The following is a 121,896-nucleotide window of genomic DNA, read 5'->3' on the forward strand; positions in this document are numbered from 1 at the left end:
GACCAAAAAAAAAGTTTATTCAACACTGTACTTTAACATACACTTTACTGATACCAGCAACATCTTAAATATTTCTATAAGTATGTCAACAGCAAAAGAAAGACCAGGGAGAGCCTCCATCCCCTGCTAGACACAGGAGGAAACATGGTAACAAGTGATGAGGAAAAGGCTGAGGTGCTTAATGCCTTCTTTGCCTCAGTCTTTAATAACAAGACTAGTTGTACTGAGGGAATCCAGCAGAAGACAGAGACTGGGAGAACGACCCCCCCCGCAATCCAGGAGGAGACAGTCAGTGACCTACTGCATCACATAGACACACACAAGTCTATGGGACTGGACGGGATACACCCGAGGGTGCTGAAGGAGCTGGCTGGGGTGCTCGCCAAGCGGCTTTCCATCATTTACCAGCAGTCCTGGCTGACCGGGGAGGTCCCGACAGATTGGAAATTGGGCAATGTGACGCCCATCTATAAGAAGGGTTGGAAGGATGATCTGGGAAATTACAGGCCTGTCAGCTTGACTTCAGTGCCCAGGAAGCTGATGGAGCAGCTCATCCTGAGTTCCATCACACAACACATGCGGGACAACCAGATGATTAGGCCCAGTCAGCATGGGTTTATGAAAGGCAGGTCCTGCTTGACAAACCTGATCTCCTTCTACTACAGGCCGACCTGCTTATTGGATGAGGGAAAGGCTGTGGATGTCGTCTACCTTGACTTCAGTGAGGCCCTTGACACCGTTTCCCACAGCATTCTCCTGGTGAAACTGGCTGCTCAAGGCTTAGATGGGCACACACTTCGCTGGGTAAAAAACTGGCTGGATGGCCAGGCCCAAAGAGTTGTGGTGAATGGAGTTAAATCCAGTTGGTGGCTGGTCACGAGTGGTGTCCCCCAGGGCTCGGATTTGGGGCCACTCCTGTTTAACATCTTTATTGATGATCTAGATGAGGGGATCGAGTGCACCCTCAGAAAGTTTGCAGATGACACCAAGTTGGGTGGGAGTGTTGATCTGCTCAAGGGTAGGGAGGCTCTGCAGAGAGACCTGGACAGGCTGGAGCGATGGGCTAAGGCCAACTAGAGGAGTTTCAATAAGGACAAATATCGGGTGCTCCACTTGGGCCACAACAACCCCCAACAGCGCTACAGGCTTGGGGAGGAGTGGCTGGAGAGCTGCCAGTCAGAGAGGGACCTGGGGGTGTTGACTGACAGCCGGCTGAACATGAGCCAGCAGTGTGCCCAGGTGGCCAAGAAGGCCAATGGTATCCGGGCTTGTATCAGAAATAGCGTGGCCAGCAGGGACAGGGAAGTGATATTACCCCTGTACTCGGCACTGGTGAGGCCGCACCTCGATTACTGTGTTCAGTTTTGGGCCCCTCACTACAAAAAGGACATTGAATTACTCGAGCGTGTCCAGAGAAGGACAACGAAGCTGGTGAAGGGTCTGGAGCACATGTCGTCCGAGGAGCGGCTGAGGGAACTGGGGTTGTTTAGTCTGGAGAAGAGGAGGCTGAGGGGAGACCTCATTGCCCTCTACAGCTACCTGAAAGGAGGTTGCAGAGAGCTGGGGATGAGTCTCTTTAACCAAGTAACAAGCAACAGGACAAGAGGTAATGGCCTCAAGTTGCACCAGGGAAGGTTTAGACTGGATATTAGGAAGCATTTCTTTACAGAACGGGTTGTTAGGCGTTGGAATGGGCTGCCCAGGGAGGTGGTGGAGTTCCCATCCCTGGAGGTGTTTAAGAGTCGGGTTGACATAGCACTTAGGGATATGGTGTAGTTGAGAACAGACATGGTTCGACTAGGTGATCTTCAAGGTCTTTTCCAACCTAGATGATTCTGTGATTCTGTGAAATCATGATGATATGAATGAAGAAAAAGAGAAGGTATTCCTGTAAGTCAACCTCCACCTGGAAATGGAAACTGAATAGCTAGCCTAAACAGAGCTAGCAAAACATATTGTCAGGTTTTTACTTGTCCTCTCCAAACAACTGTCTCTTGCAGCTAATAACCTTGTGCCCAAGAAGGATTCTTGGGTTTTGAGAGGGAGCTCCTTATGTCTCATCTGCTTCTGAGCAGCAGAAGGGACACCTCCAATATCAAACCTACTTCAACTTTGTCTTCAGTCTCTTCTCTCCTTCCTTCCTCAGATTGCCATCCCTATTGCAAACTCCTTGAGCGACACAAAGAAAATTAGACAGGGAACAAAGCCTACTACAACCCTCTGCAGATATCATCAGAGGCACAAACAAAGAAGTTAAAGAAATACTTGTTGAGAATTTTCAAACTATCTAGATGTAGAATGGCTCTCAAATTCACAAGCCTGTATCTTTGGCAATTAAAATCTAATCAGAAACAACTAAAAAAAAGTTTTTTCATACAACATGTCTGCAAAGTTCCTGTTACCAACAACACTGTATTACAAAACCTCTGCTCAAAAACCAACCTCTGCTCTTGGTGGGGTAAAATTTGGACAAAAAAACCCATCCAATTTTATTTCTTTGGTTTTCTATGCACGAATTATGAGATGGAGAGCATGTGTCAGGTTCTGATTTTGATCATTTTGACTCAAATTGAAAAAATTCTGTTAAACTAAATGGAGATATTCCGATTTATAGTCAGGTAAATGACATCAAATTCTAGTCCCAGGTTTTCTTTCCTTCCTGATTAAATTACATTAATGTACACTCAAAACAAAGCAACTACTGCTAGTCCTACTATTTTTCCAGCAGAATAACTTAACTATTAACAAAACACCACATACACATATATATGAAGTCATCAGGGTTCTTTCACTTGTCTGCCATCTATCCGAAGCCTTGAACAACGAGGCTTACAGCATCATTATAGTATGTGCACACCATCATCCTAAATGCAGGACAGAAGTGAACCTGATTCCTGTAAGGACCAACAGGCCACTGTTTTTCCCTAAAATACTTTCTATTAGCCTGATATGTATATTAGATATCAAAAACCACAACATTCTGTTTTCTTACATGGAATGCACAGGAAAAGACCCAAAAACTAAATATTGCATCTTCACATCGTTAAAAGCTTTGTCATAGTATTTATTGTCGTATTACCCCTAATTAGCAGTTTAAGCTTGTTAACAAGATCAGTTTGTTTAAGGTAAACAGGAATTATCCTTCCATTATATAGGTAAAAATTGTAAATAGGACAGCTCATAAATTCTACGATGAGAGTAACTAGGAAACTATTCATTAAGGTTTGAGTTATAAATTCAAAACATGAAGCATAACATGCCTAAAGAAGAAGGTTTTATTTTTAAAAGCATTCATTAGGCTCTCATCTTCAAGCCTCAGACTTGTAAATAATTTAAAATGAAAATGGGAACAACAGGAGGAAAAAAACCAAATGCAATTCAAATCAGTCCATTGTTGTACCAATAAAACTCAAAACAATAGAAAAGAAGTTGGCAGATTTTGAAGACTACATCCAGAAAACATTTTTATGTACTGTATCTTTGAACTTGGATATTATGCTAGCACTGGATCCAATCCAAAAAAAATTAGCTTTGACTTACAACAATCAGGCTGTGCCCAGTAAAAGATACCCATGCTAAACTAGCAATCTTTAGTATTCATCGTACTTTATTCTGGAGCTGCCAAAACAAAGAAACAAGCTGCAGCTTATAGATGCTTTTAGATTTTTTATTTTTCCATTTTTGCTTTTCAGAAATGTATATCCTATCAACAATTTATATGACATAAGGCGAGAACCCCTTTGCCTTTAAAGAGTAAGATAAATCTAGGTTTGCCTCACATGGGGAGCATGGAAAGAAACAGCCTTTACTTCACTGGCACTAAAAACAGAAAGTGAAGAAGACAAAAGTAACAAATCAAACAGAAAACAAAATACCAGGATAACTGCTGTCCTTGCTGCATACCCAGTGTCCCAAATCCAATGTCAATACATCCATGTTACACAACAAGGATCTAGGAGAGAGCAACATGTTGCCTTTACTGAATTTCTGGAGTTTGCTATCCTTCTCCCAAGTACTTGGAACAATCCAACTGAAATGTAACATAAGATTTCACTTAAACATTCAATGGAAGACAAGCACGTAACAGGCATTTCTTTCTCCTTGTTAACAGACCACATGGGACTGCAAAATGCAGAAGTGCCATATTTCTACACCATGGTTCTTGGGGATAAAGATGGGCGTGTACACTGGCCATCACATGAACATCCAGGCATGCTCCTCAGAGCCTTGAGCTTAGTGCCCACACCCCATGCACCAGGAAATCCGAGGCTTTTTGGCCATGCAGAACTTCCTACGTGGGTGCAGAACACGAGCAGGAAACCCAGCACTTCCAGCGAGCTCTGGGCATGCTGCAGGCATGTGACTCGACTTCAGCACTTACACCTTACAGCCAGCACAGTGCTTCCCAGAGGCACCAAAGCCCCCAGGCAGCACATGAGCAGCGAGTCTCATGCTTCCTCATGTGAGCCGAGCCCGCTAGGTCACCCCTGTTCACGCTTTTCCCTCGAGCAGGGAAGTGGGTGGTGCCAACATGCAACATACCACTGGTACAGGTAAAGTAAGCAAGCCTCCTCCTGCTAAGGCATGTCTTAAAACCAACTCTGGGTGGACTATCTCAAACATTTATAGCAAATGTTTATAGCAAACATGTTCTACTAACTTACCAAAAGCAAACAAACCCAAACACTAAGCCACTGAATGGAAATGGGTGCAGGCCACAGGCTCTTCCAGAGCAAGCCCAAGCTTGAAAACCTGCCTTAAGAGAGAACTCACATGCACAGAAGTATAAAGCCACACCAGAGCTCTCAAGGCCACAGGCCATCCAAATAGCACCAGAACAGTGTGTTTGTCTTTGCTTAAATTAGAATTTTTGTCAGGACCTCCACACTTTTCAAAGTTCTTGCTGGAATGTTTCCTACAGAAATATTTGTATACTATGTAACTGTATGGATTCCATAATAAAAATATCACATAAAACAACGATTTCTATATAAATTGATGGCTCAGTATTACTATTCGATGAGTTTTGTTTGCCACACCTCGTAATTGCAGCAAATTAGTTATATGTATTTTTTAAATCTTTGTATCTGTATTTTGAGAGACTTTCGAAATACCAAAGATGGGCCTAAGGACAGCATGAAACTTTCTTTTTAACTACAAGGAGACAAAGAAATACCAAACAGGAAAGCATACATGTTTGTAGCAGAACAGTAATCTATAGAGATGTATACATTCAGATCTATACACTGAAATAATGCCTACCCTAACTACTCTGCATGCCTCCTCCTTGACCATTATGTATGCCACACATACATGTAACAGCTTGTATTTTTAGACTCAGAAGGGCAGAGGCAATTAAAATTTATGCCTGTACCACTAAGGATCAAAGGAAACTAAGAACATACACAGTCTCCCAGCCCAGTTAAATATAACCCATACTGCTACAGACAGTAGTTCAGTAGTAGGCCAGACGACTCAGAAAAAAGGTCAGCCTGCTGTTGAACAAACCAACCAAAACAAAACAAAGCAAAAAATCAGCAATCAACAACTCTACTAATGCAGGACGGGAAAGCAGTCATGAGTCATGTAAACAAGCATTTTACTTTTGGAACATCATTACTGCCTGTTTCTAAATGACACCTGGGTTATTTCTTTGTAAAAAAGCATGTGAATTCCCCGGCACTTACTGTAATTTTCCTTTTCATATTGAGGAAAGAAGGTAACTGGACTTCCTTCTGCTCTAAAGCTACAGATTGCTGCCGTTTTATATGTTTGGAACACAACCTTCTCTCACCTTCACATGCTGAAGAACTGAAATTAGGTAAAATAAGAAAACTTCCATGTGTATTTAACATGAACACCTAGAATGGGCTATAGACTCTTCTGTTAACTACAGACCCTTCACCAGCAGAAGGCAGAAACATGATCACCAGAAATCATAGTTGCAGAGCAGCAAGGCTGGTATAGGTTCCCCCATTTTAAACATACAACTTCCTTCTGTGAATCAAAAGACACCTTTGGAATTTCTGCAGGTGAGAAATTAGAGATTACAAGAACCGCCTCCTTACAGTTTTTGCTTCTTCACTGGCTTTATACACACAGGCTAATACACACTTTGAGCTTATGTATTAGCACAGACCAAAATGACAAAAATTAAAAAAGCACCCAGTTTAGAAGAAAAGTAGGCATAGGTGTATTTCATTTAAACTTTCATACACTTTTGTGTAATGCTGTAAGAATGTCCACTGAAAAGGCAGACAGACCAAAGATTAAACCACTCCAACGTTATCAGAGAGATCTCACGTGAACTTTGACACCCTGAGCCAGGCAACACTGAAGTGGTTTGCAGTGCCACCTCCCATGCAGCCCTACTCTTAACTCATTCTCTCCAAGAGATCCACGGTTAATTCCATGCCTCTTATTAGCACTAACCATCACCAGGGAGGCAGAGGCGTACTGCTCATTTCCCACACGCATTTGTGTCCGCCAAGAACCACTGTCGTTTGTTTTGCTCCTTCTACTCAAGCTGTTTCCTGGGGAAGCGGCGCTTCCACGCCTGTGCAGCTGCAGGCCAGGCACCGTATGCAGCCGCACCTCAGGCAGCAGCGGCAGCGCTGGGCGGCTGTACTACCCTGAGCTAGCAAGGCCGACACAAAACGATACCTTTCTGGGGTAGAAGAATAACCAGGAGTGCTCTGCTGGCCAGCTGCTGACTATTAATCTGTCAAAATGAAAGTACCATTTCTGTTGGACTCCTTCTGTAATACGAAGCAGAGAGCACTATGCCTCGTGGCTAACTCTGTGAACAACGGAGCAGCTCTTCTTCCCCACCACCACAACCCTCGTAAAAAAAGAAAAAGTCACTGAAAGAACAGCAGTCACTATATCTGTTGAATCACGTGAATTGTCTTCCCCTCCAAGCCCCATTTGGTGATGAGCTTTCAAAAGAATAACCTATACTCCAGGATGCGCAATCTAGAAAGTGAACACAGTAATTTTAACATGCACCATAATAGTGTGGCATTAATTATGAATCCATGAATGACTAGGCCAAACATATCTTAAACCAATGTTTTTATTTGAGTGATGGGGTCATCCATCCAGTGCAGCTTTTTTGTTTCCCCAAGAAAGAGCATATTTAAATTCTAAACCATCTTAGGAAATTCAAATGTAGGAGCTGCTCAACAATTCCAGTTCAACCACATTTCATATGCCAGTCTTTCTGTAAATTTTAGCTCATGCACAAAACCACAAGTCTGTATAATTTCAAAAGATTAAAAAAAAATAGGCAAAGCAGAGCTATGTTTTGCTCAATGTTGTGCACACTAACACAAAAATGCTGTTCTTCATTACAAAAGATTGGTTTTAATAGAGAATTGTGACTGACATCTGCTTCACACACATTCTTTTTCCAAGTAATGTTTTTCTATAAAAGGAGACAACACAGCTCAAGTTTTAAAAAAGTTTCTAACAAAGAAAACTTTCATGTAAATAAATTCAAAATCTTTGATGCTGTTACTATACAACAGTTTCTACAGAAGAATGATAGTAAAGGCTTTAACTCAGGTCGTTTGAATTACATTTCCCAAAATGCTAATAAAACTGACATGTTTGAACATACTGAAAAAGTCACAGTCCATCATCATGCTGTCACATCAGTGCATTTGACTTTTTTTAAAATGTATGGATTATACAATTACTGCCAGGCTCCATATTTTATATATAAAAGCTACAATCTGATTATATGTCCATGCTGAAATAATTTATGAAATAAGGGTGGAATGACTGTAATGTTACTTCTGTGATGAATGTAACTTGCTGTGAATAGTCTAGGAGATTGCAGGAGAGACCAAACTGAAGCCCGTAATTGTCTTCATCTTTCATGAAGAGGTGTGACCTGGGAAAAATATAGATCCCAACATCCAAAGCTCCAGCCTCACGCAAACATTTTGATTACTCATGTTCTGATATAGGAATGGAAAAAGAAAATTTACAGTCTTCATAGGCCACACCTTTAGATTATTAAGGTAAGAATCACAGCAAATTACATCTGATGTTTAAATTATATGTTAGTCTATTATTGCTTTGCACCATCAGCAAATCACTCTTGCCACTATTACCCTTGTACTTTTGGATTCCCGTTATTTACTACTCCCTAGATGTTACCATCATGCCGAGTATGATATAAGATGAACATGAATACATGACAAACTCAAGGTCTTGCAAGTCTGCATCATGACTACACAAAGAGGGTACATGAAAACAAGAATTAAAACTCTAACTACGCGAATTCTGAGATCACCACCAGCTACAGCATACGGATCACAAGATAAACGCTTCTTCCTTTTCTTTCTCCTTAACTAACACTACATTTAAGATGAACATTGTGGTTCACAGGCCACACTAATTATTTGAAGGAGCAACAGGAAACCTGTCCTGACAAGTCAAATTAAACAAGATGATAACCTATCCCTCAAAGGCCACCTAAAACAGCTAGTTTGAGTCTAATGATCTTTTCCACTGGAGATGCATACCTCTTTAGAAGTGTATTTGAAAGCTGCTACACTATTTACGGGAACTCGCTTTTCTTAGTACAATCTGACAGATCCCCTGAAAGTCCACTAACTCCCTACAGATGACAAAAAAAACATGCTGAAAACCACAAGACCGTGAGAGTGCAGAAGGTGATCGTGACTCGGAGACTGCTCTGTTGAGTGATTTATGCAGAGTAAAGGGAACTCGGCTATAAGTGCTTTTTTACCACTTCTAAGAACTGCTTACAAAGCTCCTGCAGTCACATGCGCTGTCAGTCACTGCCAACCACACAACTTCTCAAGCTCATCCACACTTACGCTACAATGACCTTCGGCAAAGCAGGGGAAAGGAAGAAAAAGTGGGGTTTGAGCAGCAAAAAGCACTCAAGGTAGAGCTGAACCAGGCCAGAAGCCACGTCTCCCTGCCTGCGCGGGGCCAGACCAAGCCACAGCCGCGGCGGGGGATGGCCCCGTACCCCAGCGGCACCGCCCGCCGCAGCGCCCGGCCGGTGGCGCAGGGGCCGCCCCCCGCCCCAGCCCGCCGCCACCACGCTGCGCCTGCGCGGGCACCGCGCCGACGGCGGTCACGCACACGCGCAACCGCCGCCGCGCAGCGGTTGAGGGGCGCTGCCCGGTACCGCCCCCGCGGGGCGCCAGCTGCGGACGCCAGGACACACCCCCGCGCCGGTGTCCCCTCACTGCCCCGCCCAGTGAGGGGGGTGCGGGCAGCCACAGCCCCGCCCGGCCTCACGGCCCGCGCATGCGCAGCGGCGCTCGTAGGCCCAGCTGGGAGGGGCGGCCGGGGACCCCCACCGCACGCGCCAGCCGGAGCCGTGAGGCGGCCGGGCGGGGCACGCGCCCCCGCCCGCCGCGGCCCAGCCCGCGCGCCCCCACCCGCCGCGCCCGGCTCCCCCCGCCCGTCCCGCCGCTCTCCTCTCCCCCCCGCCGGCCGCCCGCGGTACGGGGAAGGGACGAGCCGCGGCCCGGGCCGGCTGAGGCGGCCAATGGGCGCGCGGGACGTTCTTCCCGCCCTCGGCGCTCCGGCCACTCGGCGGGCAGCGGGGGAGGAACGAGGGACGGGATTGGCTCGGCGGAGCGCCGCTGGCCGCCCGCCCACCAGCACCGAAAAAAACGACGGTAGCGCAGAGGCCCAAAAAGCCCGAGGGGAGACGCCGGGCCGACCGCCGGCCAACCACGGCCCCGCGGCCCCATAAGCTTCCCCCGCGAGGGTCCCGGGCGGCGGCCCGCCCCGCGCCGCCGAGCGGGGGGGCGAAGCAGCCGCGTCCCGTCCGGCAGCGCTTACCGCGCGGGGGGAGCCGTCCGCCTCCGCTTGTGATGAGCTTGGTCACAAGTGGCGCGCCGTAGATTCGCCGTTTTGCGTCACGCCCAGCGCGAGGCGCGCGCCGCGGGGAGGGAGGGAGGGCGGGAAGGAAGGAAGGAGGGAAGCGGGCGGGCGGGGCCCGCTCACGTGATGCGGCGCCGGGGCGGGAGCCCTCGGGCCACCGCTCGAGCGCCCAGGCTCGCGTGCCGCCGTGGGCGCGAGGGGCTGCGCCCAACGGCCGCGGCGGGGCGGGCGCGCGCGGGCCGCCATCTTCCCCTGCCCGGGCCTGACGGCGGCGGGAGCACTGGCGCCCTGGGGCGCACCGGCCTCCTGCTGTTTCCCCGTCCACCCGGTTCCCTCGGCGGGAAGGGCTCGGGAGGCAGCCTGTGTGGTGCCGAGGGATGCAGGCAGCCCCGAGGGGTTCACGCTGACCCTCCTGGCTGAGGGTGTGGGTGCCAGGGAGGCCACAGCTTCGGGACCGGGGCAGACGGAGGCAGGCGGTGCTGGCAGGAGGCAGCAGAGGTGCTGTTCTAAGGGCTCAGAACTGCACCTTCGTATGTACGTGTGGCCTCTGCCACAGCAGCTCCTGGTGCTGGATTTGCATGGTTACAAGCTTATGCCATGCAGGGGTGTACATAAACTGGTGTTATACAGCCTCCTTTGGCACAGCCAGTGCAGTGAGAATCTGCTCCCATGGACGGAATGGGCGCTTTGAAGGTGTGGGAGAGAACGGGTTAGATGAGACTGTGCACAGCAGCCGTTCACTAACACTGATACAAACTGTCCAAGCCATTGGCTGCACTATTTTCACTGTCTGTCAGAGGATGCAGTTTGGAAGGGAAACAGCTCAGTAAGGCAGAGAATTTGTAAAACACCCTTTGTAAGCTGGTGAAGAAACCATAATATTGAAACATTTTATATTCTTTCCCCCTTTTTTAACCTAAGTCATATGATTAATAAAGAAGTGTGGTCTAAAGAGTCTTTTGACACCTGTGGTGGGCTGCAGTTGCTTTCTCCCATTTGCTTATGATTTTAAAAATGCAGGTTTACCATTTATATTATGATTGCACAGTATTTTTTAGTAGGTCAAAGTATCTCAGTTAAACAGCATTTAGCATTCTTCAAGGCTGTTGTGGGGAGGTGTCAAAGAGAGAACACCCCACTGTGCATATGTCTGGAGTTTCACTGACTTTTTCCAGTCAGTGCATGTAAGGCACAGGCAGGCTTACTAATTAGGCCTAACAATTTACCGTTTCATTTAGCCAATTAGTCATTGCTTAATCGGTTAGCCTTATGACACAGCACTGCCTGTTCTGGAGTAGGTTGTAAAAACTGTAAGAATGGTTTGAGGATGAGCAGTCACTACAGCCTGAGCCATTCATCGAATGAAAATGGAGAACCCAGATGAATGACCAGAGTCTTAGTAGAGATTGAAATGAATGAACAAAGTTTAAAACATAGGAGTATCAGTAGATAAAGAATCACACAGAACATAGGTGGCAGAAGGACATCTCTTTATCCGGTACCTCAGGGTTATAGTACCTATTTTAATTGTTCTCTGTTTAATTACAGATCTACACAGAGGAAGATTCCTTAATTTGTGGTGAAGATATCTTCGGTTATAGATATATTTATAAGGACACTGAAGAACTTTGATAAGTTGCCAAGAGAGTATGGCAGTTCTAAGAACAATCATCTGATTAAGAACAGGCTTAACAGTCTAACCAGTCTTGATGCTTTTCAGCATGGGAAAATAGGTAAAACAACCATTCAATGTCCCTCAAGATCAGTTTATCTGTGGTTTACAGATTCCTTTTATATGCCTGAGAAGTTTTTGTAGGTCTGGGCCTCAAGTGACACCTGTATTTAAATATTTGTAGTATCCAGGTCAGCATGCCTGGTCCATCATCTTTCATCACTGGCTTACTAAGCGGGAACAATCTGGGTTAGAAGGCATGATCATGAGAGCTGGAGTTTTGTAATATTTCTAACAGAAAATGAAGAGAGGCAACATTTTTTTTAGGAATAGCCTGAAGAGGGAGCCATTGGTATAGTAGAAGCAACAATTAGGGCAGAATAGCTGTTAATAAAAGAAAAAAATATATCTGTGACAAAAATAATTATGTTTTGTAACTTTAAGTTCTATTTATTAGACGTTTACAGACATACCTACATTTAATGTTCTGGTTTAGGTATGTATGTAATTTTAAAGTAATGCTGAAAATTTAAATGGTTTTTCTTTATTCTGAAATGTTTATACTGATTAAAATGTATTAAAAAGCAAACTGAATACGTACATCAATGATTAATTAGTAACTCATTAATTAGTTGATAGATTAGTTTATAAATGGATTGTAAACATAAAATTAATTTCTAACAGAATATGACATTAGGAATGATTCTGAAGTAGCTATTTCTTCCACACCAGAATACTGATTTCACTAGAAATGTTGCTCATTTAAAGAGTAGTACCAGCCCTTTTTTGAGGTGTGTAACTTAAAGGTCTGTCTACCTTTCCTACTTTATATTCCATGTTTGTTCATGTACAGGAAACACACAGCTTTGTGATTATTGTTACCAGAAATCACTTAGCGGGATAAAGGCAGTCACAATAATCATACTGACCAACTCTGAATTACAGGTTTTCTTGCACATCAAATTTCTTTAGAAAAATAACCCCATGACGTGACCATGGTTGTGTAGGTAATGTCTCTGACAGGCCCTCCAAAGGACACTGCACAGTGTCTGTAAGATAGTCAAGTAGTCAACAGTATTGGCCATAAGAGTTCCTTAACTGCCATTATTTTTTTCCAGAGTAGCAAGTCTTTGAAGAAAAGCTGCATATATCTTTATTCTGACAATGCAATTACACCCGTAAGAAAACATCAAACAGAATAATTAGGTGTAAACACCAGGAACTTTTTAAATGTCACTTACCTGTGCACATATACACACATACCTTCCCTTTTTTAATGCAAAATATTTTTTTCCCCCATAGAAAAGACAACCTTTGAAAAGCCTTATCAAGTGGTAGCTTGTCTTTCAGTTGAGAACTGTGACTAAATGTTTCTCAATTTTATTTGTTGGTTTTCTTTTTAATTCAGTGCATGAATTATTGGGTGAAATCTTATTTCATGTATATTGGTGACTGAACAAAAGGGCCTCACTGTTCCCTTCTGGTTCCCTTAAGCGAACAGTCTTATATAAGTTAATGAGATAAATGTATGCATTCTTAGATAATTAAACTGAGAGACATGCTAGTCTGAATCATGTACTGCTGTGTTGCACAAAAATTCACAGACAGGCCTTGAAAAATAGAACACTATGCTTAGGGTTTTTTAAGGTGCTTGGGCAATGACTTCTGGAAGTCTGATGGTTTGTGATTTAGGGAGCAAAATGCAATTGGTTTGACTGGGCTGCTGCTGCATGCAGTTCAAACTGACATGATTCGCCATGGTTGTGTGACCCTGCTCCCTCGCTGACTGCTGGCACAGCATGGGTGTGAGAGATGGCGGAGCCAGGTCTGGGCCCTGCCTCGGCAGAAAGGCAACCTGGGGAAAAACACAGGTGGCTTTCTGGCTGGCTCAGCAGATTCACAAATGGGCCAGGCAACCGCCAGTGGCCCGATTCAGCTGGGGCTGGCTGAGGCAATGTCGCAGCAGCCCTGAGGCGGGTTTGTGGGAAACCTCGGTGGGGCTCTCCCTACAGGCACTGGGGAGAGAACCCAGCTGCCGTTTTGGTCCCCACAGCCATTTGTGTACAAAGGGGTTGTAAGGAAAAGAATGTTGTTTTCGCATAATAAGCCTGATGGGAAGGGCAGGAGCGATTCACCAAAGCAATCAACAAGAGCAATTCACAACCACTGAAATCCCTGGCCTAGGGCTAGAAGGCAAGTGATCTTTTTGTCAACTGTGATGACCCAGTACTTGGAACTGGCTTTAGATGGATGCAGATACCGAAAGACTTGGGGCAAACTTTTCCATCTTAGTACGCTTGCGTGATGAGCTCATGCATATTAACTTCTCCGCCCTGGAGAAAGCCAAGGTTCATTTCCATGAACATGCGACGTATGAACACATACATGAAGGGGCGTATCGGTAGGCGGTTCGGGAAGTCTGTACACCCTGTAGTACTCAGCCAATGAGGAATCAGGGGAGGGAACTGGCGGTTGGGAGAAAGGGATATAAACCATTGCATGATGGCTGGTAGGCGCGTCCACTTGATGGGGGCGCCTGGTCTTGCAAGAACGTAATAAAGAGTGCTTCACACCGCATCCTGTCTGAGCTATGGATAATTGGCAACTGAGCGTTTCTCACAGGGTCGAGAGCCAGCCCGCACACCTCCTCTCAGCCTGGTCCACAACCTGGTGGCCATGCTAGCCCTGGAAACCGGAAGTGGTGTGTTATAAATTGAGACCACAATGGACTATAATTCACTCTTTATTAATTATAGCAAGTAGAATATGAGCAAAGACAGCGCTGGACGGCAGGGGAGTCTGCGCTCCGCCAACTGCCGTGCTGAGTAGTTCAAATAGTCCCCTTTTTATACATCTTTACTTCCCTGCTCATGAGGTAGTGGAGGTACTCCGCGCATGCTTCAGTTGTTGTTAGGGGGGGTCGTTTCCTGCCTCCTGGTATTTGTTGAGGCTGAAGTAAGAAGTCTTCCCTCTTTATCTCATAGTTGATCTTTCACTCATATATCCTTATATGGGCTGTCTTGTCCTGTTTCTTGTCGCTTTCCTGGAAATCTGGTGGTTATCTTGCATGAGCAGTATCTGGTTTAGTTTGTGTGAGCGATTACAGTTATCTTATCTCACACAGGCGGCGTCCAGTGGTTGTTTGCATGAGTGGTTTCTGTCGTCTAACTTTACATTGAGCTTAACATAAATCTTAATAAACAATACCTTAGTCCACAGTTTCTCACATGGTGCAACCACATCAGGGCATGGCTGCACCTTTGTGCTGTGAAGTGCTGGCAAGGTTACTCTGCCCGTGGCACCCACCCTCACCATTTCATTAAAGGTTGCACCTTCTTACTCGCTTCGTGTTATCCTGTGCCCCCCTTGTGCCAAGTAACTTGTCTTAAGTACAAATAGTTACCTGTTTTCACATAAACAAAATGCTCACCTGCTGCTGGGTACCTTTTGTTAAATTTTTCTGTTGTAATGTAGAGAACCATAGGCAAACAAGTAAAAATGTGATAAAAATTACACTGCTTCCCAACTTTTCCTGTTACTATAACTACAATATAAATGTTTTGAGAAAAATGAGGAAGAATGCACATAGGCTTTAGTGAACACTTAGAAGGGATCTGTTTGAATTTCTTATCATTTCATAAAATCTAGGAAAAGGAAATTTTTAAGCAGCTTCAAGAGAAGAAAATAATTCTTTTCAGTTAAAATTAATATTTACAGCAGTTTAACTTTACTTTGAAAAAAATGAGATAATGCTTGAAATTCCCCCCTTATCCTAAGGCTAATTCTTAGAGTCACAAATTCTAACAAAAGGGAGTAACAGCACCTGCAAGTCCTTTTGTTTGACCCATGAGACGCATCATCAGGGCCTCTTGTTGCCAATAACATTACAAGCTTTCTATTCACCCCTCTAAGAAATGAAACAACTGGACTTGTTCCACCTCAGTGGATCATGCCAGCCTCTTTTCCAAATGCAAGGAAAACGTGTTTGGAAATGCAAGAAGTGAAGCTGAATTTTTACAGGCTTAACATTTATCCTTTCTGCTTTTATATTTGGATAACTAAAGACATAATTGTAGTTTAAAAAAACCCCTTTCCTATTACAAAGCAAAGCAGTATTTATGTGGATTTTTCAAGGTCATTTTTTTCTAGCAAAATTATGATCTAATGTTATGAAGCTTGAACTCACAGCTTAAGAAGTTACCATTAAAGTGTATTTATCTTTGAAGTGCTGATCCTGCAAATGGCTGCACAACAGATCCCTGAAGCCTGCAACACAGAAGCATGGTAGCCATGGATGTCTACATGTGTAGAGAGAAGTGTCTTCAGAGAGGCATTTCAGGAGTCATAGATGATCTTTAATCAGATACTGAATAATCTTGAGTTATGTTCCTCTAAAGCCAAGTTGCAGTACAGCTGAGAAGTGGTAAGAGAAGTGTCTAACAAACATAAGTCTAGAACAAGTAGTCAACTGGCTATCTACTCAGTATCACAGTAGTCAATATCACAAAAATAATAAATGGTCATTGTTACAGATGCTCTCAAATAAACATCCAACCACCAAAAATAAAAAAATTAATTATTAACACAGTTAACTGGCTCTCCATAAATTACAGGTTCGAATGTCTGTGAGAGGAGAACAGAACAACTTTCTAGGGTTTAACTGCAACCCAAAACGCATAACAAAGAACTCTATGGGGTTTAAGGGCAACCCAAAACAGAACAAAGCCCCACTCCCTAGGGTTTAACGGCAATCCAAAACACTTTATCACTCACTTGACAAGTGAGGGCTCAACCTCGAGGACCTGCTCAGGGCAGCGTCCCTACCCAAGGCACCTGGAGGAGTTTGCTTGGGCAGCGTCCTGACCCAAGGGAAGAGTCCTTGACCGCAGCGTGCTACTCCAGGGGACGAGCTCAAAATGGCTCCCCCAGGGGACTCCATTTATACACAGGCCGAATCTGACCTGTAGTCAATAGCGGCTCCCATTGGCCAAAGGCCCCAATTACCACGAGGCCCTGAGAACAAAGGCAGTCAGGAGCTGCTGCACTTCAGCAGCCAAGAAGCTCTGCTTTCATTGGGGGATACACCTGCCACGGTCATCTAAAGCAATTGTATTTAAGTACAAACAATCAAAATGTTTTCCATACACAATACAAAATATGCAAATGAGTAACATCACTTATGTTTCTGTGGGTACAGCTTTCTAGATACAAACATCAGTATGAGTGTAGTAGTAAATCATATCTCTTCATTTTTTTTCCTTGCTGACAAATACTGAGGTTACTTGAATCAGACCACTGGATTTTTGACCCACAGACGGTCTTCAGGCTGTTCCACTCAGAAAATCCCATTTTAAGATAGACTACCACCTAAAGAGAACTGCAGGTGAAGATTAATTTATTTCTCCTGTGCCCATACGCTTCTGTGCGCACATTATAGTGGTGACTTGGCAAAGTCACCACAGACTGTCGTTGCTGGTTTGTTCACCAGCAATGAAGCTAGCACAACAGCTCTTCACCATAGTTTTGTTTGTTTGTTTGTTTAAAATGTATTTTCTTTCATTCCACTGCTTTTCAATAAAAAGTGGGCTATGTAACTAACTTTTGGTATCCAGAACCCAAGAAAAAAATGGATTGAGAAAGGATACACTTGCCTGATCTTATTGGTCCTTCCACTGTGATTAAAAGAAACTGTATCATTTGAAGCAGTCACTGGAATGTCAGGGTTGCTGCTAAATTTTTCTCTTTTTTTCTGAACTTAGAATTGATGTTAACCCTGCATACAGAATATGCTGTCTTGTCAGGAAGGCAATAATGCACAGGAAATGAGTAAAGCAGTACTAACTCTTGAATTTCGAAGTGTAAAAAAAAAAAAGTGATACAAACTTAACATGAAATTCATATAAGGGCTCTGCCACCACTCATTTCTTCACACCAGAAGACTGCATGTCAGGAGTGTGTCATGTTGAATGTTTTCCAGCTTCTATTACAGAGATTACAGTTTCAATTATAAATTCAGAAAAAAAAAAATCCCCTTCAGCTCCACAAATAAGAAGACATGGCTAGCATGTTCTTTGAATTATTCTTACAGCTATAAAGAAAAATAATAAAATAAAGAAAATTGTAACTGTCTCTAAAGGATGCGGAACATACAGTTGGCTGGCACTTCATGTTATTTCACAGTGAGAGATCACTGAAATGATATTGAGACAGGTAGCAACATCAGTATTATTCACACATACGTACACAACGTCTGGTTTTTTTAACTACGGCTATATACAAGTCTGTCTGGAGGCTGAAAATTCCAAACCTCCAAGGATTTGTTTTTGTTGTACTGTGGTTTTTTAATAAAAAGCTAATTCACTGCAATAAAATGAGATTCATTTATTGCCCTGTATTATCTGTTATGTGTGAAGATGTCCAGCTTGCCGGTATTTACAGCTCTGCCACTGTATAATTAATCTCTCGCAAACCCACAAAGCAAGTTTGCGAAAGACAAATATCTCAAATATAAATATCAAGTCTGGTACATTATGCATCAATACATTAAGATTTAATGTGGAATCAGATCAGATCAGAAAAGAGCTTGCAAAGAAAGTCACACTACATGAAATACAGATTTAATCTTTATTTTTCATCTTCACTGTCAGCATCTTATCCACCTGTCACATGCATCCAAGTCCTGTTAGAGGAACATGACCATTTTTCTTTGCTGTCAGGATGTAACTTGTGCAGTGTGTACTTTGAAGCTTAAGCAAGGGGTTTTTGGGGGGGGGTTTCCCTTTACAAAAGTAAAATTTCTTAGCAAATAGAATCCAAATTCAATGCCTAGTTATGTTTTTGCAAGCACTTTTACACATCTATTTAATTTAGGTCCACAAACAAGCACAGTTGTTGTTCCCACCTTGAGGAGTAAGTGAACGTGGCAAGTTTCACACAAAGAAACTGGGAGGTATTGTAGAACAAAATGCAAGCATGCTTTCGGATAGTATTTGCAATTTTTAAAACCCTGTGAGACTAGGTAAAGTAACTAGAAACCATCTCCATCTCAAACAACTCATACCATGTGGCTGAAAAGCTTCGCAGGAATTGCTGATCTTCAGGCAGGGCTGGAAAGCCGCATTACAACAGTCAGTGGTTCTTTTGCTTACCTCCTTTAAAAGTAGTGGAGATACCCAAATGACTTCTAAGTGACTTGAGAAAAGAGATTTGCACTTGGTTCAAGCTCATACCTCCGCTGAAAAAAATCTGCAGAGAGCTTGCAAAGTTGTATACCACCATGCTTGCACTGTTAACAGGTCAGTTTGAATTTCCTGGTCTATTTTTATTAATCTAATGTCACAGTATCACAGGAAAAGCATTTACTACATATTTGTAAAAATGACTTGTAATGTGAAGGTGTTCTTCAAACATGTTTCCAAAGAATACAAGTGAGAAGATCACTGAAATATTTGGCAGTAGAGCTAAGTACAAAAGACAAAAATACACTCTATTAACAACTGTTCATATTTTTCTATTCATATATTTGTTTAAAATATTTATATAATGATTTCTCTCTCAAAGGACATGATGTGTCTGCAGCTCAAAATACAGACATATATGGAATTGGACTCAATGATCCTTGTGGGTCCCTTCCAACTCTAGATATTCTATGATTCTGTGATACAAGGTATAAATTTAAAAATCAATTAAGCTTCACCTTGGGGCAATAAGTATTGGCAAGTACCACACTTTTTCCCTGTAAGAGAGTAACGTGCACCAAAACTATGGTAATGTCTGCAGTTGTTACCAGTTCCAGAATCCGCATATTTCTAGAGGAGAATCCTTCTAAAAACAGATGTATTTGAGAAAGCAAGTGAAAAGGAGAAGGGGTGAGAAACTGCAAACGTTTTTTAGGATCTTAGAAAATCCCATGGTGGAAAATAGCTGGCAGTGAGCGCTTTGGTTAGCAGAGGGGACAGACTCTGGATGTAGGTGAGAACAATGGCGTGCAGTTACGTACACTTACCCATATGCGAATTTTGCACACAAAAGCACCCCTTACACCCTAGTGATGAGCAACACGGGGATGAGCCAGGAAGACTAAACAGGATCTATGAAATGAGATTATGTTCAGGACTTTTTTCATGCATCAGTATTTTAACTTTACATGTTACTTGAAGGTGAAAGTTTGCAGCAGGAACAAGGGGACTGTGGCTCCTCGCTGGCAACTGCAGCATGGGCTCCTGTGTCATCACTAAAGGCACAGTTGCACAGTCTTCTCTGTCCAAACATGGACTATGGACATCCTTAACTAGCAAGGCATTTTATAACATTTTGTCAGATAAACTAAATGCTGTATTCTGAGAGGAATAACAACCAGGAGTCAAAGTCAAGCTTCTTGGGAGTAATGTTACTGAAAGGGAAAACCGTAACTGTGTGAGTAAGCCTAATCTTCCACTTTCACAGGCTAAGCAGATGGCGACCTGATTAGTTCTCAGTCTCAGGAGGCTGCTCATCTTTCTATGCCTTCAGCTCCTATTGTCAGCACCTTATTATTTTACTCATTCTCCATGATTTTATCTGACTGCCATATTTTTTAGTCTTCTGAGACATTACTTAAGGATTAAAAACTGTATCTAGTATAAAAAAAGCAACTTTCACACTTAAGTCCACTGATTTTAAATGGAAATTAGAATGTTCCCATTTCTTCTTTCACATTAATTATCAATTGGAAAATATGATCCCACCCTTGAGCATTTGATTACCTACCACATGGATGTACAGCCTACAGGAGGGAAGACTTGAGATGATGTACCCCGGTGGCAAGCAGACCTTGACCTGATGTGTATAGGCACCTTGTGCTATTAGAGGTGCTCTGGGGTGCTCCATTTGACTGGCTGCCACTCCACTGGCAGGGTTCACATAGGGCATGAGTTGTGTCTGCCACCCTTGAGGCATATTTCTCAGGTACCATAGGACATCTACCAGGAACTGAAGGAAGTAATGCTTCAAACATTGATCAACACAGAAAACCTCAAGGATAAGCTGTGGTCTTTGTGATTAATCTAAGGAATGTCACCCAAGGAAGAGGGAGTGTATGGAAGGATGCACCCCCCACTCCAGTGCAGTTGTATGGACAGACTCCTTAGATAAGCCTTCAGTGGGGGAAACTGGTGGACTGAATGAAACCAAGTGTTTCTCATCAAGCACAAGGACCGCTAATCACTGGCTCGATTATGTAAGCCCCTGTCTCTTTTGAGTACACCAGATGCCATGCATGCCTTGCTAACAACTTTGCGACTTCACCATTGAAAAGGTGATAAGAACTGATAAGAGGTGATCATTTCTGCCCCGGAAGCTGGATGATTGCTCAAGAAGCATGAAGTCAGCAAAAATCTGGGAACTGAGGAAAAAACAAAGGTGGGCAGGGTGAGCATGACCACTGACTTGAACAAGGGATAGTGCACCCCATTCTCCCTGAATCTATGTGCAGAACCCATGGTCCACCTTTTTCCTCATCTCTTGTGGAAATAAGTTTGTGGAATACCTGCCTCTCTTTGTTTAGTATGCTAATCAGCCAGCAAAATGAATTTAAAAGGTGACAGAAAACTTTGCTGTGTGTGCACCCACCACCCAAGACAACACTGGATCCAGGGGTGGTGGTCTGGATTCCCATTCCCTTTCCCTGTTATCCTTTCCCTATTATCCTTTTCCAAGTTTAAATTGTTTTCTACCGCAAGTAAAACATCATAACCGGTTGTTTGGTGTCGTTTCACCTTAGCCTGAGGGGATCACAGAACCGTTGTGACTCTCTGGGCTCCCAGTCCGGGTCGTGACAACATCCCAGCAGCATTAGGCATCCAAGCCCTGATATCTATATCAAGCTTCCAAAGGTATAGATGCTGTTGTTGAACATCCCCACAAAGTTGTTTTCTTACTACCTAGGAAGGTTTAATCAGCAAAGCATCCTCTTTCTTATATGATTATACAGAATATGATATGTGAAACAAACAGTACTTAGGTTTCACTGTGAAGAGGTATCCTCAAGTAAATACAAATTAACAGCAGACATTTATCACAGTGTAAAAATTAGTCTAGAAAAACGGTTAACCAGTCCAATTTACGCTGGAAAGTCACCTCTTTTTAGTGTCCCTGTTCTGCAACTTTGTGTAAACTGTGCTAATAAACACGTTGTAGCATTTGTAGTTTTGCACGTAAATTGGCCAAAACCAAAAGCCATTATTCAACCCTTAATAAGAAACACCTGAATCAGTATGAACAAGGTTTTTTTAGTAACAATGGCAGGATTAGATCTTGTAAGTGTACATACATATACATATATATATATACACACAGCTATGTACATGCGTATGTACACACACGAAGCATACATATGATTTCTGTAGTTAGTTGGTTGGGACTTGAGAATATCTAATATGCTTTGACATGGGATATGGTATATCTAGAATAAGGCTAACAAATAGAAGCAAACTTGAATCCTATTTCTGACACTATTATCTTAAAGTTATCTTTAACTTACTGTGGCAACAAATAGCTGTTAATGCAACCAAGAATTAACGTCAATAGAAATGGTGTATAACAGTACAGACCTTAGAAAAATGCACTCCAATTTGTTTTCAAAAGGCTGATGAGATGCTGCACAACATAAAAGGAAAAGACAGGATGACTCATTGATGCCCTGACTTGATCTAAGAGGGAAAGAGTAGCTCTGAATACCCCTGTAGGTGGAAGTGGCTTCCCCAGTGCTTTCTTTCATGGCCAGGAAAATCAGAAATTGAAGTTTTATGCTATTTCTCTCTTCTGGGGCTGAAGGAGGTGTGAAGATGGTCTGCATAATTTGTTGGTCCCACCGTTTCACACACATGGTTTTCACTTGACAGTAAGTGGCTATCTCAGAGCAGAACCTTATTTCAGTGCGCTGCTCTGGTCGTGCCTGTGCTTATAAAATGATGCTGTCTTTGCTGATTGTATTTTATTTGGCATTCCAAAGAGCAACAGAAAAAAAAATACATACAGCATAAAGCCACCTTCAGTTGCACTTCTTAATGTTGTCAAACCCATAGACAGCATGGTTTATAATGATTTTCAGAGCAGTTATATTCCCAGAAACACAGCACCCATACCTCTTTCATGAGGAAATTTGCCACCTCCACCACATACCAAGCTTTCTGCTCTTCTGCCAGAAGTGTCATATTTATGAGTAGCTGTTTCTTTCAGTGATGGTTGAAGTCACTTTGTGAAGTGACTTTGTAAAGTCACTGCAAAACAGGAGATTGTAAATAATGTTTTATGTCAATTGTATGTCTTCAAATACTGCAGCAAAATTCAGTTATTTCCCTTTATGGAGCCATAGCTTTTAAGCACAGACCAATCTGCCCTGATTCCTGTGCAGGCACTGGAGTGCTCACCCCTGCAGCATTCCCTACCATGCTGGTTCCTAAACGGAGAAGGGAGCTGAGAGACTGCAGAGGCCCTGTTCTGCAAGTTGCGCAGAATCTTCTGATCTTGGAGGCTTGGTCCTTGTCTTGTGGAATCCTCTATCTTGACATGGGCACCAAAAGTTCCACTGCAGTTATGCAGTCTGCAGAGCCAACACAAGAGAGACTGAGCCAGGTCCTCCTTTTCCCCTTGAACCCTGCCAGCAGCCAGCATCCGTACTCAGCTCTTACAGCTGAACTGTGAGCCTCACAGCCCTAAGTCTGAAAATGGGTGTTTATTGAGAACCTGATTTGAAACCGAAGTATCCTAGATTATTACTGCTCCCAGATCTCTTAAAAAGCCAGCTACTCTTATGTCCAGCTCCTAGGAATTTCAGGGGAGCTACTAAATATCAGAAGCTTGTTTGTTTCTGTTTTTTGATTCAGCCAAGGCTTTTATCCTGATAACTTTCCGCATTAGCTGTTCATACAAGTTATCTGTGGTACAATATTCCCTTCTATAGACTCCACATCCACACCTTATGCCCTTAATCACCTTTATTCTTGCAGGTTTTTGCAGGGAGGTAACAGGAAAGGAAGGAAAGATACCAACTACTTTCTGTAATTTAACTAATGTAATTTGTTTTAACAGTAGGGATAACACTACTACATTTTTGCTTAAATCTAGTTCAGTTATTTTGGTTGTGTGTGAATTAACTACATGTTATAGTAAAAATCACATTTTGAAATTAAAAAAATATAGATGTGAATTGTATGATTTGTGCTAGGTGTTTTGCCTAAACAGCAAATAGCTCTCAACTAGTGTTTTCATTTCAAAATATATCATTTGCCTTTGATTTAATTATCAAACTGATGCTTTAAAAGTAATTAACAACAACTGGTTGCTAATTGGGTGGAAAAACACCCTTCTGATGACAGACTTTGGCCAGAACAGATGTTTACAAAAACTATTTTCTATTGCACAAAACGAAAGTCACATGAAGGAAACATATTATGTAGTGATTCTTAAAACTTTGCTCACATCCCAATAAGAGGAGATTTGGATTAAATGGGGGGGGGGGGGGGGGGGGGGGGGCAGAGTTGGGAAGGCAGAATCCAGACCTGGAAATGTTTATTTACTATTGCAGTTCTATTCACCTCAGTGATTATTCCCATAAATAGATGTTCATAGGGAAGTTGTCACATCAAATTCAGCAAGCTAATTGTATTGCATTTTCTGATTACACCCTTCTGTGAAGAACAGGGAAGAGATTAACTTGATAGTGGATCTTTGTTCAATTACGTAATGAAATTTTTTATATAGTTAGGAGGAAACTACAGTGTTGTGTATTGCTTATATTCAGAAACTGGAGTATGAGCTAGGCAGCATGAACATGGTGATACTACAAAACAAAAATAAAGTATTTTTAATAAAATAAATGTAAAAATTCCCTTTGCCCTGATTTTTAAAACTAAAATGTAACATATTCCACTCAGCAAGAATTAATAATCCCTAACCCTATTTTATAGCATTAGAGATAAGATCACTTGATTGACTGGATCACAAATGCATGCCATTTAGCAGTATACCAATCAATAGCATGACATTTATTTTTTCCACCAATTCAGACCCACTGAATATGTGATTTATATGTTTTTACAGATCAGGAAGTCAGAAAGCTTAAGACTAAAAAAGTGCTTTGCTGATTTTCTTGTGATGATCTATCAGTTGTTAGTCTCCGTGTTGGAAGTTTTGTGTAAGTGCCGATGTAGCTTTGATATCTCCAGGAAGAAGGCTGCAAACACTTTGGTTCCTTCAATGTAGTTGTGTCTGTGAAAAGGGAAAGAAAGAGAATGAAGCCCTGTCAAGTTGTTCTGTTCTTCAAATCAGTGGCATAGTCTGGTGAAGTTTTTAGAGTCTTCAGAGGAATTTGCAAGATTGGTCACCCAAAAAAAGGACCCAGTGCACAGAAATTCTGGACATCCTTCAACTGGCATTCCTCTGAAGGATTCACTGAAAAAACTTTTTCCGGTGTTACATCTCCTAATTACTATTGTCTGTAGCCATAAGGGCTGAGGCTGTACTGAGGGGAAGCAAAAAGTAATTTGGGAATTATTGCAGGATTCTCCAGTTCCTCAAGATCAACATGACTTGACTCAGAAGCTGCACAGATGTTCAGGCAACACACCGAATGGTGTCTTAGCGTGGTGCCTCAACAAATGAACACAAGTGGCAAGTTTAAGCTAATTTTAATATAATTACACTAGTTTTGGTCCCTGTAATATAAATACACCTTTATATCCATTTATACTGACAACCATCAAAATCCTTACTTAACCATTAGCCTGCATACATCTGACTGGCATACTTCAGAATGGATGCTGTGACAAAAGAGTGGTAGTCTACATCATCCTCTTTCAGACCAGAAGCAAATTTCATTGGCAGCAAAATGAAAATTGCCACTGTGATGTATTTAAAGACTGAGGAGACACTCCATGAAAAGTGTATAGCGTTACGTGATAGATTGGGAATTTTGCTTTCTGCTTGGCACAGCAACAAGTTTGCTGGAGACAGTAGTTTGGGACTGTCCAATGCACAGCAAATCTTCCTCTCTGGCCATGCTGATTTGTGGGTACCAGGGGACATCAGTTCTCCCCACTTCTCTTATAGCACAAATGGACAAATAAAAGAAACCTGCTTATTTTCTCATTCTGGGAGTGCTCCCCATCATCGGCAGCTCCAATTGGAAACATCATCACACTTTTCTGTGTTATAGTCTGAAACATTCTGGCAACAGGAACTGTTGAACCATCCCGAATAAAATCTGGATCTTCTCCAAAAACTGAAATACATGGAAAGAATGAATCCATTATAAGCAAGGTGCTTTCTTCTGCTACCATATATTTGAGCAGATAGCTGGCATTAAGAGCGTCTGAGTAGAAATTGGTTTGAGTGATTTCATGAACCTGCTGCACTCTACAAACCTCTGGCTTCGTAGCAGTACACAAAAAACCCTAAATGAGGTCTTTTGGCTACTCCTATTAAATATACCCCAGTTCAGCAAGGTGTGGAGGTGTGGCTGAGTTGTTCTGTCAAAATCAGTGAGATTCATAGGGGTGACTAGCACTGAATTGGGAAACCCTTTTGCTCTATGGATGAGCAAAATTCCCCTGTGCACTTGCAGACACATTAAGAACTGAAAAAAAGAAGGAACATACCTGTTTTTATTGCCCTTCTTGCTGCTTTAAATAGTGGATCATTAACATCAGCAAGCCAGGGCTTTGCACCCAAAGGCATAGACACTTTCAGTTTGTTTGGACTGTTCCTCTTGGAAAAGACACCCTCCAAGTGCTCTGCCACCTGTGGGGAAAACATGTTGCAGTCAAAAGTGTTCATCTTCTTGCAACTCAAGCTTACACCCACATTCCCACTTCTGCTCTCAGAAACAAATAAATGCTAGAAACATTCAGTTTACTGCTTCGGGTGTAAATTTGTGAGGTGCTAAGAGGGACTTCGTTTACACACTGGAGGCCAAAGAAAAGGTTTGCCTCTTACCTGTCGTTTCACAACTGAAAGGTCCATGTGGGGGACCTGACGGATTGAGAATTTGCCAATGACTTTTGCCGGAATGACTGTTTTAATTCCTGGTTCATGAAAAGCTCCTTCTATCCCATGAATAGAGAGAGAAGGGTAACGCCACAGGTGTAGAAGTATTTCTTCCTTCAAAAAAATAACATTGAAAATATAAGGGATGACACTGGAGCCATTCACAATTGATATAAATTGATGGGAAGAAACATGCTTATTCAATCCTAAAATTTGTATTTGGAGACCTCTGTATTTTAAAGATGTTTGATTTGTAATTTAAACTCATGCACATATCTTTTAATAATACTACTTTCAGTCAACATTTGTTTACCTTTAGAAATGTTTGGATAACAGCTTTTCATGCACAGCAAGAAAAGTGGAGCATTGCTTTAAAATATCTTGAAAGTCAATTTTTCTAATGCAAAGAAGAATCAGAACAACTTCTGATCTGACCATCCGTTGATCTCAGAACTTCTTGCAGGAGAAACCTGTGGCCAGTTTAGCCAGACTCCTCCCAGATGATACCAGGGAAGAAATTCTACTAATGAGCATTAAATAATACAATAGGTAAGATGATAATGTTCAGTAAGCAAGTTGATCTGTTTTTCTGGAGAAGATAAGAAGGGTAAAAAAAAAAAAAGTAAATGTTTAAACGTTTATTCTAAGAAAGAAAGAAGTATATAAATTATAAATTGGTCTTCGTGCAGAACCCCAGGGCGCTGCTCCTTCCCTTCTACTCCAATTTGATGAGACGAGTTTTATGTACACATAAAATTTGCACCACTTTATCCTCATATAAGTAAAGCATTAAAACTTATATAGTGTAGTTACTTTATACTTCTGTATTACTGATTATTACAGTCTAGCTTAGGCTAATTTGGAAGCTTTTTTGTGAAAATAAAAGCATCCATGTTAGAGCTTATACCAGTATAATTACGTTAGTGATAAAAAAATCTAATCATTCCTCTCCTTTCTCCCAGCTGCCACTCTTGTGCAGAGAGATCTTTCTGAGCCAGCCCTTACCTGCTGTTTTTATTTAGGATATAATTTTTAAATGCTGGCAAAGAGATGCTTATAGCTTTGGGTGCTTTTTTGGCATGCTCAGCAGACATCAAAATCTGAATTAAACAAATAAAAACCACACGAAACACATCTGCCTAAAGCTGCCTCCCATTTTTCAGAGCTGAATACAACTCCCACTATGTAACCTGTATGCAGGGGTTTTAATGCTTATTTTGTTTGGCTGTTTAGACATGGGGGGAGAGAAAGGGTAGTGCAAGGATGAGGGAGCAATACTGTTAGTTTTGCATTGGTCCTTTTCATTGATTATTCATATTTCAGATCACTTTCCCCACATGCAGTAGCTTACATTTTCAGCAGATTATTTTTATTTACCTTTTAATGTTCTATGCTCCTTTATTTTATTTTGAGTTTGCCATTGACTGAAAATATCTTTCAGTTTGGCTTTATCCATAAACGCTATGAATGGGTGATTTAAATTCTTTCTGCTGACCATTTAGACAGATTTTGTTACCTTGGTGCCATAGAGGAATTTTTTCACACCACTATTATTTTTATGTTCTTCTAGATCAAATTCAATTGATTCATATAATTTCCTCTCCTCTTCTGTCAGGGCAGTGACACTGTCGTAGATTCCAGGGATCTGAATACGACCTGTGGGATCCACAAGGCTGTCTACAAAACAAGACAGAGATATCAGTACAAGTGGGACCTATTTCTTCCACTTGACCATCACATCTTTTCTCTTCCACCTAACTCTTTACCAGATGAGTAAGCCTAACAACCAACAATTATTTGCATCTGTGAAGTCATGGCACCTAACTTGATGTATTTTCATATTTATTAAGAAAACCATTGAGCTGCTGTTTGTGTGTAGCATGTGGTGTGTCAGACCAGCTGCTGACATGAAAACATCATTCTACTGAGGTACAAATCAGCATTAAAAAGTCAGGTTTCTGTACGTATGTACGCATTCAAGTTGCCAGCAATCCTTAAACATTCTTGATTGATGCATGACTGACATCAACTTAACAGGAACATGTCTGAGGTGTGGCCTTACTGGGGATGTTCCTGTCCTCAGCTGCTGTCACCATAGCTGTGCTGAGATTTGGAAACCTGGAAATCTTGCTTCAATTAGACTTGCCTTACTCAGGTCAATTAAACATGGCACTGATCTTCATTAGGCTGATTGCTAGCCGTTGCTCCCCAGTTACTCCTGAGCAATGATGCGTGTTATTACCCAGCAGAGCTATCAGGTCCGTCATCGGCTCATGAATGATGCCTCCAAAAGTTCCAGAGTGAAGGTCCTTGTCACCACATTCAACCTGTACCAAAAATACTGGTTACATATAAATACTCCCTACCTTATTCTGCAAGTCTTTGTTTTCCGCAGTGACTGGTAGCTTCAGTTTTTTAAATGAGGCCACAAATTAATAGAAAACGATTATGTGTTTCTATTTATAAAATGGAAAACATCATGTCAGGAGCAATCTGCTTTGGTAAAGAGAACCACTAGAGAGAGAAATTCAGCTGTCTATAGCACTTACAGGCATTTGAGAGCAACGGTCCCTCTCCATTGCCTCTTTTGCTTCAGTAAGATTCAATACATCATAAGTGAAACACTTGCATATTACTGTTTCTAACACTGCAGAATAAATTCTTCAAGTTCTCTATCCTTTTTATTTAATGCAATATCTGCATAACAAAGGCAAGAAAGAACCTTACTTATTTTGCATTAAGAAAATATATGTCCACCCTTAATTCCAGATTGCCACAAATAAGAATTTAGAGGTCTCTTGAATCGTACGGCTTTAGAATAGAGAGGCGCATTTTGTTTATTAAATGGGTTCTTTTTCCAGACACATTTTCATATTCAGGTTTATCATAAACTATTTTCCTGCAACGAACTTGTTTATTCTTCTCAAAACCTCATTACAGCCAACTGTCTGGTAGCAAGCAGAGATCATTTTTGATGTTTTAATAGCATCATTTTTCTTAACCAAGACTTAGAAGAATTGAATCAAGGCTGCCGAGGCTCTTTTGGTTAAAAACAAATTTCATTCTTTTTCTGACATAAAGGTTAATGCAGATTTTTCTTTAGTTCTTGAGTTCTTTAATCTTCTCTCTGAATTCCTTTTATGCTTCATCAGGAAGTTTCCAGATGAGAAATTTCTGCTCTTCATTTCACAATAGCTCATGTTGGCTGCTAAATATACAGCAGTGCACTGTTATTTGCTTCTGCCAATGGTTACAAAACTTTTGTTTGGCTTTTAAACCCAGGGATCCAAGTAAATTAAGTCCCCTTAGGCAGATATATTTCACTAAGCAGTATCTGCTGCAAAAGGGCAGAGCAGCAGAAGAAATGGTTTTGGAGTGAGAAAGTTGGGGGGTTCAGGGATGGGTACAGGGATGATGTTGCAAGACAATGAAGTTGATGTGTGGAGGGGGTGATGAGAAAAGACTGGGAGAGTGGCAGGAGAATAATGGGATGGGAAAGGGATCAACAGGAGAGAGGTAAGTGGAGAAATGATGATTGAAGAGAAGTTAATGAAAGTAAATAAGGCTAGTTGAACTGAAATGAGGAGGGAAATCTGTACAAGCCAAAAAGGATGTGGAAGAAAGCTCTGTATTTGTAAACATTAAGCTTGCTCTCAGTCCTTCTCTGTATGCAGGTGTAAATGTGATTACAGGTACACCACTGCTCTCTGGTCAGGGGCCCAGTTCAAATGAACCTGTGTTCTTTACCTCCACAAAGAAGCAGGCATTTCCCCGACTCCCATATGTAAGGGCAGGCTTCTTGTTGCTGAGCCAAAGGTTGTCCGAAATCACAATATAATCAACATCAGAGAAAAAGCACTGGTTTTCCACTTCTAGTAACTTTTCTAGCCCCAAGGACCCTGCTTCTTCCATGCCTTCGATTACAAACTTGAAGTTCACTGGCATAGCCTAAATGAACATTAGAGAAGTCCAGGTAAGAAACAAGCATTTTCAAAAATAAAAAAATCTTTAAAATCAGAAGTAGGCTGGCTTGCAGTACACATTGGTTTAGGAAAAGAAAGATGTAGGATATATAGCTTGTTTCAGTAGAAAGGGCAGTAATAAACAGACACATATAGTTTCCCAGAAAAAATGGTTTTCCTCATGTTTTTATGTACTTTTCATTTTTGAAGGAGAATAAGTGATATCTTTTTTCCTTCTTTGTGTTTTCAGAAGATTTGCTGGACTGTCTCATTAAATGGGCTTTCTCTCAGTGCTGTTAAATATTCTAATTGCTTTGGAAATTCTAACTCTGTAATAACAGTTGCATTTTCACAGAAAATTTCCTGCCTCTTATATTTCCACTGTTAGTGCCCATGCGGGAACCACTGGCAGAGGTCCGCTGCTGTGGTTTTCCCAACATGTTATCTATCACCAGAGTTACTCATATGGTGGTAAAAATGCTGTTGGTGATTCTACTATAATTGTCCTTTTAGCACTCATGAATTCCTTTGCCTGCTAGTTCATAAGGATGCATTTCCAAGGGTAATTAAGAGAACTTTTATTATGAAATAGTGTGAGTTGGAAATGCTGACATGTCCCATAGGAGAAATAAATTTGAGCTTAGTTTCCTATTCGAATTCATTTTCTCATTACAGGTTTTAAGATGTTTTCTCTTTTGATTCAACGCTCAGATTAAATGCAGGAAGAAATGAGTAGAATTAAAACATTTGTGTTGTGGATGGACTCACCAATGGCTCATCGAATGACCACAAAAAATTTAGAAACAAACTGTTCATGAATATTGGTTGATGGTCTCTGCTGTTTTCTAGGGAAAGGTTTCAAATGACAAAAAAGCTTCTTTTTGCTTGCTTGTTAAAATGCCAAAATAGCTATTAGTGATTTGAAAAACGGAAAATGCAGAAAGAGAGCCCCATAACCATATCCACTTAAAACAGCTAATCTGTAGGCAGATAACGTGTGTGTTTGCTATCACTTAAGAGACACTGATGTCAATTCAGTTCTACTGGTGCAAGAAAAACATTGGTTTTCCAGAAGGTTGCAAAAGGACTTTAAAAGTCAAGACTTAATGCTCAGTTTGTGCCATAATGTCATAAGAGGCACAAAACTGTTTCTCAGGAATCTAACAAACTGTGTTGTGCAAATTCACCTTAAAGGGTGCTTGCTAACCAAGTTGTAAGCTTAGACTACATGTTGGTTTAGCTTTGCACTGGGGATACAACTAGCCCAATAATCAAATATGCAGACTGATTTGAAGATTTGATCATTGTAGTAATTTAGGCAAAAGTTTGACTCTTACAGCTGTATCAGTCTGAGTATATTTGTATTTCACTAATGCATCCATTCAAAGCATTTGCTTTGATAACTCTGATACATTGTTGAAAGAACAGCCCATTCTGTACGAGCATTTTTAGATATTTATTCTCTTCATACATGCACATAAATTGAAGGCAACTTATAGGTAGACAAAACCAAAGATCAGCGTATGTAACAGCAGAGGTGAGTCTTCATGACCAATCTGTGATGTATGTTATTTTACCATTTTAAAAGCTCTCAGGAGAATAGAGTATCAAAGCTGTTTAATGTATGTAATATATATTGAATGCTTCCCCCAGTGTGTTTTCCTCTGCAGGGCAATGACAACAATACTGTATTTACATTTCATACAGACTGTTCAAAATAGAAATACTCAAGGAGAGATTTCTACTGGAGTGGGATCAGTGCCCTGGGTATAGCATTAGAAATAAACTAATTCACAGAATCACAGAATCGTCTAAGTTGGAAAAGACCTTGAACATCATCCAGTCCAACCATCAACCCAATATTGACAGTTTCCAACTACACCATATCCCTCAGCGCTATGTCGACCCGACTGTCCTGGTTTAACCAGGATAGGGTTAAGTTTCCCCAGCAGTGGGGGGGAGCTCTAGCCGGGTTATTCAGATACCATGCTGAAGTCACATCCTGGCAGGTCACATTTTTCCTGGCGCGGGAGCGCGGTGCACTCGTGGTTTTGTACATCGTGCTTCAAACTGCTGTATTTGGTAGCTATTTTGCTCTGTTCATTGCTATCACTATTACTGTTATTGTTATTGTTGTTGTTGGTTGTGTTGCTATTGCATTGTTGTATTAAACCTTTCCTTATTTCAGTGTTGGGGCTTTGTATTTCACTCCCTTTGTGGGGGAGGGGCAGCGGCCGCGTGGTCTCAGACCCCGGCAGGGGCTAAACCACCACACCGACTCTTAAAAGCCTCCAGGGATGGGGACTCCACCACTGCCCTGGGCAGCCCATTCCAACGCCTAACAACCCATTCTGTAGAGAAATGCTTTCTAATATCCAGTCTAAAGCTTCACTGGTGCAATTTGAGGCCATTACCTCTCATTCTATCGCTTATTACTTGGTTAAAGAGGCTCATCCCCAGCTCTCTGCAACCTCCTTTCAGGTAGTTGTAGAGGGCAATGAGGTCTCCCCTCAGCCTCCTCTTCTCCAGACTAAACAACCCCAGTTCCCTCAGCCGCTCCTCGTACGACATGTGCTCCAGACCCTTCACCAGCTTCGTTGCCCTTCTTTGGACACGCTCAAGTAATTCAATGTCCTTTTTGTAGTGAGGGGCCCAAAACTGAACACAGGAATCGAGGTGCGGCCTCACCAGTGCCGAGTACAGGGGCAAGATCACTTCCCTGTCCCTGCTGGCCACGCTATTTCTGATACAAGCCAGGGTGCCATTGGCCTTCTTGGCCACCTGGGCACACTGCTGGCTCATGTTCAGCCGGCTGTCAATCAACACCCCCAGGTCCCTCTCTGGCTGGCAGCTCTCCAGCCACTCCTCCCCAAGCCTGTAGCGCTGCTGGGGGTTGTTGTGGCCCAAGTGCAGCACCCGGCATTTGGCCTTATTGAAACTCCTCTAGTTGGCCTTAGCCCATCGCTCCAGCCTGTCCAGATCTCTCTGCAGAGCCTCCCTACCCTCGAGCAGATCAACACTCCCACCCAACTTGGTGTCATCTGCAAACTTACTGAGGCTGCACTCGATCCCCTCATCTAGATCATCAATGAAGATGTTAAACAGGAGTGGCCCCAAAACCGAGCCCTGGGGGACACCACTCGTGACCGGCCGCCAACTGGATTTAACTCCGTTCACCACAACTCTTTGGGCCTGGCCATCCAGCCAGTTTTTTACCCAGCAAAGCGTGTGCCCATCCAAGCCTTGAGCAGCCAGTTTCACCAGGAGAATGCTGTGGGAAATGGTGTCAAAGGCCTTACTGAAGTCAAGGTAGACAATGTCCACAGCCTTTCCCTCATCCAATAAGCAGGTTGGCTGTAGTAGAATGAGATCAGGTTTGTCAAGCAGGACCTGCCTTTCATAAACCCATGCTGATTTTTCATGCTGAATTTCAAAATAAGTGTAGTCTTTTGGGACAGAGACATATCATCTAACTCACAGGAATGAAAATGCCCCCCTCCAGATGTGATATAATAATAACAACAACAACAGCAAAGTCCTCATTGATACCTACTAATTTCAAGGCTCTAAATGTTTCCACTGCATTTATCCAAGCTAGGACAGGTCCTTTATTATCTGTTGCTCCACGCCCATAGAGATTTCCTTAAAAAGAAGAGAGAAAAGTTTTTAAGCAATCTTTGAAACTTCTCTCATCACTTCAATGTAATCAGCAAATGCTTGTTGCCACAGAAGCTGTAGTGCTGTGTCAAGTGTAGTGTCAAAAGTGTCAGGATTTCATTGACTTGTTTTAAATAAGGTGACGGGGGTTTCCCAATGGACTGGTACACTTTTTTTTTTTTTTTAAATTTCCTTTTATATACATCATATTGTGGTTTCTGTTACATGCCAATTTCTGAGCTTCACTTTTTCTTGTGAGCTGTTTGTTCAGACCAGAAATGGCTGAAGAATTTGCACTAATATGCAGCTTCTGTACACCTCAGCTGGCCCAGGTAACAAGCAGCAAAAACCCCACAGATAAATACCACAGTAGAAGTATTAAGCTACAAGTCTAGGTACATAACTTCTGTCTTTTTAAATGTTTGACTGTACAGTTATATACAGATTCATGTACAGTGATAAAGTTCTGTGACAGTCCCTACTGGAGGCAGAAGAGTTACCCCAGTAAGGCTGTTTGGATCTGGTCCCAGGCAATGGGAAAGGGTGAGTTAACGGTTATAGCACAGGCCTGGGAATCAGGATTTCTGGGTTCTTGGGGTCTTACTCATCTGTTGACCCTTTACCCATCATTTTTGTTCCTTCAGTGAATGGAGCTTTTCATGCTCAGCTGGCTGTAGTGGAAGGATGATTACATTAAAGGGGGCCTCACATTCTTCCACTGTGAATGCTCCTTAGCTCCAGCATGGCAGGTGGAGGTACTAAAGGATCATGATGCAAGAATGGGAAGTGCAACCCAGGAGAAATGGATTCTCTATTGAATACTCTATAAAGCAGCGTTAACCTCGTATGGCTCTTCCACACCAAATATCAGATAATCACTGATGGGTCTCACTAGTCACAGCATGGTCATCAAGATTCAAAGCTGCTGGATTTGTCCCAAAGATTTTCATAGAAGAAGTCCTCATGCTTTGGTTAAATATACAGGGAGCCTCCTTCCACTCAGAATCTCAGTCGTGTATTCAAATAATGATACAAAACTTATGACCAGGTACACACCATTGATTTCAGTCAGTGTGTAAGGGTCAGTTTTCCAACCATCTTCCTTTTTGGCAGGCTGTACATCCACGTGACCATAGAAACATACAGTGGGGTTTTGTGGATCCTTCCCCAGTTCCCCAAGAATCACGGGAGGCAGTGGGAGGTCCTGGCCATCAGGCAACTGTGGAGAAATGTTAAGAAAAGCAACTAAGGAAAAAAAAACTTTGAAAACTTACAAATGTTATAAAAAAATCCTGGAATTCTCAGTATTGAAAATACTTCATACTCAGTTGACCCTGATTTGTTCAGGTGTGCAAATCTGCCTTTGGATCCAGCTCTAACCTACCCAGAAAAATTAAGATTTTTCTCCCTACCTGCTTAAGTTCTGCAGGGACTTTATGGAGCTCTTCTAACATTTTACTGTCATAAATGCCCTCATTACTAAACTCTTACTTCCCAGCACTGGAGAAGACAAAGCTGACCATGTGCTGTAGTCACAAAAGCATATGTTGTGACACTGAAATAGTCAAAAGCCACACAAACTAATTTGGGATTTGATTTCACCATAGACAGAGGGCAGGAGGCCTGTAACCTCAAATACAGAAACAAAATCAAGTTTTGCTGGCAGGAGGAAGCAGCAGCTATTTCAGGCTGTTTTGAAAACAAGTTAAGGCTCTAAAGTAATGCTGTAATTTACCACCATGCAGAACAGATCTCCACATTGGCCAAGCGAGGCTAGGTGTCTCACAGGAGAGAGAAATAAGAAATGAAAGAATGGTGTACTGCCTTGTATTCACCAGTAATATCAGTTTGCATTGGCCTATTGCAATCCAAAAGCATTGCTGCTTCTTGCCAAGCAAAGGAAAACTCATTTTATGAAACAGTATTTTGGTCCCAGGCAGACGAAAGTATCTCTGGTCTCTGTTCCAACAACAGGTACAAATCCATTCCCCACTGTTATCGACACAGACTAGTGCTATACATTTTAGCAATCATAACTGCATGCCAAGTGCATGCTAAGGTTTTAATTTTAAATGGATCCATTACAACTATTAAATAACATAACCTGAAATATTAAAGTATTGCTGTACTGCAAAGTCCTTGTGCTAAGACTCACAATCCTCCCCAGAAGCCTCAGAGGAAGGAAAAGAGAATCACTATTATTGAACTTTTGAATTCCTGTTAGAATAGAAATCTAACAGCCCAGGGCAGGAAAGAGCCTCCAGCTAGAGTAAGGTAAGTAATTAGAGACAAAGATTTCTCAGAGATTAACTCTTGCTTGTTGCTTTCTAACAGTCATTAAGAAAATATCTTGGAGCGTTTGTCAGAAGCTCCCAAAACCAAAGATGATGCTCAAGATAGCTAGCCCTTTCTGTCTGGCAACATCTTCCTTGTAAAACTACTTCCTTCATATAGAGACTTTGGTGATGAATGATGCATTAACTATCATGATTCATTATTCAGAAGAATGTAAAAACAAGCCCTGGTAAAAAAACTCAGGCCTTTTACTTTTGCAGACTGCTTCACTCCAGTTAAAAGTGTCAAAATGTCCCTGCTATGCAGAGAACATCTGTTTTCATTGCATTGTCTGTGTGGTCTCCTAGATCTGTTCTCAGACAGTCTGAGGAGGGACTGATTTCAGCAGGTATCATGTAACTGCGGGACTATAGATAAATTGTTATCTAGCTACCAAAAACATCGGTATAACATACATATACATAGCACTGGATGGAATAGGTAGACCACATGTGCAAATATGATGTTTTAAATGCAAGAATCAGAGAAGCACCTGATGTGAACCCAGGTTTACAGAATTAACAGTGGCTCCCAGTGCTGCCAGTCTGTCTGCTGTCAATGTCATCATTTGTATTACTTCTTTCCTGAGATCTGGTTGAACAGAATCGCTTTCCACAGCCACCCATTCCTTAAGATCCTGCGCAGGAAGGAAAGGAGTGTAGTTAAATCACCCAGGATGCTGCAGTGTTTGCCTTTCAACATAAGAAGCGTCACATTGGAAAATGCTTTCATTTTTATCTCATCACAGCAATGTCATGGATGCTATAAGGCTTCATAATTGAGAGGAATTGCTTCGATGGGTCCCCAGGGTCGAAAGTCTTAATTTTCTACACAGGGAGGGTGCCCACACAGGCACTGGCAACCATGGACCTAAAACCTGGTCGGTGGAAGAGGAAAACCTGGTGGAAGAGGAGGTAGACTAGATGCTGACCAGTTTGCATTGCAGAAATTGCATTATGGACAAATCACTGCAGTGATCCTCACGAGGATTCAGAAGTGCTCATAGCTTTAAAACATAAGTGGTACTGACTGGACTAATTATGTTTTTGCGTTTTCACAGGGAACTGACAAAAATGAAAGCACAAACCAGCATGGGACCAAGACTCCTCTCCTTGTCAAGAGCAAACCTACAAAAATCAGTTCTGACGTAAAGCAAGGGAGAGAGCATCCTATCTGGCTTTCTTCTCCCAGGCAGGTGCATTTTGGCTCAGTGGAGCCTCCGTCTGCACATGCTCAAAGGATGCCCACAACCATCTGGTTTGTGTAAGTCCATGCAAATCCCTCTTCCACCCAAAGGGTCCCCAGCACAGACCGTCCCCTTGCAGCCTTGCTTTGTGAAGCACATGTGACACACCTGATGCCAGACCTGGAACCCTGCTTGTTACCTTAGTGGCAAACACTCATCTGGCCCGTAGAGCACAGGCCTCCAGCGACCAGTTCTGCACTCATCATTTCACTTCAATATAGTTCCTACCTCGATGAAATCGCTTTGATGTACATCAATGTACTGGAAGATCTCTGTCTCCAACACTGAAGAGGTTGATGAGGACATTACTGCCTTAGAAAGTAGCACAGGGCTGAAATGGATGCTATCTGAAAGTTAAGGACAAAATTCAACATGTTAGAGACATGCAATATGCACTTCTTTTCAGTGCTAGAAAGCATAGACAGTTACAAAATTCTGAGCCTATTTAAATCTCATTTAAGTTCTTCAAGCCAGGAGAAAATATATCTGAACTATTTTATCACATAAAACCTTCAATCAACTCATAGTCGAGTTTCTGAAAGAAAAGAAGTGAAAAAATGACCAAAGAGTGAGCAGTTTTACAATTTCTGCTTTGTAAGTAAATTAAGGGAAGTGTTTTCTAAAGAAATATTTGTTGCATCAATTTTCAATGCACAAACCTCAAATTGTATGTTCTGGGAAGACAACCCCAGGGGAAGATTCGCAAACACACACCAATGACCCAGGGGACTCATCTTTCTTTTTCTTCATTTCCAGAAGGAGGAAGAAAAATGGATTCACTGACACGTGTTGCATATGTTACGTGAATAAGGGAGAACAATCCTGACACCAGGGAGCATTAAACAAATAGCTTTTGTGGTTGAATAAGAACAGTGTCAATACTGAAGCACTTGGTAAGTGCAGAAGTCATTTAGTACTTGCAAACCTCTCCGCCATCTTGTTTTTGACAAGATAAGTGAAGATTAAAAGACCGTAATATTTTAAATTGTGTTTTGCTTCCTTTCTTCAGTTTTCCTTTCCTGTTTCCTTGAAGTTCTTGCTGTAGTTTCTTAAATTGGTGTTAGCAGAGTAACACTTGGATGGCTAAATACTTGGCTGGGCTAAATTCAGAATAGCTGCTGTATCAGGCTGTGCGACGGGATGGACTCCAAGGTCAAAACCCAACACTTTGATTCTAAAAATATTCTATGCTGGTAACAAAATGTGCAGTGAAAGTCCGTCCATAATTCCTTAACTTTGATGCATTGCTAAGATGGTAAGCTATGGTAATATTAATAATTTCAATTATGTTTCTCTGACAGAGAAGAAAGATTGAAAACCCAAGCATGATGAACAAGAGGAGGGAAACATTGTTCATTTTGGCTGGAGATCCTGGCTGTATGAAGGATGTACCTCATTTTCCAATCTTCCCTTAGAAACAAGGTTGCGTCCACATTGCCTGTGACACAGGTCACTCTCTGAAGTAAAGCTTTGAGAAGGCCTGTGATACTAGGTGTAATTCCCTGTGTCCAATTCCTGACATCTGTTGACGCTGGAAACACTGGTATTGGAAGAGGCCAAATGCCAATTTTGCAGGACAGTGAAGTTGAAAAGCACTTCTATGAAGATGACTTGTTAACTGAGACAAGAAAATCCAAATTTGGGTGGGATTTTTAGGATGGAGAGTTTAAATGTAGGCATATTACTTAAGTAGTGCTTGCTGGGAAAAAAACCCTTAAGTGATGATCAAAGTACCATTTTCTTCTCTCACTGTTTTTACCATAAAAAGGTAAAGCTTACCTCCAAAAAGGTGGATCTATTCAACCATACCCTTCAAATATTCACATCCTGAGTCAAAGCAGCAGCAATTTAGCCTAAATCAAAAGGGATTATTACAGGAATTTTTGAAGCAAACATGAAAAAAAAATTCAAGACATTTCAAAAGAGACAAAGCGGCTTCTGGGATTTAGCAACAAAGATGTGGTGGAGAAAGAGGTGTTGGAGTTTGGTAGCTTAGGTTATAGTCATCTTTGGATAGAGCTTCAGCAGGTAAGGCCTAACAACAGGAGGTTTGTAACAAACACCCCGAAGTTAAAATTCCCAGGCTGGTTATTTCTTCCAGCCTTGGACTGTGCAAGTGGTTGCAAACATTTGGCAACCAAAGTCCATTTTACAGAGGGCAATAGCACATAGGGAGGTGATCACAGACACGGTCAGGAGGACTTCCTAGGCTGCACAGGGCAGACAAGACCAGGAGTCCCAGGCTGGGGTGGTGGTAACTGTTCCCTGATGAACAGTTTCCTGACAGAGACGAGATGCTGGCACTTGCTGGGGCAGTGCCCAGGTAGGTACAGGGTGGCATTTGAGCTGAGACACTTCAGGTCATGTCTGAAAGGGGCTCAAGGTACAGGAAGATGATCAGTATTAGGTAAAAGCTCAACATGGAGGCCATTTATGTTGTTTGCTTCTCTTTTTGTTGCTGTGTGGTTTTGGGCAACCAGGCAACGGCTCAGCTTGTGTGATGTTGCTTGGTCTTGCTTTAGCCAGCAGTGGATCCCAGGAAAGCAAAGTTTACCTTCATGCTGGTCCTTATTACAGACATAGCATCTTCCATCTCTGAGCTGGGTCTCTCAGAGGGGAGATGGTTCCTGCACAGGCTGAGGAGAGGACAGGACCCCCAATGGATACATTTGTGAGGGGCTCCAAAAGAGTGTAAGGCATTGCACCTCCAGAAGAGAGTGATAGGAACAGGCATTGTACAGTGTGGTCATTCATTCAAAAATGGGGTAAATCCTAGTCTTACCATCGGCATTGCCAAGAGACAGGTCAAGAGATACCAGGATGTGAGGATTTTAATCAGATAGATGTTCATCTAGAGAGACTTGAGGTCTGTTACCTTCATTTACCACAAAGCCTGCTAGATGTCTCAGTTTCACATGTACTTTACTCATTCTTTCTACCTTGCCATTTCCAAACCTCAATTTGGAAAATATTTGCAACAGAGGCCACTGAATGTGCCCTCATTTAACCTTACCACAGATATCCAGACAGGCTTCTCCAGGTTCAGTTACTTACAAAAAATACCTTTTGGATATGCCACACTTGAACAAGGAGTATCATAACACAGGTCAGAACACGGCTGCTAGAGTAACCAAGCTCATGCAATGGATAGGTATCAGTGCCTCCATCATATATGATTTTCCCTCTTTCTGTTCAAATATTAAGTTTTGCTGAATTCTGTGCATTTTCACTCTAAAAAGAATAAGTGTATATATAGTTGGCACCTTATGGTGACTTGAAGAAACACATGTATTTCTTTTATTATTACATAAAGGTCAGAATCACAAAAGGGCTGCTTATACAGGGGTTGCGGGCTGTGGTGATGGTATCTTCCTCTTTTTATCTGCCTTACATGCAAATGACCTGGAAAGATGCAGACAAGAGACATGTCTTCAAGTCATGTTTCATTAGCTTTTAACTGTTTAAGAAAATGAAACGAATAAACTAAAATGCTGTGAAGGAAAAGAAAAACATTCAAACAAGAAAAAACATCCTAGGAATATTTGAAATAATTCGGTGATGTTTTCTAAACACAGACAGACTTCAGGAAAAACTTATAGAGTATCACAAAAATAGTTGTTTTCATAAACAAAAATAAGCATGAACAGTGGCAAAGTTGGCAAAACGAATGTAAGGAGATATGCAGTCCTGCAGATTAGCAGAGTGCACCAAATACTAATTCAAACAAGAAATTAGGTAGCAGCTATGTTGTGTTGTACTTGAGAGAGGGAGGGGAGTAGCAGATGGAAATTCATGTTAATGCATTACTAATACACAGACAATGCTGCTTAAAAGCATTTGGATCGCCGCTGGGAAAGCTTATGTAGAAAAGGGAGTTGGTTTAATAAAGCAGTAGAAAGATTTCAGGCAAGGCTAAAATAACTATGTTACAACGAGGGGAAAAAATTATTTGAAGGGATGATAAAGCCGGGGGGGGGGGGGGGGGGGAAGTATCAAAGACTTCAGTGTTCAATTTCAAGTGATTTTATTTGATGTAATTTTAAAGAGCAGTTGCTGCTTTATAGAAAAACATAGAATGACTATTTTTAGAAATAATGTATGACAGTCATGCAGTTTCTCTTCCTTCATTCCTTAGTAGTAAGAACATTTTGTGTCTCACTTCCTCCTATCTTATTAAGTACTGTTAAAAGAAAACCTAGCATTCTTAGGCATTGATTTAACAAGAAATACAAGTTGATTCTTTAACTCAGATGTCTCTTTGATAAAATATCAACTAAACTTACAAACATTTGAGAAGCAGCTCCTGAACGTGCTTTTCTGCCCTCCTCACTGTTCCCAAATCATATGCTTCAAGTGCTTTCCTCCCTGCGATGGAGCATTTGGGGGGGGGCAGGGGGGGGGGAGGGGAGTGCCAATGAAAATTGAACATTGTGCAACCAACTCAGAGAAAAACAAGGAAGTTGCCTAGCTTGAAAGTAATATAAAGAACATTTGATATGAAAGGACATAAAGACATGTATGGCAGCAGGAGCTAATTTCCCAAACCAATGGTGGGCTCTATTGAAAGGAACATTCCCTCTAAGCAATCACCATCAAGGAAGATAACAGGGTTATTATTTAACTACCTTTAGCATTCACTGATAAGTGGCCTACCTTTGGTGGAAGTAGGCAATCAAGCCTCAGTCGCCTTGGAGGAGGGGAAGGACGATGACTCTTCACGTGGCAGTTCTTGAGCACAGGCCTGATCACGTGCAGCCACTGTTGTCGGAATGACCAGGAGCTGCAGAGATCTAGACACCTGCAGGGGGTGAACACCTGCTCACAGAGCCTGACTGCATTTGAAGATGATTAAACAAATGGCATCAAATCCAATAAACTGTAACAGCAATGAAAATGTTTGGTGGAAAGCGTAGGTAATATCTGGCACTTGCTGGCAGGTGACACTGAAATGCCCAGTGCTGTTTCCAGCAGTCAGATCTTAAAAAGTGTTGCAATATAAGCTGCCTTAAGGGTGTTTTAGAGAATGGCAATGACTAGCCTTGCCCTTGCTCAAGCTGACCCCTTAGAGGAAAAAGTAAGACCCTGTTTATCAGTTCTGCTTTGCTGTAATACAGATGATACTAAAAAAGAAAGTCCTTACCTCTTTGTGTTCTTGTTTTGCAGCTGCCTTTATGACTGGTGATGAGAGTTTGAACTGGAAAGATCTCTTCTTCCACCTGCATAACAGGGACATTTTATATCAGTTCACTGATATGTTCTGCAGTTAAGAATTGTTACTTTTAAGTTAAAGATTAACTTTTGGTTTAGATGCTTAAGTCTGCTTCTCTATCATATCCAAGCAGGATATCCAAATCACTACCGCTTCAAGCCATGAGAAATTTTCCCATCTCCTTTTCTTCTTTTGTCCCTGGAAGTCCCAGATCCTAGCAGGAATCCCAGCATCAGAAAGCACTTCAGTGTTGCTGATAAGTGTTGCTGCTTTACAATAGTATTTTGGAGGACTTAGAGAGAAGAGGTGGCTTTTGTTTATTGCTTTGATTGAAAACTGGAAAAGAAAAGAATACATTTCTGTTAAGGAGAAGAGTTTCTCCCAGGAAGTACTATTTCACTCTGTGCCCACTGAGGAAAAGTAATTCACTATTTACCCAAGAAAATTGTCTGAGCTTGACTGTTCATTGGTTTGCAATCAGATAAACACTGGTATAAAATGATCCTTCTTGGAAAGACAGCTGCACTGTCTTTTGCTCTTTTCGTAGCAAAAAGGTTAATAGGAAAGAACTATGGGAGGTACAGCTAAGTACCAAACTATGTAAGGCTGAGCTACTAATCTAGTTCATAATGACCTTAAAACACAATGAATACCGAAAGGAAAATTAGAGTACAGATGAAGAATATTTACTATATTCTGACTTGCTGGGATGGCATTTGATATCCACATCTAAGTGCATTGTACTCGCTTAGATGTGGATAGCTTCACCATCTTCTCACTGCCAGTTCTTCCATACCAGAGGGCCTCTGAACTTGTAGCAAATTTTAAGGTGCTTGTGTTTGTATACAAGTTTCTATCCTTACAGTCCTCTGTCCATTTTGAAAGAACAGCTATTCACATGTTCAGATTCAGTAACAAGCATCAGTCTTCAAAGGGAGGTCAAGGTCCTGTCTCAGAGCCTTACAAAGATGTTTTCTTCTTTTAAGTATTTGTTCTTCATTTGATTAATATATAAAAACTCATTTGCAAATGAAATGCAAAAGTTGGGGGAAAATTAAATGTTTATTTGCATTTATTTAAAATAATTTATTTTTACATGAATTCTGCCTTCCTTTATCCTAACATTAAATGTTTCACACTGGAGTTACTCCTGAATTACAATAGTATGAGTGAGTTTAGAAATAGGTCTACTAAATTTAGTCATTCAACTATTTGCTTATTTATCACTTTATACTACTGAGGAACTATACTATTGTGGAAAAAATGATTACTTTGTAACTTATTATTTCATTGCTTCTTATTTCATAACCTATAACTTGGAACAAGGTTGAGAGTCCACAGTGTAAGAGATTTATTTTTTTATGGTCATTATTCCATTTATGGAGTAGCATAAACATTACCAACATTGTTTAGAAGCGTTTTTAAATGCAGGCAGCTTTATCTCCTTAATAAAAACACTCTTTGATGGTAGCTTATTAACTACAAGAAATTAAGGATCCAAGTTGAATAGTTTGGCCGAGTGATGGCATGGACAACTCCTCTTTGGAATACAGTAAGTGTTTAAGCAGGAGGAGATAGATTAATTACTGAAAAATAAGAGCAGAACTAAAACAATAGGATAAAGAAAAAAAGCACCAATGTCTTTATTTTCTCTTGTGTTTCTATTACTACATCAGCCTCAGTTCGTTACAAAGTGATGGTACAAACAAGAGTAACTTCTCTTCATTGGCACTTCAGCAGAATTAGCATGTCTAAATTGTTACCTTAATTAAAAAGTTATCTTAAGTAATTACAATACTGAATGAGAAAATATGTAAGAAATATGCTGTTAGGAGCAGTATTTCATTGACAGAGAAATGATATGATGGTTTTCAACGCTACCCATCACTCTATAAGCAACTACCTCTAGTTCAAGACAGCTATTTTTCATACCTTGAAGGTGTATCGCAGGGAAATGGGAACAATACTGTAATGTCATAATCAGTGGTACCTGGTTATTATTGCAGTTTACTGTCATTTCTCAATATACTGCCTTCGTATAACTTATCATGGTCTCCTAGAAGTGTAAGTGTGGAATGGAGGCCCCTTCACACAGTTCCCAAAATATCTCTCCCCTGCAAGGATTTCTACTTCTGTTCCCGGTGCAGTAGCAGCAAGCCCTTCTGCCTCCTCACTCCTTCCCACTTCATGCTGCAGTTTGAAGAGTATTTCCCAGCCATTATCTTTCAAGATAATCACAAGTGATGCCAAAACCTGGGACCACAAGTTAAGCAATAGCAAATGCTGCGAGAGCTTGTCAGACAGTGGAGCGAGATTGCACTGGTGGAGAGGTAAAGACCCTCAAGACCCTGAATTAGTAGTTGTTACCTGAATGTTGATAATCACTCCTGGGTACATCAGTGGAAGGAGATTAATTTAGAAAAGGACCTTTCAGCCAGGCAAGAGATGGCATAGCGCTTCTCAAGAGTTTGTGGCTACAGACTGGCCTCTGTATGGAGCAAGGATGCTCAGCACCTTCCAGGAGCAGGGCCACAGAGATTCGAGTACATGATCTGTAAAGGAAGAGCAGTAGCACAAAGCCTTCTCACCTCCTAGTGGCTAATTCATCAGGCTTTCTGTATGCAGATCTCAAAGCAGGCAGACTAAGTGACACACACTGGAGAGGAACAAACAAGTTCTTGTCCAGCGCCTTTTCCAGTACACTGCAATGAATGCTGAGATAGGAGACTGTCCTATTTTTCCAAGAGCAAGATTGTAAATTCATTTTGCTTAATGATTAAGCAAAAGTATTTTCAGATATTAATCACACTGAAGCAATGGCAAGAGGTTATTCCCATCTTGATATCCTTCAGACAGCTTTGTGCAGCCAAATAACAGCATTCCCTTAAGGGTCATTAATGCCCTCCCTGCAGGTGAGGTTTTTATCCAACTGGTAACTCACAGTCATTCCCAAACAGACATCGGAGACTGGCTTTATGAGTTCACCGTGTGAAATTGATACTAACCATGCAGTACTTTGTTTATGCAGCTCTTCACGCTACCTCCTCCCAACTTTCTGTGAGGTCCAGGAATCAGTAGCAGCAGGGCAGGAGTCACTGAAGTGGTGGTGTGCACAGTGTCCCTCAAGGCACGCGTCTGCAGTACCACAAAGTTAACTCAGTTTGACACTTCACTGACTTCTGCATCTTGGCTGAGTGTCCCAGGAGCAGCAGCCTCTGAAGAAAGGCTTATGAGTATTTTTCCATTGCAGCCCTCCTGTTGTTGAAGTGTATTTGGAAGAAGGCCAAAACAAGCAGAGAGGTTCTTCTCTTGACAAATATAAGTTGCTCTAAAATAGCTTAAAAATAAAGGAACCAACTGTTTATACACATATGAATATATATACATATGTATAAACTATATTTACACACACATACAATAATGTTGCATCTTGTAGCAACAGATGTTACTATTGCAAGGTCTTTGTGATTGTGACCTCCTTAAGGAGGAGTGTGAGGTATTTCATTGCACGTCTCTTCTATCAAAGTGCCATTGACTATATCAAGGATAAAGCACGTACTTTGAGAGCCCAGAGCGGATGCTTGTTAAACTGAGGCTCTGCACCGTTCACATGCTATGCAACTCATGCCATCAACAGGCTGTTTTGTGAAAGATGTGATAGCATCTCAACAAAAACAGAGGCAGATAATCACAAGACTGGCACCTTTGGTTAGAAAACTAATTCTTATCTGGACATCTTATTTAAATGCCTGCACATAGGTGCTGAGCCTACTAACAGCTGAAGTGGATCTGTGACTACTGGATCAGGCTCTTCAGCTGAGATGCTATAAACTTAATTACAACTTCTGTGGAAAATAGTTCCCTACTCATTCCACAAGGGTTTAGGCTTAAAATTCTTCCCTACAGACACGTATTCTTGCTCTCTTTGTTACAGTCTTTTCAAGTAGAGAAGTTTTCATATGTTCAAAGGCCTTTCAACAAAAGTGTAGCATGTGCCTTGACATGGCTTAAAAAGCAATGATGGCTTCGTATTTTTTGTACTATCAGAATTCAAACATTTAGAGCCAATATTTTTACATCTGTTAACTTCTAAGCAAATGACAGCTCTGAAAAATCACTCTTTTGGATATAAGCCACTAATCCCACACTCCAAGTGCCTAAATCCTTATACAAGTATGAAATTTTGTTTGAAATATTTGAGATAATTCATGAAAACGCATAAAGTTTGTATCCCCTCACTCACTGCACTTCAGAGGGAATTAAGTTTTAGGGTGAACTAAAAAAGAGAAACACAGGAAATCCCATGATAATAATAATATTAAAAAATGCAATTAAGCCATTAGCTATGAAAGATCAAATGCGCAAACAGCTGTTAGAGGAGTGCTTCCACCCTGTGCTCCTCTCTTCTTTCCCGGAAGCCAGTCTTTAAGTGGACACAGCTTGACCAGGAAGAAAAACATCTTCTCCCCATTTGCAATAAACTATATACCCTTTCCTGCAAGCTGGGAAGTGGATAGGCTGGGGAGGGAATCATATCTTGGATACTCATTGCTGGGATGTACGCTTGAGCCACAAGATTCTTGCACTCAGGATGAGCAACACTATCGCTGGCTTTGGTTTTCATCTGTTTTTAACGAGGGTTTTCTGCTCAGGCCCTTTCACTTACCTTTGAGAGAAGGTGCTGGACACTCCCTGACACTCCCTGCCACTGAGTTGAATGTTAGGGTGGCCCTCAGTTTGCTCCCTTAGCTTGCAGAGCCACAATGCATTGCTACAGGCACTGCTCCCCACCACAGGGCTTCTGGGCTCCCCTCCAAGGCTCACCCTGAACTGATCATCAAAACCCCTCCCTAGTAGCAGAGTGCTACTGGAAAGCCTAACCAAACAACTCCAGGTTTTCGAAATCTGACTCTTAACCACAAACCACACCAGTCTGATACACTGGTAGATTTTGTTTTGCATTATATGCATGACCACATTGTATTCTTTGGTTGTTTCCTACATGCTGGGACAGACATAGTTGATGGTACAGCTGGATATCCTTTATCTCCTTTCATGACATGCAATTACATAGAAAATTCCCATAATGAAACTTTTAGAATTTAGAGGTACTTTTTTTTTTTTTTTTTACTTCTCTATCTGGAGAAACCACAATATGTCTTGTGAGAAACAAATGTCTTGTTTTGCCTCTTTATCAGAATACAAACCAACTTTGTTTAGCAGGTTTTTTTGTATTTCTTATGTCACAGGTCAATATTTTAGATTACAAAAAAGCACATAGGAACCAAAAAACATATTCTGATGTCCCCTTACCTTCCCTCGGTGCCTTCCCTCATTAAGGCTACAAAGATTAAGATAGTTTGTTTTCATGTTGATACCTTCTGGGAAACTGGCTGGGCAAGTAGATTCCCACAACAAAAACCTACCTGAGTAGCACACACAACTTACACAGGTAATTTAGCACAAGAAAATGAGGACTGAAAATCATGGCATAATGAAATGAACCCAGTTTTCCTGTCACATCTAGAGAAGTACAAATGTATTTATGTCAGCCTTAGTTTCTTTACTTGCAGTAAGTCTGCTTTCATCTACCTGATCATTCACTATTGGGGTAAAATTATTATTAAAAGTATTGCTAGAGGCAGCACATACCTCTGTTTCCAAAGCAGTAATTACATAAAGAACTCATACAGAAGAATCTAACTCTGGAACATGATGGACTTAAGAAGTCCAAACCATCCATTTAGTATCTTGTGAGTTACTTCAGCTGAATACAAAGGTGTCAGAGATGTCATATTCTTCACTGGTGTGCAGCCTTCCCAGCAACATGTAAACACACCTTTTATCTACTTAGACTTGTGCTTTCTTAGCTGGGAAGAGAGAAAATGCTCTGTGGAGGTAATGCAATTCGCACAGCTGAGGCTTGAGGTGAATCCTGCAAGCAAAGAAAAAAAAAAAAGAGTGCTTTTTTTTCCTCATAAATAGTCAGTTTTCAAAGTGCCACATTTCAAGGAGAAAAAAAAAAGTGCCAGCCTGAAGTAGTATGACTGATTCCTTTTGAATTATCTCAGCATGGTGTCATCTTATCTGGAGATTTCATTCGTTCCTGTGACTAGTAATTGGACCTTAAACCGGCTAACAGATTTAGTAGGATCAAACTCTGAAATTCAGAGCACTGTGAAAACATATAGAGAGTTTTTGATCTTTAAACTGAAAGATAAATGCATGTTATCCAGGTGATATGTGCCACTAAGTACTGAAATAAGGGGCTTAGAGAGTGGGCTTTTTGCTATTTGGTGTGTTCCTCCACTAATAGTAAGATATGTCACTCTTTGCCCCTGTCAGTCCTGAAAACTCTCTGAATATTGGTAAATCTGAAAAAATGAGTGACAGACCAAGTTTATAAATTTATGCATCATTTGCCAATATACCTGTCTTACCTGAAGTAACCAATTCTCCCTGATCACAGACTACAAGAAAGAGGTTTTTATACCATTCTGCTGTTTGTTAGTTTTGAGTTGCAGAATAACTTAGTAGGTATAAAGGACTCAGGATGATGCATTAATTTCTGTCAACACAGATAAAATTATATTTGGAACAGATTAATTACAATCTGTATTTTTGCATTATAATCTTATGAAAAGTGTATGAAATTAAAATTTACTGTCTTGCTCTGTTATAAAGCAAGCAAGTTTCTGAACATTTCAGTTTGAAATCACCATATCCTCTACTTTTGATTTAGATCCAGACTTAAAGCAGACTCTCAGATTCATAGACCACTTTGTCATTTTATCTCCCCAAATTCTTACATTCAGTAACTGAAAAAGAATAATAAACAGTGTGCCAGCATGTTAATTATTTTTGATGGGTGCAGACTCTAGTCATTCAAATTCAAAAGCAAACAGGTGTATATATCTAAGTTTATGAACAGATTACCATGCACTTCTGGGTATATTAGCCTCACTTCTGTATTGCTGCTATAAATATAAGTAGATGAAAAGACTGTTGTATTGCAGACTGTGTGCTACTGAAAAAAAAACCAACGCATTTTCCTATTTCAGCCTCCTTTTTAATTTTAGTGCTAAGCCTAATTATTTTCAGAATCTTTCTGCTATATCTGTAAGGTCTGCTGGTCTGTTAGTGGCAGGAATTGTGTCATTAAAACTTTCTTTCATATAAATCAAATTATTGGAAGGAGATAGAGGAGCATTTATTACTGAGACCCTCTCAGCTCCCTCTAATGAGGTCAAAGAAACTGAACTTGTTTTACATTTGGAACAGATAATGCTAATCAGCTGTTACTGAGCACAGCTTCAAGGTGACTGCTGTGTCCCAGTGAATGTGTCATATTTGCACATAGATAGATGTGGAACCACAACGCATTAAAAAATTGAATGTATCATCTTAAATATTAATATTTTATGTGGATGACTTTATTACCTATCGTATCTTATAGGAACACTTTCACAGAGTGGGAAATAGAATACAACATAGTTTTCTATTAATTTAATACTCAGTAAATCTGGTGCTCCCCTTTTCCATAGAAAAAAAAATCTCAAATGTGTTTGCTACTTTTTAGTGTATCTGTTTTAAACCAATTAATATATGAACTCATCTACAGTTAAAGACAACGTTGTATTCTCTGATTTCTCAAATCCCTTCCTCAAAACTCCTATTAAGTTTTAAAAATAAGGTCTTCTAAACTGGTCTCAAGGTATTTAAATTCCATCTATGGGTGTCAGACAACTCCAGGTAAAGCTTCCAAAAATTATATGCAGCTCTACAAACTTACAAAAGTTCATAACCAGCCAAATTCCATTAAACATAATTTCCAGATCAGTGCAAAGGAACATTAGCAGAGTAAAGCCTGGAAGCTAATCAACTCTGGCTGACAATACTCTAGGATCGTGTATTTATACATTCACTCACACCTTTCTCATGAAGACTTTTACTTCATTTCTGAAACCTGTCTTTCTCTCCAGTCACTCTACATTCAAGTTACTTTTATTCATATCTCTTTATATTGAAATTTTGTTGCCAGACAATAGAATTGGTAACCAATGTGTGCCTGAGCTCCTGATGCAGTCTTCCCCCTTCTTGAATCCACCTGGTCAGAATTAAAGCTACCTTAAAATAATGACAAGCAGCACTCGCCTCCTTGGACAAAAGTTTAGGATATGGTTGACAGTACATTACAGGATATTTCTGAAGTACAAACAAGATTCCAAGCTGTGCAGAAATAAATCTTTGCTTTCTTTTTATTAATTCTCTCTGGCAATTGATTCGTGAAAATGATGACATGCAGCCTGTACTGTATTTTGAATTTATATTGTATTCTTACAGCTTTGAACTTGAGACCCCCAGCTAAGTGTTCAGCATATACAATAGGAAAAGAGATTCACCTGGAACTATTTCTGAATGTCTTTTTTTCTGAAGCATTTAACTTCTGGCTTTTACACAAATTAAAAAGAAATATGTTCCAGGGGACTTGCAGAAATAGCTGCTCTTCTGCCGGAATTTTTACAGGTTGCTATTCACTCAAATAGTAAAGAGGTTAATGGAGAGGAATTTGGAAACAAAAAGTTACCTTCTCCCACTGCATTTAGTGGTGTTATACTGTTGTGCCAACTTCCAAAAACCGAGAGCTATTACAGTAGCAACTGCAGAGTAAAGTTGAAATGAAAGGTCCACTGCCTGCTAGCATTTTCCATGTTAGCATTAGAACTACAGTCTTAATACAAAAATCAGAAGAGATTCAGTCCAGACAACATATAACTATCACAAAGTGAAAGCCTGGCATATTCCTGGGAAACTCCATGGGTCCCCCTTACAGGATTAGCTCCTCTTGTGTGAATGATTGGAAAAAATAGCAGGAGACAGGGAGCAGAGCGAGCAGCAGTAGTAGAGAATATGGGAGGCAACAAAGACCAGATATTCTGTACTCTGCATGTACTATTAAGTCCATCAAAAAACCCAGAATTTTTTAATTTAAAAGATTTCTAATGAGACAGCAGAACACAGTTGACAATGGAAGAGGAAAAGATGTCAAACCATTACTAATACAGGAAGATAGTCTAAAACACCTTATCAAAGGCATATTTATAAATAAACAAAGGCTGTGCAGCATTCCAGCTTGCAAAAGTCTTTTGCAGCTCTTCTACTTTAACACTGTAGTTAGTTTAGTTATACTGTTGTTTTCCAAGTTGCTGCAAGTCTAAGGAAGAGTTTAGTAGGTTTTCTTGAAATTAAGCAGCAGCACTACAGAATTATCCCTACTAGTATTTAAAAGAGTCCAAGAGAAGACAGCATTTATTCTGAAGTCTCTAACCTTGACTCCACTATTCACTACGTGGACATTAAATCCATTAAGTAGATCAGAAACGTGAAATTTAATTTCATCATATATCTCAGCAGCTATCTTGAAATTCAGGAATTGGCTACAATTTTGCCTATATTAACAGCTCAGATTTGCAATTCCATTTACTTGCTGTGTCCAAGAGAGTAAGAAAACAGTCCTCCAAAGAGTCACCTTTACATCAAGACATTTAGCATTTTTATATATGTTTATTAATATATATATAGACAGAAACAACAGCCTTCAAATGATCCTTCCTTAAATACTATTCATACACTTTGCTTATGAATACTTAAACTTTAAGGCTAGTCTTTTGGTACAACCAGTGGGTTGTGATCAACAGCTGTAGGGCACGCCTATTCACAAGCAACAGCTAACGCAGTAATGTCTCTATACAAAGACTTTCTTGAGTATCTAATAACTGAATGTATTTCACTTTCAAATAATATTTGGCACTTTGTGCTGTGGGTCAAGTTTGCAGTTAAAGACTTTAACTACATAGTTACTCTTACAGATATCTTGGTGGAGTTAGCTTTTACTTTTTGTGAAGAGACCACACATCCTCTGAGGATGCAATAGGTCTCACAATGCAAATGCAATGCATACAGGATGGCTGCTTTTCCAAAGGAGAATGTAGCACAATAACGATGACAAAAGAAGCTGCTCAGCTGTATTTGTTATCTCATTTTTCAGTCTAAAGGGCAGAAATATGAGGTCCATGGGCTGTCTCCATGACCAAGAAGAACATAAGCCTTCCCAGACAGAAGGAGGACACCGCATACCAATGTGTCAGCATCAGCTGGCATATTTCACTGGCATGCATTTTAAGCAGTCCTCAAGAAATCTCAGAATCGCTAAGGATATGCAAAATTAATATAAAGATGAATATTTAAAAGTACTAGAAAAACATGTCTTAGCATTCAGGGTTTGTCACAACTTAACATCATGATGTAGAATGGTATGATCAAGCTAGCAAGGGACTAGAATCAAAATTATCCACTAAGCTTTCCTGTATAGCCTAAGCAGATTGTCTGAAAGTGATTTAAATCCCCTGCATAACTTTATTGGTGATCAGGAAGGTGATTTATTCAGATTGACTCCTCATAATGTAAGAGCATATTTAACACATGAATCTACTCTGGTTTAATTGAATGAGTTCAGATGACAGTGAAAAAATTTGTAATGTTTTTAAGCTAGTACTTTGACAGAATGAACAAACTTGCACACTGTATCTAGATTAGCTCTGTGTTATCTCCACTCTTCACATTGCTTCAAGGTCAAGATCACAAAGCTGAAGTTCTCGAAGTTAAGACAGTCTATCATGTAACCTTATGGAAAAATAAGTTCTGATTTAGTTAGTACATCCAAACTCATTATGTTAAACCAAAGTCAGTTTGGCAAATTAAAAACAGTTTCAAATTAGGAAACGTTGTGCTCAATAAGCCTAAAATGTATTGCCACACAGTTGAAAACCAGGGCTGTGCTTTAATGTGCATGCTATTGTTTCCCAGTACAGCAAAAAATAAAGAAAAGTGACATTTTAAAAGGCAGTTAGGGCTTATTCATTTACGGATAATAGCTTGTAATAACTCCAGCTGCTCTTTTAAGTGCATATTCCATATCAAGATGCACTGTCATGGATTTTGCTAAAACACAAGAAATCTAGTGAGCAATGAGGTATTACAAGCCAGAAGTCTGCATTGTCAGTTTTGCAGTAGTTTCACCCTGTGGACGAGTGATTGTAAAATGCACACTGTAGATCTCCCCCCCATTCTTGGAGTGGGAGAACTTGAAGTACAAGCCAACTGGACTTGCAAACAGCAGCATGCCATGGACCAAGAAATTTCCCAATTTCCTATCAGGAATCAAGCTATTATTCCACATTAGGAAACAAGACACAAGAATGTATTTTGGTTTTGTGGCATATAGCTACCCCTTCCCCCCCCGCCCCCATCTGCCTATTTATGAGGTCACTTTTACTTCTGCAAGTAATCCTCCCAGCTCCCCAGAACTAGTTTCCAGGAAACCACTGCTGCTGACTGAAGTTACCTAAAGCAAGGGAAAAAATAGCTAAGTGAGGACATACAAATCTTCTCTCAGCTTTAACAAAACTCCAGCTTTCAAATAAAGCCGAGTTACGCAGTTCCATCGAGTTTGACTGGAAGGGAATCTGGACAAGAAAACCAAAATTATCTTGGGGTTGGGGGGCACAGAGGAGGTACAAAGGTGATCTAACTACTTCAGTATTTGAAGTAGTTTAGCATACTTTGATATAACTTAGCTAAACAGAAGCTTACAAACAAACCAAAAAAAAAAATCATACCAATTTACAGCCACATGTCATTTGGGTTAGCTGACAGTAAGCTGGGCTCCTACCTGGTTTACCTCTAAGAGGCAAGTGGTAGACAAGTAAAACCTGGGCATGAAAAAGAAAAGAACACCTTGAAGCAATAGTCTAAGCAGTAAATAAGTCTAAGCTAAGCAGGCATGTGTTAGTACCCCTGATAAGCCCAGCCAAGGTTCAGACACTTATCAGATTAGAGAAATTTGTAACCACATTCCTTTTGACAGCCTTAATTATGCTTGCTTATAAAGCTGGCACATATCTACTCAGGAAAATTGGAGACTGTAGCTGTTCATATTTGTAAAGCTGTTCCAGGCATAACTCCACCCCAGAGAAGCTAAAATGACTGTAGACAAAAACCATAACAAAAAAACCTGCAAAACCAGTAAGAACAGTTTGCCAGTGCTTACCATTGCATAGGAGTTACCTAGCACAGTGAACATACATAGCACCTACCTAGGCTAACCAAAGCCTTCTGAAACATCTGCCGTCTTGCCCTCCTCCTGGCAGTACTTCCCCCTCACCAGAGATTGGTCTGGCAGTCAAGTCAGTTCACTTAGGAGTCTTCTAATGAGCATCTATTGAGGGATATTAGTTATATGTGGGAATACAATGGAGGATTGTAAAAATGCTCAAGTGGCTTGCAACTGAGGTGTCAAAAACCACATATATCATACTAATTGTTGTTTAGCTTTGTGTGCTTGAAGGTTAGAAGAACATCTGCATTTAGAAAACACCAGCCTGTGAGACTGAGGCACCTTATCAAACATCCTTGAGATTCCTGCCCTGCTATGGGAAAGATCAAAACACAGTGGAAAACTACATCTGCGAAAATCCCTGATACATACAGGTGAAAGCAGCAGGTTCAAGATCTTTTCTTTCTCCTCCTTCTGGCTAGCAAGGACCGAGCTCCATGGTGCCTATATCCCCACTTACATGCCTGTGCCTGCATGCTGCTGTGGTGATACCTCCAAGTTGTGAGGTAATGGGAATAAATTTACTCTTTGTATTTCATCTGTGATTTTGTGCTTGTTCCTGCATCCTGCCCATGTCAGCTCACACAATATACAAGTTTGTGTTATATGTTAACTGGAGCTGGCCAAGCAATGCTATAAAGTTGTGTGGAAAGTGTCAAGCAGCCTTTTTACACCCAGCAGATGGTGCTGTGAGGTTCTGTGCTTCATCAATGCATTTTATTTTTCACGTTCAGCTCCCACTTTATGTCATGTCAGACACTTCTGTATTGTACAATAGTGCTGCTGTTCAAGAAACATGAGCTAAGCAAACTCTTCATACGATGCACAAGCATTCAAAGATGCAGCAAACCACATCCTGCAACAGATACCATTTTTCTAGAAGTCTTCAAGAAATCAGGTCTGATGCAGGCAGGCTACAGAACAGCTGGCACCACTAGTCTTTTTTACCTGTATTGTTCACTCAGGTCAAGTATTACTGCTTTTGTGGTCACCTTAGGCAGGTACAGGAAAGGTTACAGCTAAAGCAAGCTCCACTGTAGCAAGGTAACAGATACTGATGATTTCCAACTTCAAAATTACACAGCTAAACAAATCTGAAATCCCATTAAGTCTCATAAAGAACCCATTACTTTAGCAACTTGCTCCTGTGTGCATTTTGCTCAGGCCAAAGTGCCATTTTGATCTCCTTTTCACAGGGTTCGGGCACTCACCCCACGGCCAAATATTTCTGTTGTCTATCCAACAGGATCTGCTTCCCAGCCTCTTCTACAAACCCCTTAACGCACATTCTTCTCTTTTGAGCACCCTTCACACCTCTGCCATGCTGTACTTATTCGGGAAGTGCAGGATCTGATGCAGTGTCTCAAGTGCAGAACTTGAGCCAGTTAATTGAGCCTTAAGAAATTACAAATGAAGTAGGACAACTACAGACATGCTCACTTTATGAACATAGCTCATGATGGTATCAGCTTTTCTCCTGGCCAAATAAGCTTTTTCTTTACATTGTGAGAAACTAGTGTTACCTCAGTCTAGGAACTAGATTTTTAAAGTTTTGGTGCTTTTCAAATCAATAGGTAGAATATAAACAATATAAGCTCAGCAAAAGCCAGGAAATTGTCTTTTTGTGAAAAGTTACCCCATTTAGAGAAGTCTGAGGTGTCAATTCAGTAACTGAGGAACCTGCTTTAAACACATTGACTCCTAAGAGTAGTTACCCTCTGTAACTAATTGATCTCAGCGTACACATGACCTTTAAATATTCAGACATACCAGCCTTGTCCTGCATACAGGCTGCATGTTGCAGCAGAGTAGTTCCACTGCCACCGAAAGGCGAGAACCTAGCAGCCAGTACCCAGTATTTGTGCAGATTCTGGGTGCTAGCAAGGACTGACACAGGCACATGACACTGGCCTCAGCCTGTACCCCAGCTGCAAGTGCAAAGTTTAATGGTACCAGATTATCTCCAGCCATCAACTTCCACAACAAGCCAGACAAGGCAGAGAAGCTTTAGAAACTTCCCAGAAGAATTCTCCCTGCTACCAACAGCCATCCACTATTAAGACTCCAGATCAAGTAACAGCAAAAATCAGGTGGACAAGATATTCCTGGCCCTCTGCCCCCCAAGGGAGGAGGCATCACATGCTGCTCCCCTATTTGTCAGGAATTAGGACTGCACCAGGCTCTTGGGCTGTTCTCAGAGCAAAGCATCATCATTTGAAATACTTACCTAGCTTAGCCTGCTAGCACTGGTCAGGGAATCCAGAGACAGTGAGCCAATCTAGGTCAGATTAGCACACATTTAAGAGGGTTTTTTTGAAGAATACCAGAAGTGTTGGGGTTGAACATTTCCGAAAGATAGCTGGAAGCTGGATGTCAGTCAGTAGGTGCAATGAATGATGCTCTCCTCTCCCCACTTAGGCCTACAAATTCCACCCACTCCCTTGTAGTATCATCAGTTGTGCTACAGCACGATGACCTGGCTTAGAGCCAAAATGAAACATTTTCTGAGCTCATTTTCTCTCAGGAGAGCAGGATTTAGCAACATCTGCTTCAAGTCAACTATCTGTTATGGAGCCAGACCCTAAGGAATACAAATTTGGACTCCTAGAAAGTACAGTCTGTGTAGCCCATGTTGCTCATCTGCCTCTACAGGCACAGAAATGTTCCTCCCAAGTTACATGAAGTTGCTTCCCCTCCCAAGTCATTATTTCATCCTTAGAGACCAAGAGCCAAACTCTAGAGCATGATTATTTATTGTCCTTTTTAGGCAGTACAAAGGCAGCTTTACAAAAAGACAGCCAGTAGTCATTATCACAGTGAAATTTTGTTATAACCTAGTTCACTGTAAATTGAAGCCTGCAGGCAGGTGTAAACTGTAAGAGACAGACTGCTTTTCCAAATCACTCGGTTAGCAAGACAGATGCCTCACTACAACCTGAACACATTCCAGTACAGCCCCATAATCTGTCACTTTGACTACTTCCAGGACATATCCAGGAATAAGAACCTTAACCTTGGTTGGCAATTCTGCAACTGATGTGGCTGCTTAAACAGCTGAAAACAAAGCATTCCTCCTGCTTTACAGGAAAAGTAGATGAATACAACAAACCACAACTCTGATGTGATACAGAAGGGACAAAGATGCAATTCAGGACTGCTGGCCAGATAAAGAATAGTCTGTGTCATTTAAAGAAACATTTTTGGTATACAATGTTTTTTGTCAAGTGGAACTGTACACTTCCATCTCACCACCAAAGCAGTGGAGTGTTGGTGGAAAAGGAGCAATGTAGGACTTGGTAATTGATGACATTTTGTAAGAAAATTCAGACTTCTGATCCATAAGCCAGAAGGTAAGGTGTCTTAGTCCTTCAACTGAGAGACTTCATAGAGGTATGCACCAAGCATCTTCACCCCCTGGATGTAGTTGTACCTGGAAAGATAGCTTCTGTTAGCTTTGTCTTTGTTTGAGCTGTATTTCTACTAGTTGGGCATTTTGCAGTATCAGTCCTATGCAGACAAGAGATGTTATAGGCACTACTGTTGCAGGCAACAGGTACTACTCCCAACCTCCCTGGAATCTCCCCTGGCACAATAAGTGCCACCCTTAGGGTAAGGGAGAATAGCCAAGCTTGGAGACAAAAGTATAAAAACTGCTTCTGGTTTCAAGTGTATGAAGCTAGAAGCAGTAATTGGATCAAGATCCAGCTACAGACCAGTTACCCAGCCAGGCATCTTCTGCTAGGAAGAAATGGTACTTTGCCTTCTAGAAACTTAAAGAGCAGCAAAAGCCCAATTCTTCTTGGTCCTCTTCATAACACATGCCAAGACCCACAGTACAACTCAGGCTGGCACAGGGATAAATATTCTTACCTATTTAGCTTCTCATTTTGGGAGTGAGCACCATCATCTGCAGCTCCAACGGGAAGCAGCATGACGTTCTTGCCTGTTGCTTCTTGAAAAGTAAGGGTAACAGGAATGCTTCCTCCCTCCCTCGTCAGGTCTGGTTCAACTCCAAAAACTAGAACAAAGTGACACTCTAGTCAGTTTGGAGTTGTGTTTGTGTTTCCATCACAGATCTTTACTGCTGCTTAAGCAATCAAGTACCAACCACTTCTGTACCATGTGCTGACCAAATCTTGCTCTGTTTTAATCAGCCAGACTGCAGAGATTGCAGAATTGCAGCATTTGTCCCCAGATGTAGTGCTGGAGCACTGTCACTTTCAGAGTTCAGTTACACAAATAACACTTCATCTGAAAGCCTGTTTGTACTCCAACACGTAAGTCAGATTTGCCCTAGCATAACTGATAAAGAATGATGCGAGGATGACTAAACCTTGAGGACTTGGGCTAAGCAAGTGATCTGAACTACTGACAGTCTCAGCCTTATGCAAAAGCAACACCATACCCATGGACTTGTTCCAGTATAGTAGGAATGAACTTGATACCAAGTTTTTCCTTCCTATACCTCTAAGAATTGCACATGACATGCTTCCTTACTCAAGGAGTCAAACTTAAATAAATGCAGAACACTGAATATTCTGCAAACATGAACTCCTCAGTATTTCCTGAGGTGCAGGAACAAGAGTCCTCCCAATGCCAAGTAGAAAACTCACTGACCTGTCTTCATGGCCCTCCTACCAGCCATGTAGTGGGGATGGTTGAAGTCTGACACCCAGGGTTTTCCACCATGGCCTAAGTATACTCTGAATTTGTTGGGGCTCTGCAGCTCCACAAACTTTTTGCTCACATAGTCTTCAACCTATAAGAAAGATTGAACAGTCTTATCTACTGTTAGCATTTGTATGAACACTGGTTAAGACTGTATACTGAAAGTATCTTAGGGACTTGCAGGTCACTACTACTGTGCAGCAATACTTTTCCTATTACTATTATCTCACATTATTCTTAAGTACCTCTTCTCTGAAGTCAGAATATCTCCTTGAGGCAAGTTAACAGTACACTGTAGAACAGTTAGACAATACATCAAACTCTTATGCTTTTGAGTATGCACTTCTGTCAGTTCAAGTGCCCTGCAATTAAATTAGCATTTACTCCCAAGCCCTTTCTTTGAGTTAGATAAAAAAATTGAATAGCCAGGCCACAACAGTCCAGTGTGGGGCCGTACAGCGATTCCCTCAATTATCTGAGTTGAGGTGTAGAACAGGGAAGATGGTAGCAAAGTAAATAATTGGACCTGTTTTAGAAACTAGAAACACTTTTCCCCCAGGCATGGAGAAGACAAGTTTAGAGACACTAGTTGTTTTGAGACCCTCAATCCATCTCAACATACATGCTTTGTGACTTCTTCAGGAGTCATGTTTGGCACAAGCCGGATTGAGAACTTGCCGATCACTTTCCTAGGAATCACAGTCTTGGCTCCAGAGGCTGAGAATGCTCCTTCAATGCCATGGAGAGACAAGGAAGGGTATCTCCACCTATGCATAAGGATATCTCTCTGCAGAAGCAAAGGGAAAGATACAAGGTTACATGAGGTTAGACATCATTCCCCAAAGTAATAATTTCTTCAATCTAATGAAGACTTTGAAAGAAACAGTGCTTTCTCCATTGGACAAATGCAGCTCATGCAAGACCACTCAGTTAAACAGAAGCTGTTATTCCCATTAAGCACATATTTTGTTATAACAGCTGGATTTTCAGTGCCTTAGATTCACTAGCTCTAGTTTGGCTTTCTCCTAGTTCTGTGGAACTTACAAGACATGACCAGTCTGCTGACAAGGACACAAATACCATTTATAAGGTGCTCAAGCAGAGTGTGCAGGAAGTGCCTTGGAAGCTCTGCTCCCCATTGCCTCAAGACAGGCAGGTGCCTTCATCACCAAGTCACATGCTTATGAAGATCACAAGTTTTCTAAAAGCCTCACCACTGTGCAGACTGAGGCATACAGTGTGCTCCTGCTATTTATATCAGTTATATTAAACTGACTGAACTCCAGGTTGATTAGTGAGCACTACTGCCTTTTTTCAGATACACTTCTGCATTTCCTCCTCTTTGCCTTGGACACAGCTGTTCAGTACACTGGATACTGTAAATTGAAGACATTCATGTCCTCTACACAGCTACAGTATCTCAAACCTGAACTTCACTGCAGAGAAACAGAAGACTTCAAAGTTTTGTGGTCTTTATGTTAGCAGTTTGCTTTGTTCCAGGTACAACCTGCCTCTAATCTTCTCTCAAAAAATTTGACTGTCACAGTTCAAGTCTCTCAAACACACTGTTTCTCACTTTGAAATTACAGCCTTCTCCCCTATTTTTCTCCTTAGCCCCAAGGCCCTTTTTGCATGCAGCTTAGTTAGAACTCCCTTACTAAATTAAGCTAGGATTTCAGTCCAGCTAAGACTTAACAGCTTTAGTTCAGTATCATACATAGAGAGGATCTTGCCAGCTCCTCCTTATAATCAGGCTGTATTTCATCCATTACTTTATAGGACAAGACTAAACAAGGAAGTCTGCGTGCTCCCAGTTGATATAAATCTGAGCATATAAAGACAAGGTTAAGGATCTAGAATTACTTATACCTGAGTTGTCTGAAGTTTCCTCCTGACAGTACTAGGACAGAAGACAGACCTGCATGTGTAAACTTGTCTTTTACAACACTTGTTTCTGCTTTCTATGCTAAGAGATGTATTTACATCTAGGGTTTAATGCTTCGAAATTAGTCTGTAATACCTATACCTTGCAAGATTAAATGCTTTTAAAAGCATTCATTTGGAGAGCTCCCAGGATGAAGATTTGAGAAGTTCAGATATTACTTTATTGAACTTGAGCCTGTTCAAAGATCTGGGTGGCTGCCTAGTTTGTGGCTACAAAACAGTCCTTGCTTGCAGGTCTAAGAAGACGTTCAGTATGTCAACCTTAAGTTGATCACAGCTAGATCTCAACCTGTTTTCACACCAAATGAGAAGTCATCTCTATGAGCAACTACTTTATTTCTGATAACCCACTGAAGTTCCTGCATACATAGGAAATCAGATGCTTTGTGTAGATGTGGTATTTGACCTCTGGAAAAATGCTAGCAGTTCTTATCTAGCATTAGGAGAACAGCACTAGATAAAGTTCTGTCCCAGTTTGAAATGCTACTTAGACATAGACTAAGGAACAAATTTAAAGTTGTCTAGACTGCTTGCATTAATCACCCCTAGGTGATTTCCAAGCACCTAACACTTTGCAGAGGAACTGTTAGTGTTAAGTATGCAGTCAACTGTACAGTAGGTGAAATTATCTTCAAGGCAATTTCACCATTTTGAAGACATCAGATGAATTCTCTGCCTATTAAATTACTTGCTAACTACGCAAGTATCCACAGAAGCTTGTTTCTGTCTTCTACTAATATAAATAGCTTGAACTGACACAGGTAACCAGTGCAGAGGAGGAGTAAAGTACCTTTGTATCATGCAATAGTTTTCTTGCTCCTACATCTGTTGCATATTCTTCCAGGTCAAAATCAATCTTCTCATACAGTGCCAGCTCCTCATCAGTAACAGCTGCCACTGCTTCATTAATGCCTGGGATGAGGATTTTTCCTTTCTTGTCTACAAGAGAACCTGTAAACAAGAAGCACCTAATATTAGGATTCAACCAGAAGAAGGTGTCATTGCTGGGAACACTTTCCATGGGAAACAATTCTTGGCCTTTTGAAAACTCTAAGTGTAGTGAAATGAAAATCTGACCTCTACTTCCCAAGAGCCATTACCACTAAGCATGGGAGGCATTTACAGAATTTGCATCTATCCAACATGTGCACTTCCTCATGACAATATTTAATTCTTGTCCTGGGTTTCAGTGAGTGGCAGGGATTTTGGTAGCAGGGGAGTGGGCTACAGCAGTGGCCCCTGTGAGAAGCTTCTTGAAGCTCCCCTGGCTCCAAGTCAGACCCACCGCTGCACCAAGGCGGAGCCAGTTAGCTGCACCTCTGTGATAATGTATTTAAGGGGAACCTGGGAGGAGGAGTGGGAGTTGTGAGGAGCAGTTGTAACATCTATGCAAACACCAAGGACAGTGGAAGAAAGGAGTAGGAAGTGGAGGGAGATGCACCAGTGCAGAGCCCCCTGTATCCTATGGTGAGACAGCAGGGGCTGTCCCCCTGCCACCACCCATGGAGGTCTACAGTGGAGCAGATGCCCACCTGCAGCCTGTGGAGGGCCCCAGCCCAGAGCAGGTGACTGTGCCAGAAAAAGGTCAGGACCCTGTGGGGAGAAGCCACTGCTGTTGTAGTTCCGTGCTGGGAGGATTGCAACACACAGGAGTGACAGACACCGGAGCAGCTTGGGAAATGCTGCAACCCATGGGAGTGACTCATGTCAGAGAGTGTGTGGAAGACTGTCTCCCATGAGAGCGGAACCATGAGTGAGCAGGGGAAGAATGCAAGGAGTTCCCCCCACCCAGAGGAGGAAGTGGCAGGACTGACTGCACCCCCCATTCCCTGCCCCCTGTGCCTCTTGGAGGAAGAGACAGATATCAGGAGCAAAGCTGAGCTTAGGAAGAAGGGAGGGGTGGGGTAAGGTGTTTTTAAGATGTGGTAATGCTTCTCACTGTCCTACTCTAAGTGGTATTGTTACTGTCTGAAATTTATGGTTTTTTCCTTCCCCTAAATAATTTGTCTTTTGCCCATGACCATAATGGGTGAGTCATCCCTCCCTGTCCTTATCTCAGAGCCTTTTGCTTTATTTTCTCCTTCCCAGCACTGGGGGCAGGGGGGGAAGGGGCAGTGAGCAGTCACATGGTGCTCAGTTGCCCTCAGAGCTCAAACCACAATTCTACTGCTACACGTTTGGCTGGCTGTTTGATGGCAGTATTCTTAAGGAGATCACTATGGCATCCATAGAAGAGTTTGCAGAAGAGAGCAAGTTTAATTAACATACAAGTGTGCAGCAAGATTTTAGGGGAAGTTAAAGGAGGTAGACAGCTTCTTGGAAAGACCATCATATTTTTGTATCTAAGGCATCAGCCTTGCATACCTGGCAAGCACCATTTCACTGGTCATTGCTTTGCTAGTGTAAGCAGCCCTTAGGTACTCCCCTCACTGCAAACCCACTCACACTTTAATGGCTCTTACTCCCATTTCATATGCATTCAGTGAAACCTGAATTTTCTTACCCATTAGAGTAATGAGATCTGTCATGGCCTCATGTACTGAACCACCATAAACTCCAGAGTGAAGGTCTTTGTCACTACATTCCACCTGGTTTGAAGTGAATTAAGATTCAGGTTAATTTTAGCATGAAGATACCGTCAAATGCACAGAACAAACTTTTACTCTAGATTTCTTCTGCATGTATTTTGAGAATGCATCTGTTTTTAGAAACCACACCACTCAGTTGTAGTACATTAAAGCACATATGCTTCTTATTGCTCTGTGGAGTACAAGCCCTCAGTACTGACTGTCCCAACCTTGGGGACTTCAGTGGTGACATCTCTTCCTGCACTCAAGGAACTATCTGGATGAAGATATCTATGCCATGCAATAATCCTCCAGTGAAGATGCTGGTTTATCTTGCTTCATACATCTGAAAGCTATCCCTCTCAGCCAAGTATCATAGACAATAGTATAAGGAAGATATTTAGACAATTAGTAGAACTTCTACTTTGTCAGTTTCACCTTTTCTGAAGAAAAGCTATTGGCATGAAAAAGTTAGAGCTACCACTCTTCTCCAGTGGAAAATTCAGTTTAATACTGTTTTTGCAGTGTACTTCAGCACTTACCTCTATGAAGTAGTAGCAGATACCCCTCAAGCCATAGGTGATACAAGGCTTCTTCTTGCCTAGCCAGTAGTTGTCGGAAATGCAAACGTAATCCACACCTTTGAAGAAAGTATCTCGCTGAGCAAAAATCAGTTCATCAAGGCCTTCAGATCCTGATTCTTCCATACCCTCTAGGCAGAACTTAATATTAACTGGAAGGTCCTTTGAAAATGAAAAACAAGAACAGATCAATTATGGGAAAACATTGGACTCCTTCAACAATCAGTAATTTTCCTGTGTCATGTACAAAGCAGAAAAATGGACATGGGTGAATTAGTTCCATGACAGTGGAATTTGTTAATTATACACAGAGTATTACAAAGTTTGGACTGCACCTATGTTGATGACACTCACAGCACCCTTCATTTGATGGAATTCAAACTCTTCAAAAAAGTTCTAAGCTCTAGAACAACTTGTTCCTAATCCTCTTAACTGTGGGAACACAGCAGAAATCTGTTGCCAAAGGTAGGTCAGAAGGCTAGGAATACCACTATAGCCACAGAAATTGCATGCCACAGTAGAGAGTCAGAGCTACCCTGTCTATCCAGTCTACCATATTCTGTGCCTAGAGAGCACTTGAGAACTGGTAATTCTTCTCACAAGTAATAGTAACTTGTCTTGCAAGATACAGCTGACACTGAACTATTTCCAGTTGCACTTTTTCTTGAACAGAAACAGCAAAGCTCCCAGTTAAGTGTTACTAAGTTAATCTTTTCCTAGAGCTCAATGGCAGTGAGTATTAAGCTTTGCTAAAGGCCAAGCTAATCTGACATCCTTATATGAAAGTGATCACATCTGATTATTCCCCCTGCTCCAGATTCTTGCATATGTGTTTTCCTACCTACCCATTTTGTTAAAGCAAAAATGTTTAAAGTGCAATCCAAGCATCTGCAAGACTAACTTGTCAGCAAGTCAACTCAACCCTACTGGGACATCAGGGAATTTACAAGACTATTGCATCATTCCTCCAGTCAGCTGAATAAGCAGGCTTGCCTCACAAGGGTTTGCGGCTTGGATAACATTTATTGCTAGACTCAGCTAGAGTATGAAAAGAAGCAGGATACATTTTGGGCACATACTTGGTTGGTTTGTTGATAAGCCTCCAAGGCATTCAGCCAGGCAAGCACTGGACCTTTGTCATCTGTTGATCCTCGCCCATACAGCTTTCCTATAGAAACAAGATACAAATTAACCAGTGTGGAGAAAAATTAGGATAACACTTCAGTCATCTCTTGCCTGCAGAAAACATCTTTTTGGATAAGCTTTTTAGCTCTGCTTGTATTAACTTTCTGATTCTTCTAAAGTAGCAGTTTTACATCCCGCTTCATACACCCACACAAGTGGGACAGGTACAGGACTGAAACATTTCTCCCACTTAGAGCCACCCACCCCACCTCTTCCCTCAGCTGCTCCCTGGTTGGGAGTGGGACATAAGCCTGGAAATGATGTAACTGCCTTAGACTATGACATTCCCATATCCTTCACAACAATATAATTTTCTACAAACACAGTAGTAAGGTTATAGAAATAAGTTACCTCCTTTTAACAGAAGCCTATCCAGTATTAGCTTCAATAATTCTTTGTTTGAAGAGTAAGAATTTAGTAGCTAGTAACCAATCACTTCTTTGGATTCTCCAGATAAAAGTGAACCTTCCCAGAAAGGGCTTTAGTCAAAGACAAGTTTTATAGGCTACAGGGAAGTCCCTGGAAGTGTAGCACATGGGATCACAGCAGAGGCAGATATTACTGCAACTCAGAGCTCTGGCTACAACCCTGAAGCACTAGGTATAACCACAGTGACAGAACAGGCCAGACAGCTTGCAAGGGAAGCATTGGTAAATATGCCTCTTACACTACCAGGCTGCAGAGATAAACCACAGTCTAGCTCTTGCTATCAGATGAGATAAGCCAACCTAGTAACTTGGACTGTCCTGCTTATGACCAGGTGCTCAAGCAGAAGTACTAGTTATCACAGATAATTCTTTTCTTGGCAATGATTAACACTTATGCAACAAGAATGGTTAATATCCTTCTATTCATATAACCTTTGACACTCAAAACTGAGCAAAGGAAACAAGGAAGAGGCTGACAGTAACAGCTTTAAATAGAAAAAAGTTTTAGTCTCTTCTTGGCTACTGGCAATGTGTTGTTTCAACAGGAGTTACTGCATGATTTCTTCCTCCCAGTTTATGAGAGGGACACTTGTCTGGGCACTAGCTCCAGCTTGATTGTAGCACTGTACACAAACACAAGGCAAGCCAGGGAGGCTGCTGTACAACTGCCATCTTCAGGCATAAAGAAGCTGTGTTAAGTGTTTGTCTCCTGTAGTGGTTCCAAATCTCTGCAGTCTGACATGACCTTACAGACTGCAAGTTGTGAACAGCACAAGAAGCTAGTTCTAGAAAGTTTTCTGGCAACAAATTGTTACCATGGAAGGCAGCAGTTAAGACTTTGCTGTAGCTACAAGGAAGATAACATGCAAGTTATCAGAAAACAAAACAAGCTCTGAGAGCACCTGAGATTTTGCAGCTCTACTTGTTTACCATTTCCTCTCCTGCATATTTTATCAACATTATTAAACACCTATGTCTGTTCTTAACTCTCCTTCCCCCTTTCAATCAAGGGTACAACACAGTTGAGAAATACCATACTTGTTAAAGAAGTGCTCATCAGTTTGTGAAGTCCACCACTCTTACCTTCTCTTTCTACCAGTGTGAAGGGCTCACTATCCCAGCCATCCTCTAGTGCTGCTGGCTGAACATCCAGGTGACCATATACACACACTGTCTTTTTGCATGGATCTGAGCCAAGTGTCCCCAGAACAATTGGCGGTAGAGGGATCTCTGATCCATCAGGTAGCTAGAAAGGGGAAGCAAGAAGTTTTATTCGGATGTGGAATGTCAGAGCAGCACATTTTTATCAGGTGAATGTATGAATTACTTTTAACATTACAGCAGTTATGAGATTAGGGGCATAGAGCGCTAAACAAAACTAAGCTACTTAAACTGATTGCCAAAAGCAATGTGCCAGTGAAGGCATGACAGGACCATGCCAGTAAGTTTCCTGACCAGTTCCAGTAACAGTCAAAGTGTTCCAAGCCACTCAGAACTGTTAGCTTTAAACTAACAATCCTACATCAGATTTTAGCAGAGCAAGCTGTCCGCATGCCAAACTGCCATATCTAATGCTGACCTAAGCATAAGTGATAAACTCCATTCAATATTGCATTCTGCATTGCTTGTCACTGCACTTTCATCCTGTCCACAGTATACCCCTAGACAAAAATTTCCTGACAGTCGTACCACTGAGTATAACATGTGCCTACACCCAAACAAGGTCAGCGTAACCACTGTATTTCTCTATACCAGCCTATGCTGTTAAGCAAAGGGCAGGGTAGTGCTGATGAACTTTAGTTCAAGAGTTGAACTTGGCTTAGTCCTTTGGAATAACACATAAGCAATTATCACATGCTATTCTCAGTCAGCATGTATTCCCCTTCCAATGAACACATACTCCTAGACACTGTTCAGCAGATCAAGATCAGCTTAGACTTCTTGCTCATATGGGCTCCAAGCTCCAATTTTTTATCAACAGGTTACACAGAGCTGCAGCTGGCCAAGGGCTAAGTGATTAAAGCATTACTGCAAGAATTTACACTTACAGTAATCAGTACACAGCATAAACTGCTGTGGAGCAGTAAACCAAATTAGATCAGACAAGTTCACCAGTTGCTTTACATTGTCCTCCATTGATATAGCAGCAAAGTACATAATACAGTGACTAGTTTTGTCTATACTTAACATAAAAATAAAGTTCACTTTAATCCAGCTGCAACAGTTTTCTAAATAGAAATGTTACTTGCATAAACTCTGTAAAACCAGCTCTTGCCCCCAGAAAGTTACACTGATGAAAGGAACAAGTTCACCTGAATTAACTGAAACCCTTTGATGGGATTTTAGGCTGTAGGTGGTAGCAGAGCTAGAATTATCCTACAAATTCCCTTCCAAGAGGGCACATGAAGTCAGCTGCTTCCCTGCTGGGACCTATAGTGCTACAAATGAGTGCATTCCAGTCACCAAAAGCAAGAACTGCAGAGGGTCCCAATACACATAGATTTCACCCAGCAGTCATTAGCACCAATTACAATGACAATCTTCTAAAGCTAGCAAACACTCCAGTACAACAAGATTTTGAATGCCACTATCCAAATGCTGGTCTGAATTTTGGAATGGCTCTTATTCTGAAAGATGTAGTGACTAGGGTCTTCAAAGGAGAAGCACATCAAGTGGATGGATCCCTAGGATGAGATTATCATCATCATAAGCACATACATTTCTCAGGTGAAGAAAAGCAGTCCAGATAGCTAAAAATAAGGAGGGAACTCATCCTATTAAAGATCCTTCTGTATCTGGTAAGGGAGCAGTGTAATTTTGTGACAAATTTAACACTTTTGGAAGAGCCGAAAAGTCTTTTGGAAGACTTATTGAAACTTCAGCCAGTATCTTTAAAGTCTAAGGTCCAACACCAGTCTTCTGTTAAAAAAGTCTAACATTTTTGTTTGCAGGTGCTCTGTTCATTTTCAGTTAGAAAAGTATTAAAAATGTATTTAATATGCAGTTCAAAATGTAATACAACATGCTTAACTGATCTGGATCCCCAGATTTACTATAAACAAAGATTTTTAACAGGAAGCTCAAACTGTGTGGCGGGAAAGACATTATCCTACACCCCAACAGGCTACTGCCTTTCTAGGCCACCACTTACAAGACCCTTGTGTGGTGATCCTGACCAGAAGGCCATCAGACATCAAGGAATTAGTGATCCACATAGTTAGCCTGAGTATGCCCAAGCCTGTGCTGGACACAGCCTTGGGCTCCAGGATAAACTTATCCACTTGACTGTAGCTTGCAGGCACTTCCCACTTGGTACTGGCGATTACACCACCTGCATGTCCTTGGCTTTATCTAAAAGTGCAGCAAGAAGTTCTCATGTGAATATCCCCTTTGTTTGGCAGTGGAATCCAACAGCTTGAATGAAATGGGATAACATTTCCATGAATGGGATCTGAAAGCATGCTGCACACCAATTCGATGCCTGCTAAATGCTGCACAGCTTGGGGTTGCCAGTATCTGAAGGGACATAAGATTATCTATATCATCTTCTTTCTTTATAGTGGTAGCTCTAATAAACAGCATTTTAAATGATACTTTATGGAGGCTAAGTGCCTTTCTTACTGGGATCATAAGCCAGCAGCTCCTAGAGCAAAACACCTTGTCTTCTAAAGAGACTTTCTAAGCTGACAGCTGACTAAGCTGGAGATGCCTACATACCTTTTGTTTCCCAATGTCCATAAGTTGGGTTGTGCCTCCCAGTCGCTCAATGTCCTTCGCAGCAACCTCCATCATGCGTCTGATTTCAGCCCTCTTCTCTGGCCATGCTGACACACTCTGGATTGCCACCCATTGAGCCAGCCGCTGCAGAAAGACAGAAAAGCTAAAGGTTTTACTACACTTGAATTACGGCATGAGAGGCACTATACAAAAACATCACCTTGCAATCCAACTAATACTGTTTCAGTCTAGCTTAAACTTGAGGCAAATCAGCTCTGTTCTCTGCTCAGAGGAATACTCTAACCATTAATATATTACACTCAAAAGCTCTCTAAAACCTCATTTTCCTACAGCTGCCCCTCCAGTATAGCACAAAGTCTACAGATACATAAGGTAAGCTTAAGAGTATGACAGCTTGTGCATATTGTGCCTTTCTGGTTGCCATTCTTTAAGTATCCAGAGACAGCTAATGTCTTTCAGGCTTCTCAGAAAGGCTGCCTTAGCTTCTTCCCCTGCATGAGATCACTGAGAACAACTGGCAGAAGTCAAGTTGAATACTTGGCATAGTTCTTGCCTGAGTTTACAGTGCTATACCACTGATTCCTTCACAGGTGAAGGGGATTGCAATACAAGGCAAAATTACATAGCAGGTTAATCAGCAAAATACAGAAGGTAACCTCTCCCTCTGTACCCCAACATGAATAGTTTCATATGAGAAAGCTTTATTCCAGCCTTGTTTATATTTTTCCTCTCCCATCTCAAAAAGGGAGAGAGAGTATACACCTAGTTTGGCATTCAGGAACCAGTGTCAAACTTCTTGCACCTCTAAATAAATCACTGCTTGCACTACACAGTAACAGAGCATTTACTAATAAATGTACCATGCAGATTTAGGTCTGAACAGAACTATGCCTAAACTTAAGAAACAAAGTTTTCTGGCTTGACTCAGTCACACCTGCTGCCTGCTCCCCCCCTCCCCAGCTACATGGCATTACTCTATTATCAGGCATATTACATAGGTGTAACAAGCTTGAAGCTGACCACCTAACTTTTAACATCCCATAGCTGTCTGTGCTGCAGGACAAAACTCAGAGAACTTACCTGAATGTAGAGGTCTTGGTGTTCATCAATGTATTTAAAGAGGGTTTCAAGGGCAGACATTTTCTGACCAGAACAGTATTGCCGAAGATTCTGTGAAAGAAAATAATTTAGCCGTCACATGTTTAAGCAGCAACAGTCAGTAATCAAGTAGCTGCAGAAGACTTGCACCTTTCAGCTGCTAATGCCACACATCAAGCTGTGCTAGTATAAAACTTGAGGCTGCTCCCTCATGAAATCACAGTTAAGTGGATAAACAAAAGCATATTTAATCACAACACCAGTTTCTGCCTCTCCACCCAAAATAACTTTAGAAGGTAAACTGAGCAAGCTTGTCTATAGATATACTTCAGTCATGTACTTCACTTCACTGCAGAATTACAGGCAAAATGTTACTCAAGTAAAATGCAACTTCAAAGAGTAGATTTAATTACAAGAGTTCAACTGTGTGCCATAGGCTTGAATGCTAGTAGCTAGGTCCAAGAAAGCACCACACTGTACTCTACAAAGGAGGTTAAAAGCAGGCAACTTAAGAACCGTGTTTTCTTCAGCTTTAAAGTCCCAAGCTGCCACTCAGCTTTCCCAAAGAAGGTCAGAGTAAAGCCACAGGAACAGAAACCAGCCCCAGTAGGCCATGAGCAAGCAGTCAGTGACCAGTTCAGTGGTACCACTTCCTTGTTTTCTTTTGGTTTCAACTGAAGTTCATGTGAGAAAATCTAAGACATCTCCCCCCCTCAGTTTTCTGTCCTTACCAGTCCAAAGTCCATATTAAAAAGACATACTGTCCACTCAACCAACTAGCTTAAACTTAGGTCTCAAGTTAGAACTAGAGATAAAGCACCTCCTCTAAGCCAGGAAAATAATGAGCTTTACAAATACACCTTTAAAATCCAAGTGCCTGAACCATGAGAAAAACTCCAGTGTCCATGTAATAGACTGAACAAACATGTTTAGCAGCAGCAACTGCTGTGATTCAGTATTTTGTTTAGTCAGCTTTATGCCAGATCCTTTAAACCCTTCTTCCACTTCTATGTGGAAGTCACAAGACAAGTATGATAGTTGTTAAAACATCTGTTTCTCTTAGGATTTCTTGAACAGCTGACTACATAGTCAAAATGAATACTTTCAAGCTGCAGGTTATCCCACACAGCATACCACAATAAGCACATCCTACCACAACAAATCTACAAAAATCTCACAGAACACCTTCTCTTTCAAGCAGGGTTGTACTTACACAGATCATTGATGCCCGACATACAAAACCCCTTTCACTCACTGGAGATGGCTTCTATTTAATTTACAGCATCCATCAAGTTTAAATTTGGTTAATGAGTTTTAAGCACCAATGAGAATAACCCCAAACTGCCAGACAGCTCAAGCATTCCCTTCAGTAGTCATCAATGGTGAAAACTGAACACCTTCAAAAGGACTATATAGATATAACCAAGTTAAAGCTATGCTTCTCACTGAAGCCTGGTTTCCTGAACAAAGCCACCATCCTCACATACCGTTAGAGCTCAGGCATGATTCATCTGGAGCTTTTCAGAGGAACCAGCACACAGGCATCAGTCCAGTGCAACTGACCCTCCCCTTCACTCAACCAGTTCCTATAGCAACATCAGGGCTCCAGCTTCAGAACACTGACAAAAAATACAACATATTACATAGAAGCTGATATTCTGCCCAACACAAACAACATCTGAACTATTTGCTAAGTCAGGGACTACTTCAACTATCACCTTAAATATAGTTAAACACTCTTAGAAATTAGAGGTGCATTGAATCACTCAAGTCTCACTGTAGAGCTGCAAAAAAAGTCTCCCCCAAAAAGCTTCAAACTTGGAAAAGCAAATGTTGCTTACTGTACAGCACAAGACTGGATACGACTTACCCTCCCCTCTTAAAAAGCAGTGCTAGAATTTCCTGTAGGCCCCTCAAACTGGAGAATGTAACCATCCTTGACTGTATGGAAAAGGCTCTGCCATGTCACAGCACTCTAACAGTTGCATTATGAAATAAGATAACCCAAAGGACTACCAGTGCAGTATGACAACTTCACCCTCCTTAACCCCAGTCAAGATCCATACCCCAGACGAGAGCATTTAATCAAGTCAGGAGAGGCCTGCAGCCATTACAGAGCACTCACAGCCCTCCACAAGCTGCTCCAAGTAGTGCCATACAACCCCATGCCCACATTACAGGCCCTGCTCTTCGGGGCTTGACTTAAAGGCCAAATTAGGGACAAGGTTTTGCAGCAAAAGAGGAAGTTCACCGCGGCCCCCAGCTCTGTGACCGCAGCGGCATGCCTCAGCGCGGGAAGGGACACGCCGCAGGTTTCCGAAGGGCAGGGGGAGGCTCACGGGGAGGGCGCACAGGTGTGGGGAAGGGTGAACAGGGGCAGCCTCCCTCTGAGGAGCAGCCGCAGCCCTGTCGCGCCGCGGGAGAGCCGGCCGGGCCGAGACAAGGGGCCGGGCAGGCGCTTCCTACCGCGGGACACCGGGCGAGGCCTGGCGGAGACGCCACGCACCCGGCACCCGCCGGCGCCTCCCCGCCAGGCCGCGGCGCGGAGGGAGCCGCCGGCAGGGCCGCGGAAAGGCCAGGCGCGGCCCGGCACGCCGCACCACCGCGCCACAACGCGAAGAGGGCGGGACAGGGCCCGACCAGGCCGCCGCCGCCGCCTCCCGCCCCGCCGCCACTCACTCTCCCCGCGCCGTCCCGGCTCCCTGTCACAAGGGACGGCGGCAGCCGCGGAGCTTTAAATACCCCCGCGCCGGCCCCGCCCCCTCGGCGCACGCGGCGGTGGCCAATCCGCGGCCAGGAGAGGGGCGGCCCGGCGGCCTGGCGCAGCCCCGGGGCGGGGCTTGCTGGGAGACGGGGCGGGGCCGCGGCGCGGCCCTTCCTGCCGGGGCGGGGCTCTCTAGCGCCCCCCCAGCGGCCGCGCCCAGCTACGGCCCCCCGGTGGGGGCGGGTGTCAGCGGCGCTCTGCCCTGCGGCGGGGGGACATCCCCCCCGATAACCGAGTGCTGGTGTCCCTCCCGCTCCCTAGTGCAACGGGATGAGCAAGGGCATAAACAATACAAGAGAAATATGTGAAATCATGTGGGACATCATAAGGGGGAATGTAACTGGGAGAAATTTGGGAGATCTTGGCCAGCGCCTGGCTGGACCACTGAATCATTCCAACCAAAGATAGGAGTGTCCTTCTGACTTTTTTAGGTTTGTGGTTTAGATAGATTTAGATTGATTTGCATGTGGTTTAGACAGATCAGAAAAGGAAAGTGTAATATGAACAGTAAGATGCAGAAGTGAAGTAAGATCACCTAGTGAAGAGTTTCCTTAACTTCCAACAACGGCAGAAAAGCATAAAGTCATTCCAAGTGCAGAAAAATAAAAGTTCGGGTAAGGCTTGCTATTACCCTGTGCCTGACCTAAATGAAGCAAGACCTTATAAGATGGGAACTGCTGAAGCTTTTTCTGTTCATGAGCAATTGAATAGCTCTGATACATATAGCTGTTAACCATGTATGGATGTAATAATTTGGTCACTCATATTGTTTTATAGACATTCTTAAAAAAACAGTAAAAATGGTGGTTGGCCTCAGGCTGCAGTAAAAGCATGTTACCTGAATTACTGAGGGAGGTTCACCACTCAAACATATTGGGCACTGTGGTCCTCAATGCCACAAAGATTAGGAAATGCGCTGATAAAATTTGCTGAGGGCATGAGGCCAGGCGATGGAGCTAGGACAGAGAAGGAAAATGGAACAACACGATGACCCTGAGAATCACAGAAATAAAACCAGGATGAAATTCAGTAACTGAGAGCTCATGGGCTGGACACGAGTGAGAAGGAGCATACTAGCTGGTCATGAGAGATCCATGAGCTACCAGGAAAGAACGACATAATTTGGGAACTTGACGGGTGGTGCCTGAGGGGCGAGGTAAGTGCTAGGACCTTGCACAAGGCTGTGGTGAGTGTTGTCCTACGTGGATCTGCTCCAGTCACCCATGTATGATGAGCTGAAACCACAGCAGCAGATCTCTGGAGGGCCAGTCGGATGGTCAAAGAAATGAAGAATCTCTGAGCATATGAATTTGGCTTAAGTAACCTACAGAAAAAACTGAGAAAAGACATGGTTGCAAGCACACATTTTGCTGGGGTTGATGGACAAGGGGGAGGAAAATAGTTACTGACAGTGGCTCTAAGGGCCTGAAGGCATCCCTTCCTCTGCAGGTTTGGCTGCCCTGGGCTGCCTGGTGCCAGCCAGGGATGGAGCAGTGAGGGCTGCCTTGTCCCACTGGTGATGGTGGGGAGAGGCTCGCAGGCCCGTGGGAGCTGCTTTTGTCTGAGATCCCACCCTCTCACAGCCCTGCCTGCCCTGGCCATGAGCCATGTTGAGCTGGGGATTCACAGGCTGATGCTTGGCCCAGCCTCAGCCTGTCCCCAGGGAGGTGCCCAGTGCCCAGGGCTGGAGCTGTCCCAGTGCCCCCCAGCTGCCTGGCTCCTGGCTGGGGACTGGGATGAGTTCTGGTTGCCAGGCCCTGCCCTGACAGACCCCATAGGGACACCCCACCTGGGGAGCCTGCAGCATCACGACACCTGTCACCCCTCTGTGTATGTGGAAGAGCCAAATCTAATGCACATGGACAAATGGAGCTTAGAAATTGGAATAAAGTTTCTATCCACGCTTGTATTAGGAAAAAACTTGCTCGGGAACAATAGGAAAGAAAAAGATTTTTTTTTAAAAAAAGCAAAAGAAACTTCTTCTAACAAGCAGGTTGTTGCATTTATAAAAGGTGTTATGTGACATGACACAGCATGATTCCTGATGGCCTTTTTCCATTCCTTAGTTCCTATATGGAAGTAATTTTTGGTACTTTTTTCCCACATCCAAAACAAACCCCACAAACCAAAAATACAAATCAAGGACACAAGCTGAAAAAAAAAAAAAAAAGCATTAGGGAATCATACAGTAAAAATATTGTGTACTGTATTATCAGAGCTTTCTGCAAGCCTATGTTGATCTAAAATCCACAAAGGTTTATGTGAAGAACAAACATGGAAACCACACAGTACCTTACCCAAGTGAAAACAACAGTGAGTTTTTTTGAAAGATAACAGACTCAATTATCAGCTTTGAGGGCCTTGTAAATTGTCTTTAAGGAAATGCAGTTTTGTTTTACAAGGCTGGTAATTTGGAGGTGAAAAGAATATATGCATACATCAAAATCCTTTGGGAACAGAGGAGAAAGGAAGGGTAGGAAAAAGACTCATTTATCAGAAATGTTTTAGGGACAGAGGGTGACAAAGCAAGGTATTTTATAAAGAAAATGTAAGAATGCTTGGCCTTCTCTGGTCCAGGGGAGGTATCTAAACATCTAAGATGCTCTACTTCTTTTTTTTAATATGTCTTCTTTGAAATGGTTTTGCTCTAAAGAAATTGTTTGTAGATACTTGTGCCACTGCTTTTGAATCGCAGGGGTGTAGCGTGTATGAGGCAGCTGACGCAATAGCAGCTGAGTAGATGAGGGGCCTGAAACCCAAGCACTGGTCTGAGGAGAGGACAACTCTGTGAATCAGCTTTACGGGATGGCTGCCACTGAGAGCTGTGGGCTGTGGGAGGCCAACAGAAATACCACTGCCTTCATAGCTGTGGCTGTTCTCACTGAAAAATTCCACGCAAAACCATGAAATGGGATAGAAAGCTTCTACAGATGCTACAGTAAATGTACAAAGTCTCACTATCAGTTCTTTTGAAATTAATTTCAAGCGGTGTTGTGTCCCTATATGCAGGTGTATGGTATCTAAAAATCTCACATTGCACAATTTCTTTGTCCTTTCTCCTGAGTGACATAAATACACAACAGTTAGTTTACTGCACTTCTGATGGGAAAAAATGAAAAAACATAAAAAGCTGTAAATTAGTTGTCTTCAGCCTCATTATTGTATCTTGCCATTTCCTGCTTCATCTTCCCCTTTTCCTCTTTATTTTGTGTAGTTCTGCTTAGGTGGGTCAGAAGCCCACTTTCTAAACATCGGGCACTCATACTACATTAGGTGGGCTGCTAGACTGGAAGGAAAGATTATGTATACAGATTTGCAGAACAATGCAGCTTTGTTTGATTTATTTGCTTTCCTGCTCACAAGAGTTTTTGGACTGTTGACAGTAAATTTCAAGCACTAGCATAGGCAGGTTGCAATTAATGTTTAAGGAATTCCTCACTGATTGTTTGAATCCCTTCTAAACTAAAGTGTGTCCTATTTATATCACACCCATGTACATGCACCTTATGGACGTTTTGACTTCATTAACATTGCTTGCCTTAAATACACAATCTGAGTAATGACTTCAAAGCTTCAATATAACATTTTTTTGCAGGGTCTTCCTTCCTTTCTTACTTTCAAATGCACAAGAAGGCAAAGTGTGTTAACTTCTGCAGATTGCACACAAGTGTGCAGTCAAGCTGGCATGTCCAGGGGATCCACTGAGGTTTGGATTCTCTGTTTTTCCCAGGTGCTTCACAAGGTAGGTGGGTGTTTCATACAAACAACCTGCATCACAGGCCTCATGAAATCAACTTAAGGTCCCAGAGCACCTTATGAAGTAAAAGAGCTTTGAAAGGTACATGTTAACCCTCTTCTTTTAGGACCGTGATCCTTGGGAATACCTCAGTACCACTGTGTTAAAAAACTATACTTCTCTTCCACTCTTCTGGAGCCTGAAAGCCATTAAGATGTCACCAGGCTTTGTTATTGAATACACATAACTAGCTTGATCTGTAAGATTTATGTTTATTAACACCTTATACTAACCCTTGATGGGTTTTGTGCACATTAATGTGCACATTAACATGTAGACTCTGTGGGATGAAGTCCATAGCCATCTGAGACACTTCAGGTTTTCTTCCAAATTATTTCCTTCTCTCCTTCTGATACAAGAGAGAGATTAGAGATATTGAAAAACTGGAACAAATTAGATGTGTACACACTGGATTGACTGGTGGCAGCAGGCCACCAGGGTGGTTAGGTGAGCTGGAGAACAAGATGAATGGAAATGGCTAAGAGAGATGGGTTTGTTCAGTCTGAAGATGAGAAGGCCAAGTGGTATCAAATGGCTGTCTACTATTAATTAAAGGAAGAGTATAGAGAAGAAGACAGATCACCCTCAGAGGTACACAGCAAAATGACAAGAGGCAATGATCACAAGTTTCAGCAAGAGAAATGCTGAGTAGATATAAGGAAAAAAATTGTCAGGGTGGAAGTGGCTGAGCACTGGAACAAGTTGTCCAAGAGGCTGTGGAGTTTCCACCCATGGAGATATTCACCAGGGAGCAGCGGGGCTTGGCTGGGCCTGGCTGAGGTGACCCAGCAAGGGCGACCCAGCACAGGGGCGCAGTCCCTCAGCATCTGAACGTGGCAGGCAGAGCTGGGGGTGGATGACAGGGTCCATCAACAGCCCTAGACGTGGCAAGCAATGAGCCAGGTCCAGGGTCCAGCCAGAGCCCTGTCAGGAGCAAAAGGAGATGGAGCCAAAGACTGGGCTGGAGGCAAAGGTGCAACATGGGTCCAAAGCCCATGCAGGGGACAGGGACCGTACTGAAAACAAACAACAGTGCTCTGAAGCACTGCCAACCCTGCCCATCCCTGCCCACCATCAGGGCTCCAACCACCACCCCGCCCTTGGCCAGGACCCCATCTCAGACCTCGAGAGCTGGCAGCCCCTGCCCCAGCAGGGCTGGTCTCCAGCTTCCCATGGCCCTGCCCTGCCCTGCCCAGCCATGGGTCCCCCAAGCCCAGCCCACCCCTGGGCCCACCTCCTGGCTTCGTCTCAGCCCATCCAGAGGGGTGGTGGGACAGGCCCTGCCTGGGGAGAACATGCCCTGCTAGACCACCTGGGGAGTCCCCACTGCTCCTGGTCCTGGCCCTATAGGAAGCCCCTGGCCCACCTGGTGCTCTGACAGTGGGGTCACCAAGAGACAACCTATCTACATACACAGGTCTAAGGTCCATGCAGGAGGCAGGGCCAGAGCTTTGGGCAGGGTGCTGGACTGGGTGATCTCCAAAAATCCCTCCCAACTAAAATTAATCTGTTATTCCAAGAATCTACAGTCTGACCAGGCTTGAGCAAAGTGCCTTAGAAGGCTTGGAAGAGTAATCAGTCAAAATTTATTTTGTTCTTCCAAAGTAACTGTTGCTCTGACACTGGCTGGACATCAGTCTGCTGGTGGGAAGCAGTGAGTGATTGCCTTTGCATCGCTTGTTTGGGGTTGTGGGTTTTTTCCTTCACATATTAAACTGTCTTCATTGACCTGCAAATTTTTTTCTCACTTTTACTCTTCTGATTCTCTCTCACATCCTGCCAGAGTGGAGGTATCAAGTGACTGGCTTAGATGTTAGCCGGGATCAACCCACCAAACATTGAAATAGATTACCTGGGGAAATTGTGGTCTTCCCAATGTTGGAAGTATTGTAAAAGTCTTTAGCACAAATTAGACAAGAAACCATCAGCATAAGATAGATCTAATTAAGCCTGTCTTGCGTGTGGGGATGAATTAAATGAGCTCTTGAGGTCCCGTTGCATCATATTTTTCTATCTTTCAGTCTCTGTCTAGAGGTCTTCTGAGATCAGTGACAGTGGATCAGTTCACCTTTTCCACCTGTTTTGCAGCCATTAGCAGTAGAAGCTGTCTGAGGCAAGGAAGAGGAGATCTGAAACACAGTTCTGGCATTTAGGAGCTTCAAGAAAAACTCCTCATTTTACCAGACTTTGGATAAAACTCTTCCCAGGAGTTTATAAGAGGGCAGTTTTCCTTTGTCAGATTTTTCTTCTCTCAATTTTAATGATTTTTTTTTCCAGAACATCATTCTTTTCATTAAGGCTTTACTTTTCTTCCCCATTATTTTAGACAGATGCTACGCTCATGATGGCCACAGTTCTGAAATAAGGCATGTGGAAGCAGTTTACTTTTCCGTGCAGAACCTTGTTGCAGGATAGAGGCCTGTCTAACTAAGCTTGGTTCTTGCTCTGCTAGCCATTTGTCAGTGAAAAGATGACTATGCTTTCTGTGTGACTACTTCTCTCTCTGCCTTCTGATAACATCTATTTTTGGCCAAGTATGAAAACTTTCCTGGGAACAGAGCAGGCTACTATTTGTGTTGGACACAGCAGAAGGAGATAAAGTTTATGGGCCAAATCAAATGATGGAATTACACCCACTTCTGCTTGACTAAAGGTGAACAGAACTGTTTATATCTGGAAACGGCCTTGCCATTGACATTCCAGCAATGTAAGTCTCACCTATTACCCCTGGCTTTTCAAAACCAAAACCAAAAAAAAGTGGTAGGAAGAATATGGCTTCAGAGCCCAAACTCATTTAGAGGAATAGCACTAAACTAAAACAAATCAAAATATCATTTACTGTCCCTCTTCTCCAGTCAGTACTATGGCTCCAGATGTAACCTTGCTCTGAACTCCAAAAAGCTGTGCTGCTTTATGTGACATATATAATTGTAGAGTGCTGAATACTTAGGTGTATTCATGGCCTTCCTAATCTACATATGCATGTGTGCCATATAGTAATTAGTGAGTTTGATCCTCACCAGCTTCCTGCAACAAAAGAAATACTGTTTTCTTTTTTAATAGGTAATTAATAAAAGTACAGGGCAGATTACACTTAACCTATGTAGAAAATGTTGACGTTTACATGGAAGAGCACAGTGCAGGGTGCCTGTGTGCCCAAGTCCCTGGTCAGGATCCTGCTGGAGTGTGCTGTGTCCTTACATTGGACTCTGCACCCAGCTTTTGCTGTTGTGGACAAAGATGTGGACCCAGAGGAATGCTGCAATTGAGACAAGAACTGAATCTAAGTCTAGAGTCCTGGTCCTGTGATCCTTCTTCCCATCCTTGCATAATGGGGCACCAATAAAAAATGGGGCCTGTGTGGCTCAGCAGCCCACGTAATAAATACTAAAGGACCCTTCTCCCTCTCTTTGCTCCTCCCCTTCCTCTGCCCCACCATTTATTGGCTGCTTCTTTTGTCATCTCCAGTGTCCTCTCAGTATACTGAGCCTGACAAGTGGAGGATTTATATTCCCAGGGCACATATCACCCTGTGGATCCATCCAATCCAACTCAGAGACAGCTGCATTGATCCCTCATGAGACCCCACAGGGTCGGGCTGCTGTGCAGCAGACAGATGAGCCTGCCTGAGCACAGCACTACAGCAGAGTGGCTCTGTGCTGCTGTGCTAGGTTGACTTTCTGGCTTGGCTGGCACAAGCTTGAGGAGCTCTGCTCTGTGGCCTGCAATGGTGGGTTCGATGCTCAGGATGCCCAGAATGCTCAGGGTTCTTTTTCTTTCTCAATGATTCCTACAACCTCTTCCTGTCCCCAGCCTCCTGGCTTAGTGATTGATGCCTCAAACCTTTCTGCAACTCTGGTAGCCCCTATATCAATAAGGTTGTAACTTGTTGCAACTTCAGATCCTCCAGTGTCTTCACAAAGTATCAAAACTTGATTATTCTAAGCCTTCAGTAGTCACTAGTTGCCTAACTAAGCCAATTCAGGACACAATAGATCTTGAAGTCACTCATCTTGGGCACTAGATTCATATGCAAACCATGAAAGCATAAAGTAGAATGCAAGGATCTTGCTGTGCACTGCTGGCTAACTCTTCATTCCTCTTTTCCTGGCTTTATACAAGGGGCTTTTCCCCTCCTGGCTTTATACAAGAGGCTTTGCCCATTCCTTTAATGCTATCTTGCTGAGTCTGTACACTGTGTTGCAACCTGTGTTCTCTGTGTCCTTTCGTCAGGATGCAGCAGTGGCATGTTGGAAATGTTGCTGTTAGGAACCCAAAATAAACCTGAAGACTGGCTAACCTGTCTAAAGGGCTGGAGAGACTGTCTCAAATAAGAGAGAGTGGCAGAGAGCCAGACAAAAAGAAACTCTTCTAAATTTAATGTGCATATTGCCCAAACATCAATATGCTTTTGGCAGGACGTTCCCCATTGCACTGCCTTAATGTTGCCCAGGAACAGGTGGTGTTTCTATTTTGGGGATCTTAGGCTCAGAGAGGGCAGGTACTGTTCCCTCTTCTGATTTTGAGGCACAGATGAAAGAACGGTGGGAGACACTGTTAGTAAATTTTTCTTCCCCAGCACTTTGGGGAACTGCCTCACAAACTGTGCAGCCAACATATCTTGGAAAGTCATTGAATGGGCATGCCAAATGATTCCTTGTTTGCTGAAATGTTAGTCCAGCTGTGCCAGCGCTCTAAAAGGAGTAAAAAAATGCACCTGCACCCCTTTGTTCAATGTCTGTTCCTCTGCCTAAGAGTCACTAAAGCACTGTCTGCTTCTGCCCGCTTGTCCTGGTACTCTGCTTTAATACAAGGCAATGGCTCAAATAGGAATGGTGGGATGTGTGTTATGTAACCAGCAAGTGTAACAGACAGGTGAACAAAGGGTTAATAGCCCGGCTAGATGTGATCTGACTGCAGATGAGAACCACAGCCCTTGGAGACTGCTTCAGTCCAGCACTTTTCTTTGGAATGACCATAGAGCCCAAATGCCAAAACCTTTACCCTTTTGCAACTTAATCTCAACTACCCTGTATTTCATCCCAGCGTTTCATCCCAACACCATGCCCAGTTTATCCACACTGAAAGCGCATGGAACACGCCATGTGCGTGAGTCGATGTCATTTTCATTTCTCCTTGAATATATTTTGGAGTGTTGGGAGACTTTATTTCGGTGTTTTATAAGTTGTTGATTTGCCAAAGTGAAAGAGAAATATTAAAGAGGCTTGGCCAGTGCTGCATGCTCTCCTCAATGAAATGGAGCTTAAGTGCTTCCCCAGATGGAATTTTCCTCCAGGGTTGCAGCTCTGCAGGACTGCTCTTCAGTGTTTGTTGTGGTTTCACCGTGATTCCTTTCCCCATCCTTTGGTGGATCTCCCCTCTTCCCAGACTGAGGATCACATCCAGAATAATGCAATCCCTGTTTCTCATTTTGGGAGACTTGCTAAGAGTTCTTTTGGTAAGAACATATGCGTGTGCATCTGTACGGCATGGGCTGAAAGCACAATATGCAGGAAACAGGGAGTCGCAAGAACAAGCAATATTAAATATTGTCTAATAAGAGCATCTCTGTGTATTCCTCCTTTTATGTACCTTACTGTAAATCAAAAGTAATTCCACAATTCCACTGATATTGGGTCAGAATTAAGGCCTCTTTTTTTTTTTTTTTTTTTTTTTCAGAAGAAGCCTTTTGCTAAGGATGTGAAAGAGGGACTCCTACAACACACAGTCTTCTGAGGAGAGAGATGACTGACAGATGCTATTGGTGGTAGATAATTAGGGGTTAAGGAGGATAGAAAGGGTAAATCACCAAAGAATAAGGAGAAAATGTACGTAGGAGGGAGAATGGGATTGTACTGAACAAAAATGACTGAAAACAGAAGACAGGAAAACACGTCAATTCCGAAAAAAATAAGAAAAGTAATGCCAATTTAATTATAAGAAGTTCTGGAGCAAAAGCTTCATTACACAAAGTAATTTTTCAAGCTTTTATGAAGTTCTGCTTTTAAGAAAAAGGACAAAATTTTGGTTATCCGTTGCACAAGTGTAGATAGGGAAAACTGTGTAGCTAACTTAAGTGGGGATTTTTGTAATTACACATCCTTAGAGCTGAAAGATACACTGCCAAAGCCAACTGAAAACCATGGGATGACTCCCACTAACTGCAGCGGCCATTGGCTCCAGCCCATAACAAATTCAGTTTGTTCAAAAGATGTGTTATTGCCTTATAAAGTATTTCTCAATCAATTCAGTTTCTCATAAAAAGACAGCTCACAAAAACCAATGTGGGCTGGTAGGAAGAGCTGACTCAATGCCAGATTTTAAAATAGCGCAGCAAGCAATGGAGAGGAATGTTACATCTCCTGAAAGACCCATCTACTGACTAAACCGTACACACCAGCTTGGCTTTGATGAGAAGCAAGTTCTCCTCTCTGTTCTTTTTCTGTGAGAAAATGCATTGCAATGAAGGTACAAAAATTGTGCCTGTGGAAGAAGCTGTAGAAATCCGCTTCTGAGCTTCTCAGGCAGACAACTCTGTTCGAAGCAGGAGGCAGCGCCGTGCCACTCCTTGTTTATTATCTTGGCTATTGATGCCTGTGTAGCAATGATCCCCTCAGAAACAGGCCTGGCCACCAGAACCACTCAGGTTCCTGCAGGATGCTTCTACGTAAAGGGAGGAACATCATACAGCAGCGGCGCTGCTGCATCACAGGATCCCACACTCAGATTTCTTGCTCAGGAGTAACACAGGGGAGTCACTTGCACTAACGGGTGTTAACCTTGGTATAATTATGAGCAAATTGTTGTAAGCAATACAGCAACTAAATTGTCTACTCTTCCCTAAACAAATGTCCTACCACATTGGATGTGTGCAAACTAACATTACCTAAAGAAAAGCTAATTACTTGCAAAGAGTGATAGAAAATTGAATGTCACTAATGGATCGTTTCGCAGTTTGCTCTATGTCCAGCCATTTATCATTCACAATGAAACTGCAGCTTCAAGGAAATAACTGAAAGTAATTAAGTTGTACAGAACTGATACCGAAAGTCATCCATGGTCCTGCTAAATCCTCATTTTTTTTTCTATTTCAGATTTGGATTTTTAGAAGAGAAATCCAGAAATGGATGTACCCACTTGTAAATGAGCTATGATCTATTGAGTGTGATGGCTACATTTAATTTGATTTTTAAACATAGAGTACTACAGTACACAGCCCTTGAGCCAAAAGAACAAAGCAAAACAATCAGAAAAAATGCTATAAATTCAGATTTGCTTATGTGAATGTTGAAAAGCAGCACAGGTTCTCTTTGGAAAGTCTGTTTATAGTTTACAAAACCTTTCACGTGCAATATCGAAAGTATCCGCTTGGTGGACACTGGTGCCTACAATGGAGATGCCTTTTCCATCTTCAAGAATTAGTTATTTGCTTTCCATTTATCTTCTAGTAACAGAGAGTATGCAGACCTCTGGAAACACCTGGGCTCCATTTTAAAATCCATGGCATAAAAAGATGCAAGTGGGTGGGCCTTGGCTATCCTATATCAGTCTGCCAGTGAAATAAATTTAAAATCAGCCTGGTGCAAATTCCTAGCATAAACTAATTTCAGAGAGCCTACAGCAATAGAGCTAGTCCGATTTTAATCTATATGACAACTTGGTAACTTTTCTGACAGTATCCAAGAAACTTAATCAATACGCTGCAGTGTATATTCTAGTCATTGGATTAGAAAAGATGTCACTTAACTCTTATTCTTTTGAGCTACCACATGTCTAACTGATTGCAGCCCTGTGAATGCCATATGTATATTGTGTAAAATAATCTGCCTGTTTAAATGACTGCAGACCACTCATGTAAATAACAGCACAATGCAAGAGGCTACAGGGAAATAGTTTATTAGATGGTGTTTCTTTTTCTTTCTACATAACCTTAGTGCAACTTCAAAATATTTCTGGAATTGCTTCAGACTCTCATAAAGGGAAGCTACAAAGAGCCAGACTGAGTATTGGTATAATGAGATCACTTGGCCTGAACATGGTGTGAAGAATAGAAACTGTATATAGAAAGACTGGAAAAGGATTGCAGCATATTCCCTTCTTTGTTCTCCCTCTCACACGCTGCAAACAGACATAAAACACACCACACAGTAGCAGATTCCATTGGAAAGCACCCTCTTAGGCTAGAAAAATTGTTCTCAAGTCACTGAATCCAATCCCAGGCAAAGACAATCCTGCTTACGTTTCCACTTATAAACTGATTAAGCTCCATTTTACAACTACTTATTTTTTCCTGTTGGTGACTGGTAGCATGAATAGACAAAGAACAGAGAAGCAATAAGCAATGCTGTGTTGGGCATCATTTTTGATATGTGGACAAAAAATCCAGAATATTTGTACATCTTGATTGTTCCATCCAATCCAAAGAATTACAAGTAAACCGCAACCTGTCACAGTCATTGCCAGGGTATCTCACTGGCTTCTCCAGATGATACTGTTTCCAAATGAGAGGGAAAAGTTGGCATGAAGTTAATAAAGAGATCATTTGGAAGGGGATATATGAGAAGGGCAGGACAATTAAAATTTGCAGTGTGGAATCTAGAAAGTGGTAAAAGGGAAGAAGAAAATAAATATCTTTGGTTTTCATGAGCCTAAGAAATATCTGCTGCAAGTAAAAAGAAAACAGGACAAAATATATTACAAATTCTTTATTCTATATATACGTGGGAAAGCTTTTTCTATCTAAACACTTTCTCTTGTTTAAATCAGTGAATTACTCTAGGCTTTTCCCTTGTCCACAAAGCTATAATCTGTATTTTATATTGTGCTATTTTTTTGCTTCTGGTTTGCAATGTGACCCAATAAACTCGCTGCACACTGATGCAATAAAACTTCCGTGAGTAGTTTGCAACATATTCTTTTTGATTAATGACATAAATGAGAAAATACATTTGGATTCCTCTGGTAGACTCCGTACTCTGCAGGGGAATTTCGCTGCCTAAAGGACGTGTTCAAACCTATGTCAAACCTTGTGATGTTTTTCCGTGTTTCAACTTTGCCACAGGAAATCAGAAAGAAATATATATGTTAAAATATATTTTCAAGGTAGATTTGAACAGTAGTTGAAAGTTTCCTGAGCTTCTAGCAGGAAAATAGGAGATTCATGTGTGCCCGGTGAAAGATTAGCAGAAATGTACCCTATTTCCATAGACAACCTAGTCCTAATGACAAAGGTGATGAAATCAATCAAACAGAACAATAATTCCTAATGAACCAGTTTTACATTTCATTAACTTGAGTGCCAAGGTAGTTCTTAATGACTGATTTATTTTTTTTCTTTTAAACTTTTATAACGAATTAAGTAATTAGGAAAATAAGAACTAACAGCCTAGTACTACTTGAGCCCGTGCAACGCAGTTTGTGTCTGAAGGCAATGACAAATGTGTGGGCTCAGCAGCTCCTCAGGCTGAGGACTCCTCATGGTCCTGGCCTGAGGAGCTGCCAAGCCCACACGTAGGTAGGCAGCAGAGGTGGACACCATGCCAAGCTCCTCCACCTGCCTGTGCCAAGGCATCTCGCTCCTGACCAACGAAGTCTGCACTTATTCCAGCTCCGAACTGTCACCAGTGATGCGCAATGTCGTGATGTGCCCAGCGCAGAGATGAAGAGGAGACCAACCTGATGCTGTCATCATGTTCTAAACAGTAATTCAAACATTGCGGCAATTTAATTGGGTAGGAACTAACACAGTTAGTCCAGGATTATTTTTACTGCCATTGATGTTGCTTGCTTTAATTCAGGTTTTACTAATTATTTTCCATCAAGCTTAATTCTCACTTAAAATGAGAATAGGAATATAGCTTCCTTTAGGAATACAGGAATGCAATGTGAAATAGTTACATTTTAATATATACAGGAATCAAAGTTTCTCTGATGCAGAGGTTTTTTTCAAAGGAAAATTGCTATGGGACAGAGAGACACCTAGATACATATTTTACAGAGGATGGACTAGAATTAACTCTGACTAACAGTCTGAAGAACCTTGAAGTTTAGGGAAATCTAAAACTAAATTTGAATTTTTCAGCTAACAACAGATTGTTATTAGAGGCCGAACCCCCTGGTCCTAAAGCACCTAGGCTTTTATTTTTTACTGAATCCAAGTTTTCTGGGTCAATTCTTGTTCTGTTCTGAAGATGCCTAGGTATATGTGTGCATGTATACAGATGCATACATGAAGGTATGTGTACACACACACATACATTTTTACCAGACTTGTCCAACTTTCCACTCCCACTGAAGTCAGTGGGATCTTTGAAAGTTCAGAAACTGAACAACTAGATACAAACCCTATCCCTTGTCTGAATGCTATATTGAAATCTTTTGGGAAGACAGGGCTTTATTCCCTGAAAGTGCCTCCTGTGCGATTTAACATAAAATCAAACTGGCAAACAATCTAGTGTGAGTGTCATGCAACTTGCATTTGCTTCATTAGATTCTTTTCACCTTGTACTTTTATTTTTGATTAAAACTATTAAAAAGTTTATTAAAACTATATTTAAAAATATTTTTTCTTAGTCAATTTCTTCTTATTCCATAATTTGAAAGCAGCAGACACCTGTATGTTAAAGGCAGAAGAATTGCTATGTGTACCAGCTGCTCCCAAACCAAAGGGAAGGATGTGGGCTCCTTATACATCCCAAAATCCAGTGAATTTTAGCTGGTACCTTGGGAGGAAATGAAAAGTGCACTCAGAAACCTACAGGTGGTGCCTGCAGTGCTAACTACCCTTATCCAACTTTCAAGGAAGCAGTGGAGGCATATGGCTGGGGGGAAAATGGGGACAGGACTGGCCCTTTCAACAACCGTTTCCATTTAGATCACCTTATCCACAATATCGCATTGCACCCTTAAGGTGCAGACACGTGATACAGCTGAGCCAGCCGGACAGTTGTGCCTCCAGCATCCCAGAGTGCCTGGACCTGTAATGTGCCTCCCCACAACAGCTCTACCAGTGTGCCTGGCAGCATGCTCAGGACTTTCTAACCTGTCCGAAAATAATCTCCGCAAAGAACACCTTTATGGTTTTCTGCTCTGTGAGTTGAGTACACTCACTGTGCAGCAAGACACTTCTTTTACTGGGGGAAGGGACTGTATTAGGCAGGCAAGACCAAGAGGAAAACAAGGAGGTGATGGTGGAGGAGGAAGAGGGAACATGCTTGTTTCTTTCAGTAGCAATTATAACAACTCAGCCATGACACCTAACCAGATCTGAAGTCTCCATACTTTGTTCCTAGCTCAAAATCAGGAGTAATTAAGATTTTTTTTCAGAACTATTATTAAAACACAAATTATATATATACAGAATTTCATGGACATAAAACAGTAATACATAACATCCTTTGGGGAATGCTGACAGAGAAGTCAAGGTCCACACTTTAAAAAATAAAGCTTTGGTAGTGCCCAAACTATTACCCAGACAGCTTAGGACCAAGTGGTAGGGAAATATTCTGTTTCCCCCACCATCTGCATCCCTCTTCAATGTGGGACGCATCTCTCTCCATCTCAGGATTGTTCCAGACATCGGTATGGCAGATCTGCAGTTTTTCCTCCTAGGTGGCAGCAGCAGCAGCTGGTGATGGTTGGCTGTGTTCGAGTCGCCTACAGAGGAACAGCAAAGCAGCTCTCCCTCTTGCCCTTCCCCAGTTATTGTCCTAGGAATTTCCAACTGAACACCCAAAACTAGTCAGAGACAGCTTCTGAAAGTACTTGGTAGCAGACCGAGAAACAGAATTAAAAGTTTTCAGCTCCTAGTTGCCCAGTCGGTCTGTCCTGCTTGCTATACTCCCAAGGAACAGATTGTATCACCGGTGCCTCAAAAGGAAGCTTCCTCTCAGTAAAAGGATCAGGGGGGAAAAAAAAGCAAATGTGTAAAAAGGATGGCCAAAGACAGCTTCAGCAGGTGAAGAAATGAGATGGCAGGGAGAGAGAGCAAAACACACTGACAATAGAAGTTGTGGCTAGTGATAATGATTCTGCTTCTGAGACTCGTTGGAGCTGAGAGTGGTTTTGCTCTTCTTGCATTCCCCTCCTTACTGCCAGTCTCTAGAAAGCTGTAGTACTTTCAGCAATGTTTTTCTCTTTCCATTTTCTTTTCTGACATAGTCATCTACTTAGAAGCTCTGTTCCAAGCTCTGCTCTGCCATGCGGGGGAGAACTGTATGGACCATGAAAAAGGTGTGGATAGCAGCAAGTTTGCTGCACCTGTGCTCTTCCCCTCGCTGTTCTGAGAGGTAAAATTTGATCATGTCGATAGACATGTCTTTCTTTTTAACGACTTGTACAGGGAGATATTTTTCATTACATTGGACATAATGGTACAGGACATCTATCCCTGAACCCAGCTCTCCACAGTGAACTTGCCCTTTTTAACATTAATTTACTAACAAAATGTGCACCAGGGCAACTTATACTAGATGCACATTAAAATAAATCTATTGAATTATTCTGCAGTTCTCCATCCATGGTCGAGATTCTGCTATTCTTACTCATTTGGGTAAATAATTTACTCTCCGAGTGGTTTCGTTAACTGCAACTCATCTTCCTGCTATGGGATTGCAAGTAGCCTGAGGTAGCCTTCCACATAAGGGAAAGAAAATTAATCTGATCCTTTTTCATCGTATCTGGTAGTAAACCTGAATCAGACACCCTTATTACATTGGGCTGTACTTTAGAATATGAATTTTCCCATTGAAAACTATGATGGTGAGATGTTATCAAGTGGGAGTCAAGGGAGAAAAAGTGAACGCGGCAGTCTAAGCAGAGACGGTCAACATCTGCACCTGGCCTGAGGAAAGGACGCCAGGGTCTTGCTTGCTGCACAGGAACAAACATCTGGGTCTTTGACCCCTCAGAAACATTAACAAAGTCAAATGTATCAGAGCCTGTCGCACGGAGCTGACTCCTCCTCAGAGAGGGGCACAGCCACAGGTACTCTCTCTACCAGGGGGCTGGGAGCCGGTTTATCCTCCCCAGCACCCTTGGACCCAGGACCTCCCGCCCTGGGTCGGGCAGGTCTCCAGCGGGGCCGCCCCGCTGGCTTTTCCCCGCTGGCCGCCGAGGGAGCCAGGACGCGGGGTGCCGGGCAGGAGCCGGCCGGGGGGGCTGGGGAAGCGGCCGGAGAGTCACGGGGTAACCCACCCCGCGGGGGCCTGGGGGCTGCGATAGTGAGTGGGCACCTGAGTGGCTTCTCTCTCTTCCTCCTTTAGCCCCGGGCGGATAAATCTGGAGAAGTCACTCCAGAATAAACAACTTTTTTTTTTTTTCTTTTTTTCTTCCACACCCCCCCGCATTGGACAGGAGGCGAAGCTTTCATCAGAAGGAACCGTCCATCTCCGGGCTGCTTCTTTCAAAGTGTCGGGCAGCCGCCTGAGTGGGGAGGGGTTCCCCCGGCAGCCTCCGTTACCCTTCAAAACCCCTTTTATTCTCGGGTGAGAAACTCCGAGGAGGAGGGAGGGAGGGAGGGAGTGGAGGGGGGGCGCGGGCAGGAGCCGCCAAGTGACTGCAGGGGCCGCTTGGCACAGGGGAGAGCAGACAAAAGCCGGCGGAACTACGTGGCTTAAATTCAAAAGGGGAGCTCGGGGCTCTCTCAGGGCAGCCCCGGCCCGGGGGGCGGCGGGGGCGGGAGCGGGGCCGGTGCCGGTGCCGCGGCGGGCAGCCCGGCCGCGGGGGGGGGGGGGGGGGGGCGGGGGTGGGAGGCGGCGGGGGTTTGGCGGGGTGGGAGGCGGCGGGGGTTTGGCGATGGGCGCTGGCGGGGAGCGGGACAAGCGTGCGGGGGGGGGAGCGCGGAGCCCCCGGCCGCCGCCGCTCGCTCGGGGCCGCAGCGGCTGAAGCGGCCGCCCGAGGCCAGCCCGAGCGCGACGATGAGGGGCATCCCGGGCTTAACGCGGCTGCGGCTCAAAATCTGGCGGCGATGCACCCTGGTGCTCCTCCTCCTCTGGGCTGCCTGCTGGATGGTGGTGAGCGCCCTGCTGTTCCTCCTCCACAGGAGCGTCTTCTCCGAGCGCTGCACCGACGAGAAAAGCCGCCGGATCCTGGCGAGGCTGGTACGTGCCCCGGCGGGACGCGGGGCATCCCCCGGGGGCTGCCCGGCAGGATGAGGCACCGGGAGCCCGCCAGGGCTGCCACCAGCCCCGCACCGCCCCTCGCCCCCGCCGCCGGGGCGCTCCTGCCCGGCGCCGTCCCGCCGGAGCTGCCGCATCACCGGCGCGTCTCAGCCGCGCCCGGCCGGGGGGGGCTGCCGCCGGCCCGGCCCTGCCCTGCCCGGGAGGGCGTCAGGGAGGGAGGGAGGCTGCCTGCCTGCCTGCCTCTCTGCCTGCCTGCCTGCCTGCTGCCTTCCCGGGGCGAGGGCAGGTGCAGGCAGCGGGCCGGGTGGGCGCTTCCCGGGCGCTTTGGAAAGGGCAGCTGGGCAGCCCGCACGCTGCGAAGCCGGGGGGGGGGGGGGGGAACCTCCCTCCGGGTTTTGTGTTGTTTGGTTTGGGGTTTTTTTTTTAGTCGAAAAGATGTTTGGACAAAAGTCGTCTTTCAGAAATGCCTGGCAGCTTGTAACGCCTCCTTTACATCTGGCGGGAGCTGGCGTTTAAGATGTGGTTATTCAAAATTCAAGAAGGGATTTGAGAATATTCATTAAAATCTCCCTTTAAAAAAAAATAAAAAGAAACAGAATTTTCTAGGAAACACTTCGAGAGGAGGAGCAGTGTGAGTTAATGCTTTGAGTTTAATTTTGCTTCTTAAGGTATTTGTAGTGCCAATGGTTAGGTGGGAAGGGAGGAATCCTGATGGAAATTAAATAATCTATTACTGCAGCAAGCAATCTAGTAATCATAGATTTTCCCTAAATTCTGTATAATAAAGGAAGAGAAAATATAGGCAGTGGTCCCACCAGCGTGGTTTTAATGGCAGATGCAGTTTCTTTACCCCAGCAGTCAGCTTGAAGTAGAGCTGAGCTGGGGATTGCAGCTGAAGGAATGAATCCTGCCCGCCCCTTCCATGGCTGGGAAGAGCACGGAGGTGTGGAGGTGCAAGGAGCCGCCAAGCTCAGGGAGGTCCAGGCCCTAGCCATCACACTCGCCAGTAAACAGATGGACGGAGACTTGTTGCTGTTCTTCAGTTTGGAGAGCATTAGGCATGACTTCAAAAGCCCTGGCAGGGATCAGATTTCAGGCGCAAGCTTGGGAAGTTGTCTCTATCACTGTGTGGTAGCTCAGTTTCAGACCCTCCTTCCAGAGGAAGAGTCGCTGAGATTGCTGTGCTCATCTGTTTCCATAGGTGAGTCTTCAACAGTATTGTTAAGGCGACAGTTTTCGCAGATCATCCTTCTAGTGGAATGATTAGAAAACGAGCTCATCTTCATCAGCCTCGAAATAAGTCTTTATACAATGTTTTGAGCACGGCATGAGTTTCGCAGTTATAGAAAGTGCAATTGATCTACCAAACAAATAATCTGATAGTTTGAGTCTCATGGCTTTTATTAAGCAAAATTCAACTTCCAGGAAAAACTGTTTTATCTGTCATATTTTCAGCAGGAGATAAGATGAGCTATTTTAAGCAAGTGGGTGAAAATTGCATGGTTGTATACCCTTGCGAGTGGTATTTCTGAAGGTTTATTTCCTTCTTCTGAGTAAAATGTACATCAGTGCAGATGTGTACCGCTCTGGGAAGGCTGAAGTAGCACTGGGCATTTTGCAGTGAGCAACTTTAACTTCCCAAAAACCACTTTTTTCTAACACTGGTCTCACCTTCATTTACACTGAACACACTAAATCATAGCAATCAATTTCTGTTTTCTCTGGAGAAATCAACTCATTTTGATCCCTTCCAAAACCTTGCTCAGTATTTCATTTACATAGGAGAAGTACTTGATAACAAGGCAGGACTCAGTCTCAGACCTGATCCACACAGAAGTGATGGTGGTACAGTAAAAGTTATTTAAATTTATATAAATCCTTAGTGGGGTTTAAGTTAAACTTTTACATGAATTTAAAGCCAGCTTTTTTAACTTATCTTGATAAGTATGCTAAGGATATTAAAAATTATGTAGCAAATTTTAAGCAAAAACAGATGAGCAAGTCCAAACCATGCTTGTGTTTGCACTTTTGTGTAGTATAGTTGCATTTCTATAAGGCTTTTGGCTTAGTATCACTCTCATATTTTAGTTAAAAAAATCTGGCACTGAGTAGCATTCAAAAGGCGCTCGTTAGGTAGATTTAAAACTGTCTCATTGACAGATCTCAAAATGCAGTGATTAAGACAGGGATGGCAGCGTTGAGGACCATTTCTGGAAGATTTCTTTGGGGAATTGATTCTTCTTTTTATCAGCAGTCATCATGATGATATAAAATCTTGTATGGTAAAGTTTGCAGTTAGTGCAAAGGTGCCTGGGTTGGTAAATAATAAACAGACCATCTTTTCCGTGCAGGGTAATGTGAATCACCTGGTTAAATGTTTTCAGTCTACTAAGATGTGTTTTAATCCAGTAAAATGCAAGCTAGGACACGGGGGAGCACAAGTGTACAAGCTATGCCAATAGGATAGAAGACTGTCTTGTAAAACTGTATAACTTTGGAAAGGACGTAGGGGTCAAATAATTGCTTCATCATGAACTACTAGTGCAGACTGCATCTGAAAGGCTGAGATAATCTCCAAAAGTCTCCAAAAAGGAGAATTAGGGAAGGGCTGTTGGCTGTCTTTGCAGCACTGAACAACAACATTCAGTTCTGAAGTCTGTGCTTCTAAGGTTGGCAGAGGGGAAAATGGAGAGAAGAAACAGGGAGGGAATAAAACCACAAAAATATCCAGGGGCTGAAAAATGAAGGATTGTAGTGAGAGGGCTGGGAAGCTAAGCTTATTTAGTGTACTATGTTTATGGCAAAACGTAAAACACTAGAAGTTGGAGTAATGGGGGGGGTGGGTAGTGAGGATGTGAAGGTGCAGTCTGGCTTTGCTGACCTTCTAGGTTATGATGAACAGGAAACAAGATTTTTAAAGCCACTGAGTGACTCACAACTCACTACATTCTGTGAGTAGAGAGACACCTTGAGAATTGCTCAAACTTGATTGCTTATTTGAGGAATCCTTTCTGAAATCCTCGCTTGCATTGGTGACCAGCAGAGAATGTTACTTCTGGAAGGCTGATCTGTGTTTCATCACTGTGAGACCAGGAACTCCTTGGTCACGTCCTCTTTCATAGATCCCAGTTTGCAAAACACTGCGCAAATTCTGTGTAAGAAGAACCCGATTCAGAGACTGTTTGTCAGATACTAGGTTAATAATCAAAGATTTATGGGTTCAACTGGAACAGCAGACAAATCCTAAACAGCAACCAGGTTCAGAAATGACTCATGTCCTATGTCTGGGAAATGTGAGACTGTTTTTTCCACAACTACTTTTTCTCATTAGTGCCATTAAGAATGATGTCATGGCAACACAAGAAAATAAGCTGCATGTTCACATGTCTGACTGCAGGTCTTCTGGGCATGTCTTCTTCTAGATGCAAGAGGTCCATGCATATAGATCATCTAAGAGTGAAGAGTAAAATTGTCCACAGGGGCAAGTGTTCACCCATGTGGACCTAATTACAGGACTAAGTCCTATATTCTCTTACTGTAGCAGAAGAAGAGTTAGGTTGTGGTCCTCTTCACAGGAGGACAATGATTTTAAATGTGGTTATACTTAGACTCCAAAGATACCCCAAAAATTCCTTCTGTTTGTAATCTTCTCTCTAAAATTTCTTAGAGTTCCAGATGGTAAGAACTGCTAAACTACTTCTGTAAGAAAATTACATTTCCTACTTAAAAAGGGGAAATAAATTTATATTACATTCATAGGAGTAGATTTTCAAAAGCAAGAACATTGATCTGCATGCTCTGAGGTCTGCAGACAGCCCACTGAGTCTGCTTGACCATCCTGATGTGGATGTGGATGCAGATGTGTGTGTTTCACACATGTACATCCCCCTGGACTCAGGGTCCGGACATTCATGCCAGAGTTTGCCTACCTGGCTCTCCTTGCTGGCACTGAATGGTCTCATTTGGGCTATGAGAACATCAGAGTATAAATAAATTTATGCCTGTCTGAACTGACCTCAGTGAGCTGTTTTAGTTAATTTATCACCATTCCTGGATTTTGGACTTACTCCTGCACCCATTCCCCAGTGTATTGTTTAAGGCTTGACTCTGAACATTGCCTGGCATCAGAACGTCTTCCTCTGGTGCACACCTTAGAGATTGTCCTAAGAAAACACATCACTTTATCATCATGTTTCTTGTGTGTGTAACAGCAAGTCACAAATGAGGTGGGGGTCAGGCAGCTGTTGCAAGTACTCCACATTAAGGGGGAGCTGCCAACTTGTTTAAATGAGGGTTCAAATGCCAGAAAGCAATGAAGAAGGCTGACACTGTCAAGCCGCCTCCCAGATGTTTGGCTTTCTCCGCCACCACAGTTTATTCCCCTTTCACTGGAGACCTCTGAGCATCCCCTCTACTGATTCGCCCAAAGCGGTCCCTGCAGCTGCACTTCTGAATGCCCGTAGGAGTATATCGACTGCCTACACTTTTGGAAATTATGGTATGGAAACAATTATGGGTTGAAGGAAGGGCTGGTGAGGGAATCCTTGCAGTTCTTGTAAGAGTTTGCAGGGACCACTTAACTGTCAAGCAGCAGTTCCCATGTTTCCACTGGCTGTTTTTTTTCCAATTAAAAAAAATGCATTTAAGCAATTCATATTAAAATGTCACTTCTGATAATTACATATGAAACCTGGAAAAGTAATTTTGTCCTACAGCATTTACATATTAAAAACTCCGAAAGTTCTTGGTCCAAGAGGCATTGAGTGCAACTTCTGTGTTTCCTGGTAGTGCAGAAGTAGGTTCTTACAGCTTCGTTCAGGGCATGGTTGAAACATGCAGGGCTTCAGGGCGTCCCAGCAATCCAGCTACCCATGGATTTTCCTGGTTTAAGTGGAGTTGTCTCAGTTATGCTGTGCTGAACCTTCCAGAGAAGTCCTGCATTACAGTGGAAGTTGTCTCCTGTGCCTTAAAGTGTTGCAGCCCAAAAGCTCACATAGCGCAGCCAAGTGTGTTCAGAGCTTGTCTCACTGAACTCATATGTGGCAGAAACTTAAGAGTAGCAGGTCATCTAGTCCATTTCTTTGCCCCCAAAAAGCCTGTCCTTCACCATCCCAAGAATCCCTGTTTTGAAGCAAGCCTCCTACTAGTAAGAGGTCTCTAGAGACTTCTGAAAAACCATTGACTCACCCAACAGCTGTAGAAGGTGTGTGCTTGCAGTACCACAACTGCTGCAGACCTCTTGAGCTTAGGACTGTTGCTGATTCTTTGCCTTTCTTCTAAGTGGTCCATGGGCGTATGGTCCTGCTATGAATATTCTGCTCTTTCACTCCAGTGTCTTGACTACAGCAGCGGAGCCCTGACTGGTGACCTCTGTGAAGACCTGTGTGTGGCACAGAAGCTGGTGTACAAACACTGCCTTTACTATGACAGAGGTAAGAAGGTCATCCAGGCTGACTGGAGAGGCCAGCCCATCATCCTGAAATCCAAAAAGGAAATCTTCTCCAGCTACCAGCATCTCAGTATGCTAGAGGAGGTGGAAACACAGGATATTCCTGAAACAGAGCTTCTGCTGATGGTAGCTTTGGAGGTCAAAAATGTCCTGGGGCTAGAGCTGTCTAACAATACCATGGGGCCCCTGTGGACAAGGAAGAAGGGACCACGTTGGAAAGCACAGGTGGCCAGCATGTGGTCCTTGCTCCAGCAGGAAGAATATATCTACTTCAGTTTGCTGCAGGACTTCAGCAAACACGTGCTACGAATTATTGGCACTTGTGGACACTTTTATGCTGTGGAGTATCTCACAGCTGGACATGCCTGGCACAAAACTCTTTTTCCCTTGGAAAGCATGGTCGGTCCCTCCCTTGCTGGCCACAGAAGCAGGGTGAGAGCCATCATTGACATTGCACTCAGCTTTCTGGACATGGTGCAGCATTTTGATAATGATTTCTCTCACCGACTTCACCTGTGTGACATCAAACCAGAAAACTTCGCTATCAGGCATGATCTCACGGTAAGTTGGGTCTTTAGGGTGGTATTGCAGCAATTTGAGGTCAAATTCTAGTTTGAAAGTGGCAGTGTAAAAAAGACACTTCCCTCCTTGTACAGCTTTTGGCCAAGTTTTTGCAAAACCAATGCATTTACAGGTGACAGGGAAGATTCTCTACTGCTTTTCCTCTTTGTAATATGTGTAGCCACGTTTCAGAGCACTAAATCCTGCTGCTTGTTTTGAGAACTGCTTGCTCAGTTCTGATTTGTTTCACCTCCTCAAAGGCACTGGTAACGACAGGTTCCCTTGGATGTGGTGAGGGATACCTCCTGAAGGCAAGGAGATCTCAAAAGCTGTAAATGAAGCTGTAATTTGAGTCACGGCAACTATTTCTGGTAGTGATGCTGAAAGGAAAAAGTGTTTGAATTTGAAAGCTAAGGCTGAATTCTCTTGCCTGACACAAGGGGAACTCCCCACATCCAAACACACGCATTTGTGCTTTAGTGTTCAGCTTATCAGGTCTGGAAGTGATCCAGGGACAGCGACATGAAACTCCCTGGTACTGTTACTCTTTGACTTTTCATTGTAACTCAGACCTGAATAGCTATGCATGTTTTCTAAGTAGTGATGTAGCTCAGCATCACATTGCTGCATGTGTCTTGCATTCATTCTGTGGACAGAAATTCCACTGGTTTCGGTGGGAATTGTGTGTACAGACCGGAGGCACTGTGTGGTAAGTAAGTGTTTGAACCAGGCTCACAATTTGCAGTGACGTCAGTGGAGTTTCTGCACTCTGAGTGAATATAAAGCATTTTCAGGGACTTTAATGTTATTTTCAGTACTCACTGAGTGTTAACACTGCATCTTCAGAGTACTAGACAACCATTGCCTAAACATATAGCCATTAAGAGCAATTAGAGTGCTTCCCCTTCACCCTTCCCTTCCCTTCCATTGTTTATTCAGGTGCAATACAGCAGCTGAACAGAGAATGGTTGAGGAGCTACACCAAGAAACTTAAAACAAGCGTACCAGTATTTAGGCAAAGTGAGGTACGGCAGGGATTCCTCAAGGCAATTGTTGTACATTACTTACTGCTCGTTGGTACCACCCACTGGGGTGGGAGATACACACAGTCAGAAAGCTGCGGGGCAGTGAGGGGGACGGGACAGAGAGAGCTGATTGGTGAGGAAAGAAGGAGAATGAGAAGCAGAAACTCTAAGTGGTTTTACCAACCAGTTCCAGAATGGGGACATGGCAAGGCAGCCTCTTTTTTGTCCCTCATGTTTGCTTTAAGCAACTTTTTCACTTGCTTCTTTCTTGTGCTCTGTATAGGCTAATAACAGCCTCCCATAATAGTACCACTATTCCTCATCCCAGTAACGAGACAGCTAATGCCCAAAGAAATGTGCCTGGAGTGCAATAGTTTTACTTTGAGGATTATTTTGAAATGGTGGGGATAAGCCTCCAGCCCTCACTGCAGCCTTCACATGCTGTTCCTGCAGCACAGAGCAGGGAGATCACTGCCTGGTAGATCATCCAGGGCTATTTTAAGCCACCATGGAGCTACATAAGGGGCAGAGTTGAAAGGAGGTCTGGGTGAATATACAGTGCCCTGGGACAGCTCCTTATTTTATCAGCATGTCTGAGAGAACTAGAAAGACTACAGCACCTTAAACGACTTTAAATCAGGTCAGGAGCTAAGCTGGGTTCTTCCTGCATTTCCTTAGATACCCTCATCATCCATTACAATCCTAACAAACCCCACCAAAAGGCAGCTGTTTATAGGCAGAGCATCACCTAGATCTGTCTTCACAGGGCCTGGCTGGATGCCCACACATTTTTATAATAGATGAACTTCAGTGAAACCACTGAGCCCTTTGGCAGCCACACATTTGGGAATCATGGCTGTTTTTCCTAGAAGAACAATTGATCAGATAGATTGTCAAAGGTGCTCAGTGCTGGCAGAAACCCCACCTGGGAGCTGATGCAGTGACCCTAGGACTGGGGAAACCCTGCACCGCTTTTACTGTCTCCTCTCCAAAGAAGTGAACAGCAAAACTGCGAAAGCTTAAGGAAATAAAGAAGAAAAGAAAAAAAATTTGCCTGTCCAAACGTGTGCAATTCCTTAGGCTACGTCATCATTATCAGGCTCTCCAAAAAGCTTAAAAATATCTGAGTTTTTAAGCTATGCCTCATCTCTTTAAGATTTTTCCCTGGGGAAAAAGACGTAGAATAAAATGAAGATTAGACGGTGTTCTTTCTTTTGCCTTCTACCAGACCAGACACCTTTAGTTGCTGGAGTTGATCGAGCTGCTGCTCCAGCCCCACAGTTCAGCTTCCCCTGTTATCTGGGAGGTCGAATCTTAAAAGTGAGACTATCATTTGAGGCCAAGTAACTCTGCTTTGCCCAGGTCCCAGATGTTTCCCTCCAGGAAAATGTGTGTCAGCTGCTACAGAGGAGAGTCTCTGACCCTGACTGTCAAGTGTTAAGCGCAGCTCTGAACATACACTGATTGCTGCAGCCACGACGAGGAAGGCAGGCTGTATTTGCTGCGGTCACTCACCGTCTCATGTCAAGCAGCTGCCATCCCATTTCTGGCTTCCTGTCTTTCCCTGTTTATTGCTGTGGTTTTTTTAAGTGGAGTATCCATGGGTGGAGTGACACTGGCAGAAACTGAGACTACAGCCTTCACTCCCAACCTATCACAGACAGCAGGTCTGCAGACCTCTTTGTGCTGCGTAGTCACTATTTTGCAAGCTTTGTGTCAGGGCGAGAAAATTGATTGACTCCTTTAGTCCTTGCTTTTTCTGCTGAGACCTACTGCTGTCTGGACTCTGCTATGGACCAATTTCTGGACAAGCATAACAAGAACCATGCACAATAAATGAGTCAAACCATAGCAAACGGGACTGGGCAAAGCCAGTCCTGACTTTCAACAACCTCAGGGATCTCTTGCTACAGCTGGACAGACGTGAACCCACTGAATGCAATGGCAGCTTTGCAGGAGCTGTACCAGGTGCAGGTCCTTCTCCACAGGGATAAAGTCAGGGGTTTAGTCTGAATAGTGAATCTGAAATGATACTGTCTGGCCTGTGGATAATTTTGCACCATCATATAATTAAAAGGTGGAGGTGCCATCTGCATAAACTAACAAGTGGATCAATCTTTAAGTTGGATAGTCTCGGTTTAAGGCAAATCAATCCAGCTGACACCAGGAATGCATATTGTCCACAAATAATTTTCCCTTTCCTGGTGTCGTAAGCATTGACTGGTTTTTGTTTAAAAAGCGGTGTTTATAAGATTACTGCAACTCAGTTAAGCGAAATAAAGCCCTTTTATTGTGATCCCAGTTCCCCGCTGGCAGATGCTCTCAGCACAGCATTTCCAAAAGCAAGCAGCAAAGAACACTTGCCCAGCCCTGTCCCACAAGCTGTGCTGTGCCAGTTCTGATGGGTTGTTTTGATCCACAGGTGGTGGCCATTGATGTGGATATGGCCTTTTTTGAACCCAAAATGAGGGACATCCTTGAGCAGAACTGCACAGGAGACGAAGACTGTAATTTTTTTGATTGCTTTTCAAAATGCAATCTGAAAATCAGAAAATGTGGAGCACAGAGAGCCAATAACAACTTGCAAGTGAGTAGACACAGCTGCTTTATGCATCCATTTCTTTTAAAATCACATTGACTGTAGAATGCATGGTATGTACTAGGAAGACTGTGAGATGAAGACAGTCAGGTTTTTAAATGTGGCCACGTAAGGGCCAGTCCTGTTCAGAGATCCCATTCTGGGGCACACAAACACATCTTTATATTCACTAGTGTTTATTGCTGTGTTTTTGTGTAGCAGTTATGTCAATGCCTCAGGTAGGAGAGTGAGGGAAGTGAGGGCGGGGGATTAGCATTACTGCCTCCACTAAGGGCAAAGTCAGGGCTGTCCATGTTCAAGCATTGGTGGGGCTGTGGCTGCAATTCTCCACTCTACAGGGCGTTGTACACGGATGTAGTGGAAAGGGGGGTCCGTGGGGTTATTGGGCCTGGGATGAGGTGTGTTATATCTCACCCAACTTGGGCTGGTGGGAGGCACTAGCTCAGCTGGGGGAGCGTAGTTTCATGGCCTTTTGCCTGCTTCTCCCACCCGCTCACCCTCAGCACTGGTTATGCAGAAGTGCAAGAGCAGTCTGAGAAGAAGGGGGGGGGGGGTCCTCTGCCAGAGTGTAGCCTTTGTGGTTGCTCCTTTTCTATACCTTCTTCTTTGAATGTCTTGAGGCATTTTGGATTCAGATGACATTTTGCTGCAGCCCTAGAGAAGCAGCAGGGCATTAGTTGTAGCTCCTGAAAGACAACAATCTGCTCTTTTTCCTTTTCTCAGGTAATTTGTGACAAAATATTCCGTCGCTGGTTTTCCCCAAATCTCAGAGGACCCTTGGTTTCTCTCCCCCTGCAGCTGCAGCTGCAGAAGGCTGTGCAGGAGTGTGCCCAGCCGGGGCACGGGGAGACTACCGGACACCAGAGGACTCTGAAATCTCTCTCCGAGTTATACCACCTGCTTCGGGTCACTCAGCGAGAGCTGCAAAGGGCAGAGTAGACACAAAAGGCAGAACTGCAAAGGCCACATCCCAGCTACTGCTAAGGGACGCTGTATATGAGGCAGTCTGTGTTTTTTTTCTCTCTCTCCTATCCCTCCTACCCATTGTATTACATTTACAGCACAGAGATTGCTTTTCTCCTGTGCAAATGAAATTCATGGTTGCAGGTGCAGCACATCCTGTTAATATCCTTTCGAGTGTGAAATTGTTTTATATTACCTGGATTCTGTTCTTGCTTATTTTCATGAGCTAGCGCTAGCCCTCTCCATCAGCATTCAGCACATCGTTTGCTCACCAAGAGCTGTAGTGACTGCTCAGATAGCATCTGGATGAGTGCAGTGCTCAGAGTGAGGATGCATTTACAGAAGAAAAATGCAAGTAAGGGCAGCAAAACTAATACAATAATTAATAGTGAGTGGGTGTGGATAAGTACATGCATGGTGTTTCTTTGAATTTCTCTGTAGAATGAGATTTTTTTAAAGTAGGGACAGAGTGCTCTGTCTGAAAAAACAATCTCGAATAGGGAAATGTATGGTCACATGAAAGAAGAGTTGCTTTTGTACAAAGCAGTCCTTCCTGATGTCCCCAAATGCATTTTCTCTGGTGTGTTCCACTACCTGTGCCATAGCTAACTTTCTGGGAAGAAATTATATGAAGTTACTTAGGACTTTTCTAGAGCAAAATAATTATACCCTTGTTGAGTTCCCATGTGGGCACTCATATCCCGCAGTGGAGAGGTATGAATAATGCCACTGAATTTTCCCATGTGAACAAGCCCTCAGGCACTTGTACATCAGAGCACTTGATAAGAAGCACTCCTTTGCCAGAGAGCAGAATTACCCAGGAATGCCAACAATCTGTCCTTTGCACTGAACAGAAAAATACCCAGACCCAGAGTTTTCTCACACAGTATTTTTTTAACGAATAAAAGGAAATTTTTAATAAGAATTCATTATCTTGCAGTCAGTTGCATAAATAAAGATCCCTAGATTAACTTAAAATCATTAACTTTGCCTTTCAAACATGTGTAGCTGTGGCTGGAGGATCTAACATACAGGTTCAGAAGACATTGCATGTGTTTAGGCCCAGTACTGGGCAATATACCTATGAGCTTGTTTTGGCATGAAGGCATTAAAAACTCCACAAACAGAAAAACCAACAGCCTATGACAGCCCTCAGCTCAGAAGGACTCTTCAATATTAAGACTGACAATACTGGGTTGTGGATGGGAGACACATAACAACCACCTAATCTTTTTAGTCTTTATATCCCTCAGCCTTATGACAGCCCTGAAGCCTGTGAGCACTAATTATACATAGACTTTCCATTTCTGGAGTGATTCTTTAAAGTGATGTTAAAGACTGCCTGTGACCAGAAAAATGCGAGCTGATTAGGAGACCTTAACACTTACCCAAAGCGAGCTCAAATTTTCAGACTTGTGGTAGGTTTTTTTTCTATTCTTTGCAATAAACTACCATAATTTTAAAAGTCATGCAAGCCCTCAAGAAGCTCGTAAAGAGGGCAAGGTTGGCTGCCTTTCTTGGGGCTGTGCTGAAGACAAACTGCTGCTAAGCCAGAGCTACAGTTTAAGAGCTCCTGACAGGTAAAATTGTGCTCAGTCCACGCTTTTCCTCTAGCCAGGGAGACAGACAATGTTTCAATACTTTAAGATCATCCTTTGCAAAAGCAGGGCTAAGAAGAAACCTAAAGTCCAGAATAAGCCCTGTTACAAAGTTGTGAAATTGATAGAGAAGAAAATAATTAAGGATAGAATCCGATTATGGTAAAGGGTTGGGGACAAAGTATCAGGTCAAGAAAATGAGGAAAAAGAGATGAAAGAGTAACAGTGACGTATAAAATATGGCCCACTTTGTGAAAACATGATCGATGATGTAAGATTGAATAAACTGGCATTTAGCCTGAGGAAGTAGAGACTGAAGAGAAGCATGGTAACACTCTTCAGAAACAGAGGCTGAGAAAAAGAATAGAACTGCCCTGTCCAGCATTCCTTGGTGTGTGTGAGGAGCACTGAGCTTAAACTGTTGTAAAGAAAATGCAGGCTAGACATTTGTTACAGTCTTTGTAGTAGTAAAGAACAGTGGAGATATCACAGATCATTTGGGAAAACTTCAGTCTTCATAAGCTGTGATTTTTAACTACAGGCAAGAGTGCCTGTCAGGAATGATGTACATGCAGTTACGTTGATGATCCTGTCTTGAGGTAGCCTTTTATCTCCAAGCCCTGTGATTCTGTTATTACCAGCTTGTGATTCCTTCACAACAAAATCCACCCTTCTGAGACATGGGGATAGGTAACTCTCCTTCACCTTATAGGTGCCAATCTGTGGGGTCCCTTGGGAAGGGAAGACACATAGATCTCCACCTGTGCAAATGATGCTACAGAACCTGGTGGTGTGATCGGGGTTTGTGTGTTCCCCACATGACCTCCCTACTGAAGGCCCTGATCCTTGCTAGGTCGGGAGCGACTCAGTATATTACCCCAAACGCTGCTGGGGAACTTGAAGCTTTTATACATTATCTCTCTCCTGTTTCCATGGTCCCATTAATTCTTGCCTTCTTCTCAAGTCCAGAGGGCACTATTGGGGAAAAGCAAGCATCATGCAGACACTCAGTGCTTTGCAGCAGTGTTACACTCCACCATGGCAGGCCTCCCCTTCCCATTTTCAGGTTTGCATTTCAAACAGGTTAAATGTCTGTTGGATGTGATGTTTCAGTTTTAAAACAGATGGAAAAAACATAGCAAAATGAAACCTGGTGGCAGCCAAACTCTGGTGGAATGTCACTCTGCTCAGAAGGTCCTTCTCCTTGGCAGGATTTAGGAAGGGAAGCTGCCTTTGACAGATTTCTCCAAAGCCCCCAGGGCCTGGCTGCAGCCACCTCCACCTGGCAGGGACTTGCTTCCCCACCCCCCCCCCCCCCCCCCCACTTTCCCAGGTCATTATGTTTCACTTCTTCTTTTCAGGATACAGAGAATAATCCTCAGAAACCTATCAAGAGCAACACAAATGGGTTATTTGTACTTGGCTCACTTGGCTGTGAGATTGCGTATCGCTGATGCAGCCAGCTCAGTCTGGCCTTTGATACACCTTCACTGGCGAGTGGAAAGACAAGGAGAATCTGACCGGCTGTGTGAACACAGGGCATGATCCTTCACTGCCCTCCATGTACCATGTAAGGTCACTCAAACCTGGGAAACGGGAGAGAAGAATACTACCAGTGAAACAAATGAAATTTTCCAATTTATTTAGCACAGGTACCAGTGATCAAAACAGAATAAAATAGTAGTTGTGCCTTTATCTCTCTGGGACAGAAAGAAAAGAAAATGAAGAAACTGGTTTAGTTGCCATTTACTTTAAGGAGGCAAGTGCAAACTGCAGTCATTTGAGCATGTATTATTTTACACCTGCCTTTTTTGGTGGAAATACCTATCCAGTTGTTTGACAAGGAGATCCAGGCTCACACGGCTTGGTGCTCCCTTCTGACAAAGCCCTTTTCATACTGCCTTGGCAGCACTGCCCACCAAAAATATCTCTGGCATAAAGAGATACTCAGCTGGCACAGACTTCAGAGGGCACAACCAGGTCAGGTGGGTATTGACTGAGAGTCCTGTGTGCTGTTGAACCAGGGCTGCTGGCACCATTTGTTGCCAATACAACAGCCAGCAACGATAGCTGGGAAATTCGGCAGTGAAGCATTCCTGGGCCATGGTCAGAAAATGGAAAGTCCAAATTTATATCACACACTACAAGAGTTTTGGGTTTTTTAACACCAAAACTCTCAATTTAAAATGCTTTTAAGCCAATTTTGAAAGTGTCTAGCATACTCAGTTTTGGCAGTTTATATCTGGAAAAATTTGCAAGTTATTTTCTCAACTTTAGTTAATTCATACTGAAAAAGCTTTTGCTTTGCAAAAGCAAAAAGACAAAGATTGAAATGAATCACAATTTAAACCCCAATGTTTTGTCTGGTCTATGCAGTGAAGCTTGTTAGGACCTTCAGCATCTTCTGATGTTTACTTTTCATCCCAATTCAGATGAGAAATTTTATGAAAGCTCAAAATCTTTTGCAGAGACTTTCACCTAGCCCCAGTGGTCAGATCCAGAAAAGAGGAGGTCCACATATAGTCTCTGAAGTCACCTTTGCTTCCCACTTCATTTTTGCATACTGGTTGTGCTGTTAACTTGGGCTGCAATGGTTTCTGCTTGCTTTCTCTCACTTTCAGATATCTCCAAAGCACCTGCCTACTGGCATCTCTGTTTGGTATCTAGTTCATCGCAGCTTTGTGAAATCACAAACTACATAAGATTGTTCACGCTGTTCATCCTCTCCATATAAAAGATTACTCCTGTTATATAGGTTCACTAATAGCAGTTGGCTGCACTGGGAATGGCCACTTAATCCAAGAAGGCTGTTCCCTTGATCAATTGATCTCAGCCCCATCTCTGCTCGGTCAGTCTATTCCTGAATCCTTTTCTCCCTATAAAAGTGGCACTACCTCTTGATTCATTTCTACCACTTGCTGCATTAGTGCCTTACTCAGCAACTTTCTCCCCATATTTATGGCTCTCTGTGAAACAGAAATGGCATTAAGTCATTGTTTATTCCTTCTTTACATCTCAGTTAGCAGCATGTGCTTTCAACTCTGCAATAATCTAAATACACTGTCTATTCCCACATTTTACAATAGGTGAGTCCAGTTGGAGGTCTACTTCATAATCTTTAGGAAAGATAAATTCAACCCTTTGCTCAAAATTTTCACAGAACTACTTTTAAAATGCAGATTTTTCTCCAGTTGGCATCGTATGCTCTGCAAAAACAGCTGCAAGCAACAGTCCTGCACTGGGGTGATGTGAAACAAAGCAAACTCCTTGCTCCAAAGGATTTACATGGTCTCCCTTGTGTTTTGATGGTGACTTTAATTCAAAACGCTAATGATAACGACACAGACAGTGAGAAGCCTTACCATATCTTAAAAGACCTTCCCCCACCCCTCCCTTCTTCCCAGGCTCAGTTTTGCTCCTGATATCTCTACCTCCTTTCCCAGCAGTGCAGGGGCAGGGGATGGGGGTGCAGTCAGTCCTGCCACTTCTTTCTTCAAGGTGGGGGGAAGCACTCCACTGCATTCTTCCCCCTGCCTCACATGACATCCCTCTCACGGGAGACAGTCCTCCACAAACTCTGCCGTGAGCCCTTCCCACAGGATGCATTCCTCTTGAGATGCTCTGGCATGGGTCACACAGCAGCGGTTGCTTCTCCCCTCAGAGTCCTGGGGGCCCTCCACAGGCCACAGGTGAATCTCTGCTCCACCAGTGACCTCCATGGGTGTCAGGGAGGGTGGCCCTGCCATCTCACCACGGGATACAGGGGGGCTCCATGCTCTGGCACACCTCCCCCCTCCCTCCTCTTTCCTCCCACTGACCTCAGTGTTTGCACAGGTGTCTTTCTGGTAACTCATCCTCAAAGTCCCAACCCTCTCCCAGGTTGCCCTTCTTAAATACATTAGCACAGAGGTGCAGCCACCATTGCTAATGGGCTCGGCCTTGGCCAGAGATGGGTGTGACTTGGAGCTGGGAGAGCTTTCAAGAAACTTCTCACAGGGGGGCACCGCTGTACCCACTCCCCTGATACCAAAAGACACCACCACACAAACCCAGCACACTAACCCAGAATAGCAGGTCATTGCTATAGCCACAGTTTTTCATATAGAGACTACTACTCCCTAGTGTGAATTCGCAGATGCCCCCTCCACTGAGAACATTCAGATACAGATACATTGCTGGAAGAAGCACTGGAGATAACAACATATTTGGGACTGGGTGAGAAGAGAGAGGAGGGTGTGTTTTCTTTTGATTAGAAACATTGAATGAAACACTTCCTACAGGTGAAAAATAAAATCATGAACTTGAAGGAGTTAGGGACTCCTCACTTTTTTTTTTACATTTGTTAAAAAGTGTAGACCCAAGCTGCCCTGTTTATTTTTTATGTAGTTTTCAGGAAAAAAAAAAAAAAAAGAATTAAAGAAGCCACATACCATGTTGCGTGTCTTTCAACAGATCATATTGTTGTATGTAATGGGCAGGAAGGTGATAAATTGCATCTTTTAATGAGTATCAGGTTGTAACATCAGAGCCTTGTGGTTGTAATATCAGTTTACACATCTGGACAACCAACTGTAAAAGAGCCCCATATCAGTGGAAGCATACAATCAGATTAGCATCTTGGCAGATGCTCTCGGAAGCCTTGTACAGATGAATGACGAAATCCCTCAGTCGGAGCTGACCTGCAGTGAGTCCAAGCAATAAGCAGAGTCACTCTGCAGGAGTCTCAGTTGCTGCCACTTTCCTGGAACCTCAGTGAAATCAGGAGAAAGGCTACTAGGCTTTCAATAGCTGAAAAAGGCAGCAACACGTAGAGAGGGAAAGAATGAGTTGTTTGGAAGAATGAAAATCCAGGACAACTGAACTCAGAACTGAAGCTAATAAGAGACACCCTACTGAAAAATCAGAGAACATCAATAAATCGATTGGGAAAAAAATCCCACTTCTATTGTAGTTCTTTCAAATAAAAAAGAACAGCAGGAGAGGGGATATAGTGCAGACATCTCCAAAGCCATTTGTTGTATGTGTCTAAGGATCTGTCAAGTAGACTGCGGAGCTGTGTAATGATGTCTGCAGCCTGAAGGCTAGACAGAATAACTTGCAAAAGCTTTTAGAACGACTATTTACATAAATGCAGAAATCTGCTCTAATTAGTAACAGCCTATGTTGGCCAAAAAAGCAGAAAAGAGAGCTTTTCTCAATAAAAGTGTTATTATGTCTATAAATTAAAGTATGGCAAAACGTTGAAACCCCTGAAAGGCTACGATCCATAATCCCGTGTTTTTTATAAAGTTTTGATCCTTCACTCTTGGGGCCCTAAGCAGCAAAGTGATTGCTGAGCTCCTTTAAACTCCATGATTATTGGTGCCTTCTGCAATATACTTTGAGCTCCTTTTTCCGGTAAACTGGAGGGGCCTTTTCCTACGCTACATATGTGCCTAAGTGGTGACGGCAGCCAGAAGGATGTGCATATGATCCAGTGCATAATCACTTCCACAAGCATCTGCTGCTAGTGCTTTCAAGATACATGTAATCCAAGCTGGAGACTGTTGTGAATACCTCTCATTTTCTCTTGCTGGTTCCTTAGCGGTTTGCTTGTAGCTAGTTAGAAACAGAATCCCCCATCCTGCTTAAATTGGTTATAATCTCTCCAAGATTCATGCTACAGCAGGAAAAGACCAAACTGCATTGAGTTCAGGATGGGTTCATTCTCTTAAAGGTACGACATGCAAAGCTGCAAGAAAGAACAAGGTTATTGTTTATTTCTAAAGAAGAGGTTCTCTGGCTAAATGTATGTAGCTGAAAAAACAGATGTTTCAACCAATATCCCATGTACCTTTATGAATTAACATTTGTCTGTATTTGCATAATCTAAAGCCCTCTGCTCCTTTCTCATTCAAAAGAACAAATTCCACAGGTATGCCAATTACTTCTTTCCCATTTCTATGTCAGACATTTCAGGTTGTATCTTTGTCCTTAGGAAATGATTTCCTCCATTCCCACAAGAAAGTGGATATCTGGAAAAATAGTTTCCAAAAATTAATTGTTTCTTTTGTTCAAGGGTTATTAGGCACCATTCTAATCTTGCAGAGAGTTATCAGTGGCTAAATATTTGTTACATGAAACTAGGGCCTGATTAATGGACTCAATGTCTAACAATAACTAAGTAAATATCCATGTAATTACTCCAGCATTCAGAATTTTGCTTTTAATGGAACAATACCAGTATTATCCTAGCTGATTCTAGATTACATATATACAAGTAAGTGCTTTGCCAAACTTATGTTCAGATATGTTTTCACATGGGCTAAGACTACAACTGACTCTTGGCAAAACTGTGTATTGGAACCGGAGTGTAGAGGAACAAAAAACCCTTACAAACTTATATCCATGGTCTTTCTTTCAGTTATCATATTCAATTGTTTGTGGAGTAAAGACAGTGTGTGTGCACACAGATACTCGTGCATCTGTTTTTGAACTGTAACTTCATGTAACAAATGCTCAGTGAAGAGTCCAGAAATGTCCAGTATTTTTATATTTCCTATTATATTTTATATAAATTGGGAAAATGCAAGACTAATTAGCAACATGAATGAGCATCACATGGTGCAGAGAAATAGTGAATAATTAATTGAATGCTTAATCAAATTCTGCATTTTTACCCATTGCTTTCACTGAGCTTTCTTAAGTGATTAAAGAGTTACATTTGTTGGATCACATTCTAGTCTCCCACTCTTAGAAAACAGCAGATGAAGAGTATTACATTAGCCAAAGCAATATTGCTGAAGAGCCATTAGATAATGCAAGTATACCGCATGAATTTCCATTGCCATTTCAGTAGATATCTCTCAAAAGCAAAGAAATGAAGCCAAGAGCCAGACAGGACAGTGATAAGCGCTACTGAAATGCCTGCAAATGGACTCTACATTAAATAGCAGGGACACATCTTCAGTCCCACCTCATTATTTTTGCGTTGGTTTACCCTTGCATATGCACTTATGTGAATTCACATGTGGTATTAGCATGTTTTAGGGCTCAAGTTGGATCTACACCAGCATAACTTGCTGGCATTTTGATGTGTGCTCTTGACTCAGCAGAAGAGCAGGAGCTCCTTGCATTTTAAATGGGCAGAGGTAGGAGTAATATGAGCAATAAGCTCATTTAATAAATGTGAGAATACAGGAGTTTAACTATAGCCCAGAGCTTTTTTTCTTTCCCTAGCCGAAATCTCTGTGGAAAGGATGACACACGTCTGTGTTGCCTCAGAAGCAATCCAGGGATGCTCCTCAAGGACCACGGCGCAGTCCATCACTATTGCTCCACACATGCTGGCTCAGTGACAGGGCCTGGCACGCTGGTGATGGGGCTGTGGCTCTGCTCACACCTCAGCCACCTCCTCTCAGCTCTAGGGCAGGGCAGGGAGCTCAGGGGCACACTCTCCTGCACCTGGATGACAAGCAGATAGATCAGGCTGACCCGCTGGTTGAAGGCTGTAGCTCAGCCCCTCTCCTCCGACAGCACTGATTGTTAGGCAATGAGTTACAAGCGTTCACTTTCCCAGTCCTTGAGTGCAAGATCACTGGGAAATAAAAGCCGCTTCTCTAATGGATCTTCATAGGGTGCTGGAGGGCGAGTCTCTAGCACCATTCCCAACGCTGAGGTGTCTCCTCCAGGAAAGTCTCTCTTATAACTGGGGCCCTTCCCAGTCCTGGCACAATGGTGGGGCGCTGTGTTTGGAGCTCACCCCACTGCTCACCCTCCTGCTCCTCTGGCACAGGCTGCAAGAGCCTGTCCCGTGTCGAGACTGGTGCCTCGGAGGAACGCCGCATTCATGTCAAGGGCAGTGAAAGAAAACAAAACAAATGCAGCACCATGGAAGTTCCTCGTCTATTGATTTCACCCCGTTCCCACAGCTCCAGGATTTTGACAGCCTCGCACAAACTTTGCTGAGAAAGACATACTCTCGTAATGGAGCCTGCTGTAAAAAGATTGTAGGGGTGAATTTAATACTATCTTCCATGTGGGAAACAGATAAGAATTGTCTGAATAACCTCTACAAAATAAGGCAGTTTTTCTGGAAAATGTAAAGGAAGAGAAAGAATTTGTTGGGCTCCATCCTTTTGTGTTATAGACAGAGAAGCACAGCAAAGCTGCTTCTAATTTGTAGTCCAGGAGTTCACAAAGCTGTCAGCCAGGTCAGATGCCATCTCTGGAAGCAACAAGGATTTCGGTGCAGGCACACAGACCTGCTAGGGCATTTGGATAAAAGTCTGGTAGCTGGAGTGTGCAACTACATGTCTATAAATGTTTAAACTAGCTGCTCTGAGTGCATATTCTTAAGCTGCAATGATGTTGGAGTGCAGAGCAGAGCTGGAGCAATGCCAAATCAATAGGTATGGGCTTTTAAAGGGTGCTCGTATATACCTCTGTGGATACTTCTGGTGCTATGAAGCGCTATTGAAAGCAGAAGATAATGGTGTATTTTCATTAGAAGAAGAAAGCCATACCAAAAAAATACAGCCTGTCTCTTGCATAGGAATAGGGAAGAAGAGGCTGAGAGAACTGAGCTTGTTTAGCCTTAAGAAGTGACTGCTGTCTACAGCCAGCGGGAGCATGTAAAGAAGATGGAGCCAAACTTCTTGGAAGTTTGCGGTGGCAGGATGAAAGGCAACAGGCACAAGCTGGAACATGGGAAATTCCAACTCAGTATTAAGAAAAAGTTTTGTACTGTGAAGAGGGTCAAGCGCTGGAACAGGGTTACAGAGAGCTTGTGGAGTCTCCATCCTTGGAGATACTCAAGCTTGACAGGACAAGGCCCTGAGAAATCTGGTCTGACTGGGACTCCTTTGAGCAGGAGGTTGGACTAGGTGACCTCCATGTCTCAGTGCCAGCATGCAGACTTTCAAAAATGTCAACCACAGTTTAAAAATCAGAGAAACATAATGGTCTTTCTTAATGATTTTACTCAAAACACCCAAATGTTTCTTGTAACTGTGGCTATTCTTTATATGAAGGAGCCAAAAGCACTTATTTGGTCTTTATCAAACAAGTGGCCCATCCAGTTGTTTGCAGGCATCTTCTGCTCTAAGTTGAAGCACAGATTTCACACTCTGGCCTAGCAAAAGCCAACTCAGGCTCTGAGGAAGCTGCAGAATAAGGAGAACAAAAGTTTCATGAATGCCAGGGAACTGCAGATTTGCATTGCCAACAGGATGAAACCTCTGAAAAATTCTTAAATCCCCAAAATTAATCTCTATCTGAACTTCTAGGACAATATGATCACGGTTTAAACATTTTGTTGTCTCTATTAGGCTAAGTGAATAAGAGCCTTATTGTGCCAGGTGCTGGACAGGACCAGAGTAATGAACAATGCCTGAGTTTGCATTCATGTTTGGACCCCTCTGGCCGGCTCTGTAAAAGACCTTCAGGGGCAAGAGTGAATATTAGTATGATCTATGTCCACTGAAAGACCTCAACATGAGAAAAAATTGGAATCAAGCCCGACAGTTTGGTGCCCTTTGGTGTGACTTCCTCCCAAACAGAACCTCAGTGCTGAGAAAACCCCACTGCTCTCCTTTATTTCAGGCTCAAAGGATTAACAACGAAAAGAGATCAGCTAAGCACTGGAGGTACAAAGATTTTTAAGAAGTAGCTGTCATGCAGCTAGCAGAGAATTATAAAATAAATTCTGCAGAAATACAAAAATAAATACTTTTTATGAGTTAAGATGAATAAGACATAGCAAGATTCTAAATAATGTATCACTATTGTTAGAAGCTTGAATATTATTGGTTTTTTCTCCCTAAAGAAGTAGTATATATGGCAGATCCAAAAGGAATCTATATACAAAGAACAGCGATGTGTTCTTTGCTGTTTTGTGTTTAGTTGTTGTTTTTTTTAAAAGCATTATGCCAAGTTCCTGTTTTCAAACACATGTCTATGCTGGGAAGAAATGGGCATGTATCCATCTTGCCTTCAGGCCAAACCATTTAACCAGAACTGGGAATACTGACAAACTTTCTCAACCTCTCTCTCTCCAGTGCAATTGTATAAAGCACCCCTTTGCAGATCTCTCTATGAAAATGACCAGTAAAAACATCATGCTGCATGCTTCTGTTTATCAAGTGGAAAATTATTTTTAAAGTACTCCTGAAGAAAGGTAACAGGTAAGTAGCAAATGTTCTCATGGTCATTATAAAGGGGTATGCGCCTGTCTATAAATCAATAGGTGGCTCAACGCCATTCACTTCTGAATGGAAACCGACTATTTTTGCAGAGTTCTGCTCACAGCAGCTGAGCATCAATACTAAGCAGTGTGTAGCTATTAGGGAAAAACTGAGCATGACAACACAAATCATGGAGCCCCTGATGAACTTCTCTGCACATGGCTGCTTCTTCTAATCACCAGCAGAATTTAATGAGACACCTGCAGTGTATAGACACTTGTTCCAACATAAATCGCCCTGAGAGCACAAAGTCTTCTTTTAAAAAATAAACCATAAACCACAAAGAGTTCATTGTCACGAATAACATACTCCTCATTAATTTGTAATTGTATGAAACCATATTCCCCCATACATGATTTACAACAGATCTGAAGATAAAGTCAATGGCTGTTAAGATCTCCTAATTGGCACAGTTTTCAAACATTCTAGTTTTCATTAATAAAACAGTGCTGGAGACCTTGAAACTGACCCTTTGTAATGCTGCAAAAATAGTAATCCTTCATAAATCTGACCCATATCAGGCAAAGGAGAAGACTGAATGCATCCCATGGGTCTCTAGGTAGGAACAAGCCCAAGCAGGTTTGGATTCCTCTTCTCCTGGAGGCTGCAATGACACCCAGCTGACTGCAGCCACGGATGTGCCAGCCTCACCTTCCACTTTCGTTGCAGTAAGGGGGCAGCTTGGACTGCCAAAAAACATAGAGGCAATTTGTTAGAATGCCAGAAAGGATAAAGGTAACATATACCTTGTCATACCTTATCACATTTGCAGAGAGGAGGCAATAAAAACCTTTATTTTCCAATCAGCGATGTGTTCTTTGCTGCATGGCAGAAGAAACAGAATGGCATCTGCTGAAAAGAAAACTGGCTCCTCTGAGTCCGTGGTGTTAGAGAGAGAGGAAAGGCTTGTTGCTGAGAATTAGGGGTATTGTCATCCACCGGACAAGCAGTTGGAAAGCACTGGCATGAATTGCTGCACCTATGGTGCACCCTGGGGCTTTATTATCCCGGACCAGAAAATGGTGCGGCTTCAGCAAAGAAGTCTGTCAAACTCTCTTCAGTAGGTGCACAGGCTTCCCAGGAATTTGTCTATGAGCTGTTTTGTTACCATTAACAACACCATTTTGACTTTTTAACATCTGGGATGAATACTTGAGGATCTTTGGTCTAATTTTGTTACAATGTTCAAATATCTGAGAGTTAGCTTAAGATTTTCCTTAGAAGGGTCCTCAGAAATTGTTAGCACATTATAAATTGTGATCAGTGCTAACACAAGCCTGCTGCTTGTAGGAGGCAAAAGAAGATTTGTGGCATTAGTTAGTGGAAGATCATTTAATAGCAGCATTGAAAAAAGTAATGGAGATTTAATTCTCTTTCTCTTTTGTTGTCAAATATAATCCCTTTGTCAGTGGCTGTCTCTCTGACATTTCATATCTTCTTCCCTCCATGGACAATAGCTGCATTTCACACTATATGTCAGGTGGTGTAAATAGACACATCTCCAGTGAAGTTAATGGAGCCAGGGCTTTTTACACAGTCTGAGGATCTGGCACTGAACATTTTAACCTGCCTGTACAGCCTCATCAGTTATCAAATGGGATATGTCAGAGAGCTACTCTGAGTCCAACAAAATAGTTGTCTAAAACAGCCCTGATACCAGGAAAGCCACAAAGAACAGTGTCACAAGAACAGTGCTGATAGAGCTGGTAAGTATCTTTTACAATATATTCCTTATGGAAAAAAAAAAGGCAGCACATTTTTATTCCTCTCACATTATTCAGAGATTTTCTCATCATCAGAACAAGAAAACGTCAGAATAACTTAATTTGAAAAATTATTTTTTAATAAAGTAAATGGAACCTTCTCAGCTAACAGTAGTGAAAGAGAATGTTAATGGAATTTTCATTAAAGAAAACTTCTTTTCAAAATAGTACAGACCACTGGGAGAGGAAAATTAGCAGTCAGATCCTCACTGCTGCAATCTGGCATTGTTCTAGTGACAGACTAACATCTCGTCTAGTGTCACAAGTGAAATTACACACTCAAATTGTGCTCTGACATATTCATTTGTTATACCTTGCCTATTTGTTACTTGCTACCTCAGGGCAGAGAAATAGATTTATTTTTAATAATGAGAAATAAGCAGGTGACATCTAACAGCAAACTTCTTAAGGGTTTGGCCTGCCTTAAAAAACAAACCCAAAATAACCTACAAAAAGTACACGTTTCAGGCTTTAATCAAGCCTCAGTGATTCAAAACCTCATTCCTATGGCTTAGGGGAGTTTTGATATATTCAGCTCCCACAAAGCACAGGGTCATTTCTGTATCATCTACACCCCCAGGGGCCAACCCAGTGGATCCCCTTTACCACCACAACTGAGTTTATAGCTGTACAAAGGGTTAGTTGTGTTATAGGCTGGGCTATCCTGGTAAACAAGTTCACAGTCAACTTCTAAAAGATGCAACAAACATCCTACCTCCAAATTACATGAAAGTAACTGTGTTGGGTTTGTGCATGGCAGGATTCTAGGTAGTGGGACAGGGGGCTACAGCAGTGGCCCCTGTGAGAAGCTTCTTAAAGCTCCCTGGCTTCAAGTCAGACCCGCCTCTGGCCAAGGCCAAGCCAATTAGCAATGGTGGCTGTGCCTCTGCAATAATGTATTTAAGGGGAACATGGGAGGAGGAGTTGGGACTTGTGAGGAGGAGTTGTGAGGAGAACACTTATGCGACCACCAAGGTCAGTGGAAGAAAGGAGGAGGGGTGGGGAGGTGCACTGGAGCAGAGACCCCCCTGCAGCCTGTGGCGAGGGGGCAGGCTGTGCCCCTGCAACCCAAGGAGGTCCATGGTGGAGCAGATGCCCACCTGCAGCCTGTGGAAGACCCCACGCCGGAGCAGGTGGCTGTGCCCGAAGAAAGCCGGGACTTTGAGGGAAGAAGCCCCTGCTGTTGTAGTTTAGTACTGGGAGGACTGCAGCACGCAGGGGTGGCTCACACCAGAACAGCATGGGAACAGCTGTGGCTCGTGGGAAGGACTCATGAAGGACTTTCTCCTGTGAGAGGGGAACCATGCTGGAACAGAGAAAGAGTGCTAGGAGTCCTCTCCACAAGGAGGAAGGAGTGGCAGGACTGCCCAAAACCACCATTCCCTGCTCCCTGCACCACTGGGGAAAAGGAGGTAGAGAAATCGGGAGCAAAGCTGAGCCCGGAAAGAAGGGAGGGGTGGGGGGAAGGTGTTTTTAAGATGTGGTAATGCTTCTCACTGCCCCACTGTCTGTTAAGTGTTGTTGTCAGTGTCTGAATAAAGTTTATGTTCTTTTTTTCCCCCCTAATAAGTCTGTCTTTTGCCCATGACCATAATGGGTGAGTTATCCCTCTCTGTCCTTATCTTGATTTCAGAGCCTTTTGCTTTATTATCTCCTTCCCAGGAAGGGGAGGGGAAGGGGGGAGTGAGAGTTTCCCTCTGAGCTCAAATCACGATAGTAACCTACTGATTTGTGGGTTTTTTTTTCACATTTTAGTATTTCCCCATGCTTGAAATGCCTCTGTCACTGTTACAGTCCCCAGGACACAGAGGCTGAGAACCCCTCAAACGTTAATGCATTTATCCTTGAGGAATACCTCTACAAAGCAGAGCTTTGCTACTATTAATTTTTCCATGTATTTCAAACAGTTCTCATTTATAACGATTTTTAGAGACAAGGAGTATTTAGTTACACTATTACTTGGCTTATTAACAGTCATGGGGATCTAGGTACATTACAGGTAGATACTCCATAAGTACTTATGTGCATCTCCCAGCACAGGTATCTTTTAAGCCTAGCGTGAACTGACATGCTGAAGGACACGAGATGCTTGGAGGAAAGGTAAGAGTGAAACCCTGACCTTTGGGCTAGCATTTTCAGCCTGAAGCCTCCATCCCCTGTGCATGTCTTGCATTAGCACCCTGGGCTGGCATCCTGCCTGCCTGGCAAAGCACTCTGAAGCCCAAGCTAGTGCTGGGGTTGGCGGCTCTAAAGCACCAACCATCTCCATAGTCTGCAGCACTGGAAAAAAAATCAGGCAGTGGGATGTCCGTGGAGAGTTCTGTGCCTCTCTCCTTCAGTCCTTTCAGAAGGGAGGAGAGGAGTTGCAGCAATACCTCCACTACAGCTGCAGAGACTAGAGATAAGGTAGACAGGTTAGCTCAGACACTGAGGTCAGCCTCCCTGGGGTCAAGGGCAAGTTTGGTGCAAGTTCATTTACTTTCTGTTGCAAGCTATAAAGGTGAGGTGGCATTTGGCAGTGTTCCAGAGGAAAGCAGGTGATGAAATGTTGAAACATATATGCAGCGGGTATGAACAGAGAATCAGGTGAATAAACATCAAGTACGGAGTCCAGGGAATAGAAACCCTTTTTCCTATCAGTCAAATCACAGCCAACGGACCCAGACTAATTTTGTTAGGAGACCCAGAATACCTGAGAGGCACGGGAAAGATCTGAAACCTAGTAGGAAATCTGTTCATGGTGAGGCCACTGAGTGAGCTAGTGAGAGGAATTACTCAAAGGCATGGAGTAGAGCCAGGTAAAACAGACAACAGCCGACCAGACATTACAGAAAATTCTGGGGATAAATTGCTCTAGAGAAGTGCAGTGCTTCTTAGGACTAGATTCAAGGGTATTTAAGTATTATTTCTTGTGTAAACCCTCCACAGCCAGCTGCTTGGGAATTTTTTTAGCAACTTTTTACAGACTGAGAGATACCAATTAAACCAAGAAAATATTTTGAAAAAAAAAATATATCTGCTTTGAGAAATATCCACAGGAACACAAAAATGGCACTGAACTAGTGTATTTTTATTGCCAAGTTACCTACTAGGCTTACTGTCTAGGATCTGTTGTTCCGTGGCTGCTCGGCAGAAGGAGCGGTCCTGCAGATGCCAAAACCTTCGTACCTAGGAGTAGCCCTACTTTGTGAGCTGCCTCAAAGCGTATGACTCCACAGTTTCCAGAATCCTTTTTCAAAACCAGCATTGTAGAAGCCTTAGCTCAAATGATGATTTTCAGAGAACAGACTCACCATTTGGGAACTGGAGACTTTGAGCAAAAGGGGACTTTGGGATACAGAGCTCCCCATAACATTTGGGAGACCGCTGTTGCTGTGAGCGATGCTCACTAAGTTGCATAAATCAAATGCCCAATTTTAGTGTCACTCTTTATAGCATTTACAAATATGGGCATGCCTTCCATTAACAAAGAGTTTAATAGCTTTGAAGTATTTTTTAATAAACAAAATCTTTACATTTTTTCAGTACTGAGATCAAAGCATAAGTAATTCTTATAAACATTTTATTTGAACCAGCATTAGACACCAATTTGGCATTTGTTGTATCATTTGGCCCATTCTTATGTAAAAGCCTCCTATTCCGTTTTCTGTATAATTTTATTTCAATTACTGTAATTTTGGTTGCAACTAATAACACACATTAGAAATCAGCTAGCCTTGAATAAGTCTTTATAAAAAGCTCAACACTCAGTGCTGCTCATTCTTGATAACTGATGCATTAATGCACACCTGATTTAAAATGCAGAGTACAGATACAAAGTGCAAATTACAGCGAACCAAACTGCAATCAAGGTTTTCATGGCTCTGCAGAGTGTGGTGTGGTATTCACCAGCTGCAGCCCAGGGACCAGTAGGCTACATTTAAACCCTCATTTTTTAATTTATTCCCAGTGACTGGTTTCCCTCAGAGTGGGGCAGAAGGCTTAGTATATTCACTGGGAGCAAATGGCACTACAAGACTGTATGAACCCAGAAAGACCCGAATCCTGAAGTCTACTTCTAAACCATCCTGACTCCCAAACAGCCACTCATGATGAGTACACCCTCCTACCCAAAAACTCATCAGGCCATTATACTATTAAATGATATTAGATGATGTTAAGTTTTTCTAAAATTGAGGCAGTAAGAAATTTTTTGCACTTACAATTAGATATGGGCAGATGCAGAGCGTTTTTATTTCTCTGAGGTGCTTGATCCCCAGCATACTAGGAAAGAGCTCTGCAGGCTTTGAATCAAGCCTGCGATTCCCCACCGCAGCTGGCATGGCTCTGTAAGACTACGTTCAGAAGCAATTGCTAGATCAGATCCTTAATTTGTACTTGACAATGTTCAACTCATACACACAGGAGGTGGGCGGGAGAATTTGATGTCTTTCAGATAGTGTGGGGGAAAGGAAAAAATAGACTTTGTTCTGTATTTGGCATGAAAATGATTAATCTCTTTTATATTCTTTAAAGTTACAACATGGATGTGGAGCAAGAGAGACTTAGATTTTAATCTTTTCACTGAAGTAAAATAATTAAAAGGATTTCACAAACTCATTTATTTCCACATGCAATATTCTATTTCAGGCATGTTTGAAAAAGTGTTTCAGAAGTTAGAGATTTAAAGCAAGCAGCTGCATACTGATAACAGGGGAAATATCTCACTGCAGCTTTAGATCACAGGAATCCACTCAGCAAAGGAACTAATTTTTCTTTCTAATTTTGAAAAAAAGTCCCCACTGATTAGAGTGCTAGCCTGAAATTAAAACACATATCTGCTTATTTTGCAAGAGCAATGTTATAAAAGTGGGTTGAAAGAGCTGCAGCTCTTTTAATATCTCACAAACAATAATTTACTGTGAAGAGAAAAGCTACTGAATTCTTCCTCCTCTAATTACCATTCATTTGTTACATACAAACAGAAGATGTGCCACTGTTCATATGGGTATTTTAAACACTGACTGATCATGAACTCTATGCTTGCTATTGAAGTTAAAGGGGGCCTACAGGAAAGAGAGGGAGAGTCTCTTTATCAGGGAGTGTAGTGATTGGATGAGGAGTAATGGTTTTAAACTGAAAGGGGGTAGATTTAGATTTGATATAAGGAAGAAATTCTTTCCTGTGAGGGTGGTGAGACACTGGAACAGGTTGCCCAGAGAAGTTGTGGCTGCCCCCTCCCTGGAAGTGTTCAAGGCCAGGTTGGACGGGGCTTTGAGCAACCTGGTCTAGTGAAAGGTGTCTCTGCCCATGGCAGGGGAGTTGGAACTAGGTGATCATTAAGGTCCCTTCCAACCCAAACCATTCTATGATTCTATGATTATTGTGATGGAAGAGTGATCGCAGTGGGTTACATGAGCTCCCAGTGCTTGCTGCAGAGCACCCTGAGCAGTCCCGAGTGGTGTCTGTCTGCTGGTCTCAGAGTAGAGACTATCAGCACAAATATCTAAGGCAGTAAGTGCTTGTAATGATTTGTTTCCCATGTAATAGTGTGTTCTTGTATCTTAATCTCTGACAGATCAGTTTTATCAAATGATAAAATGTTTTATTACATGAGTCAATGCTTAGATGGAAAATGTGTTTTGAGAGAACTGGTTATGACTTAAAAGTTGGTTTTGTCAAATCATTT

General features: G+C 42.6%; 4 protein-coding genes across 6 annotated transcripts in view; 1 reads left to right on the forward strand and 3 right to left on the reverse strand.

Annotated features, from left to right (window-relative positions):
- The window catches only part of ZNF407 (zinc finger protein 407), a 359,684-nt gene extending 349,737 nt beyond the window's left edge, over positions 1–9,947 (reverse strand). Inside the window, exon 1 of one of the 2 annotated variants that reach the window (XM_074877170.1) lies at positions 9,838–9,947. The gene's annotated coding sequence lies outside the window, so the exon portion shown is untranslated. The remainder of the gene's footprint in view (positions 1–9,837) is intronic. The other variant, XM_074877178.1, reaches the window with a different exon arrangement.
- A 14,608-nt stretch (positions 9,948–24,555) lies between these two features.
- Positions 24,556–46,032, reverse strand: CNDP1 (carnosine dipeptidase 1). Its single transcript, XM_074893256.1, has 15 exons — positions 45,989–46,032; positions 45,351–45,639; positions 42,915–42,990; positions 42,428–42,572; positions 38,003–38,121; positions 37,022–37,165; positions 35,251–35,413; positions 34,091–34,179; positions 30,323–30,523; positions 28,818–28,902; positions 28,092–28,252; positions 26,525–26,689; positions 26,188–26,329; positions 25,664–25,811; positions 24,556–24,799 (listed from the first exon to the last, which is right to left on the reverse strand). Exons 5-15 carry the CDS (start codon positions 38,078–38,080, stop codon positions 24,694–24,696), a joined length of 1,482 nt encoding a protein of 493 aa, XP_074749357.1. The 5' UTR covers positions 38,081–38,121; positions 42,428–42,572; positions 42,915–42,990; positions 45,351–45,639; positions 45,989–46,032; the 3' UTR covers positions 24,556–24,693.
- An 11,861-nt stretch (positions 46,033–57,893) lies between these two features.
- Positions 57,894–74,106, reverse strand: CNDP2 (carnosine dipeptidase 2). 2 transcript variants are annotated; one of them, XM_074877198.1, is made up of 12 exons: positions 74,047–74,106; positions 71,350–71,439; positions 70,249–70,392; positions 67,615–67,777; positions 65,998–66,086; positions 64,880–65,080; positions 64,274–64,358; positions 62,561–62,721; positions 60,449–60,613; positions 59,776–59,917; positions 59,029–59,176; positions 57,894–58,588 (listed from the first exon to the last, which is right to left on the reverse strand). In XM_074877198.1, the coding sequence occupies exons 2-12, from the start codon at positions 71,407–71,409 to the stop codon at positions 58,519–58,521; spliced, it is 1,428 nt and encodes a 475-aa protein (XP_074733299.1). In that variant the 5' UTR covers positions 71,410–71,439; positions 74,047–74,106; the 3' UTR covers positions 57,894–58,518. The 2 variants fall into 2 exon arrangements, with proteins under 2 accessions (XP_074733299.1, XP_074733307.1); XM_074877206.1 differs by lacking the exon at positions 74,047–74,106 and adding an exon at positions 72,855–73,068.
- A 17,525-nt stretch (positions 74,107–91,631) lies between these two features.
- DIPK1C (divergent protein kinase domain 1C) lies at positions 91,632–104,112 on the forward strand. The gene is made up of 4 exons (XM_074893267.1): positions 91,632–92,026; positions 97,380–98,057; positions 101,505–101,669; positions 102,405–104,112. Exons 1-4 carry the CDS (start codon positions 91,844–91,846, stop codon positions 102,618–102,620), a joined length of 1,242 nt encoding a protein of 413 aa, XP_074749368.1. The 5' UTR covers positions 91,632–91,843; the 3' UTR covers positions 102,621–104,112.
- Positions 104,113–121,896: the final 17,784 nt, after the last annotated feature.

Source organism: Strix uralensis, chromosome 1 (assembly GCF_047716275.1).
Source record: "Strix uralensis isolate ZFMK-TIS-50842 chromosome 1, bStrUra1, whole genome shotgun sequence".
Taxonomy (NCBI): domain Eukaryota; kingdom Metazoa; phylum Chordata; class Aves; order Strigiformes; family Strigidae; genus Strix; species Strix uralensis.

Bases quoted from the DNA above. Each gene is read 5' to 3' on its own strand.
- CNDP2 (XM_074877198.1), bottom strand. From the start codon at position 71,409: ATGTCTGCCCTTGAAACCCTCTTTAAATACATTGATGAACACCAAGAC. The intron at 66,087-67,614 runs GTAAGAGTGGTG...TTGTTTCTATAG, and splicing joins CACACTGGTAGAAAGAGAAG to GAAAGCTGTATGGGCGAGGA. The intron at 65,081-65,997 runs GTATGTGCCCAA...TCATTTTCAAAG, and splicing joins CTTATCAACAAACCAACCAA to GACCTTCCAGTTAATATTAA.
- DIPK1C (XM_074893267.1), top strand. From the start codon at position 91,844: ATGAGGGGCATCCCGGGCTTAACGCGGCTGCGGCTCAAAATCTGGCGG. The intron at 92,027-97,379 runs GTACGTGCCCCG...CTTTCACTCCAG, and splicing joins GCCGGATCCTGGCGAGGCTG to TGTCTTGACTACAGCAGCGG. The intron at 101,670-102,404 runs GTGAGTAGACAC...TCCTTTTCTCAG, and splicing joins GAGCCAATAACAACTTGCAA to GTAATTTGTGACAAAATATT.
- CNDP1 (XM_074893256.1), bottom strand. From the start codon at position 38,080: ATGTCCTCATCAACCTCTTCAGTGTTGGAGACAGAGATCTTCCAGTAC. The intron at 37,166-38,002 runs GTAGGAACTATA...CTTCCTGCGCAG, and splicing joins ATCAAAGCGATTTCATCGAG to GATCTTAAGGAATGGGTGGC. The intron at 26,330-26,524 runs GTAAGAGGCAAA...TTTTCCCCACAG, and splicing joins TTTCAGTTGTGAAACGACAG to GTGGCAGAGCACTTGGAGGG.